Genomic DNA, 144,179 nt, shown 5'->3' with positions numbered 1-144,179 from the left:
CCATTCTCACAGTGACTTAATACAGTGTAATAGAAATTCCTGCTCTTGGATCCAGTTTATTTAGCATGTTTTTTTCTTCCAAAGAGCTTAAGGCAATACATGTGCATCTCTCTCCTTCATTTCATCCTGACAATGACCTTGTAAAGTAGGTTAGGCTGAACAGGAATGCTAACCAGTAAGTTTCATGGCAAGCAGCCATTTAGATCTTGTCTCCCCAGTCACAATCCTGCACTCTAATGTCACAAACTATGCCATGGGGTCTCTCTTGAATGATGTAATCTTGTGAGGCTCCATCCTGGAACCCCTGGGAACATTAGGGGACGAGGACAGGCAATGCAATATCACTTTTGGAGAAAACTGGAATGTCATAATGTGCATGTATGTGGATATTCTAGAATCTGGAATATCTTTATGGTCAAACCACAGAAGTTTTTGGCAAAGTCTGGATCCTCCCATATCATGATGATGTCACTTCTGGTTTTCATAAGAAGGTATGTAGTGCACTGCCGTCATGCTGATATACACACCCCCATCCCATTTTTGCTGCCATCTTTTTCTTTTTCTTTTTTTAACTTTCTGGCCTTTTAGGCACTGTTGGATCCCATCATACTGGAAGACCTGGCAAGTCTATCAACAAGATATGGCTTAATTACAGGGCAGACTGGACAAAGAAGGCCCAGCCCTACATATCCAGGGGGGGGGGGGTTCTGGAAAAAGAGGTGCCAAAACTCTCAAAAAGAAAATGAAGAAGAAACACACAGGATTCTTTGAAACATTATTTTAATGTGCTTCGGACTTACCTCTACTTTAAAGCAGTTTCCAAACTTTACACGTCGCCAACTTTCTTTCTTTTTTCAGTCTTGCTATTGGTGCCTAAAGTTGAATTATAACTTTGAAGCAACCATGTTTGAACATATTTTGTTGGATCAAAAACTGCCATGCTCTTCCTGTGCCCCTCATGAACTTTTACACATTTTTTGAGAATTTTGTTTCCAGGGTGGGGGGTGGAGCCCTGTACATATCTATTCCAGTTCCAGAAGAAGATGCATTTAGGTGGGGCGTTTTCGCACTCACCTTCAAGTGGCGCGACCACCCTCTTCACAGCGGAGGATCTGCGCGGATTTCGCACAAGAAGCGCCGGAGCAGCCAAAAGAGCCGGAAAGTTCCGTCGCAAAAGCCGCTCAACCGTTTTCCTGCTTCTTGGCGGTTTCTGTTTGAGCGGCTTTCGCGACGGAACTTTCCGGCTCTTTTGGCTGCTCCGGCGCTTCTTGTGCGAAATCCGCGCAGATCCTCCGCTGTGAAGAGGGTGGTCGCGCCACTTAAAGATGAGTGCGAAAACTCCCAAGGTGGAGTTGCGAGATGTGAGGGGAGAAACTATATCCAAACAGGGCTTCCCATGAAATAGGGATCTGTGTAGCTGCCTGTATGAACTCAGACCACTGGTCTATCCAGCCCAATATGGTCCAGTCTCAGAGACAGCAGTTCTTCAAACCTAAGCAAAGGACTTTTCCAATCTACTACCAGAAAGTCCTTTTTTAGCATTACACCAAGCTGTGGTCTGTGCCCAAATCATTAAGGTCTTTAAAGAACATTAGTGTGAATCATTTTTTTTCTTTGTAGAAGGAACTCCTTTGCATATTAGGCCACACACTGCTGATGTAGCCAATCCTCCTGGAGCTTACGGTAGGCCCTATATGAAGAGACCTGTAAGGTCTTGGAGGATTGGCTACATCAGGGGTGTGCGGCCCAATATGCAAAGGAGTTCCTGCTACAAAAAAAGCCCTGGTTTGAATTGTGGGTAATTTTGATTTAGTAGCAAATAAGTAACAGAAAGACGTATTCTTTGAAAGACAAAGACATGCCATGCTGTGCAGAAGAATAGCTCTTTGGTGGGGTTTGAAATATGGACAGCCAGGGACTCTATTGTTACGTGTCACTTTTATTAATAATGTCTGTTTCTTCGTTCTTCTGAGGATATCTAACTTGCATAGACTACGCCACTACATTTGCAGGCTGAATGTCTCTGCCGAGGGCTATTCAAACCATGGCAGGTTTGAATCAGAAGCTTTAATTTCCTTCTAAGGAGGCCAACCCTAGCCTCTACAAATATCTTTTACCCACCATTCAAGCCTTTTCTGCACACAAAGCATGTACTCTGTCATTGATCTATGGCCCTTTCTCTAAAGTAAATGGCAGTGAAATCATCAACTCTGTTTTGTAGCGTATGATTGTAATTAAGCAGCAATATATATTTAATATAATAGACAAATTGAGATGATGGAGGTTACTTAGAGCTGTGTTCAAATGAGCAAAAGTCATCTTTACCATACAGAGATTCTGTGAAAGAAATATGCTATGATGTTTTTGAGAATTCAATTAGTTCCATCTAAATTAAATCTAATGATACAATTTGCATTGTATTCATAGAACTGAAGAATTATTCTTAACAGAGCAAAGAATCTCATCTGAAGTACTTCTTGGAATAAGATGTCTTGATTGTGATAAGTTTAAGATTTTGATTTCAGGCTTCTCAAGGCTTTTTTATAGCAAGAACTCCTTTGCATATTAGGCCACACACCCCTGATGTAGTCAATCCTCCAAGAGCTTACAGAGCTGTTAGTACAGGGTCTACCATAAGCTCTAGGAGGACTGGCTACATCAGGAGTGTGTGGCCTATTATGCAAAGGAATTCCTGCTGCAACCCCCCCCCCCGCCCAATTTGTATATTAATTCAGTTCTATGCAAAAACATTTTAACACACACAGTAGAAACCACAGTGTTTTCTTTCCAGCCTCCAGATTCATTAATTTATCAAAGTTTTAAAGGAAAGACAGCATATCAGCAAGGTTGCCAACAACCTGGAGAAAAAAAATCCTTCCCCTTTAATAGAGACTTAAGGTGTGGAAATGAGCCAATGAGGCTTTTCATAGCATGGAGGTTAACAGCATCACCTGGTGAATAACATCTTATTAAATCATTAAAGGAGGATGATATCCCCCCCACTCCTTGTCAATGGAATCGTTGATCATTTTCAGAACAGACTGAAAATTGCAGTTAAATTATCCCATCATCCCTACTCTGGACAGTATCACAAAAATTGCAATACAAATGAGCAGAAAAAGACACCAAACACCTAAAGAACATGGTAGACAAAATATTAGGAAGTACAAAAATGATCTCCAATACCTTTTTTTTTTTTGCTGCTGAATAGCAGACATTATGGCTTCCCCTTATCTCCCCAAACAGCTGAAGGCAACTGTTGTTTCCAAACCCAAATACTGCCCCAAACAGGAACCAAAAGCAATGCTGCAGCAAATTTATATATTCACAGCTGTGGCTTGTGAAGGATGACAAAATTATTCTTCCATTTCTCTCCTACCTCCTTATTGTCTGACAAAGTGGACTAGGAGGGGGAAAGTGTGGTCTATTGGTTGATGAAAGACATGGCCACTCCCTGATTGGTGACAACTACATTCGCTTTGTTAATACCCTTTAGAACAGGAAGCTCCCTCTGAAGTAAAGACTTAATTGCTCACTGTCAAGTAGAAGTGAGGTAGCCCATTTCTGGAGGATGGTCTTGTAAGCAAATAGAAGAACAAAGAAAAAATCATAGTAAGTGCAACATGCAGGCTGTTTGTGCTGAAATGCAAGCATGTAGGCTTTCTGTGAATGAAGAGAACAGAAAGCAAGCAGAATTGAGTGGCCTTTCTTAAATAGGAGGAGGAGACAGAAGGTTTTAGGTTGTTTTGAGCTGTTTTCCAGCTGAATCAAGGTGTAAAAATAGAGCACCATGGGTCAAAAATCAGTATGTGGTTTGAGATTTCTCTTTCTTTCAGTTGAGAAGAGGTAGGAGAGCAATTTCAGGAGACTAACTTGGGTGCAGTTTTCAACACTGAAAAAACCAGGGCTGCAATCATACCAAATGATTTCCAGTTTTGCAGCTACCTGGATTGTGCTGGTTCCCCCCTCCCCATGTTTTCACATGAAACCATCCTCTGTTTGTGTACAATTAACATTGCATTCCTTCCACATATACAAAATCTGTTTTATTTTAAACCTATTAAAAAGCCAGTCTTTCTTAGGCAGGATGCTATCATCAGGAGGGGTTTCTGGCATATAACCAGCATAACTGCAGAGCTTCAGTGAACAGCTAGTCAAATTATTCATCAGTTACTCTTCACACTGGTCGATGATTGCAAGGGGCCAGTCCCCAGGAGCAATTAGAATAACAAAAGAGAATAACTTGCCTTTTAAATAGGGGGTGGGGTGGGAATCAGGATGTCTGGAAGTGCCTCTGTAAGCATATGGAAGTTTTTTTTTTTTAAGTTCTGGAAAAAGGTATTGCATTGTTCCTATACAGCATCTGGCATACTTGTAGAGGTTATTTTAAAGAACAGACAAGAATCCCCACATGTCTCAGCCTGCCTCTTGGGGGGGGGGGGGAGGAGGCAGATCGATCCTCAAGATAAACACAACAACACCAGGGTGGGTGCAGAATCCTGAGGATTATATGTAAACATAGCAGAGGGAGGGCTCCGATGCACATAGGCCTATTACCCAGGGCTTGCTTTGTTTTGTTTTGTTTTGAGCAGGAAAGTACAGGAACAAAGTTCCAGCTGACTTGGTGTCGGGGTGTGTGGCCTAATATGTAAATGAGTTCCTGCTGGGCTTTTTCTACCAAAAAACCCCCCTGTGCAAAACACTGGTGATAGCAGGGAGTGTGACTTAATATGCAAATGTGTTCCCGCTGAGCTTTTTTTTACAAAAAAGCTCTGCTATTACCCATCAGTGTCTTCCCTTGTACATGTCTGTTGGGTTTTTCTTTTTCATTCTGCATTGATTTCTTTCCCCCTTTAGTGTTCACTTTGCTTTAGGGTTGCTATTTTCTGCTATTTTTTTCCTTGTTCAATTCTGAACCAAAGGTAATTCAAAATAATTCAAAAGCGTGTAGATGCTCTAGGATTTCCCCTCATCCTTTTGTCACCCCTTGAAGCCCACTCCCTCACCCAAATCACCCAAATTTTTATCTGAAGCTGAATAGAGTGTAGCTCCACGACTGCTGGCTGTTTTAATGATGTATACTTATAACAAATGTTTGATTTTAATTATATATTGTGAAATGTTAATTTAAAGTGTAATTTTATACTTTTATGTTAGTTTTATATATGTTGTAAGCCGCCCTGAGCCACTCGGTGGGAAGGGCGGGATATAAATCCCAGATAAATAAATAAAAAAAAAAAATTTGCCCACTCTGCACCTTCCGCCTTTCCCCTACCCCCATTGATGTACAAGTTCCATCTATAAATTTTTCCCTCTTTGTTTTATTTTTTAAAAAAGCAATGTGTCTATCACTGGTCTCAGATTGCTGAATAAAAAAATGTAAATGATGGAGAGAAATCAAAAAGTTGTGCAAGAGGATGAGATCCATCTTGGACTTCTATTAACAGGGCTGGAGACAGTTAGATAAGCAGAAACTAGTCTCAGCTGATTTTTTTTTTTTTAAAAAAAAATCAAAACTATGGGTGAAAGTTTAAAAGGAGCTGCATGAGGTTTAGTTCCCTGCTGGTACTGACTTGAAAGGAAATTGGAAAGGAAGCAAACAGCAGTGTCCTCAGTGCAAAAATAAAATGATTTCAGTGCTGCATGCAAACAAAATAAAAGAGGGATGGAATGAAATTGCCATAAGTGTCTCTCTTAACCTCAATCAACCTGGATATTGCTTAAACTCTGGGGCCTTCTTCTGGGTGCCCAACCCCCAAAGAGGCTTGAAGGGTGGCATCTAGGGAATGGCCTTTTCAGTGTTGGCCCCCTGTGCTTGAAACAACCTCCCTGCTGCAGCCCACCGGATGCTAATTTGCCATCTTTTCAGTGCCAGTGATCAAAACTTCCAATTACAGTGTCATTGGACACTACCATGTATTCTGAACATTCAACATGTTCCCCTATATTATGAGATTGTGTGACTTTTCCAATTTTTCACAGTGGCCAACAACACAGCAGAAAATCCCCTAGTGCTTGGCAATATTGATAAAAGGGCTTTCCAGCTTATCTTGTCAGTTTCAAAAATAGTCTTGTCAGTTTCAACCTAATCCTCCCCTTTGTCCACATTCCTTTGTGTTCCCTTTCATTCAATGAATTAATGCATGCACAAAAAATCAAACCACAGGGATTTAAAAGGAAGGCACTTGTTGGATGCTACTACACAGCTGTGATAGGGCAATTGCATAAACTTCTTTTAAAAAACTTTGGACACTATTCCCTCACAAGTCATGTGATCCCACACTGATTTAGAAAAGTGCATTTTAAAAATTATAGCTGCAGAATAAATACACCAGAGGAAAAAGAATGGTGCATAAGGCAGACACAGAATCCAAAGCTTAAAGGCTTACTGCTCAGAAAATCTGCAGTAAGCTGTGCGTGTGTAATAGACCATGAAGTATGAAAGGAAGCCCATAGCTAACAATGAAGAAAAAAATGGATTACTCTCTGACATCTACAATCTCTGTTGCAAAGGCAATCTCACGCACCACTGCATCAGCAACCTGACCACCATGGAGAACCATCCCGGTGTAGAAGAAACCTAGGGCATTAAAACAATAACAAAGGGTTAAAATGAGGAGAAAAGGATACAAACTACTTCCTTGACGTCTTTGGTGAGATAACAGCACTCTGAGCCACTGTTAATTTCTAGCACATTTTTCCTGGTCCTCTGGGTTAATCTCACACTCAGGAACTTTAAACATGTCATTTCTGGGATCAGCAGCCATCTCTGGGTATATCATAGAATGTGCATTTGTTCCCAGGTTCAGCCATTAACACCTCTAGTTAAAAGGGTCAGGAGAGCCAGTTTGGTGTAGTGGTCAAGTGTGCGGACTCTTATCTGGGAGAACCTGGTTTGATTCCCCACTCCTCCACTTGCACCTACTAGCATGGCCTTGGGTCAGCCATAGCTCTGGCAGAGGTTTTCCTTGAAAGGGCAGCTGCTGTGAGAGCCCTCTCCAGCCCCACCCACCTCACAGGGTGTCTGTTGTGGGGGAGGAAGGTAAAAGAGATTGTAAGCCGTTTTGAGACTCTCCTGAGTGGAGGGCGGGATATAAATCCAATATCTTCTTCTTCTTCTAGGTAATGGGGAAGACTTTCTCTATGTGAGAGCCTGAAGAGAGACTGCCAGTCTGAGTAGACAGTACTAACATTGATAGACCAAAGGACTGACTCAGTAAAAGCCAGCTTATGTGTGATGCATATATTTAGAGTTGCATCTTTACTGCATCTATATGTTCTATATGTTAAATGTATTTCTTTTAAAACTTTCACTCAATCTCAGGCCTTCATGGTTAAGTGCAATTGTAACAACTACCCATTTTGTGCTTGCAGCATCAGTGTTCCCTCTAAACTGAGTTAGTGTAAGTTAGCTCACAGCTTTTAGCCTCTGGCTCACACATTTTTTTCTTAGTTTAGGAAGCATGGCCCCAGAGCAAACTAATTTATGCAGTCACTCACAATTTAAATGCCAGTAGCTCATGAAGTAGAATTTCTGCTCACAAGACTCCGCAGCTTAGAGGGAACACTGCTTGCAATTGACAGATTATTCCTATCTAGATATGTTTTCTGCAAGCATTTCTTTCTGCATCATTAGACACTTTACATTTACCTTGGAAGAAATGAATATTCTTTTTTAAAAGTAGTTGGGTGATGTATATTTCTTGTGAGGCAAGAGTATTTATCCGAACTCAGCAGCACCTGCTCTCGTGATATTGTTGAAAACTTAGAGGATATGAACCACTGAAGTCCACCAAACTGACACTTCAAATGGAATAGGTCCGGGGGGTGGGGGTAGGCCATGTTGGACTGAAGCAGTAGACCAAAGTTAGAGTCCAGTTGCATCTTTAAGACTATCACATAAAAGCTCACACCCTGCATAAAATTTCATTGGTCATAAAGGTGCCATTGTATTCTAACTTTATACTGCCTGAAATGGAAGAAGAATTGAAGATTTATACCCAGCCCTTCTCTCTGAATCAGAGACTCAGAGTGGCTTACAATCTCCTATATCTTCTCCCCCCAAAACAGACACCCTGTGAGGTGGGTGGGGCTGAGAGAGCTCTCTTAAACTACCTTCACAGGATTGTTGTGAGGATGAAATGGAAGAAGAAGATATTGGATTTATATCCCGCCCTCCACTCCGAAGAATCTCAGAGTGGCTCAAAATCTCCTTTACCTTCCTCCCCCACAACAGACACCCTGTGAGGTGGGTGGGGCTGGAGAGGGATCTCCGAGCAGCTGCCCTTTCAAGGACAACCTCTGCCAGAGCTATGGCTGACCCAAGGCCATGCCAGCAGGTGCAAGTGGAGGAGTGGGGAATCAAACCCGGTTCTCCCAGATAAGAGTCCGCACACTTAACCACTACACCAAACTGGCTCTCCAAATGGAGAAACGGAGACTGTTGTAAGCCACTTTGGGTTTCCACTGGGGGGAAAGTTGGAGTATTGATGAAAATAAATATATAAAATGGATCTTATCCACAAAAGTCACAGTTCTTTAGCTGCAACACTCTAGTTATTTATATGCTTGTTATTCTGTCACAAAATTATTTAGAGAGATTATTATAAGAAAAACTGAGAATATATCTGATAATTCTGTAAACTGCCCAAAGCAACAGAGGAAATTCATTTTTTTCCAGGACTACAAAGTTGTGCTGATGCTTTTATTTTGTATATTTTGTATACTGTTATAAGCCTTAGCAAATATATGTTGCTGATATATATATATATATATATATATATATATATATATATATATATATATATATATATATTGTATCCCCACTGATAACAGCATGCATAGCTCCCTTTTAATAGAGAAGTTTAACCAGCCCTTATCTTATAGGAAAAACTCTGATATCCACAGATTCCTTTAGCTATTTTTAAATTCTACAAAAATGCCAACCAGTTCAGCTAATGGGGTCTCAGATATCCATGAAGATAGGGTTAATACCCCCCCCCCAATAATGTAATTTATATGAAAATTTGAATACTCTAAGGCAGGGGTCCTCAAACTTTTTAAATAGGGGGCCAGTTCACTGTCCCTCAGACTGTTGGAGGGCCGGACTGCCGTTACTGTACAAGGCCGCGGGCCGTCAGTTCTCCGTCTTCTGCATCTCTCTCCCTTCCCCACACCACACACCCTGGCCTGGGAACTCACCTCACCTCAGTATCACCTCACACTCTGTCTCCGCCGCCTCAGCCCACTGCCGGAAGTGTGCGTTGCTAACGCAAGTTTAGGTCGAACGTGACTTCCGGTCTGATTTTGCCATAACCCGGCGGGCCGCATAAACGTCCTCAGCGGGCCGCATCTGGCCCACGGGCCGTAGGTTGAGGACCCCTGCTCTAAGGGGAAAGTATTTAACCTTTCAAGATCATATTGAGATATGCAGCTATTGGAACACATTTCATAATAGGAAATCTTAGTCTAACATTTTTTTTCCATTGTGTCAAGAGACATATTTGAAATCTGCTTGTAGAGATATCCACAAATACATAAATCAAGTTCTTCCAAAAAGTCATAGGACCTTGAGTCATTCTAGATTTTGGAAAAATTCATTCATGGTCATTAGGGATGGGGATGTTATTGTTCTGACCCCTTTTCAGTTGGGCCAAGATCTGACTGGCTGGGGCACTTGGTTTCCCAGCCTATGGGTAACAAGTTTAAGAGAGCCAAAAAGGGGTCTGTGCCTCCCCTGTACAAGCATTCGCTGTGTGTTGCTGATCCACCTTGCCTCTCTAAAAGTATCATGGAATTAGGCAGTTGTTTTGGGACCAAGCAGGAGTTTGGATTGTCCCCTATGATTGGCTGTTTAGGGGATCTTTTTTCACTGCCTGTTTCATATTGTCTTGAGAGGTTTGGGATAACTAGATCTAGTTCTTGGTGTGGATAGGCTATAACTAGGACAGTAAAAATAGGGTGGGTTACTGGGTATAAATAGGGCAAATTGAGGCATTTTGCAGTGTTAAGTGGCTATTACTGCACCAGCCTAACCTTCATTGTATGGGGAAGAGAGGGAATGCTCTTGGTGCAATCAGTCCCATAGTTGTCTGTGAAGCACACACGGATGGGGTGTGTGGAAGAGATGAAGTTTAGCACCTCTCAGCACTCTTCATGTGCTGGCAAGGACAAATAAAGCCAGCAAGAAATTACCATCTGAGTACGGAGTTACCCAAATAATGATAATTACGAGCCACCTTGTACATCCCACCTGGCAGCTTACGATGTAGGTCAGCCATTTACAGTCACTAGTTAAACCCATGCTACTGGTCTCGAGTCTTCAATTTGGGAATGGTGCAAGGGTCACTTTGTAGGGTTGCCAAGTCCAATTCAAGAAATATCTGGGGACTTTGGGGGCGGAACCAGGAGACTTTGGGGGTGGAGCCAGGAACAAGGGTGTGACAAGCAAAATTGAACTGCAAGGGAGTTCTGGCCATCACATTTAAAGGGACAGCACACCTTTTTAAATGCCTTTATTCCATAGGAAATAATGAAGGATAGGGGCACCATCTTTGAGGGCTCATAGAATTGGACCCCCTGGTCCAATCGTTTTGAAACTTGGGGGTCATTTTGGAGAGAGGCACTAGATTCTATACTAAAAATTTGGTGTATCTACCTCAAAACATAGCCCCCCCAGAGCCCCCAATACCCGCGGATCAATTCCTCATTATTCCCTATGTAAATCATTCTCCATAGGGAATAATAGAGTGCCCAGTAGACATTTCCCTCCCCCCCACTTTCTAAAGGGAGGGGAGGGCCTCCAAACCAGGGAATCCCCTGCCCCCTCCCTCTCCCTCACACACAAATACTTACTGGGTCTTGTTCCTGCAGAACTTTACTTGATCTGAAAACGAAAACAAAACAAAAGGAGGGGCCGTTCTCCAAAGCCCTTCCTGTTTCCTGCTCAGCCTTAAAGGCACATATTTTAAAAACAGACCTGCAGGAGCTCTAAAACTACATGGTGACTGTGGGGGGGTGGGACTTCCCCCACCAGCCAGCTGGCTGGGGGTGGGGAGAAGCCTGTAAAAACGGGGTATCCCTCGCTGGGACCTGGGGATTGGGAAGCCTATCACTTTGTAACTAGTAAAACAAACCCTTCCATTTACCCTTTCTGCTTATTGCCCAAGGATTCTGAGAATGTTAATGCAAAGACAGTCACCAGTTAAGCTTACCTTGACCAGGCTCCTTGTTTACATGTGAATTAAGCCCCCTTGCCCAATGAACGTAATGACTGACTTGAATGCTGTGTAGCCTTGTGCCAGCACATTGTGTGATTTGTGATGGCCTGGTTGTGTTTTGAAAATGAAGTAGTATTTGTGTAAAAACTTGCAACTACTTTGGCACCTGTGCAAACCTTAAACTAAAATTTCTTGAGTGCAGGGGAAGAGGAACATATCCCCCAGGCTCAATAAAGTGGATTAGTTATCAAGCACAGAAGCATTCCCTTCCAGTCCCTTCTTTGCATTGACACACTTGGATACATCATTTAGATAATAGACAATAGATACAATGTTTTGTGTATTTTACCTTTTGCATCTGCAGAATCAACAACATTGATCATAATCTCAGAATCTGTCACGTAGGTTGATTGTCGGACACCAAGGAATACTGTCATAAGACATACAGAGACACACGAGTAGTAAGTCTCAGCTCAAAATGACAAACTTTTGAAACAAGGAATCAACAGATGTGTTGGGGGTGTCAGCTATGACATAGCAGTAAGTAGACATGCATGAACTTTTGTCTTTTACACAACTGGACATTATTAAGTTGTTTGTTGTAGCTGGAAAGTATTTTGAATGTTTGGCTTCCATGAATACCATCCTCAAGCTGAATACCATCCTCAACCAGAGGGCAATTAGTTATCGCCATTGTTTGTATGTTTAGAAATTCTGCTTTAACCAGGAAGAGATTACTTAACTGTCTTGCTGATTCATAATACTGCAAAGCATTATAAGGCAATTTACACAATTATCATAGAATCATTTGTGCTAAAACACTGAATCATAATTGAGCAGAAATCCAAATTACTCAGACAGCAGTAACCAGAGCAGGGAACTTAGGGGAGAACTAAGTGTAGAGGGAGAAGACAAGAAAAGAAAGAAGAATCTGGAGCAAAGAGTGAAGGATCTAGGTGACAAGAGGCTCAAAAGAAAGGAGAATTGCTGAAGCAAGGGGGCCAAGGGGAAGAGAAACTGAGGAAGTCTAGAAATTGAGTAGGAAAGTAACAGAGGGAATATCACTGAAGCATCAACTTCAAAGAACATAGAGGGATGTCACTGCTTCGGGTGGTACTGTACTAAGAAAGGATGGGGTCAAGGTATGTTAAAGACCACGGGAACAAGGAAAGAGAATCTGTGGCTGGTACTTGCCCAACAACTGAACTCAGTGCATCTTTTTACTAATGTTCCCTGCATTTGATTAGTATTTTGCAAAGTGGTTAAACAATTCCTCAATGCACCACATCATTGAGAAGCACTGTTCTTTTCATCCAGGTACACAATAGCACTGTGCCATTTGTGGCAGTATTCTGTGTCCAACTGATAGTCCTTCACCTTGATTCCATGGACATACCTTTATTGCAGTGTTTATTCCCCCACCCCCCACCCCAGCCCATTTAGAGGTTACCAATGACCTGACCTGTTTCATTACTTCAATGTAACCACTGAAGCAAGAGTAAACAAAAAAGCGACTTAGCAGCATCCCATTGATCGGGAGCAACCAATAAAGCAGAAGCGCATAATGAGGTCACTGTTCAAAGGGAGCATTGATGTTGCCATTTACAAAGAGGCCTGTCCATCACACACACACAGCAGAAGGGCTCTTCTTAAGTCCCTTGCCATTAAGCATTTGAAAAATCACCGTGTATGATTTGACGTGTCCTTTAAAAAGCCATTGAAACAGCAGAACTTCACTTGTTTTAAGACTTTGCTGCAATGCCGGTGGGACCCACTTGGACTGAATAATGGATCTCCAATTTCTTCCTGGGTTTCATCTGCATGGCAATAACAAAAAAAAATCAAGATGGGTTATTTCCCTGAGACACGCCACTAGTCACATGGAATTAACCAGACTGGCATCTCTCAATGAGCACTAAGAGGTGTTGTAAAGGACTCTGATACATTAACTACCTCTGGAACGCTTCCATATGAGTGGAGGAGGAATACAAATTTCCCCCCTTTTTTCAAGATGTCAAGCACTTTCTTGAAGTCAGCTAAAGTCGCAGAAGAGCTGTCATCTGTCCTTTGGAGGGCTTGTGTAATTAAGAGCGGATGTGGCACTGGCTGAAGCTCGAAGGATGTGTGAATAATCTTTAGAAATGATTAAACTAATAATAATGTATAGACTTACGTTTTCATAAAACAGAACTTGTAGACAAACAATGCCTGCAGGTGTTAGGACAAGGATGCTTTAGCAGATGGGTGATTAATTAAACACAAATTAGAAGATTAAATGTAAGTGGAGAATGGTCTGACACTTTTGAATTATGAAGTAGCTAAAATGTCTCTGTGAACTTTCCAGGGAGGTAGTGCTTTTACAATTATTATAACTCTGCTCTGTTCTTTTGTCTCTTTCTTTTTTTAAAGGACTGACTTCCAAACACTGAAATCTTTTTGATGTATGTTGTTTATGAAATGAATCCATGTAGATTAGATCTCTGCTTTTATTATTTTAATGAGACCTGCACAATCACATCTGTAGGGTATGCTCTGGAAACAAATTCATACCTGGCAAGAATATCACTTTTTACTGGTTGTGGTTTTTCATCAGAAGAGCTAGCAGCAGGACTTTTTTTTTTTTAAGCAGGAACGCAGTTCCGGCTGATTTGGCATCAGGGGTGTGGCCTAATAAGCAAAAGAGTTCCTGCTGGGCTTTTTTCCTACCAAAAAAAGCCCTGGCTAGCAGTGTAATCCTAAACCATTCTAATTGTATTGCTTTCAAATGACATGGCAGAAAGTGCCATCAAGTCACAGCTGACTTATGACAACCCTATAGGTCAGGGATGGCCAACGGTAGCTCTCCAGATGTTTTTTGCCTACAACTCCCATCAGCCCCAGCCAGCATGGCCAATGGCTGGGGCTGATGGGAGTTGTAGGCAAAAAACATCTGGAGAGTTACCGTTGGCAATCCCTGCTATAGGTTTTTCACGGCAATAGACATTCAAAGGTTGTTTGCCATTGCCTGGCTTTGCACCACCACCCTGGTATTCCATGGAGGTTTCCCATCCAAATACTAGCCAGGGCGGACCCTGCTTAGCTTCTGAGATCTAATGAGATCAAGCTAACCAGGTCTACCCAGGACATGGTTCAGTTGATTTAGGAGGATGTAACTCTGAATAGGATTCCAGTGTAAATTTCTTACAGAATGTGCTCAGGAGCATTGCACATGTTACACTTTTAGGCATACAACTAAAATGTTGGAAGTGTATATCTAAAAGTTCTAATGTGTGAATGCAACAAACGTGCATTATTTACGTGTATTTGTCAGGGCCATGCATATTTCAGTATTGGTTCTCCATTTTGCTAGTCCAACCAATGGCGCATTACTTTTGTGCCATTTTCTGGTTTCTAATGTTAAATGTTTCCCATTAAAAGTGCACATTTTTCAGTGTTTTGTGCATTAATACATCAGAATGACACATATCACAAGATCCATACATATCACAACAACCATATAAATATCTTGAGGTCATTGTGTTTGGACCATGCTCTAAGATTCTCCTAACTCTATGGTGTAACTCTATGGTACAACCATAGAGATTTGGGCAAATCATAGAGCATCACATCAACAAGATGATGTCACTTCTGGTTTTGTGTCAAAATTGATATTGTTCATTGGCGCAATGATGGCAAGCCCCCTCATTCCCCCCCCACCCCTTGCCAACCTGTGAAACAGCCACAAGGGCCAATGTCAGTCCTGTTGTTATTGTAGGAGACCTGTCTCACCTTACATCTGAGGCACTGCCACAGACAAACATCTTCCCTAGGGCAGCAGGAGGCAGATCTCCTGCTTTCATACAGCTATCAAGTCCTGGAATAGGATAGTATAACTGTGGTTGCATCAAGAACACTGGGGAGATTAAATGATAGGAAATCTTACCCTAAATCCATTCTGTAGAGGAAGTGCCCTCATATTATTCAGCCATTGCTACTTAGGAAATTCTGGCTGAAGAAACATTTAGGAATATAACCATATACAAATTCACCAAGTGCTATGAATGTTCAGTAGCTGATGATGATGATGTTTAATGGCTCCCACAAGGGGCTGTAGAAGAGCTATAAATATGCAGGCTTTGCCCTACAGTAAGCATGAATTGAATAGAATTATAGCAAACCAATTAAAACAAATGCCACTAACTGCTCTGTATTTCATAACATGATCAGAGTCATTTTTGTAGAGCAGTTTTTTCCCCCCAAGTCAACCCCAAGTGACATCATTTCTATGATATACTTTGGTAATGCTATTGAATGTTGATGGAATGCAGCAATTTATATATTATGCAGCATTTTTGGTGTTACAGAAATTGATGTGTAGGAATGGGCACAAACCAGGAAAATGTGTCCCAAACCTGGCTACTCTGCTGAACTGAATCCATTCAGGAAGACAGCAATGCAGTGGGATTGCCCCCTGGGGTCCTAGAGAATCCAAAATCATAGGGCATCTCCAGTTGACTCTCCTTTAGTGGCCCACTAGGCTTGGTGAAGATTGGACTTAGGGGGACTGAGTTACAGACCCCCAAACAAGGTGCCCCCAGGAAGTGTAAGGTGTGGATACTGGAGATGTCAGGTGTGGGTACTGGAGTATGGACCCTGTTCAAGCTAGATGCATCCAACTTTTGTTTGTATTTTTGTATCTTTGTGTGTGAGAGAGTGTGTATACCTGGAAGTCATGGTGACCTCTGGAGACTGACGTCTACTAGGGCATGGAGAATATTCAGAGAGGTGGCTGAATAAACCCTGCCCCCTGACTGCTGGTATTCTAAGAAGATCTCCTATCCAAGTACTTGCCCGAGTTGACCCTGCTTAGCTTTCAAGATCTGATGAGATTGGGCTTGTCTGGGCTATCCAGGTCAGGGCTTAGAGGCATCAAATTTGTCAGACCTCCCTGCGATGTCCCCCTATATATCCTATGAGTTACATGCAGATTGAATTTGGAGGGAGGCCTGAGTTATAGACCCCCAAACAAGGTGCCCTCAGGAAAGTGCTTTTGGGGAAGATGTCAGGCATGGGTTCTGGAGTGAGCTAGAGGCATCAAACTCATGGTGGACCTCCCCAGGATATGTGGGTTGAACTTGGAGGGATCAGATTACAGACCTCCAAACAAGGTGTCCCCAGGAAAGTACTTTTCAGGGAAATGTCAGGCACAGGTTCAGGAGTTTCTAGAATGGGCCCTGTGAGAACTAGAGGCATCAAACTTGCAGCAGACTTCCCAGGGATGTCCTTACATGCTCTGACTTGGGGGTGGGGTCTGAGTTACAGCCTGCCAAAGAAGGCACCCCCAGGAAAGTGCTTTCTGGGGAAAATGTTGTCAAGTGTGGGGCCTGAACCATAGAATGGACCCTAGTAAAGGGAAGGCAACAAACTTTCAGCAGACCTCTTCAGAATGGACAGTCCTCCCTCCCTGCAGATGCATGCAGGAGAGAACTGTTGCCTGCACTGTTGCAGATGAACATGTCCCTGGTTGGGACAATCCTCTTTCCAATGAATGAAGGGCCAACCTCCTCCACCCTAGCCTAGGGCTGCCAAGCCCCCGGTCCGAACAGGGAGGTTCCCAACCCACCGGCCCACATTGGGCCAGTGGAGGGAACCTCCCCCTACATCGCTGGTGCGATGATGTCACCTGGAAGTTACATAATCAAAATGGTAGTGCCCATGCGGGGCCACTCTAGGCATTTCTGGGAAGACTCTATGGTTTTCTCAGATGCTCTAGCCATTTGGGAGGGAAAACTCTATGGTACAATACGCAACTGATCTCAAACGCTAATGCTTATCATCACATTTGCACGTATTGGTTTGAGAGCAGTTGCTTTAGCACGGGTTCTCAGTTGATTACTGCGGCCAAGTAGAAGTATATATGAAACACGACAATAGCCAGAAACGTGTCACCGCACCGGTTTGATTGAGGACTGCTGCCCAAGAATATGACAAGTGTTCTCTACTGCACTACCTGCATCTGGAAGTTGAGGAGTTAGCAGGGACTGGTACTGTTTTGACTTCAAGCATCCAGGAATTGAATTTTGTTTAGTTGTTTCATGGACTTAGAATTTCTTTGGACTATGAATTTCGAATGAATTGCTACATGAGCTGCTAAGAATAATGACTATGAGTGAAATTAAATTACGATTATATGAATTTATGAAAAATGAATTTTACACAGCATTTTGTCTGTTGTTTCTACCCACCTGGTGATTGGCAACCCTAATCCACAGGCAGCGGGACTGTAGGTCAAAGCCTGCAAACTGGTGGGTGGCTGTATCTCCCCAGGCCAATCCTCCAACCATGGATAATGTGACTGCAGGACAGGGCCAGCCTTTCCACACTGCCACCACAGACAAAGTGAGAGGAGAGCAGGGCCAAACCTTTTGCCCTGCTGGGAGCCATCAGCACAGTTGTGGTGGCAGCATCTTCCTGGGCCAACACTCTCTGTGGATGGACAATATGATTATGGAGCAGGGCCAACTCACCCACCCTATACCTCCCCAGGCCCACCCTCCCACCATGGTCAAGGTGATTACTGGGAGGGCCAATCCTCACACCCTGCCCAGGGTCCAGAAACCACCCTTACAGTTGCAAGTTGCTATGTCTCCCCAGGCCCACTCTCCCTCTGTGGACAATGTTACTGCAGGGTAGGGCGAACCCAGAAGTGGGAAAAGTGGGCTGGGGTGTGTGTGTTCTAATGGAGAGCTAGACAGTAAAGTTAGTAGTCACCCAACCCAGTTACACTGGTCTGGGACAAGTCCCCAAAGCAGGGTGGGTAGAGGAGGAAAGGAGGCAGGCTGACAAAAAACAGAACATCCCCAAAGAGAAGCTGTCTGGGGAGGGGGTGGGTACTACAGTAGTCACCACAGTTAACTTTGGAACAAGTCCTCCAAGGTGGGTAGAGGGAGACAGGCTGACAAACACAAATCATCTCCCAAGCAGAAGCAGGTCAGTGGGTTCAAATGGAGAGCTGGGAGTAAAGGGGAGTTACACCAGTAACACTGTAACAGGTCCCCCAATGCAGGCTGGGTACAGGGAGGCAGGTTGACAGAGATTACCCCCCCCCCCAGGAGAAATAGGTCAGTAGGGGGGTTTCAAAGGAAGAACAATGGACAATAAAGACAAACACAGATCACCCACCCCAGAATGAAAAGCAGCCCAGAGTTTGGAGGAGATAAAATGGCAGAGAACTAAATTGAAGCTCCCCCCACCCCCCCAAAAAAGCAAAAGCAGCCCCAAACCCTCCCCAAAGAACTTTACTGTTCACAATATTAACATAAGCTTATTATAAAATTAAATTAAAGCCCTGTGGTGCAGAGTGGTAAAGCTGCAGTACTGCAGTCAGAGCCCTCTGCTCATGACCTGAGTTCAATCCCAGCAGAAGCTGGTGCAGGTAGCCAGTTTAAGGTTGGCTCAGCCTTCCATCCTTCCGAGGTCGATAAAATGAGTACCCAGCTTGCTGGGGGGAAAGTATAGATGACTGGGGAAGGCAATGGCAAACCACCCTGTAAAAAGTCTGCTATGAAAACATTGTGAAAGCAACGTCACCCCAGAGTCGAAAATGACTGGTGCCTGCCTTTACCTTTTTATTATTCTAATATTGTTTAATCTACTGGCATTTTTAACATGCCAATCTGGGTAAAAATGGGAAGGAATGAGACCAAAATTTGAAAATAGAGGTGTGTGGGGTGGGGGGCTTACTTTGCTCCAGTGTGTACTTGGTTGATGGGCTCAGCACCATCTCAGAACCCCATCGCAGTGTTCCCCTCCACCTTACTGTCATGAGATGACAGTGAGACTGGAAAACTGGGCTAAAAACAAATAAAGTGAATTTTAATGGCAATTAAAAAGTTCTGCATTTAGGTAGGAAAAGTGCAACCACTACTGAAGAAGTCTACCCTAGACCCAGGAGATTCAATTACTGAAGAGTCTCCAGTGTCCCATTGTTGAGCATTTCTGTGCCAGAGTTTCTGGATGGGTTTCATTTTCCAAGACACCTAGAGCTGCACCCAAAAGCTCAGAAATTTCTTTAAGCAGTGGCTGGACAAACACTTGTCATGGATGCTCTAGACTGATCTTGCATTGAGCAAGGGGTTGGACTAGATGGCCTTTATGGCCCCTTCCAACTCTGTGATTCTATTATTTGATTTTACTTAATTTGACTCAGAATAACAGTCAAACAAAAGATATAAAGCAAGAAGAAAATGATTGATAGCCTTGTATTGTCATTCAAATCTTTTCGGGCGGATATTATTAAGCATGGCAGCATTAACCAGGAACCTTTGAAAAGCTCAAACAGTAACAAAGTGTACTTATGTTGACAACATTAATTCTTATTTAAGAGTACAAGCTGTAAAGCACATCAATAAATGTCAAAGCACCATCCTAGCTCTTGTGGTGGCCTCATAACTGCAAGGTCAAAGACTTCCACTTTCACACTATGTAATTTCATCAGCATGTCACCACCATGCCTATGAGAGTTGACATGATTCTTCTTCACACCATCCTGAACATATTCATCAAAAGAACAAAAAGCCAAAGGGGACTAACACCCCAATGCAACTCTTCCATATGGTTTCTTATTTTGCCATAGGGGTTGGAATGTTCCATTGAACACATACTTGTATATAACAGATAGCACAAAGATTCATAAATCCATGTTTTGTGATTTTCTACTGTATGATTGTCATGATCCTGGGCCAAGTGAGTCCTATAGGCTCCAGAGAAGCATTTCTAGGAGTTAATACAGAATGCCTACATTTCCCAGAATCCCCTCTGTCCCTCTGATTGGGTGGCAAGGTTTTGGAGGGAAACTAGCCCAGAGAGGAGTGGGACCGGGGAGGAGAGCATAAAACGGCCAAGCCTCTTCCAACTCAGTGATTCTATTATTTGATTTTACTTTAAGCACTTTACTTTACTTTAACCTAGAGGTGTTCTCTTCTGAAAAGGCTGCAGGCAGGGAGGCTCTCTGACTGGAGAGGCTGCAGACAGAGAAGGAGTGCTCTCTGAAACAGGCAGTGGGAAGAGATCCCTCACCCAAGGGAAGTGGTGAGTTTGGTATAGGGTTGCCAATCCCCAGGACGGGGCAGGGGATCCGCTGGTTTGGAGTCATCAGAAAGTGGGGGGAAGGGAGGGAAATATCTGCTGGGAACTTTATTATTCCCTATGGAGATGTATTCCCATAGGAAATAATGGAGAATGGATCTGCGAGTATCTGGGGCTCTGCGGGGGCTATTTTTTGAGGTAGAGTCCCCAAATTTGCAGCGTAGCATCTGGTGTCTCTCCTCAAAACACCCTCCAAGTTTCAAAAAGATTGGACTAGGGGGCCCAATTCTATTTGCCGCAAAAGAAGGTGCCCCTATCCTTCGTTATTTCCTATGGAAGGAAGGCATTTAAAAGGTGTTCAGTCCCTTGAAATGTGATGGCCAGAACTCCCTTTGGAGTTCAATTGTGCTTGTCACAACCTTGCTCCTGGCTCCACCCCCAAAGTCTCCTGGCTCCACCCCCATAGTCCCCAGATATTTCTTGAATTGGACTTGGCAACCCTAGTTTGGTATTAGAGCAGGGAATGTCTAGTTAGTTGCATCAGGGCTTCTGTTTATTTGCACCCACTTTTACTGTATAGATATTTCACTGTTTCCCCCCACTTATTAATTGAGCACTGTAAATAAACTGTTGTTGTTATACTGCTTGGGTCCTCACATCTCCTTGGTCACAGTTAGGTATTTAATAATAAAGAAGACAAGGGTGGTTGGGTGCTCTGGGCCCTCCCATGCAGACCCCTACCAGAGTGGTGGCAGCCAGTAGAAGGCCCTCCTAGACCCCTGCTGTGTGACAATGATCATACCATGAATAAAGACAAAAGTAAATTCAAAAGAGAGAAGAATGATGTAAAGGTGTCTTGGCCAACTTCTGCCTTTTCAGAGACCAGTGTATCTCCCATATGGTGGGGTTGTCCAAAGGCCAGAAACAATGTATCAGTAAAGGCCTACACAATTATAGAGTATATGTTCTCAGGCGTAGGGATGGGCATGAACTATATTTTTTTGTGGTTTGTTTCAGTGAATGGTTTGTGGCTGAACCACAAGCTAATATGAACTGGGAGATTGGTTCGTGAACCAAACCAGCCGATAGTAATTTGTGACCCCTGCTTTCTGCTCCCCACTGCTTTGCATGGCAGAAAGCAGGGGTTTCCCCACGACAAGCAGTAGGGACCAGAAAGCAGTGGTTTGAATGGCTTGGAGTCATTTCAACTCATGCTTTCTGCTTCTCACGAAGTGCCACGAACCACCATAAACTGCTTTGAAATTCATGGAAGTTTGTGGTGGCTCTACAGTTTGTGAACTTTGGTTTGTGAACCATGATCTGGTTCATGTTCATCCCTGCTGAAATGTACCTTGTATATTACTTAAAGAATCTAAAGGGCAATTGTAACATTGCTATGTGGATTATTTTGAGAATCCACACCAAGCAAAGGGTGGGGTAGAAATCCACTTCTTCTTCTTCTTCTGCATGATTATAGTGGCCATTCTTCACTACCATTTTCACATTAACAGCTGTCAGTAAATAACACCTGTATTTGTGGACATACATATCCAATCAGACATTACATTGCCTTATGCACCTGGATCCACTGGACTGCTCACACAGAGATTTCCAAAGTCTAAACCAGCTTTAATATATATATATTTTTTAAAGGCTCATTGATTAAACACTTAAACCAGAAGTCCATAATTATGGAGCCCAGACATCAGGAGACAGCACAAACAATTCATTACAGCTCACCAGAATAAAAATTAAATGGTCTCCACAACAATAGAGCAGATTCTTTTGCACATAATTGTGGCATATTCTAACAGCTGTCACAGCAAACTGCACTACCTTATTCATAATTCACATATCCTTTCTGTGGAGCGGTGAATTGATTTTCCTTAGAAATTAGAATTAGTAGAGGAGTTGTTGTTGTTCCTAGGCATTGTATAAAACTAGTGGTGTGCACAAAAAAAAATTGGGATTTTTTGGATTTGGATAAATTGGACCAGGAAAAAAATTGAGATTCCTGGGGAAAACCCTGAATTCTAATACTTTTATGGTATATGGATTTGAGGGTCCCCCTCCCTTGGAAATCCTGATTTTTTTTTTCTGACACCATTATCTCCTATGAGACCATTATATTCAGTGGGAAATCTATCTGGGGATATCCAAAGTTCAGGAGGGGGGCTGATTTTTGAGGTGGAGGCTCCAAAATTTCAGCTTCTGTTGCCTCTCCTCAAAAGAGCCCACACACAAGATTCAAAAAGATTGGAGCAGGGGGGCAATTATATGGGTCCCGAAAGAAGGTGCTGCATCCTCTATTGTATCCAATGGTGGGAAAAACACCAGAGAGAGAGAGAGATATCAAACCAGAATCTCTCTGCAATAGAAACTGAAGATGCATTTTCCTCCAAAGCTCTGCAGAACCAGTGCATGTACAGAATGTCCAGCAGAACCAGTGCCACAGCAGCAGTGCCCATTCAACAGATCGGAAGGGGGGTGTACAAGCACAGCACAGACAGTACATGTACAGAGTGTCTTTAATAGGTTTCCCTATTCTCCATTTTTTTCAATGGAGGGGGGAAAAAGAAAGCATATAAGGGAAGGCACTAGTACATTTTGCTGGGCACTAGTACATTACACTGGTATTACTTGGCACTCTGTGCATGTACTGGTTATGCTGGGCTTAGGGAAACAGCCATTACTTGGATTTGTTGAGCTGGCATTGCCACAGTGGCATTGATTCTGCTGGGCACTCTGTACATGCACTGGTTCTGCTGAGCACTCTGTAAATGCACTGGCTGTTCCAGGCTTGCAAACCCCACCCTGTTGATTGGATTTGTTGAGCTGGTATTACTACACTGGCACTGGTTCCACAAAAATGCCCCCCCTTCTATTTCTACTGCAGAGACTCTCCCTTTGATACCACTCTCTGCTTTTTTGCTGTTTCCCCCTCCATTAGAAATAATGGAGGATGGGGTCACTTCCTTTGGGGGCCGACAGAATTGGACCCCCTGGTCCAATCTTTTTGAAACTTGGGGGGATCTTTGGAGGAGACACGCCAGAAGCTATGCTGAAAATTTGGTACATTTACCTCAAAAAACAGACCCCATGCCCTCCCCATACCCCTAGAGAGATTCTTCATTATAGCCTATAATGGAGAATGGTCCTCTTAGGTTATAATGGAGATTGAAGGCATTTAAAGGAGTTGTGGTCCCTTTATATGTGAAGCTGCAGCTTCCCCCAGAACAATATTTAAAGGATGTGCACTCTCTTTAAATGACATTTAACTGTGGCTATCTTGTTTTCCTAGATAATCCAGAATTTTCCAGGACTATCCAGGATTGGCTACGCTCGATAGCCAAAAACACACACACACACATATCCAGCTAAAAGAATAGTTAATAAATTTCCATAATATATATTTCAACTTGGATGGAATTGGGGGGGGGGGGGGGGGCTTGGCCGCAAATATATTTATAGCCTACATAATAAAATGGGGACTTTATAGTAATCCCAAGACAAGCAAACAGTGTGGAAACACCTTCTCCCAAATATCACCCAGCAAATTTCTCATGAGCCTGAGCAGATTCATTCAGAGTTGCCAAATCTGGATTGGGAAATTCCTGGAGATTTGGGGGTTCAGGCTAGGGAGGGCAGGGAAGAGACCTCGGTGTGTCTAACACCATAAGGTAAATTCTCCAAAGCAGTCATTTTCTGCAGGTGAACTGATCTCCTTCATTTGTAGATCAGTTATTATTTCAGAAGATCTCCAGGTGCCACCTAGAGGTTGATGATGCCAGAGTCATTTCCTCCCCTCCATTCCCCTTTCCCTTTGTTTAGGCCCGGCGCTAGGGGTTCTGGCGCCCCTAGGCCGAGGCCTGTTTCCCAGCCCCCCTGTTCTCTTCTTGCGCACACTTTGTGTGCACAGCCTGATGACATCACCGGAAGTGACATCATCGGGCTGTGTGTGCTTTGCCCGAGCACTCAGCCTGGCCCTCCCCTGCTTCAAAGGGAGCCGGCCGAATCCCTTTGAAGCAGAGGTGGGCCAGCCTGAGCGTTCGTGGGAAGCATCATTGGCAGACAGCAGCAGGCATGGGGAGATGAAGACGGAGGGCAACGGGCACAGGGACATGGAGGGCAGCAGGCGTGGGGAGACCCAGGGCAGTAGGTGCGGGGAGGCAGCAGGCATGGGGAGATGGAGGGCAGCGGGCGCAGGGAGAGGGGGCATCTCATGGCACCCCTAGGCCAAGTGGCTCCCAAAGCAGCTGCCAACTTGGCCTACTCCCATGCGCCAGTCCTGCCTTTGATTTCTCACTGCTCTCAACAGTCTCCATTCCTCAAGCACAATCAACATATTGCACAGACATATTCTCACACATCCAAAGTGAGTTCCCCTGCCCTCCCCACCCCATTTTGCTGTTCCACTCGGCAGACAGTTGTTAAAATATACAATGAGATCATATGTCATAAAAAACACTGGGCATTTTCGCACTGATCTTTTACTGGCGCGACCACCCTCCTCACGCCGGCGGATCTGCAGGGATTTCGCACCAGAAGCGCCGGCGCAGCCAAAAGAGCCGGCTACTTCCGTCGCGAAACCCGCTCAAACGTTTTCCTGCTTCTTGGCAGTTTCCGTTTGAGCTGGTTTCGCGACGGAAGTTTCCGGCTCTTTTGGCTGCGCCGGCGCTTCTGGTGCGAAATCCCTGCAGATCCGCCGGCGTGAGGAGGGTGGTCGCGCCAGTAAAAGGTCAGTGCGAAATCAGCCACTGTGTTTTTCCTAAAAAAAAAAAAAGACCCACCATACCATGTGATGTTTGTTTAAGTTCTCTATAGCAACATTAATGATTGCTAATCAGTTTTGATCGGCAATGTTTTCACAGTTGTACATTTTTGGGGGGGGAGGGGATAGAAACCCGTTCACTAGGGATGTGAGTAATTTGAGGCTGAACTGAACAGACACATTAATCAGCATGTATCTAATCATCACAGTGAAACAAGGTAAATTCAAGTGCTGAACATGTTCAATGCAAAATACCATAAAGGCTTATTATTTTATTGTAATTGATGTATGGAATAAGAGAACTGAGAAGGCTTTGTAATCTGATTTTTTCTCTCTCTCATTCATTTGATAAATAAGCTTTTGGGCTCCTGCATGGACTGATTGATTGGTTGATATTTTTTTTGTTAGTTACACCCTGTGGTCTTAAACAAAAAAAAGCCCAAATGCTGGAACAGTAAAGCCTAGAATGACTGGAGGACATTTTCATATGAAGCAAGACCTTGTCATGTAAGTGCAACATTAACGATAGACCTCAGGCCTCCTCAGCTTGTTTCTAGGAATTGTATTATGACAGCCCACAAGGGCTTGAGAACCTCCCTTTTGGGCTGTTTGCCTGGGAGAACCAAAGCAAAAAGCTTGTCAAACTCAAGGCAGAGCTTAATCCATGCCTGCCAGGCTGCATTCAGCTGGGTGGGTTACCAGTTCCATAGGCTTGATCCATGCTGTAATACCCCAGAGGGTTTAGAACATCTATAGGGGAAGTTAATATGGACTAGGAATGCCCCAAGCCGCACTAGGTCTTTTACAAGCATGCAGGCTCTCAGCTCCATGGCTTACAAGTGGAAAAACCCCAACGACAATGCAAAACAACTCAAAATATCAATTTATATTAAAAACATAACAATAATATAATAATGCAAGAGGGAGAGATCCATACAGAGCTGCGGGAAGAGAATGTCCCATCCCCGTGGATCTGCTTTTTTTTCCTTGCTAACTTCCACTCTCTCATCATTGTTTTCTCTGTTCCTTCTCAGCATGTCCTGCAGGGTTTGTACTCCAGGATGACACCACCACTGCAGTTCAGGATGATAGGGGTGGGTTGGAAGAGGAAGCATTTCTTGGCAAGAGATGAAGTGACTTGGGTGGGAGACAAAGCCACAATGGGGGAGAGCTTTCTTCCTCTCTCCCCAACCATCTTTCTGCCTCTGCTGCTGCTGCCTCGCAGCTCTGATCTTGCCCCCACTTTTTTTTATCTCTCTCTGTTTCTCTCCAGTCAGTATCTTGTAGCTTCTCCTTTCTCATCCTTATGCAGCCTTCTCTCCCCTTCCCCATTTGCTGCCACCAGGGCTGGCTCTAGATCATCTAGCACCCTAGGCAAGGCTAACTTCTGGTGTCCCCTCTACACTGATAATGTCACCAAATCACAAGTCCAGTTTGATACCTTCAGAAGGACGGTGCCCTGGCTTCCACTCCACACTGTAACATTGACACCTGTAATGATGACACCTATATTATGATGACACCTTTTATCTTTAACGTTGGGGATTTTGCCATTTTCAGATCCCCGCCCCCCCGCCGAAAACCTAAAGGCTCCCCACAAATTTCTAGGAAAATCCCCCTTCTCAGTACATGACCCTCTTGTGTGGATTTTTTGGTCCACATTCTGGAGCCCTATCAAATCTGATATATAGTCTAAAGCCTGCGCAAGAGAAAGGTACTTCTAAGGCAAAGATTAGTATACAGCTTAGATCTCTCTCACTCCCTTCTCCCCTCTCTCTCATATATGTCTGAATCTCTCACAAGTGTCTGAATCGTGCAAAAGCTAGAGAAATTATACTAGTCACTTATGCTAGTTGGAATTACTGAAACTTGGATCCCTATGATTTGCTTTCGGGAAAGAATTCCAAAGCTGTTGTGTCACCACAAGTTTCTGGTGACCTCACCTTTTTGGGGGGGAGGGGTATTTTTGTGTGTGTGTGTGTCTGCGGCTAGAAGTCATGGCAATGTCTGTTGACTGACCCCTACCAAGGGCCTGGAGGATATTCAGAGAGGTGGCTGAATAAAGCCTGCCCCTGCCCTCCCGACTGCTGATATTCCAAGTACTTGCCAGGGCCAACCCTGCTTAACTTCTGAGATCTGATGAGGTCAGGCTTGCCTGGGCAATCCAGGTCAGGGACTGGTGACCTCACCTTTGATGGTGGGGCACTGGCAGTGAAAATGAGCAGAATAAAAAGGTCTATAACAGGGGTGGCCAATGGTAGCTCTCCAGTTGTTTTTTGCCTACAACTCCCATCAGCCCCAGCCAGCAGCTCTTCCGACCCGATCACTTAAAAGGTTTTTTTATGGCACTACTGGTCTGTTCCTCATAATGAGCATCACTGCTTGCGTGTGCTCGTGGTCCTGCTCCTCTAAATTGCGACAGCGGCTGGCCAAAAAGCATATTGCTGTTGACTGGTCTTCCACCTCCTCTCAAGACGGTGACAACTTTTCTCTCAGTAGTTTCCAAGCAGAGGGGTCAGAAGAGGCTCTGAGCATCAAGGGCTTGTCCTCAGAAGATCAGACTGATCCTGTGGTGAAGTTCCATCGTGCAAAACCTGGAAAGCCAAATGATCCAGTGGTCTCCTCTCTTCCAGGAGATGTTCTGGACTTGTAGTTCCAAGATCAAGCTTGAACAATCAGGAAGCCAGGGAACTACCTGGAGACTCACCTGTAATGGCTAGGTATGCCTACTTGTTGCACAGCTGTAGTTGGATTTCTGAGTCAAGGAAACAGAGGAATAAACTATTCCTGTGCCTGTCTTCGGATCGTGTTCTGGATGGTTTCAGTGCTCTCAGCCTGGAGGAAGTTGACAGGATCCTCTTATCTGCTCGCCCAACAACTTGCAATTTGGACCCATGCCCTTCGTGGCTGATTAAATCCTGCCAGAGGGAGCTTAGATATCCTGTACGGGATATCATAAATAGATCCCTGAGGGAGGGGCACTTTCCAACACCGCTTAAAGAGGCGGTGGTCCGCCCCCTCTTGAAAAAAACAACGTTAGACCCGGCCAAATTGGCACACTACCGGCCGGTCTCGAACTTTCCCTTTTGGGGCAAACTTATCGAGAGGGCAGTGGTGATGCAGCTACAGAGTTTCCTGGAGGATGCTTCCGTCCTTGATCCCCTTCAGTCCGGCTTTCGCCCGGGCCATGGGACGGAGACGGTGCTGGTTGCCCTAGTAGATGACCTTCAACGGCATCTGGACCGGGGCGGCTCGGCAGTGCTGATGTTGTTGGACCTGTCGGCAGCGTTCGACATGGTCGACCATCGGCTACTGACCTGCCGCCTCGCCGATGCAGGGATTCAGGGGTTGGCCTTACAATGGCTTTCTTCTTTCCTTGAGGGTCGGGGACAAAGGGTCGCGATTGGGGGTGAACTGTCCCGGAGACACATGCTTGATTGCGGAATGCCTCAGGGAGCGGTTCTCTCCCCGATGTTATTTAACATCTATATGCGCCCCCTTGCCCAGATTGCCCGAAGGTATGGGCTGGGTTGTCACCAGTACGCTGATGACACCCAGCTCTATCTGCTTATGGATGGCCGGCCTGCGTCCCAGAAAATTTGGACCGGGCATTACAGGCCGTGGCTAGGTAGCTCAGGCTGAGCGGGCTGAGGCTGAATCCGGCGAAGACAGAAGTCCTTTGCTTGGGTCGTCGTGGTCCAGGAGGGGAAATCCCCCTGCCAGTTTTTGATGGTGCACCACTGACAGCGGCGCACAAGGTCAAGAGTCTGGGGGTACTATTGGAGCCTTCCTTAACAATGGAGGCTCAGATAGCAGCCACTGCTAAGTCCGCATTTTTTCACCTTAGGCGGGCGAGGCAGTTGACTCCTTTCCTGGAGCATGACAACCTAGCAATGGTGATCCATGCAACAGTCACCTCGAGGTTGGACTATTGTAATGCCCTCTACATGGGGCTGCCCTTGTGCCAAACCCAGAAGTTGCAGTTAGTGCAGAATGCCGTGGCCCAGTTGTTATTGGGGCTCCCAAGATGGGAGCACATTCGGCCAGGGCTCCGGACTCTGCACTGGCTGCCAATAATATACCGAGTTTGGTACAAGGTGCTGGTTATTAGCTTTAAAGCCCTATATGGCCTAGGACCTGCCTACCTTAGGGACCATCTCTCCCCACATGTTCCCCAGAGAGTACTTAGATCAGGATCTTAAAATTTGCTTGTTATCCCCGGGCCAAAGGAGGCCCGCCTGCAATCCAGCAGGGACAGGGCCTTCTCTGTAATGGCTCCTTTCTGATGGAACCAACTGCCGGAAAAGGTGAGGGCCCTGTGGGACCTTGGCCAGTTCCGCAGGGCCTGTAAGACAGCCCTCTTTCAGCTGGCTTATAATTAACTGGCATTGGAAGCTGAGTGTAGTTTGATAGACCGCCGTTATATGTTTTATTATTTTACTGTTTTAACTGTGTAAGATGTTTTAAATTCAAAAATTATGTTAGATATTTATGTGTTGTGAGCCGCCCTGAGCCTATCCAGTGGGAAGGGCGGGATATAAATTTAAATAAACATGAAACTTGAGCATGGCCAGTGGCTGGGGCTGATGGGAGTTATAGGTAAAAAACACCTTTGGCCACCCCTGGTCTATAACAACATATAAAAATGAAATTATACACAAAACCTTTTTCCAGCTAAAGGCAACCAAGTTTTTGAAATACAATTTGGTGCATTGTTGTGAGGTGTGCTCACAAGGGAAAATGACTTGAAAATATATTCCAGAAGATGTTGGAACAGTTATTTACTTTTGTTTCCCAGAGCACATTTAGCATTTCTTTGAACCATGTTTCAGCTACGCATTTTCTTTCTGAGACCTGACATCCACAATAATGACAGATTGCTGGACTATTTTCTTTCTTGAGATCTACCCAAACAAGCCTAAGGGACAGATTTACTTCAGCCATTTTGTAAGTAGCTCTCCATTAGTCAAAAGAAATGCTCAACGCTATTTCAAAACCTAAGAGTTTAAGTATATGCCTTCCTGTTGAACAGCTTCTAACTCGTTGGTCTCAGCTGCCAAAGAAGAAATCTGAATTACCGGGTTGAGGTACAGATAAGATTTTAGCCACAGAGATATAGGAAAGGAGATCTAGGACTGAGAAGGATAGAGCTGAATGGTATCTCCTCCCACCTTCCAGTGCCCTCTCCAATAGTACACGGTAATCTACTTTGTAATTTTCATCCATTGTGCCTGGATGAAATCCAGCTGAGACATCCAGCTGAGAGTTCTCTTTCCCTCAGTTTCTGTTGATGAAGCCATCAGAACATGGGGAAGAGCAAGGAGGACTTGGACTGAGTATCAGAGCACAGAAACAGAGCATCTGCTTTGCATGAAGAAGGTCCCAGGTTCAATACTGAGCATCTCCAGTTTTAACACATATTAGGTAATGTAAAAGGCCTTGGCAGAGCAGACTATAAGCACCAGACACTCTTCCTCCTTTGTTTGGGTTTTGAATTGTTTACCCCTGCCATTTTGACTCCCACATTTCCATTTTGATGATGTTGGAATCTACTACTCCATGGTGTTGGAGCCTACTACTGCCAGTGAGGTGTAGATTGTTGCTGCATTCCAGTCTCTCCAATAATCTCTTCTGATTCTGGAAAGTTGATTCCCAGGGTCACAGAACTTGCAGTGGCAGCACCAGAGTTTTCAGCACCCCTGCCCACATCTGCCCCCCCGTTCAGTCCCTTCGTCCTCTACGCTGCCGCCACTACCCGCCTGCAGCACTCCTGGCACTAAACTCGCAAGTTGAGTCATGCTTCTGTCAAGTGCGCTCATTTCTGAACCACATTTTATTAGGTAGAGAGCCAGCTCTCCAACTCCCCCCATTATTTACAACCCAGAGGGCACGTAGCAAAAACATCTGGCCCTGGGATGTTTACGTTATAGGCTGGCAGTTGGTACCTCAAAGAGGCCTCCCCTGGTTTCACACAGACAGCCCTTATCGGTACACAAATAAGTGTGGGAATGTTTCTGATGTTTTCAATAGCCTAAGATGCCTTAGTATGGATAGATAGTTGCTTAGTAAGCTTTGAACCCGTGACTCAAGTATGCATCTGTAATGTAACCTTTGATGTTATCCTATATAGCAACTGCATAACTGTTGGTACTCCATTACTCCCGAGGCTTATGTCCTTGGAAAAGCTCCTGAGTTTCTTACAATAAACATCTTTGGATTCAAAACAAAAGGACTCTGTTATTGGGAAATATCGGTGCTTGACAGCTACTCTTCAGCTTTCTCCTTGGCCCCTGGTGCTGCTGCTGGGCTTTAACTGGCCAGGCTGGTTGCAGCTTTCCGCACCACCAGGCTTCTTCCGGCAAGCACTTCTTCCTCTTCCCAGCCTTCAGGAGTCCACCCGGGCTGGCAACCCTCTGTGGGGTGATGCTACTATAGGCAGCCGCCTACATTGCCTACTGGTTGGCGCTGGCCCTGGTTACTTGTCAATGGAACTGTGTTGACAGAAGATAGAAGGAAAAGTTCACTCTTTACTCTTCTCCAATGCACCCCCACCTCCAGCTGATGCAGCATGCTGGGCCCATGACCCTGGGGTGGTGGTGGTGGTTGTGGTTGTTATTATTATTATTTGCTTATTTCTATTCTGCCCCTTCCCTCTTTTGGGGGGCTCAGAGCAGAGTACAACAATTTGAGATAAAATCACAATAAAATCATAATAAAAGCAACTTCAACATTCAGTAAAGTGCAACAGGTTAGTTCAGCAAGATGATAGGAAGCAAGATAGTATAGCGTATAAGTAATGTCACAATACAGCACCACAATACAGCAGGCCGTGGGGGCGTAGGGGGAGGCCAACCGATCTAATAGATAGATAGATGCCTGCTGCCTCATCCAAAGACCTGACGGAACAGCTCTGTTTTACAGGCCCTATGAAAGGCCAGCAAGCCAAGTGGGGCCCGGATCTCCATAGGGAGCTGATTCCACCAGGTCGGGGTCAGGACCGAATGAATCCTGGCTCTGGTAGAGGCAAGATGGGCATCTCTTGGACCGGGGACTATCAAAAGATCCTGGGAGGCCGAGTGAAGCATATATGGGAGGAGATGGTCTCATAAGTATGTTGCTCCCAGGCCACGCAAGGCTTTAAAAGTCAAGACCTTGAAACAGATCTGGTACTTTATAGGCAGCCAGTGCAGGTCATGGAGTGCTGGCTGTATGCTCACCCATATAGCTGATTCCGTATAGGGTTGGGAGGAACTTCAAGGAATGATGGGTATGCAGCAAATATCCATGGTCCTTCTAGGATCCAGAATACAAGCTTTATCGTGACAGCTTTTCGATTACCTTGCACTGAATTTTCCCCGTAAAGGATGAGCAAAAGAAAAAGAAAAATAGTGCCCCCTCTCTTCCTCTAATTACCAGATCCCTGTTTCATATCTCCTTCTTGCTAAGTGGGCCATGTGACCGTCTACCTGTCTGTATGTCCTTCCTCTCCCTGCTCACAAGCCCTCCCATTTCTTGTCCCTCATTTTCTTGATGGTAGTGCATGGCTGGAAGTGCTACCACTCTGCAGCACTTGCATGCCCTTGCTCCATGATGCTCGGCAGGATATACAACTGGGAGCATGGGTGAAAGAATGATCGCAAGTTAACAGTCCTGGGATCCTCGTACCTCTTGATTTACACCTCTTGGTACATGACCATGTGCCCATTGGGGTCCTCAGACAACTTTCTGCTGGTGGTAACCTCACTTGTTTGGCAACAGTTAGGGTGATGGGAATTCTCTGTGGTAGGTCCATTTCTTTGGAATGAAGTTTCCACCGTGGGTGCATCAAGTGCCATCACAGATATTTAGGAAGGCATAGAAGTCTGTTCTGTTTCAGAGGACATTTGGTGGTAGGTAGCCACCTCTGGTTGTTTTAATTGCATCAGCTTTTAAGTGTGTGTTCCAGCTTTTAATTACACGTATCAGCTCTTAACGATGTTTCACAGGGTTGCCAGGCCTCCCTCTGCCAGACTCTGCACTGGTATGTTGATTATGAGTAGCTCTAGGAATCACCAGAAACTCTATGATAGCCATAGAGTTTCCAGCAATTCCTAGAGCTACCCTTTGGCACTCCCAGGCTGTACCTGGAAATTACACAATGATGTCATTGATGTCCCATTACTGCCCATGTCCCCAACCCTCTCAGCCCTACTGCTTTTGTAGTGTATTGGTTTGAACTTGTTGGACAGTTGTGATGTGTGTCCTGTTGCTCTTGCTGTTTTGTTAGCAGCCCTGAGTTTGCGGAGATAAGGTGGGGTATTACTTTTTTCCAAGCAGGGAGAGACTCCCTGCGTAGGCATTAGAAAAAATGTGTGCATGAAGAGGCAGTGTAGATGAGCCTCTATAGATGACCTGGATCCCAGGATCTATCCCATCTTTTGGTATGCTGATCCAATTTTTATTTTATTTTATTTATATCCTGCTCTCCCTGCCAGAAAAGGCTCAGGGTGGCTCACAACATAAAACTCCACAATAGTAAAATATATAAGCTGTAAAATAATACATTCAATAAAATTATACATTCAGTAATTAAAATCAGCATTACATGTCATTTGGTGCTAAGATCTAAGTATTGTTCTATTTTTCCAGTGTGATGGCATTCTTTCTGTGCTGTAGGCACCATGTTAGTTAAAGGCTAGCTTGAAGAGGATGGTTTTGCAGGCCCTGCGGAACTGGCCAAGATCCCCCAAAGCCTGCACTTCTTTTGGCAGCTGGTTCCACCAGTGCGGGGCGGCGATCAAAAAGGCCCTTTCCCTGGTGACTTTCAGTTTGGCCTCCTTCGGCCCGGGGAGTAGGTTTTGAGAGCCAGATTGAAGTACCCTCTGGGGAATATATGGGGAGAGATGATCCTTATGGTCCTCAACCATATAGGACTTTATAGGTAATAACCAGCACCTTGTAACGAATCTGGTACACTATTGGCAGCCAATGCAGTTCTTGCAGCCCTGGCTTTATGTGCTCCCACTTAGGGAGTCCCAATAACAACCTGGCCGCCGTGTTCTGCACTAGCTGTAGTTTCCGGGTTTGGCACAGGGGCAGCCCCATGTAGAGGGTATTACAGTAGTCCAGCCTCGAGGTGACCATTGCATGGATCACTGCTGCCATGTCGTTGCAATCCAGGAAGGGGACCAGTTGCTCAGGAAGGGGACCAATGTATGTATGTGTGTAAAACATACACAATATGTATAAAATACCTTATGATTTGAGCATAAAAATTTACAGCATGCATGCACAGCATAAAATAATATGCAAAGCCCATAGGAAAAAAGCAAAAACAAAACAAAGCAACTTAAATTGTTGAGGAAAAAAATATTGATGAATATTACAAAGAGACAAAGTAGAGAGCATTTGATCATTGCTAAGCTCCACCGTGCACAAATCCAGCTCAGCTGAGAAACCCCTCTACAAAGAACATTTTGCATTTCACTTCAGTTGTCATTTCATTAGATTTTGATTCATCGAAACTGCATGAGGAGTGAATTTTTGGTTGACAAAATGAATAAAAAGCAGAATAAAAATATAACAAATATTGCTAACTCTACTCACTCGGCATATCAGATTATTTCCAAGTCCCACCATTTGGCAGCCTGATTCTGTCAATCCAATTTAATTATTTATTTATTAGTACAATCATATTCTGCCTTTCTCCCCCACCCCATCTCAGGAATTTAAATCTGAATGTTCAGTGCTGTAAACACTATAAAAGATTCTCTCATTAAATCACACATTGTGGAATAGTTAGTGGTTATAAATGTGTAATAGTTTTTTCTTCATTGCATGATTTTTCTTTGCCTCATTTTTTGCACTTCTTTTATGATATTGATGTTAGTGATTTGTTGACAAAAACACAACGTTTATGTTTTACTATTTTTTCCCAATAGATTGATTGTAAAGAGTCTTGAGGGTCCTCATTTGGAGGGAGAAGGGCAAGGCTTTCTAAAGCAGGGGTCCCCAACCCTCGAGCCATGGACCGGTACTGGTCCGTGGCCTGTTAGCAACCAAGCCATGAGTTGTATAATTATTTCATTGTATATTACAATGTAGGAGGAAGAAGAAGAAGAAGAAGAAGAAGAAGAAGAAGAAGAAGAAGAAGAAGAAGAAGAAGAAGACGACGACGACGATGGCGGCATTGGATTTATATCCTGCCCTCCACTCAGAATCTCAAAGCGGCCCACAACCTCCTTTATCTTCCTCCCCCACAACAGACACCCTGTGAGGTTGGTGGGGCTGAGAGAGCTCTCCCCAGAAGCTGCCCTTTCAAGGACAACTGAGAGCTATGGCTGACCTAAGGCCATTCCAGCAGCTGCAAGTGGAAAAGTGGGGAATCAAACCCGGTTCTCCCAGATAAGAGTCCACACACTTAACCACCACACCAAACTAATAGAAATAAAGTGCACAATTGTATCATCCTGAAAACATTCCCTCCCCCCACCCCGGTCCATGGAAAAATTGTCTTCCACAAAACCAGTCCCTGGTGCCAAAAAGGCTGGGGGCCACTGGTCTAAAGCCACAATGGGCCTCCACACAAATATTCTGCCAAAAATTCCTTCTTTTCTACCTGTTAAAGATCCTGGAAGCTATTCCGTGATCAGCCCACTATATCATCTGCTTGGTGTGCACAGCCTTTCAGTGTTTCTCTCTTTTAGCAAAGTGTTCTGGCCCCACTGATGCACCTCCTTATGGCACCTGGTTTTTTTGGCTACTGTGTGACAGAGTGTTGGACTGGATGGGCCATTGGCCTGATCCAACATGGTTTCTCTTATGTTCTTATGTCCGCTCATGTTTTTATGTCTAATTCTGTATTTATACACATATATAGGTCTACAAATATAGGATACACTTCTGAAGTGGGCTGTCATTGACATTATTGTTCACCAAAACAATAATATTTATGTCCATCTGCAGGACCTTCACTCTGCCCTTGATTGGGGGAGGCTCCTGGTTGGGTGGTGCAGGCTCCACCAATGGCTGGAGCAACTATGCAAGCCCCCAGGGGAAGCTCCGCCCAAGAGCAGGCAAAGAAGGGCTAAAATAAGAAAGCATGGATAGGAGTTTCCTCAGGCCGGCCACAAATACCATGCAGCCCAGAGAGAAGGTGAGGCTCTGCCACTGGACCATTCCCACAAGCAACTCCACAGATAAGGCTAGCAATATCCCTGCCCCTTCTGCATCCTCTTGCCCCACATGGATATTAGGACATGTGGGTTCTACAACCCCAGGAACATTTTTTTTTTCATGATCAATGAAGGACTGCTTGGGGTGAGGAGAGGAAAGGAACTTGGGAATGATCCATCAGCTTTGTGTTGATGGATCATGGGATCCAACCCAGCATGTGAAAAACTCATTGATAATTGAAAAACTCTCCATATTGTCTGGTAAGTCTTCCTGCAGCATCGGAGGGCTGGGGCCAGCTTCCTCCCTCTCTTCCTCATCTGAAGAGGTGTTGACCAGCAGGCCCACAACAATGTCATAATCTGAGGAGACTTTCACACACACTAAATAACACACTTTCAATCCACTTTCAGTGCACTTTGCAACAGGATTTTTCTGTGTGAAATGGCAAAATCCACGTGCAAATGGTCACTGAAGTGGATTGAAACTGCACTACTTAGTATGTGTGGAAGTGCCCTAAGACTTAGAGCTAGAGACTTGGCTTTGATCTACCTAATGTGCTAGTAGAGGCTCTGTGGCGCAGAGTGGTAAAGCTGCAGTCTAAACTCTCTGCTCACTTTTTAATAAAAAAAAACCCAACCCTTTCCACAGTATGTCCATGGTAGAACTGCACTAGCAGTGTGAACAAGCAACCACGAACCACTGCTGGGATTCTGCCGCTTCAATGTTGGCTGTCTGATAGCCCGGAAATGGATCAAACTCAAGCGGGTTTTTTCCCCATCAGGATAAAATCACATCAGTTTCAAAGTGTGAAACCACCCCATCACTCTTAACCACCACCGACAACAACACCACCTTGAAAGGAGCGGAGAAGCACAATTACATTTTCTCCCCTCAAAAGACAAATTGTATAATGTACAATAGCTAATGAACAGCAGCTGATATATCTTTGCAAACAAAGGAGAGCTGGTAGTTGTTTTCTGGGTGGTCCACAAATGTGCTAGGGGTATCTAAAACATGCACAGATGTGGAGATTAAATGATAAATTAAAAGCTAGCCAATGTGATGAGAGATCCCCCCTCCCGCAGTGTGAAAAGGAGTGTGGAGGGAGAACATTTCAATATTCTTCCCTCAGCACGAGCTGGCAGAATCTGACAAGGATAAGGAAGATAATGGAGCTAATTTAGATAAATGCATCCATTTGATAAAGGTGGTTGATCTTTTTTTTTTTTTACACTGACGGTGAAAAAAGAGCTATGAATTTTGAGAGGCTCCATAATGGGGTGAGCATCCCTTAATGTATTTCTTGATTTGTCACACAGTTGCTGAGAAAGCAGGGCTTTCCCCCCTCCCTTTCTGACTAATTTCCAAGAGAAAATATATATGTATTTCTGTCAGTGGTGAACAGCCCTCATTTGTTCTAAATATACGGCAGAGCCATAACAATAATTAGAGCGAGGTAAATTTGATTTGCAAAAGTCATATTTTATTGCAAAGCTCGTCAAGTGACAAATGTAACGAAACTGCAGAGGTTGTCGAATATTTCAGAGCAGCTGCATGCCAGAGAGGACTGGAGGGGAGAAATGATTGTGCAGACCCTTGGGTAACTGCTGCAGTTGAAGGCTGTTTAGGTTGGCAATAGTTTTAAAGTTCTAAAACACTTCCCTGAATGATGCAGCAAATAGAATTGGCTATTCAAAGTCTATATTCCTATATAACATAATGTGAACAGCCTTGGTCCTGCCCTCTGGTTTTTCACTTGAGGCCTATGAAGTTACACAACAACTCCCCCTCCCCATTACTAGCTTCAGCAATTATACAGAGAGCCAATGAATGTCTACATTTTAAATTTTAGTATTTCAAATGGGACAAAGCCAATACAAGAACCCAGTGCCAGATACTAGGCTTCCCCTTAGAACTGCAAACATGTTGGTCATGAAGCAGAACTGATTCAATTAGCTGATTAGATTCAGAAGGATAGGTCATAAAAGGCAGGCGCTCAGATCCACTGGAGCATTTTGGAGGTTAGAAGGATTTCTGCACATTTCGTGGGGGAGGGGGTTGGGGATGCAGTGGGAGGAGATAGGCTTAGAGTCACCAGGTAGACCCTGGCAACCAGTTGGAAGACTTTGTGGGGCTTCTGTCCGATTTTGCATAAGCTGCCCTGGTTTCACCGATTCCCCACTAGCTTTGTCCTGGTTTCACATTCCTCTTCTCTGTGGGGCTTCCATCTGATTTCCCACAAGCTGCTCCAGGGCTGCAACTCACTCTGCCTCTTTCATGCGGCAAGCAAGATCCTCTAAAAACCAATTTCTGCTTGCCACGTGAAAGAGGCGGAATGAGTAGCCCCCTCACCACAGGCCTACCTTCAGCCTGGCCTAAAAGCACAATGGAGGGCACACCAGTCCCCGTCTCTGATACTTTAGTAAGCAAATCATTAAGAAATATATCTCAGTTTACATGTGTACCTTTGTTTAGCATAAAACCAGAAGCAAAAGCCCCACAAAGAAGAGGAGCGTGAGATCAGGACAAGACTAGTGGGGAATCAGTCTCATTGTTCAATAAAGACTTATTCCAGAACTTGTTATTCATCAGTAAAGCATGGACCTAGAGAGACAAGCCTCTGATGGTATCGCCAACTAAATTACCGTAACTCCTTCTGTCTTTGTCAAAGAGGCATCACCACAAATCTGCCAGTCTCAAGCACTTCATTGGCTACTATTTGAATGGGAGACCTCCAAGGAATACCAGGCAGGCAATGGTAAACAACCTCTGAATGTCTCTTGCCTTGAAAACCCCACAGGGTTGCCATAAGTCAGCTGTGACTTGATGGCACTTTCCACACCACGTGCCACTTTGCTCGTGCACACATTGCACTTCATGTTATATGAGAAACAGTCCTTTAAAAGTTATATGTCAGGAAAATCAGTCCTCATTCAGATCTGTGTTTGGCATTATCTGCATCTGCATCTGGAACACCTTGGACTTGGCCTATCTTACCCGGTGTGAACTGCAAAATCTGACTATTTACATTATTTTCTTGTGGCTCTTTAGCCTCTCCCTATCCAGTAAGTGACTCTTGAATTAGTTCTATATTTTCAGTTTGAGCCAGCATAATGGCTGCTTCCTCATAAGCAGCTTGCTGTTTCACATCCTGCTTTGTTGTTTCTCTTTCAGGGAGGTTTTTGTCTGGTTGCATGTTAGTAGTTGGCTCAGGCTGGATAGCTTCACTGCTGGCTCTTGTTGCTTCAATGAGTGGTTGATGCACGAAAGCAGTGATTGGTCTTAACTTCATTACCATAGCATTTTCAAGTCTCTGTCTCTTGCACTTGCTAGCACCACTTTCAAATCTTTTACTCATGATCAGATTAGAATCTAAAAATAAAAAGTAAAATTAATCTTCAACTGGATAAACACATGGATCAGAGGTCCATCAGTGGCTATTGGCACAAGGTATAGATGGTTGCTGCTGAAATGGGCAGATGGGCACTGTGGCAAAATGGGCACCCACCCACAGCCCTGGGGAACTGAGTAGCCAGTCTGTGACTCGTGAGCCCTGCTTCGCCTTCCCTTCCTCCTTGGTGGGCTTCTGTTACTTTTCAGTAGCTGCCACCACTCACTGATTTCCCTATGCCTTTCTTGAGGAGCAGTGAGACTCCTCTGGCTGACTCCTGGGGTTTGGAGATGAAAACCCCTAACTTTGGGTTTCTCCTGGAGGGTTGGCACCTGCACATTTTTCAGCTTTTTCCCTCTCCGAACCCTTCTTAAGGCACTGGTAGTGGGCAGAGCAGGGGAGACTCCACAGTCAAAGCACCAGACTGGGGTTTTAAAGAAAGAACAAAGATTTACAAGTAACAGGATTTTAAACACAAAAAGGCACTTTAAATCAAACACAGAAAGGAAAACAGCACCGGGCACCAATAAAATAAGACAAAACGCAGTTCCTCTGTCCCTGAACTGATCCCCGTACTTATTTTCCTTCAGGATGAGATTCAGTTACCAACCTGTAGCCTGGCCTCCCGCCTTCTACAGGTAGTTCTGAATCCCTCTGAGGACCCCCTCCCACTGCTGCCTTCCCTGATCCCCAAGGCCTCTCTCTGCCTCCGGGCAATCTTCAGCAAGAACTTCCTGGCCTCTCTGCAGGACGACTCCTCCCTTCCAAGCTGGCTGGAGCATTTATATCTTCTGACTCTGCCCCCTGGCTTTCCTGTACTTTTTGGCCATAGAGGCGTCTGGGATTTGTAGGCCTACCCTGGAGTTTTGCCCTACTTCCCAGAGTGGGTGGCCATTTTTACTAAACTAAACAACCTAAACTAAAGCAAGCACAAGATGGCGTCTATTCTGTCACATCCAACAAGCCAACCCTATAGCACAACATCATTTTCCAATCTAAACATTTTCAAAAGTTCATAAACTCCCAAAATTGCCAAAATGATTCAAAATAATTTTCTCCAAGACACATGCAATTAGGAGGCTTGAAAATTATGCAAAACCATAGGTTAATAATTAACTATAATTTCTCATTTAATAATTCCAGCAGCAGCAAACACTAGGCTCCATCCAATAATCAATACTAGCCATTTTAAAGAGCCAACTGCCCAATAATGTTATATAAAATAAATATGTAAAACATTGATTAGATTCTGCAATGGCTTTAGAACAATTAATCTACTATTAATGTATGGAGTAGTATTGTTTGGATTTATTGGTATGACAATTGACACCATCAATATTTCTTTTTCATATCCAAGAAGTTCTGAGAAAGGGGTTGCAAGTGCATGCTGCAGGCACCGACAGGACTCTGTGAAGTGCGAAAGATAGACTTCCATGCCTGGGAGGGGTGAGGCCAGTGCCAGACACTTGTACTTGCTCTGTTCAAGCCATGAAGGAGGGAAGGAATGGAAGGGACTTGGGAGAGCTAGTTTGCCTGGTCTATCTGCCTCAGCTAGCCCCCCACTCTCACTCTCCCACTGATTAAAGTGCAGCACGTACCACTACTGACCTGACCCTTGAGCTGGGGGAAGGCTGTGCAGCTGGTTGTTGACTCTGGGCTGCTGGCTCTGGAGTCTGTACTCTGAATAGTGGCACCAGGGACCTAGAAGGGGCAGGGCTTGTCAGTCCAACCCCTGCACAGTCTCACCTTAAGGCAATTGGAGCAATTTGGCCAAATTGTTCCCCATGGGCCACTCCTAAGGGGGCCCCCACACAAGGGCAATCTAGATGGATTTTGTTTATATCTCGAAGATTCTGCAGACTTTGGCTATGAACTGGGGCCCCACAAAATTTTTTCCAGTTGGGACCCAGAGTTTCAAATGGGATCCCACTGGCTGGCCCTGCTTCTCACAGTTGCTGGGCACGAGTTGCTCTGCCATCGCATGAAGTCTTGGCTTTGCAGTTTTGGGAGAGGGGAGACTGTCCACTGGGGGGGGCAGGGCTGTGGAGGCCCCCTAGATTTAGAGGCCCTAGGCTTCAGCCTACTTAGCCTATATATAAATCCGATACTGCCTGCTGAGTGTGAATAATAGAGATGGTCAGTATAACATAGTGGGTTCAATGCAATGAAGAGGCGAGGTGGTAGCGATCATAGCTCTTTATTAGATACAGCAAAGTATACGGCTGCACTAGGGTTGCCAAGTCCAATTCAAGAAATATCTGGGGACTTTGGAGGTGGAGCCAGGAGACTTTGAGACTTTGGGGGTGGAGCCAGGAGACATTGGGGGAGGAGCCAGGAACAAGGGTGTGACAAGCATAATTGAACTCCAAGGGAGTTCTGGCCATCACATTTAAAGGGACAGCACACCTTTTTAAATGTCTTCCTTCCATAGGAAATAATGAAGGATAGGGGCACCTTCTTTTGGGGCTCATAGAATTGGACCCCCTGGTCCAATCATTTTGAAACTTGGGGGGGTACTTTGGGGAGAGGTACTAGATACTATACTGAAAATTTGGTGCCTCTACCTCAAAAAACAGCTCCCCCAGAGCTCCCGAAACCTCCAGATCAATTTCCCATTATACCCTATGAGAATCGATCTCCACATAGGGAATAATGAAGTGCTCAGCAGACGTTTCCCTCCCCCTACCACCACCCCGTTTCTGGCGACTCTGAAGCAAGGGATTGGCCTCTCTACTCATGAGTTGCTGCCAACTTCTTCAAAGTAACACAGACACACCATCGCAAGAGGAAGCCTTTCTATCGGAGACTGGAGCCTCCAGAGGTGGAAAGGCACATGGTCCTGGGGGCGGGAAGGAAACTGGGAAAGCGGAAGAACCTCCACTGGGACCTGGGGATTGGCAAGCCGAGGTTCCACTCAAAGACTGGCTAACTGTGCCCACAGGGCCAACTATATACAACTCACAGTTCTCACACAAGCACATTCTTGGATCATTCAAAGCAGCAGGGGACCCATGACTGGAGCAGGGCAGCAGGGATTTGGATCCTTCTGCCTATTGTTCCTGAGTCCTCAAGCTCAGTCCTCCAATGAGCCTGGCAGGAACACCCATATCAGTCTTCACTTGAGTCCGCATACACAACAGTCAGGTTCCTAGGCTAGGCTTTACCTTCTTGCTCCTCTCTCTCTCCTACTACCCTAGACAGACTTTCCTCTGGCCTGTGCTGCCTTACTAGCAACAAACTGAGTCTTCTTTTTGCCCGCACCAGAAAAGTCCTGACACAGAGCTCTATAGGATCAAACCATCTCATAGCCCCAGCATTCCTCAGTGTTTTTAGCTCTGAGAATATGGCATGGAATGCTGGGGCTGCACAGCCATGAAACAAGGTGTCAGGCTCTGTAACTCTATCATATTAAAATTATAGAATACTAACCAAATGGACTCTTCACACTAACCCAAAGCCTTTTGTTGTACTGTAGCTAGCATGCATATCAAAGGGGGGACGTTTGAAGTGTTAACTTTGTTTAGGTTGTAAAAGGAGCAAAGGAATGCGACCGTTAGTAGATACCGCGGTCGACCAGCATCTTCCCAGAGGCAAAAAGATAAGTGGAAGCTCTCGTGTGAAAGTTTGCACCTTCACTCCCTGTTGTTTTGAGAATAGTGGTTTTGTTTAGATATCGCTTTGATGTAGATTCCATAAAACTAAAAGACACCCATTCCCAGGTATTAGTCTCAACTTTTGTATCCAACTATGAGTTTCCAATAAAGTATACATTGTTTCAATGAATACTGCCTTGAGTGTCTATCGCCTGACACAAGGGAGTGGAATGGTGGTGGTGACATCTTGCCTTAGCAGAATGGGGAGTGCATGTGCAGCTTGCCAGTGCTAACAAAGAAGCCCAAGCTCTTGAGGGGAGAAGAAAAAAATATAGCAGTCTTTGGAGTCAAGTGTTCCACTCCATTGCTACAATACTATATTCATATTGGTTTTATACCCTATTAACATTCAGGATTCTTCTAAAAGACTCCTGGGAGTTTGGTAAGGATATGTAGAATTCTTTGCTTCCTCCTCTTTCTCCTCCTCCTCCTCCAAGTAGTAGAAGTACCGGTAGATGATGAACACACATTTTACAGAATTGCAGTTTTCCTGAATGTCATTACATCTTTCTAAATCCATAGGTGTCAGTGGACTTACAGGGGCGAAACCCTGTTTCTGATTAAACAGTTGCTGAGAGGGGTGACTAATCTATGGTACAACTATTCTCTCAAGGATAGTGTGTACCTACAGGAAGTGGTGTGTGTAAAATGGCAATACACATCCCAAGAACTGCATGTCATGACAGCAGACTTCTGAACTGGCTTAAAGTCTCCCTGTGATGGTATTTACCAGATGCTGAGTAATACACAGCCCAAATTAGTGGATATTTATTCATCTGTTCTCAAAGTTCAATTATTATCACATGGAGGAGGCCTTTTGCAGAGGGATCTAAATGAAAGTCTGTCCTGTTATCGCTGTTGAAGTGCTGTTACAAGTAAGCAAATTTTTCACTATCATGGCAAAAAAGAAAGTAATTAGATGGAAATGGAGACTGTGATACTTGTCATGCTGATGTTCCCTTCACTAAGTCACTGATGAAATTCTTTTGATCACTCCATGATGCTGCATTTCCCTCTGATTTTCCATCATTGGCCATTTTCTAGTTTTCCATTGCAAGCTCAATTTCTTTGTATTCTTTTTAATCCTTAAGAGCATGTTGGCAGGTAGCTTATTTTTTATGATGACTTCTGCAACTTTTTATGGACTTTCCTGACTGCAGTTGATATTTTCAGTTGTATTCTCTCACACACACACACACGAACACATTAAGCTGTTATATAATGAATCGGACCCTTGGTCCATCAAGGTCCAGATTGTCTACTCATACTGGCAGCAGCTCTGCGGGGTCTCAGGATGAATTCTTTCACATCACCTACTACCTGATCCTCTTAACAGGAAATGGCATGGATTGAATTTGGGACCATATGAAAAGCAGATGCTCTATCACTGAGCCACAATCCCCCATGCACACACATACACAAATCTCCCACTGTCTTCTAAAGATACAAAATGGACAAACCACATCAGGTCATATTGAAGTATTCATCTTGTTTCTTTTATAATGTGTGCTGATTTTCTTTACACAACCATTGGGTTGGATTCAGGGGGGGGGGGGGATTAGTTGTAGTGTTGCTCATGTGCAAGAGGAAATTAAAGAAAAAGACCGTGGAAGTCACTTGCTCTAACTCAGGTTTATTGTATCCCCAATTGTGTTTCCTCTTGCACAAGATGTTACATGACCAATTTCTAGGCAACTGCTCTAAGTCCATTCATGTTTCTGCATTTACCCTTCTGGATACAAGCATTACTCGCAGTAAGTAAACCACTGTCGCATTCAGGGCTAAGCTTGGCACTGTTCCAGGATATACAGCTACAATGACAACAAGCAGGGTTTTCTCTCAGTTCAACTTGCATTCATTTACCTTGCAGGAAAACCCTGGATAAAATGTCATCCATATAACCTGGGACAATCATGGGGAAAACTGGGGTGTAATGTGGAAAATTTTAAAAAAGGGATAAAAACGGATGACCTTGAGTTTAGTGTGGAAACAGAAAAGAACTGGGATAAAAACAGGGGTGAACTTGTAATGTGACAGGATAATAAAATATGAGTCTTAGTTGATGTCTCCACCTCTAGTCTCTAAAATCTCCATTCTGCCAAGAAGGTTGAGGAAGCTGGGTATGTTTAGCCTGGTGAGGAGATGACTGAGAGATGATATGATAACCATCTTCAAATACTTGAAGGGCTGTCATATAGAGGATGGTGTGGAATTGTTTTCTGTGGCTCCAGAAGCCAACAGGTGGAAATTAAATCAAAAAGTTTTTGACTAAACATTAGGACAAAAAGTTTTTGACTAAACATTCCTGACAGTTTGAGTGGTTCCTCAGTGGAAAAGGCTTCTTCAGGATGTGGTGGGCTCTTCTGCTTTGGGGGTTTTTAAGCAGAGGCTAGATAGCCATCTGACAACAATGCCGAATCTATTAATGTAGGCAGATTCTATTAATGTGGGCAGGTGGAGGTACTTGTGAATTTCCAGCATTGTGCAGGGGGTTGGACTAGATGACCCTGAAGGTTCCTTCCAACTCTGTGATTCTATGGTAAGTTCACTGGGTGACCTTGGGCCAGTTGCTCTTTCTCAGTCTCATCTATATCCAGGAATTGCTATGCGGATAAAAATGAAGGAACACAAATCAATGAATGCTGTCTTGAATTCTTTAGGGGAAGGGCAGGATGGAAAAAATACATTAAATACATTAAAATGCATGTTGTAATTTGGAGAGACAGTATAAGAATCTTCTAAAATAAAGACAGGAAGAAAATAAAGAAGGGAAGGGAAGAAAAAATGCAGTAAGAGGAAGATTCTTTAAAAAAAAACCCTATAAGGGAGATCAGGGAAATGACAGTAGTTTTGGGTTTTTTTAAGTACACTTATTATGTTTTTTCTTGCAATTGACATGTAGGCGTTTTCACAACTGTTGCGTATGGAGACAATCATGCTTAGATTGCAGACTGATTATTAAAAAGGTAGAAATGGCCAATGAATGACTGTTGAATGAAGCAAAACTTTACAGTGTCTAATGACCTTTCTCCAAACCTTTTCATGTGGTGTAGTGGTTAAGTGTGGCAAACTCTACTCTGGAAAGCTGGGTTGATTTCCCACTCCTCCACATGAGGCCTTCTGGGTGACCTTGAGCTGGTTCCAATCCTCTCAGAACAGTCTTAGTTCCACCTACCTCACAAGGTGACTGTTGTGAGGAAAGGAAGGGAAGGAGATTGTTAGCCGCTTTGAGACTCCTTAAGGTAGAGAAGAGTGAGGTATAAAAACTTACTCTCCTCCTCCTCTTCCTCCTTGACTGGGATCAGGGCCAGTGAGGTATAAAAACTTACTCTCCTCCTCCTCTTCCTCCTTGACTGGGATCAGGGCCAGCTCTGCCACTAGGCAAACTAGGCTATTGCCTAGGGTGCCAGCCTTCTGGTGGCACCAAATTGGTGATGTTATCAGTGTGTGGGGGGGACGCTAGAGGTTAGCTTTGCCTAGGGTACCAGACAGTCTAGGGCCGACCCTGACTGGGATTTCTGCCAAAAACCTACATCGGCAGTTTTTTTGGCACAACTTGCATTTGTTCAGATTGCAAACCGAGAGTCTGCATCGATCTAATCTGTCTGCCTGATCAAAGTGCAACCCTGGTAACTGAAACGAGACTTGGAAAGTTAGAGCAGTGATTGTGGGGAGGGCACAACAATTTACAAGCAGTTTGAGAAATCATAGAACAACTCCCCCCCCCCCCCCACCTAAAGTTCTCCACTGTCACTTGCAAATAGCCATGCCCTTTCTGATCTGAGCCCCATGGGAGTTTGCCCATTTCTAGTATTTGCTGGAACGCGAGAGCAGAAAGCAGTTCATGAATTTAAAATGGCTCTATCGCTCATGCTCTCATTAGACTATCCATCAGATAAAAAGCTGCAGAATTATTCATGCCTGATCCCCTTTGCAAAAACAAAATCAGATCTGGACAAGCGCATAGCCTCGGCATTATAAAGCTGGTAGCTTTTCACATGGATTTAGCAACATGCAAAGCATCAGGAGTGCTCTAAATCTCAGTTCTTAATTTAGGGCATATATCAGGATCCCCCCCCCCTTTTAAATTGGCACTCTGAACATTTTGTGCTGCCAGCTCCCATCAACCTCTCGTGTGCAGCTGTCAGTGCCAGACAGAGTCAGCTTGGTGAAATCTTCCTCTGCCAGCTGTGCAAAGTTTCATATTGAACAGTTATGAATCCTGGCGTGAGTTCTCAGCTCTGCTCTCTGGTTCGCCAGCCCTTGCAGATCGTCAGCCTAAGTCAGAAGCGGAGCTGTGCAAAATACAATCCATACAATTTCAATAAACATAGGGGGATTATTTTAATTTCCTGCAAAATTTCACTGGAGGGAAGAGTCAAGTAACAATAAAATGATGTTCCTTCACCCCAAAAATAGCCTTCCCAAGAAAGGCCACTGGGGTTATTGAAATTGGGCATACACTCAAAATTCACTCTGCACACATAAGTCTGTAGAGTGGGGACTGAAATGTGGATTGACATGTGTGTTTATTGTAGGCAGGGCTTTTTTTTTAGCAGGAACCCACAGAAACACATTTCCAGCTGGCTTGGCATCAGAGGGTGTGGCCTAATATTCAAATGAGTCCCTACTGGCCCTGTGTGGAACAATGGTGATGTCAGGCGTGTGGCCTAATATGTAAATGAGTTCCTGCTGTTCCTTTTCTACAAAAAAAGCCCTGATTGTTGCATGGGCATACAGTTGTGTGTGAACACTTTACCATGCTCCTGATTTCCCCTGTTTGTTTTTTAAAGAACCTACATTTTGTTTCCACCAACAAGCAATCATTAGGAGACTTTTGAAATGTAACAGGACACAAAATAATGCTGACAAGCTGTCCTAAATTGATTTATTGAGGTGCTGCAATAAAAGTAGAAGTTAACAACGCTTCTGGATTCTTTCCCACTTTCCTTGGAAAATGCTGTTCTGATTCAAAAATCTCCATCTCATGTACGAGAACTGCATGCAGATTTTTTTGGCTCATTTTTTCAATGGGGTATTCTGGGTTTGGGGAAGATGCATATTGGGATTTTCATTATTATTATAAAAGCATATAATCAAGTACATATTATATTTATATATTTATGGTGCAAGTATCAAATACATGTTAGGTTTACATATTACCTGCATACAAACACATCATAAAACTACATGTATCAAATACGTAGAAAGCACACATTAATGAACAAAACTCTCTTATATTGAATCAGACCACTGATTTATCAAATTTAGTTTTGTCTACTGTGGTGTTGGCCATCCAGGATCTCGGGTACAGTTCTTTCCTATAACCTAGTAATGCTCAAATCCAGCCTGAACATCAGGCCCGAGGGGCTCTCTAGATTACTTCTGGCTCTCAGGGAGCCTGAGTGGTGGGCATTGTGAAGGACTGCTGCTGGGGTATGTGGGTGCCTTTAAAGGTCTGCTGGGAGCAGCTGCAGTTTCCACATGAAGGGAGGGGTGGCAGGGGTGGGGAGTGGGAGCCAGCTACCATCCGTTCAGTTTGCACTTGATTATCCCAGATGGCATGGCCTAATATGCTAATATTAGGAGATGTGGTCTAATATGCTAATGAGTTCCTGCTGGGCTTTTTCTACAAAAAAAAAAGCATTTGCCTAGCGTGGCAGGCCTGGGGTGTGCGCCAAATTAGGCTCGTCCCATATGACTTCAAATAGAAAAATAATTATTTGCATTCATTTTGCCAGCCCGAATCATTCTCCCTTGGCGGAGCACTGTTTTTCAAATTGATAATTTTGTATGGCCCGCGAATGACGTTATAAATATTCAAACGGCCCTTGACAGAAAAAAGGTTCCTCACCCCAGCCCTAGAAGCTATAATGACCAAACTGAGGCTATTGTCCATTGGTCATATTATGAGAAGACAAGAGTCACTGGAGAAGACAGTAATGCTAAGAAAAGTTGAAAGCAGAAGGAAAAGAGGAAGGCCCAACATGAGACGGATTGATTTTACAAACTGGAAGCCATAGCACTGCATTTGCAATACTTGAGCAAGGCTGTTAATGATAAGATGTTTTGGAGGTCATTAATTCATGTGGTCACCATAGGTCAGAAATGACTTGATGGCACTTACACATACAGTAATGCTTAGATGCAGTATCCCAAGCCTTGCTTTCACTTACAATGTGCCCTTTTCCTCTGCAGTCTTCCATGGCACAGAATTATTGTCTATCTCTAGGAAGTTCAGTCCACATAAAAACAACAATCCCACAGTGAACTGAAAATATACAGAACTGTGGCCCCTCCCATCAATATATGCACTGTGTGTTTGTCCACAAAAATGAGGATCAGAGGAATCTGTGATGGATCATTGAAAGGGTGTAGAAGAAGAAGAAGAATTGCAGATTTATACCCCGCCCTTCTCTCTGAATCAGAGACCCAGAGCGGCTTACAATTTCCCATGTCTTCTCCCCCCACAACAGACACCCTGTGAGGTGGGTTGGGCTGAGAGAGCTCTCACAGCAGTTGCCCTTTCAAGGACAACCTCTGCCAGAGCATGGCTAACCCAAGGCCATTCCAGCAGCTGCAAGTGGAGGAGTGGGGAATCAAACTTGGTTCTCCCAGATAAGAGTCCACTCACTTAACCACTGCACCAAACTGGCTCTCTGTAGAATAAAACCAGGTGTAGAATAAAACCAGGACTGGATTAACAATTAGGCCAAGTAGGCACTGGCCTATGGGCCCCCATGCCTTTAGGGGCCCGAGGCTGGCTCCCCCTCCAGGTTTCCCCATTGCTTGCAGCCCTCCCAGCCTGCACACACAGCCAGCCACTGAGCTGCTCTTTGCCCAACTTGCCTGGTGCGGCTGCTGCTGGCATTGTCACCAAGTTAGCTTCTCTCTGCCTCTCCCCCATGCCTTTGCCAAAGTAGGCTTCCCAATCCCCAGGTCCCAGCAGGAGATCCCCCATTTTTACAGGCTTCTCCTCGCCCGCAGCCAGCTGGCGGGCAGGGGAAGCCCCCCCCCCCCCCCAGTCACCATGTAGTTTTAGAGCTCCTGCAGGTCCGTTTTTAAAATATGTGCCTTTAAGGCTGAGCAGGAAGCGGGAAACAGGAAGGGCTTCGGAGAACGGCCCCTCCCTTTGTTTTGCTTTCGTTTTCAGATGAAGTAAAGTTCTGCAGGAAAAAGGCCCAGTAAGTATTTGTGTGTGAGAGAGAGGGATGGGGCAGGGGATTCCCTGATTTGGAGGCCCTCTCCCCGCTTTAGAAAGCATGGGGGGGAGGGAAATGTCTACTGGGCACTCCATTATTCCCTATGGAGAACGATTCCCATAGGGAATAATGGGGAATTCATCTGTGGGTATTGGGGGCTCTGGGGGGGGCTATGTTTTGAGGTAGAGGCACAATTTTTTTAGTATAGCATCTAGTGCCTCTCCCCAAAATATCCCCCAAGTTTCAAAAAGATTGGACCAGGGGGTCCAATTCTATGAGCCCCAAAAGATGGTGCCCCTATCCTTCATTATTTCCTATGGAAGAAAGGCATTTGAAAAGGTGAGCTGCCCCTTTAAATGTGATGGCCAGAACTCCCTTGGAGTTCAATTATGCTTGTCACACCCTTGTTCCTGGCTCCACCCCCAATGTCTCCTGGCTCCACCCCCAAAGTCCCCAGATATTTCTTGAATTGGACTTGGCAACCCTATGTCAAAGGGGCTTTTGAGAAGGTGCCTGCAGGCTGCAGCAGGGGCCGCAGGTGGCGGGTCAGGCATTCCAACTCTGAGATAATTTGCAAGGGATAAGAGTGAAATGAAATGAATGTCACTTGTCCAAATCAGGATCAAGAGAAGGAGGACTATACTAAATCAAGACCCCATATGGCCTATGGGGAGAGCCAGTTTGGAGGAGAGCCAGTTTGGTGTAGTGGTTAAGTGTGCGGTCTCTTATCTGGTTTGATTCCCCACTCCTCCACTTGCACCTGCTGGAATGGCCTTGGGTCAGCCATAGCTCTGGCAGAGGTTGTCCTTGAAAGGGCAGCTGCTGTGAGAGCCCTCTCCAGCCCCACCCACCTCACAGGGTGTCTGTTGTGGGGGAGGAAGGTAAAGGAGATTGTGAGCCGCTCTGAGACACTTCGGAGTGGAGGGCGGGATATAAATCCAATATCTTCTTCATCTTCAATATCTTCTATGTCAATCATCTATTAACTAAGCGATGATGAATGGGGGTGCTGCAAAGTTTTGACAGGCCATGCATGAAAAAACTGGTTGTGCTATAGCGCACCATAAGACAGAATACAGTGAAGTAATTGCCAAACAGCCACAAATGGCTTGAAGAGCAGATGAACAATGTATGAAAAAACTGGTTCACTATTCATGGCTGGCAAACAGACGGATGTTCAAGCATCCCTAGAGAAGGATGTTGTTATATACTTTTGTTGATTCTTCTTATTTCTGATGCAATTGTACATTACATGTGCTTGTGGCACAAAACTGGTGATGACTACTGATGGTGTGTAATGATTAGAAAAATTTGAGTGCATATTTCTCAGGGTATGCAAACCATTGGGGACAGTCTTCAGTCAGGGAATGATCATATGAAGCTGCCTTATATTGCGACCATTGTCAGATTGTGAAAAAGAGAATACCCCACTTCATATAAGGAGCATCTAAATAAAATATAGTGCCGTAACGCTGATTTATTTACAAATGCACATTTCAAAAGCTATAAACATTGAAACACAACAATTCCAGTGTTTTACCAACATTTTATATTTTAAAAAATGACTATTACCAAATTGTTAAACTTCTATGTAACAATTCAAATCCAAATGTAGAGCACTCTTGAGAATCCTCTTTGGAACAAAAAGCACTCAACAAAATCTCCAACATAAATCCTCTACTCTTACGGGAACATCATTTCTCTCACTCTGATGTCTATATGTTGGATATATAGCCACATATATCCACAGATGTTTGTGGTAATTTGTCCCATTTTTCCCCATTGAAAAAACCACACAACACAACTGGAGAAAAATACAATTGCATTCCTTGTACAGTCAGTTGTACTCCACCAAACCATTTGTCTCTAACCACGGCCAGAAATAATAGAAACTGCACAGCAATGATCTGACAAACATTGTGGTTAATGATTGCTAAAATAACAAGATAATACAGAAAACTAGAGTGATGGGATCCACAATCACATGTAATCTTTAACCAAAACCCACATGGTAAAGAGAGTAGGACTGAATTTACTGTCCTATCTCCAATTTCACTGCCTTCTAGGAATATAGCCTCCTCATTAAAGTGTGATTTTCTAGGAAGGGTTCAAAAGTGTTTGCCCCACTTACCAATTGGGACAATAATATTCTCTTCTTCTGCCAGATACCCTTTATTCTCAGTGTTTTATCCCAGAATGAGGACAGAAAATAATGCTGTCACTCTAGTTTGGCCTCATTCCATGACACGGAGCCATTGAAATCTAACTATGTGATGATTTCTGGGGCCAAAACTGGTAGAGCCAATGTTTCTTCCATAGCTTGCATGCGCCTAGAAAGAAAGAAAGAAAGAAAGAAAGAAAGAAAGAAAGAAAGAAAGAAAGAAAGAAAGAAAGAAAGAAAGAAAGAAAGAAAGAAAGAAAGATCTCCCAGCTGTGTAAGAGAGGAAGTGCCAAAATTACATGATATGCCTGGGAAATGTTGGGTGATGAGCAATATTCCCTCTAAAATGTAGAGTCTTGTGAGCAAAAATTCTACTTTGTGAGCTACTGGCATTAAAGCTGTGAACTACTGCATAAATTAGTTTGCTCCGGGGTAATTTTTCCTGAGGTAGGACAAAAATGTGTGAGCCAGAGGCTAAGAAACTGTGAACTAGCTCACATTAACTCAGCTTAGAGGGAACACTGGTCATGAGTACATGACTAGACATGCAGTCAGTTGTACACCATGGGAACTCACTTTAAAAAGGGATCATTTGCTTGTTGGAACACTGCAAGGAGAAAAAAGGAACTTCTGGTTTCCTTTGCATCATTCTTACCCTTTAAGTCCATTGACTTCAGTGAACTCAGAAGGGATAATTCTTTTTAGGACTGGTGTGTGAGCCATTACCAATATGCTTGTTCTTTTAAATAACCGCATGTTTCCAAGGTCCTTTCAACAAGCGTCCTGTGTGATACAGAAAATCACTAGTTTGGGGTCAAAAGCAAGTTTTACATTACCAGATTTAGCACAGATGATCAGTTATCCCTTTTTGTTAGACCCTTCCGGCTATCTGTACCAAGGCTGCTGCTGAATACTTACAATTGTAGGTAAAGCCGCCATTCTGTATTCATCTCAGCTTTTAATATTTCTAGTCCTATATCACTTATTTTGCCCTAAAATTAGCTACATATCTAAACCTCTAATTTTGCAACTTTCTTCCCTCCTCTGTTTTGATAGTTTGAAAATTCGATGGTTTTAATTTTTATAAGCCTTTTCTTTTTCCACACTGCTTTTTATAATTTCTGACACCTCTCCATTGCCTTCTGCCCTGATGTTTGACAGGTAGTATAATTAACTCACCATCATGTCTTGAATGAGAACATATCATTTTCAGAAAAAGAAAAAAAGCAGATGTGGAATAAGATCTGTACCGTTCTGAATTCTTTGTAAAGCTTCTTGTTGGAAGCACAGTCCCCTGTCTAGGTTCCAAAGGGAATGTATGGCCTTTTTTCATCCCCACGTCTATTGATTAACACACTCACACAAATTTTATTAGTTTACTAGAAAATTATGGTACACTGAATTCAGAATCAGGTTCTGATTGCACAATGCTAATACTTTGCCCCCAGAATGATTATAAGTCTCCTAGATCTGTTAGCGGGGGGTGGGGAATTTGTAGGTAGAAGAAATAAGTATCCATTTTAGGGTTGCCAGGTTCAATTCAAGAAATATCAGGGGACTTTGGGGGTCGAGCCAGGAGACATTGGGGTGGAGTCAGGAGCAAGGCTGTGACAAGCTTTATTCAACTCCAAAAGGAATTCTGGCCATCACATTTAAAGGGAACGCACATCTTTTAAATGCCTTCCCTCCACTGGAAATAATGAAGGATAGGGATACCTTCTTTTGGGGCTCATAGAATGGGACACCCTGGTACAATCTTTTTTGAAACTTGGAGAGTCTTTAGAGGAGAGGCATCAGATACTATGCTGCAAATTTGGTGCCTCTATCTAAAGAAACAACCCCCCCCCCCCCAGAGCTCCAGATACTAGTGGATCAATTCTCCATTATACCATATGGGAATAGGTCTCCGTAGGGAATAATGGAGTGCCCAGCAGACATTTCCCTCCCCCCCCCCCCCGCTTTCTGATGACCATGTATGCACATTTCTACTCAGATTAGATGAGTTAATTGAACTTGGCCAGTAAATGAGTTTTAGGTAGTCATTTCACTGTCCTTGAATTTATGCATTTCAGCTTTAAGCAGTACGCTTTTGTCTTATAATTTGTTTTTGCTTATTTTTCCATTGTGTATTAATCTCTGGCTAAAAGATTTCAAAGCAAGGAAAGATTTCATAGTGCAATGGCAGGTCCATCATAACCAAAATATATAGCCAAGTATGACACCATTAACAACATGAGGACCCCCAGAAAGCAGGATATTCTAGCAATCTTATATTTGGGAAGCTATTTCCTGTGTTTTGCTTCTTGGCTTGAGTCTCTTTTATTCTGCTCTTGCAGCTATTTTTATAAGATATTGCTTGTTAGTCAGCTTTCCAAGGGGGCTTACTCCAAGGCAGAGTACAAGAAAAAGAGCAACAGTGAAATACAATTCAACAAAATGGATTGGATCAAAAAACATTGCAAGCAGAGCTCCACTGGAAGCATGGCTCCTTCTTCAGCCCCCCTGTGCAATCAAACAAGGTGCTTCTAAGGATTGCAGAACCCTCAAGGACAAAATAGGCTGTAGCATGGGGGGCAGTGAAGAGGGAGCTGCACACTGAGTGATAAATCTATGAACATGATGGGTTTCTCTTTATGTAAGTGGATGTGCCTTCTGCCCACAGACAGGTGCCTTTGAATGGTAAAACAAAATACTGTCTATAATACAACCAAAACAAAATTCATATATACACTGAACACAATCTATAAGGCAGAATCAGAGCAGTTCTAAAAATCAGTGAAAGTTCTGTGCAGGCTAACGTGAGAAGGCATTGCCTATTTTCTGACTAAGATAAGAGTTCAAGCATGGGTTTTGTTTTGTAGCAGGAACTCCTTTGCATATTAGGCCACACACCACTGATGTAGCCAATCCTCCAAGAGCTTACAGGGCTGCTAGTACAGCTCCAGGGGGTTTGACTACATCAGGGGGTGTAGCCTAATATGCAAAGGAGTTCCTGCTACCAAAAAAAGCCCTGAGTTCAGGCAAATTTCATAATTCCATTATTTATTAAATTCCATTTTTAAACCACCCTTCCCTGTGGAACAGGATTCAGGATGGTGCACATCAATATAAAAACATGTACATGTATATAATATAATCATTTAAAATCTCTACCATATTGCAGCAATAAATAATCTATAGTTTAACCTTACAAAATGTTGATAGTTCTCCTAGACTAACATTCTTCTTGGCACCTGTCTCATATTCATAAATGAAGGAACAGAGCTAAGCCCTCACCCTTCCAATGAAGGAGGACCTGCTTTGGGCGCCCCCACCTTCTGAGATTAGGTAGTTGGCAACCTGGGAGAGGAGCCTTCTCGGTCTTGGTGCCAAAACTCCAGAACTCTCTCCCCAGGAGTCCAGGTGGGCACAGCCATGTTGGTCAGAAGCAGTAGAACAATATTTGAGTCCAGTGGCACCTTTAAGACCAACAAAGTTTTTTTCAAGGTGTGAACTTTTGTGTACTAAGATTCACTGAGTGAAATGCTGTTTCTAAGGAAATAGGGAGAAACATTGAAAACAACAACAGCAACAACAGATGAGTTCCATTAAATTCCTCCCCAACAATTAATTCCAGCATCCTGTCTCCCACAGTGGCCTCTGGATGGTCAACCATTTCCTCTGGATGGTCAACAACGGGGCACAGAGACTGAGGCTTTCCCCTGATGCCACCTCTTGGTACTGGGATTCAAATGTTTAGTGCCTCTGAATGTGGTGATTCCTCTCAGTCATCATGACTAATAGCCATCAATAGACTTATTTTCCAGTTTGGTGTATGTTTAAGTGTCTGGACTCTTATCTGGGAGAACCAGGTTTGATTCCCCACTCCTCCACTTGCAGCTGCTAGAATGGCCATGGGACAGCCATAGCTCTCACAGGAGTTCTCCTTGAAAGGACAGCATCTAGGAGAGCTCTCCCAGCTCCATCCACCTCACAGAGTTTGTTGTGAGGGAGGAAGTTAAAGGAGGTTGTGAGCCGCTCTGAAATTCAGAGTGGAGGGCGGGATACAAATCCAATGTCATCTTCTTCTACATGGATCTATCTAATCCCTTTTTAAAGCTATTTATTCCTGTTGCCACCACTACATCCTCTGGCAGCAAATCCCATCTTTTAATCAATCTCTGCAAAAAGTAGTATTTCCTTTTGCTCATCCTAAGCCTACTGCCCATCAGCTTCATCAAGTTCTAGTATTTTCGGAGATGAAGAAGTTCTCTTTGTCAATTCTTTTCACCCCATGCACAATTTAATAACCCTCTATCATGCCCTCCCTTAGTCATCTCTTTTCTAAACTGAAAATTCCCAGACTCTTCAGCCTTTTTTCATAGGGAAGGTTTGATTGCCATAGATATAGCTAAGCTGACCCAATCTGGGGGTGAGTACATGGACTGACTTTTATCCGGGTCTTTTTTTGTCAAGAAAGCCCAGCAGGAACCTATTTGCATATCAGGCCACACCCCCTGACATCACCTTTGTTTCACCCCCTGACATCACCTTTGTTTCACCCATCAGGAACTCATTTACATATTAGGCCATGCCCCCTGACACTGTGCCAGTTGGAACTGCATTCCTGTGCAATCCTCAAAAAAAAAAAAAACCTGCTTGTATTGCTGACATCATGTGACTGCACATCCCTATTCCTTTGCCCACACTCCCCTTCCACACGATAAATAAACACTGAGAGTTTTGGACAACAGCCATGAACAGAATGGCCTGGAAATGGCCCAGAAAGTAAGTGAGCCCATGAGCTGCACAATCAATTTCATAGTTACTGGATGGGTCTAAGGCAACTGGTGCTCTCAGAATTATAGGGGTACTGCTTATGATTGAGGAGCCCTTCTGCTGGATATTTTCCCAGTACGTTAAATCGCTGATCCACCACAGGCAACTGTTAAGGATAACAGTTGTGTCTTAGATGTGGAGTCTCTTTTCATCTGTAACCTCAACTCAAGTTAAGACCTCAGCCCTTCAACATCAGGAGATCTTTCGTTCTAAGGCCACCTCTCCTTTTATGAAACTCAAAGGTTCATCAATAAAAGTTGATCTAATCAAAAGCAGTGCCTGACCTCCAGCGTTAATATAAATATAATATAAAGCAGCCTGACCTCCAATATTTTTCATTCTCTCAAACCAATACAACAGTAACCTGTGCCCAAGGCCATAAAAGGTGGAATATGTTGCTAAATCATTGAAATTCTATTTTTTTATCCTTGTTCCACTGGGCATTTCTATATTTTGTAAAATGTTTAAAACTTTGAAAAAGAGAAAGAAATAGAATTCCAAGGCTGGCTTTTATTCATCACCACCTTTTCAAATATCCCTGGTCTCCTTTATCAAGTATTATATCATTACTTATAAATCATGCTCCCCTAAAGCTTGCATACTTGTGAGCTCCCTGTGGAAAGGCAATTCAAAAGGCATGGAGTATAGAAATGCACTTGATTTACAGCTCAATACAGACTCTGAGATGCTGGTACATTCCTGATGAGGATGATAGTTTCCATCTTTATCACCTGAAGATAAATTTACCTTTTTTCTCAGATGTTAAGCATTAGAAGAAATTGAAGCCATGATACAGCTTTTTAAAGACAAGCTGATATCTTTATGGAACAATTAAAGGATAGAGGATATTCTTCCAAAACTCTTAAGCCTTTTATACAATTAAGAACATACCAAGGGGATCCTTATTGGCACCTAGAATTCTCAGTAACAACACAGACAGGATACTCATTCCATTAATTTATGAAGACACTTTCACTGGCATGAAGAATATAATTGAAAACACTGATACCTTTTGTCTGACATCCCTAGCTGTAGAAGAGAAAGGGGGGTGGGGACAATGTAAAGTACACAAGTCAATCATAAAAAACTACAACCGCCATGCAAACCACATACAATTTAATAAATTGTAATCGTAATTAATAATACAATAAATAGTCCATAAAGTGCAAACTCATATGCAGCTGTGTTCAAGGCATAGATGGAGGTTCCAGAAGCTGTGAAAGGACAACTGTAGCAAACTGCAGATTTGTTGTCAGCGCAAGTGTCATTACATTGCAATTGGTGAGTGAGAAATGCTTGTAATAAGTCTGCATTGGTTTTAAGCGTATGTCTATATTGTTCTGTCTACACCATGTATTCCTAGGATTTGATGACTGTTGGATTATAATCTGTCATACAATTTGTGATGAAGAGTGCTGGAAACAGCTGGTGAACACGCCCACCGTAAATTGTGTAAAAAATTGAACTGGTTAATTTTGAAAAGAAGAGCTGACACTGTGTTATTTTGCACTTTATGGACTATGTATTATATTGTAAATTATGGTCACAATTTATTAATTTGTACATGGTTGTAGCTTTTTCTGATTGACATCCCTAACTGCAGATCAAAACCTCTATCTACTTTCAAGAAGGATAAAAATCCTAAGAATATGTTGGTCAGGAATACACTTAAAGAACATCTGTCAGACTATACCCTGGCAGGAGCTGAGCACAGTCTAAAAGGTTACTTTCAATGTGGCAGTTATTCTGTTTGTAGCCTTTGCCTTAAAATCTATGTATTCCAAAGTTACTTAAAATCTATGACCAGAAGTTACTATATTAGGTCTTTTGTTAATTGTAACTTTAGGGGAGTCATTTTTTGTATACAGTGCCCATGCAATTGACCGTATGTAGGAATCACAAGGCAGCCAGTTAAAGTGAGAATCTCTGAAACACAGAAGCATTATCAGGCAATACAGATGGGTCATAGAAAAGCTGCAAGTGCACTCTTCATAACAAATTCAACTTTTGAGGAAAAGAGAGTCCCTCTGGATATTCATGATGGATACTCTGGTGCTGCCAAGAGGTTTGAATGAAGAAATTTAGGGCTTTTTTGTGTCAGGAGCTGCTTTGCATATTAGGCTACACCCCTCCCCATGTAGTCAGACCTCCAAGAGTTCACAGGGCTCTCTTACAGGGCCTACTGTAAGCTCTTGGAGGACTGGCTACATCAGGGGTGTGTGCCCTAATATGCAAAGAAGTTCCTGTACAAAAAAAAAAGCCCTGAAGAAATTGATTGGCTTTGTGTCTGATGGAATTGGTTGCACAGAGGAGTGCATGTAGGCTGATGGAATCTTCCTCTTCCAGGTGTTGCTGATCACCTCTGTGCCATCATTCTTCTCTCTCTCACTTCTGTTGCATCACATTTTCTATATATTCACAGGGGTGGACTACCATAAATGCTGATTATTTTCTGTTTGTACCAGAGCACTCCATTGGAGCTCTGAGCAGTGCAGATTGGGCCTAAGTAGGTAAATATCGCACTATTCAGGGTCATCCGCCCCCCCCCCGGTTAGCTACATACCCTCCCCCCCCTAAAATTTAGTAGAGTTTCTAATTTGCAGATGTTTAGTCATATGCTTTATGTGTATTTTAGATCCATGGGCATATGAAATATTGTACATCTTGATGAGTTGCCCATGTTGTATCTTAAGAATATGTATCACCACTTACTCCATGGGTGAACATCTCAGTGTAAGATAGTTCCATTCATTTTGGAATATTATTAAACTAAAAACTTGTTGCTTAACAGATAGATAGATAATTATTTCTCTCCCTCACCCCCTTTCATTTTAGGGCCGTTCTGTGAATGATGTTTTATGTATACTGTTGTTAAATTTATAGTGTGCTCAATTTAACTGTGGTTTTTAAATAATATTTTAGCACTTTTGAATGTATAATTAAATTATATGTGATATTTTGTACATTAGCACTATTTGCATAGCTGTATTTTAGTTTCTTTTTCTTTGTCTCAACTTTTTTTGTGTGTTATCTTTCTCATGTAGGGTAGTGTTTTTCTTCCTTTTTGTTTGCACTCACATTCCTGATGCTGCCATAGTGATAACACTGGATGCTCAGTGCTAGATGGTTCAGATTGCTTCTGGACCATTTCAATGCCTATTGTCACTGGCTGTTGTGTTAAGAGTTGGTATCCTAAGCAGAACCTGCTTGATTAGACAAGAGGTCCATCTAGTCCAGCATCTTCTTTCACACAATGACCGACCAATTGCACTGGATGGCTAACAAACAAGACATGGAGGCCTCCTGGTATTATCATTCAGAGAGGATTAAGTTTCCAGATATGGAGGTTAGGGTTGCCAGCTTTTAAATGGACTCTCTACATATCACTTTAATATGAATTTGATCTATAGCCAATATCATGCGATTATAAATTACGTCATTTGCATTCTCCTTTGTTCTCCTCTCCTCTGTTTTGTCCTCACAACAACCCTCTATGGTAGGGTTGCCAAGTCTGTTGGAAAATACCTGTGGTAGTTTAGGCTAAGAGTCTGTGACTGGCAAACTTCCCCAAGTCTCCTGGATCCTAGTTCAGCTCTCTAACTGCTACCCCATAGCCGTGAAATCTGCATGAAATTTCTCACCTATGGCTAGCTGGTGTGCATGCTGCTGCAAATTTGCTCAGAAGTGTGTGTTCCCATGTGCAAAACCCTTATTTTCATGTGATCATCATCATGACTACTGCATATGGTCATTTCTCAGGCTCAGTCCACAAACAACTCAGACCTTTAAAGGCTGAATGAAATTCTCTAATGATGTTATGGAGAAGAAAATTTCCTTTCAATAATGCCTTATATCTTTGTTGCATCAAGTTTTTAGAAGCTGCCTCATAGTTTCTAGGCAATATCGCTCTTGGGGCCCAGACTGAACAGTCTTGCCTCAACACCCATTTGCTTTTCCATTCCACTCTATAAGATGGAAGCGTTCCAGATGTTATCCTTGTTTGCTTCTAGGTATGGTGTCTTAGCAATGTTCCAATATTGACAGCACTCCCTGCGGAGCTGTATCTTTCCTTTAAGTCTGATCCTCCTTCCTTTATGTTTGCAGATTTTCTTGGCAAAGCTCAGGGGGTCTTTCAATTTTTAATAGCTGTAAGGTGAAAGCATCTCTCTTCAGCTTATCTGTGTCTGCCAATTGTACTGTGGGGGGGGGGGTACTCTCTTCCCCTCAGCAGACTGGAGAGACAGGCTAATCAGTTTTCAGCTTGGGGCTAAGACCTATTTCTTCGTCTCTCCTACTTGCCAGCTATTTTGTGCGTGTGTGTGTCTGCTCGCATCAACAGTACCTCAAGACCTCCCATACAGCAAAACACACTGTAGTTTGCCTTTTAAAAATGTATAGCAGAATTTAATTAATTAGATTCTAAAAACTGGCACCTTCTCAAGATGCTCCTGGTAATTAGACAGGTATACTTCTTCCTTCTCTGAGGGGATTTGTCAGAGTGCTGCATTTCTACAGGTTCTCCAGATGGCTGGCTGAAGGACTCCATTGGTATAATAAGGAAAGCTATGACTAAGCTATTTCCAGTGGTTCTGCAACAAATAAAACACAGCACATAACTCAACTAGAGTTAGGGTTGCCAAGTCCAATTCAAGAAATATAGAATCATAGAGTTGGAAAGGACTTCCAGAGTCATCTAGTCCAACTCCATGCACGATGCAGGAATATCTGGGGACTTTGGGGGTGGAGCCAGGAGACATCGGAGGTGGAGCCAGGAACAAGGGTATGATAAGCATAATTGAACTCCAAAGGGAATTCTGGCATTACATTTAAAGGGACCACACACCTTTTAAATGCCTTCCTTCCATAGGAAATAATGGATAGGGGCACCTTCTTTTGGGGCTCATAGAATTGGACCCCCTGGTCCAATCTTTTTGAAACCTGGGAGGTATTTTGGTGAGAGGCAGTGGATGCTATACTGAAAATGTGGTGCCTCTACCACAAAAAACAGAGCTCCCAATACCCATGGATCAATTCTCCATTATTTTCTATGGGAATAAGTCTCCATAGGGAATAATAGAGTTCCCAGTAGACATTTTCCTCCCTGCTTTCTGATGACCCTGAAACATGGGGAGGGCCTCCAAACTGGGGGATCCACTGCCCCCACCTGGAGATTAGCAAACACTAGAAATAAACCACTGCGTTTTTATGTTGCAAATAAATGCTTAAGCAATTTCTTTCATAATGATGCAATTATATTATTATCATCACAAACCAAAATTCATTAAATGTCCATAGAAAAATCAAAAAGTTATTTCGCACCACTCTTGTAAGGTAGTACTTTCAAAATGGTACGTCTTTCAAGCAAAGAACTGAGACAGTGGACTGTAAAGTACTACCTTACAAGAGTGATGTGAAATAACATTCTGATTTTGAAAGTACTACCTTACAAGAGTGGTGTGAAATAACTTTTTGATTTTTCTATGGACATTTAATGAATTTTGGTTTGTGATGAAAATAATATAATTGCATCATTATGAAAGAAATTGCTTAAGCATTTTTGCAACATAAAAACACAGTGGCTTATTTATAGTGTTTGCTATCAGTGCACTGCAATTTCCGGTATGCTCACTTGGAGACTGACAACCCTAACTAAAGTTGCCAGTCTCCAGCTGGAACCTGGAGATTTCCCAGAATTACAATTGATGTATAAGTTACAGAGACCAATTCCCCTGGAGAAAATCATAGAATGGTAGGCTCTATGGCATATGGTTCCTTCTCTTCCCAAATCCTGCCCTTCCAGGCTGCACCCTCAAATCTCCAGGAATTACTCAACCCAAGGCTGTGAATCCCAGCTCATACTGTTACCTGCCAGGTGTCCCAAGCAGGCATCAGTTTACAACATTTGTTTATCCAGCAACTGAGGGCTGTCATACATACATCTGGCTTCAAGGGGCCAAAATTGCGTAGGTCTGTCTCAAAGTTCCTGAATTATTTACAGATTCATTATGAGGGAACATACAAATTTATTTAGATAATTGCTATGCTACCTTATCAGAATCTTGCTTGAAGTGGATTACAAATCAGGGTTACTAGCTTCAAGTTCAGAAATTCCTGGAAATTTGGGGGTGGAGCCTAGGGAGGTGGGGTTGGGGGAAATGAAGGACCTCAACAGAGCATAATGCCATTAGAATTCATCATCCAAAACAGCCACTTTGTCCAAGAAAACTGATCTCTGCAGTCTGGAGCTGTAATTCCAGGAAAATGCACAGGAACATAGTTCTGGCTGACTTGGTGTTAGGGGGTGTGGCCTGATATGCAAATGAGTTCTTACTGGGCTTTTCTACAAAAAAGCTTTATGTGAACCACTGATGACACCAGGGGTGTGGCCTAATATGTAAATGAGTTCCTGCTGGGCTTTTTCTACAAAAAAAGCCCTGATTTAGAGAACACAGTTTATGATGTGCTGTCCTTGCTCAGTGTGGGTAGCCGTGTTAGTCTGTCTGTAGCAGTAGAAAAAAGCAACATGTCCACAACTCAGTTAGACTCCTGAATCTGCTTCTTCTTCTTCATTTTTTGAAAACTTCTACAGAACCACCGAACAAGTCACAACAAGGTGACTCATCTTGGGGTTGGGGAGGGTGCCATTCCAAAGCAAATGTCTCCTCCAAGAGCAATGATAATAAGATGCAACTCCTGGTCCAATGTGTCGGAGAGGACTCAGGTGGCCTAAGGAGGCAAATGCCAAACTTTCTTCACAGATGGTTGGGGACAATATTGAGCAGGTAGGAACTTGGACAGTGTCCAGAAATGGTACACAGTGTAACTCAATTCCTTCTAGACAAGTTCATAGAATCCTAAAAATTAAAATGAATGCAGGACTATTTAAGCTACGAGGGAAGCCATCTGCTAACTCTGATACATGGGGATTATCGAGTCAGCACCACAGACAGAGAGGTTTGATTATGTTTTATTTTTGCAGCCTTCACATTTCCTCCAAAGCATGATAATTGCTTTCCAGCATTGTAAAGGCACTTTTTGTGATAGATTAGCCCAGCAAGTTCAAAAACATAATCAAAATAGACATTTTTCCTTTTTTCTTTCTACTTTTGGGACAGTTCTAATCCCCAAGGAGGAAAAACTCACTGGCCCATTTTAATTAGACCTATTTTTCCCTTCAAAAAAAAAATACCAACACCAGGTTGTTTACTGAAATAATTCAAAATAAAACTTGAGTAAATTTTGTACACCATGCTGGTTTCCAGGTTGACTTCAAGTTGTTGGTTTTCACCTGAAGAAATCTAAAAAACCATGGCCCAGAGTAGTTTGGGGAGCATCTTTCCTTATATGAGCTGTCCCAGACACCAGCAGAGCAATCTTAAGCAAAGCTACATCCTTCTAAGCCCTGTGGCATCAATGAACTGCATTTCTGCTTAGGCTGGCAATGTTAGACATTTGGATAAATTGCTACTCTGGGTGTCTTCCGAAAATAATTTTCTCTTTCTGGAACTCAGCCGCCATAGATTACCAGGAGAACAGCAGAGTCTAAAGGTATGCTCTTTTAGAATGAGGCCTACATGACTCCCTCTTTTGAATGAGAAGGTAAAAGTAGAGGCAATACTAATACATACAGAAGACAAAGAGGAACCTAGGAGACAGCAGGGGAGGGCAGACAACATGATCTTGTCAGTTCTCAGAAGCTAAACAGGATCAGTACTGAGAGACCACCAATGAACACTCTGCAGAAGAAGGCAATGGCAAACCACCTCTGCTTCTCACTTGCCTTGAAAGCCCTTTGCTGTGGTCTCCATATGTCAGCTGTGACTTGACAGCTTTTTACCCACACATAAAAGACAGCAAAAAAACCCCACAACTCTATTGTGTTATGAAATTGGATGATAATATTTTGAGAAATCTGTTGTACTTGAAATGTGTTCAGCAACATTTCTTTATAATAAACCACTTCATAGCATATAAGAACTTGAGAAGAGTCCAGATGGATCAGACCAGTGGTCCATCTAGTCCAGCATCCTGTCTCAAACAGTGGCCAACCAGTTCCTTTGGAGATACAACAACAGAGCATAGAGGATGAACCCATCCTCTGACGCTGCCTCCAGGCACTGGTATACAGAGGTTGACTGCCTCTGAACATGCAGGTTCTCATCAATTGCCATGGCTGAAGCCACTGATAAGACCTATCCTCCATGAACCTGTGTTGGAGCAACTATCATAGTCTTCTGTTTCAGAGGATTCATTAGAATCTTATGTCTGAGTGCATCACAGTTATTAATATTTTTCTGCAAGTAAAAATATAGTGAGAGTGCAATGGATTGTAATAGCATACATTTAATCGTAGTTAAGGAGGAAAAAATGCATGGATCCCATGTGCTGATGAGCTTGTATGCCTTATGCCTCATTTCATAAGAACATAAGAGAAGCCATGTTGTATTAAGTCAATGGCCCATCCAATCAAAAACTCTGTGTCACACACTGACCAAAACCCAGGTGCCATAAGGATTTCCACAAGGGCCAGAACTCCAAAAGCCCTCCTGTTGTTGCCCCTAAGCACCAAGAATACAGAGCATGACTGCCCCAAACACAGTGTTCCCTCTATACCCTGTGACTAATAGCCACTGATGGACCTCTGCTCCATGTTTATCCAGTCCCCCTTAAATCTGTCTGTGTTTATAGCTTCCATCACTTCCTGTGGCACTGAATTCCACATGATAATTACTCTCTGGGTCAAGATGTGCTTCCTTTTATGTGTTCTAAACTTACTGCTCATTAATTTCATTGAGTGCCCCCTCTCTTGCACAAACTTGGGCTACCTTCCACCCACTATCTGGGATTCAAAACCAGAATTCAATCCTGGTTTGCAATTCCAGTTAGTGGAGGGATGACACACAACTACTTTCAGTTAACTGCCATGCCCTTCATCACTGAATCCTGACAAGATGTTGATTGAGAAGGCTGAAGTCCTAAAGGCCATAGTGCTTTCTACTTTTAAGAGGGTCAAGCTGATCCTGGTTGATTCAGTTAAGAGCCTAAGGGTTGTACTGTGTCCAGCTTTATTGCTAGAGAAACAAGTTAATGTAGCTGCAAAAAATTAAATTATTTCTGCCTTACTTAGCTTAGGAGATGGACCCCCACGTTAACTCAGCTGCTCTGAGCATATGGATCTAAGGTGTGGTTACCACAAGCCTAGACTGCTGTAATGCATTGTACATGGGTCTGCCCTTAAAGTCAACTCAAAAACTTCAGTTGATCCAGAATGCTGCAATCCATCTACTGTCATGCATGAAGTGGAACAGGTATGTCACGCCCATTCTGCAAACACTCTGTTGGTTACCAATTAGTTACTGAGTTCAATTCAATTCAATCCAATACTGGTTTTAAATGGTCTCAGACTGACAGGACAGCCTCCTCTGTTGAAGCCCTACTACAAGCTTCTCTCATCTGAGCAGAGCTTCTGAAGGCACCACCCTGCAAATGGGTAAAATTGGCAACTGCTCATTCACACAGATTCTCTGTGGTAGCTCCCACCTTGTGGAATGGGCATATTTCCAAAGGGATTAGGAAAAATAATGGAATGGAACAGCATAAGAGGTCACTTCTATAGTTAAACGTCATTGCAAGAGTAATCTATTGAAATATTTATAATACATATCCCCTCTTTTTTTACTGCAATGTCCTCTACCTTTGTAACCTCTTTCTTCGTTATGGTATGTCATCTCTTAAGACAGTTGCTGTTGCTTTAGACAGTTTTACATTTGCCTTGTTTCCCACTTCTGTAATCCTAATCCTACTGCATAGTTTATTGGAGGCCCTCTCTATCGCTTTCCATATTTTGTATCCTGACTTGAGTTGCGGTAAGAAAGGCAGGCTGCAGAAGGAGGAAGAAGTATTATGATGATTGATTATTATGATGATGTCATTAATGGCAGCAGGAGTTAGTTTTTAACTGTGATTCTCTGATGTGAAAGGGAGAGTGGAAGACTCCTAGCATATAATTCTAAAAACAAGCCCAGTTTATGCATTTGTCTTTAATTTAATATATGAATAAAATAAATAAAATAAAAAAGTTAACAAGGATGGACACTACTAGATTCAATTACTTAGACTTCTGTGGAATGGGATGTTCACATTATCTTCAAAGACAGTTTTCCCTTCCTCTGCTTGCTTTTTCACACCAGATCTCCCAGCGATAAGCAGCACCACATTCAAACACTGTCCTTGGCAAATCCTCAGTATTTTAAGTAAACTCACGTAGGCAACTCTGGTTTGACATAAAGGGGAGAAGTGAGCTGCAATAAATAACTGGATACCAGAGACCTCCCTCCCACCTATGACCTAAGGAAATGTGCAATGAAGAAAAATTCTTGGTTCCTGGGAGACATCCTTTTTCAATCAACAGGACAAAGTGCCATCAGCAAAATATTCGCTGCCCAAAGGAAAAGGGAAAGAACAGCAAGTAAACTTGTGAAATCAACAGGGAAAAATCAGTCCTGCAAATAGGCGGTTGGGGTGGAGTTCTTCAGTATTCTTTGCACTGTTACGTTATCCTTCCCACAAATTAATGTGGTCATGGTAGCGTGTTCTGAAAACATTTTAGTTGCAAGGAAAAACATGTCAAAGACCACAGTTGTTTGCTATTTCTTACCTGACCATTCTCAGTGCAAAAACCAAACTGAACTGCAAAGACGGGCAGTAAATACCTCAGGTAGTTTTCTTAGGAATCTGCTATGAACAGCACAAGGTTTGTCTGGAAACTACTTAGGAGGCCAACTGGCATACCTTAGAGCTAGCTTAATTTGGAAACATGGCAGAGCGTCTGTAGATACTCAGCTGTAATGCTCTACCAGCACTGCACTGGTATAAATTTAGTGCCAGCCAACTGCTCCCAACATAGGTGCCAAAAAGTGTCAGAGGTAATCTGGAGGAAGAACCAGTCAGTATCCTAGGCCCCTCACCTATGTCATGCCACAGGGGCCTTCAAAAATGCTTCAATTAACTGAAACACAAGGTCCCGCTGCCTTCATTCTGCCACCTCTAAAGAACCACAGTGCAGCTTTGTGTACTGACAGTCTTCAGTGAATAACAGTACACCTAAACACTACATAAACCCCAGCCAGGACACCCATATCTCAGAGGGCAAGGTATGAAACATAGGTCTTATTTGACTTCCTATCATAGATACATAAAATTCACAGGAGAGGAGATTTTCCACCAAAAGGAAATGCAGGAGAACAAATAATGACATGACCATACCACTACCACTGCTGTACTCAAATCCTTACAGGTGCTGCATCTTTGAACTGCACCACCAGCAACAGCCTGAATCATCCATTTCTCCAATTGGATATAATAGGACAATACACCCAGCAAAGGTAAGCTGTCTTGCTGCAAATTTCAACTGCTGCAAATGTTTCCTCCACCTGCAAGAGATAACAATGATGTATTGGTTTAACAAGCTGTCTTCCCTCTGCTTTTGTCAGCAATGTCTCCCACATAGGAAGTATCACAGTGGAGGAAGAACCCCCAGACATATGCTGGTAGCATATCATCGGAATGACACTACAATGGCATACAGTAAGCCTACATTCAAATGGGTGAGAAGGGAAGCTAACCGCTCTGGTGAATAATTAGCCATGCCTGTGCAATTATGGTCTAGCAAAGAGGTGGGTAGTGCTATGCATTGCATCTCACTGAGTTCTTGTTGCCTGAGCTTAAGACAAGCACTCCTTGTAAACCAGGATCCTGAAGCCTGGAAAAATTGGCCAATCAGGATGCTAGGCATGTAACAACTTGTAGCAAAGAGATGCAAATGAAGGATTGTGGAGTGAGCCAATAGGAGTAACAGTTGCCTGCTAGAGGTGTGTGGTTAACCATGGCCAGAGTGTATATAAGAAGTGAAGTGCTTGTGCTGTTTGTGACAGTTTCTTCTTGCAATAAAGTGTTCTTGGTTGATTCAGAGCTGGCTGAACTCACTTTCAGGCAGGGTCTTCTGGGTTCATAATTCCATGATCACTGTTGGTATTTTGTACTAATACTCCATGCAGTTTACATGATAGCAACAGGAGACAAGAGTAAGGGTTACTGGGATGAACAGTAGAACAAAGTTTGAATCCAGTAGCACCTTTAAGACCAACAAAGTTTAACTCTGGGTATAAGCTTTTGTATGCAAGCACACTTGTTTCAAGTATCTAAAGAAGTGTATATGCATATGAAAGCTGATACCCAGAATTAAACTTCGTTGGTCTTAAAAGTGCCACTGGATTCAAACTTTGTTTTATTGCTTCATATCAACACAGCTCCCACCTGCCCACCTGTTCAACCTTCATGAGTTGAACAGTAACAATACTGTAGTAATGAACCTTATGAATCCAGCAGGGGGGATGGCTACATGAGAAAATGTTATATAAAATGACTGAATTCTGGGGCAGCCAATTAGTATGCACAGAGTGATTGGGTCTGACAGTACAAAGTCTCAGCTGTGCATCTAACTCTTTCCAAGGCTGTCTTGTAGTTAACCACATGCAGAGCATGAATTGGAGGCCTCATGCTTGCTAAGCCTGTAGTGGTCCACAGTGCTTGGCTTTGCTCTGTTGATTTTCTTGCTGTGGCTTCAATACCAGGGCCAAAAGACGAGTCCAAATACCCCATAATGTGACTCTTTAGTAGTGTGTGGCCAGTAGAGTGCATGGATAGAGGAATGCTGTGCTGTTTCTCATGTGTCAGTTCTAATTCCAAACCCCTGTTCTTGTATGAATATTTTTTTTCCAATGAGCTACTGAGATGACAGGAAAACCATATTAGAATTTGTGTCTGTGTCTGCCCTTATTGCTGTTCTGTTGTCTGTGTACCCCTTGCTTCAGAGTGAAATAAAGTGAGTTCAGCCAGCTCTGAATCAACCAAGAACACTTTATTGCAAGAAGAAACAGTCACAGAGGAACACAGGCATAACTGCGACTATATGCAATCTGTCCATGGGTAACCATGCCCCCATAGAAGGCAACAGCTACTCCTATTGGCTCACTCCAGAATCCTTCATTTGCATCTCTTTGCTACAAGTTGTTATATGCCTAGCATCTCGATTGGCCAATTCTTCCAGGCTTCAGGATCCTGGTTTGCAAGGAGTGCCTGCCTCACTCAGGCAACAGAACCCAGTAAAACACAATACATAACATCGGGGTTCCTCATTGGGACATTCTCACCTTTCCTACTACATGACCCTGTTCTGCTCCACCAGACCACAACAGGTCTCCCAGCAAAGATTTTAAGGTTACAGTCTATGGGTGTGGCAAGATTGCAAAAGCTAAACAAATCTGACAGTTGGTAGGACCATCAAGAAGGTTGCACACCACTTGATCTGACACTGGTGGTCACCTCTCTGCAGCCTTATACAGGGAGTTTCCAACAGGTGCTGCTGGGTCCCACATTAGGCTCTCCCCAGAAGTTATGTCAGCTCTGATTCTTATGAGTAGTACTGGAGCCCAGATCCTGCAGTGACTCTGCTAGCATTTTCTTGGAAGAAAGACGCCTCAGGCCACCAGGTGTGCACTCCTGTACCTGTTCCATACCTCATCCCTAGCCCTTCACCGCTCCTTAGGTGCTTTGGGAGACCAATGTGGATCTGGTAACAGGTGGGTCCATACTGAGGCCTCCAGTCCTGTGGGTCCTGGAGCTGGTTCAGGAGTCCCTTTGCAAAGGCACTGGAGAATCCACATTACTGGGAAGGTCTGCCGATACGGGACTTGGAGGCATCCCTGTTTAAAGAACAAGTAGATCTGAGTTCATTAGCACCTAAGAGACAAGATTTTGGGGTGATGAACTTTTGAGAGGGATTTTTGACCCTCAAAAGCTCATAACCCCAAAGCTTCTTGGTGTCCGAGGTGCTACTGAGGGCTCCTCTTCCAATGTTAAAATCAGGCAGTCTTTGACAGACTCCTTGGTCATGGGGCATTACTATGGCCTTTTGATGATATCAACAGAGCAAGGCCAAGCACTGTGGACCGGTACAGGCTTGGCAAGTGTAAAGCCTTCAATTTATGCTTTGCATGTGGTTAATTACAAGACAGCCCTGGAAGAAGAGTTCCTTTTGCCATATGCACTGTGGAGGTGTCTAGAGGACAGGATTGCAGTGTCCATGCTTCCTTCTCTATGAATCTGCCTTTCCGAGGAATACATGGTATAAGGGGAAAATCTGAACTCCTATTTGCAGAAATCCCTAGAGAGTGGTTGTTACAAGGTCCCTAACTGGCATGCCATAGTTCTGCTAGTTTGGTGTAGTAGCGCGGACTCTTTATCTGGGAGAACCGGGTTTGATTCCCCACTCTTCCACTTGCACCTGCTGGAATAGCCTTGAGTCAGCCATAGCTCTGGCAGAGGTTGGCCTTGAAAGGGCAGCTGCTGTGAGAGCCCTCTCAGCCCCACCCACCTCACAGGGTATCTGTTGTGGGAGAGAAAGATAAAGGAGATTGTGAATCGCACTGAGACTCTGAAAATCGGAGTGGAGGGAGGGATATAATTCCAATATCTTCTTCTTCCTCCTCATATGTTGCCTCTATTCCATCTCTTGTTCTGTTCTGTAGATACATCAGGGCAGAGTGACATCTTGGAGGCATGACAGAATGCATTGGTTGGCTTCTTCTTCACATGGCTGGCATGTTGCCATATTGTTCTATGTTTGGTGGGTCTGGTTAAGGTTACTATGGCCTTGTGTGGTTCCTGTTCTCTCGCCTCTGTGGAACTGGATCTTTTTTTACCATTTCTTTTCTTGGCTTTTTAGAGCTTATTCTCTTACTATGCCAGTGCGGTGCTGATGTCCTGGTGTTAGGATAAGCTGTGAATCACATGTGTCGCTCTCCCATTGCAATCAATAAGACCTGAAAGTTCCAAATTCTGGCTGAAATGTGCTGCCCCAGGAAAAAGGTACATGTGTGAAAAGAATGCTGAAGAGATGTGCAAGTTTCAATGAATGGCAAAGCCTTGATATTCTGGTTGCAGACTTCTAGTCAAGATGAAAGGGATAGTTTGGAATATGCCAAAATGAATGTATTTCATGTGGCTTTTTAGAAAACCCATTTGTCCGCAACTCCCTTGAGCCACAAAACTATCAAGCATCTTGATAGCTCCAGCACTTTGAATGAATGTGCTTAAAAAGTCATTGTACTGTCAGCAAGGTTCATTTGACATTTTTCAAAGAACAAGTTTGCATCTATTCCTGTTTTGCGGCTCTTAATTAGTCAGTCTTACATGAAATTCAGACAACTGTACCCCAGAATCGCTCTATGTAATCTTGTTCATCCACTGCAGATAGATTTTCCTTACAGCAAAAGAAACATCTGACTATTCTCATTTTGCCCCTTAGAAGTCATTAGTAATTGTAGGTGAGAGAGCTGATTCTCCTTGTTCTCCCTTCATATAGGCAAATGAGGTATACAACAGCCCCATGGTCACCTCTGTGTTTTGCAATTGGCTACCAGTAGAGATACCATTCCTGGCTAATTTAAGATCATTTCAGAAGGTGGCCATGTTCTGAGCCTGCTTTGGCAGGGAGGGCAGGATACAAATTAAATGTTGTTGTTGTTGTTGTTATAGGGTTGTCATGCCCTTCCCTGGCTATCAGCAGGGGATGGGGAGTGGGGTGGGGTTGTCAGATCCAAATTTGGGAAAGTCTTGGAGATTTGGGGATGGAGCCTGAGGAGAACAGGGACATTGCTGGGGTACAATGCCTCCGCCCTCAAACACATCCATTTTCTCCAGGAAAACCGGTGTGGAGATGAACTGTAATTCTGGGAGATCCCCAGGTCCCACTTGGAAGTTGTAATTCCTATTTGCACTTAAGAGACCAATAAGATTTTGGAGCTATGAGCTTTTGGGAGGGATTTTTAACTCTCAAAAGCTCATATCCCCAAAAGCTTGTTGGTTTCTGAGGCACTACTGGGCTTGAATCCAGCTGCCTAATTTAAGGAAATGTTGCAAACTCATCCCCCTCTACTGTATATAACCTGCTGAAACTAGGATCCTGCTGCATAATTTTTGTATCATTTAATGTGTCGTATTAAGACTGATGCTTATACTTTGCCAGGGCTTTTTTGGTAGAGGGAAAAAACAGCAGGAACTCGTTTGCATATCAGGCCACACACCCCTGACACCAAGCCAACCATAACTCAATTCCTGTGCATTCCTGCTCAAAAAAAGCCCTGTGCTTTGCTTTGGTTCTGTTTTTTAGATTTCTGACTGGTTCTACAACACTAAACCTATTATATTGTTTATTCACTACCCTATCCTTTTGATTGTATTACTTTGTGTGATCCTCCTTGAGTTCAAGTGAGAAAGGCAGACTATAAATGACATTGAATGAATGAATGAATGAATGAATGAATGAATGAATGAAAATCAAAAAGACCTACTGCTCCTGCACTGACTTACATACTTGTTTCAACTGAACACAACAATGTAGGAAATCTATTAATGAAATAAAAAAGGGATTAAAAAGAAGGTTTCATGGTCAATTACAGTTGGATTCAAAGAATCCAGTGAAGCTCTTCTTCTTTTTCAGTGTGCATGCTGAGGTTTACTCTTCTATGGGGCAGATCATGTTCTGCTAGTAGACGACACTTCAGCGAGCAGAGGAAAAAAAAAAAGATTTTAATAGATTCTGTCCTCCAAAGCTGCTTCAAGAAGCTATCCTCCAAAGCCAGTTTGGTGTAGTGGTTAAGTGTGCAGACTTTTATCCGGGATAACCGGATTTGATTCCCTACTCCTCCACGTACACCTGCTGGAATGGCCTTGGGTCAGCCATAGTTCTGACAGAGGTTGTCCTTGAAAGGGCAGCTGCTGTGAGAACCCTCTCAGCTCCACCCACCTCACAAGGTGTCTGTTGTGGGGAGGAAGAAAAAGAGATTGTGCGCCGCTCTGAGACTCTAAAATTCAGAGGGGGGTGGGTGGGTGGGTGGGATATAAATCCAATATCATCATCATCATCATCACTGTCATCATTATCATCTTCTTCTTCTTCTTCTTCTTCTTCTTCTTCTTCTTCTTCTTCTTCTTCTTCTTCTTCTTCTTCTTCTTCTTCTTCTCAGAATCCACTGGCCCACCCAGAGCACAATTTCAGGGGACAGCGCAGACTGCGGTGGGAGGTTACCAGCAGGTATTTCACTGCTATAAACACTACTGCTCACTCGAAATAGGACCTCTTCCATAATTTCTAACTTTATCCTTTGCTTTTATTGTGCATTTCCTGGTTGCTGTTTTTTTTGCTAACTATTGTTTCTCTGTGGGGACCTCCCACTCTTTATTGGCGCACCTCGCTCGTTTTATCCCAGCAATGTGAAGAGCAGCTGCAGAGAGAGCTAAAGAGAGTCTCAGTGTACACAAGAATTACATCTTGAAATACCAGCTGGTGTGGATCAACCACAGGAAGGACTTGTGAACTTCCCAGAGGCATCAAGATAGATGCTGTTGCTGTACAGAATAATCCAATTCTTATGTCAGGTAAATAGTCCCTGGGAGGAGCTGTGGCTCAGTAGTTGGGCATATGGCTTTTGATCCAGGGTTCAGTTTCTGGCATCTCCAATTTGAGGATTTGGAAATGTCTTTCTTGGCAGAGTCAACATGCAGACCATGCTGAGCTAGTTGGACCCCCCCCCCCCATTATCATAAGTCAGGTTCCATTTGAAAGCATGTAACCTTAAAACTGTGCCCAAGGTTGCAATCCTATGAAGATTTGTCTGGGAGTAGGCATGCAGCCCCGTGGTGCAGAGTGGTAAAGCTGCAGTACTGCAGTCTGAGCTCTCTGCTCATGACCTGAGTTTGATCCTGTTGGAAGCTGGGTTCAGGTAGCCGACTCAAGGCTGACTCAGCCTTCCATCCTTACGAGGTCAGTAAAATTACCCAGCTTGCTGGGGGAGAAAGTATGGATGACTGGGGAAGGCAATGGCAAACCACCCTGTAAAAAAGTCTGCCGTGAAAACATTGTGATGCGACGTCACCCCAGAGTCAGAAATGACTGGTGGTTGCACAGGGGACTACCTTTTTCTGGGGAAGGCAATAGCAAACCACCCTGTAAAAAAGTCTGCCATGATAACGTCATGATGCGACATCACCCTAGAGTTGGTAACGACTGGTGCTTGCACAGGGGACTACTTTTACCTTTTTTTAGGCATGGGGTAGCCCTGCCATGGCTGATAACAGGTGAGAAATTACAGGGGCAGGGACTTACCTTTCAGGCATTGAAGCAATTATGTCACTTCCATGCCATCCTGGAAGTGACATAATGGCCTCAGGGCAACACTAATCATCTCCCCATCTTTCCCCTGCCAGCCCGGCAGGTGGCAAGCAGGAGACTGGGGCTGCCAAAGGAAGGTCTCCTGCCAAAGTGGAAGACTTGGCAGTCCTAAGCAGACCCCACTGAACAAGGTATACCTTACTTCATGTCTAGGATTTCTGATACAGTGAGGCATATGGGAAATACAGCTCGATGCATTTCCCAGTCACGATTACATTGCTGTAGCTATGCCTAGGGCCAGTCCTGCCACTAGACAAACTAGATGATTGCCTAGGGTGCTGGCTGGCCTTCTGGGTGTGCCGAATTGGGCACCTCCCCCATGTGACTCAGTGATGTTATAAGTGCAAGGGGGGCACCAGACGTTAGCTTTCTCTAGGGTGTCAGACAGTCTAAGGCCTGCCCTGGCTATGCCTATCATTGTCTCTTAGACTAAGCTACTTTTGCAAGTATGCTGTCCTAGACTCTTGAATGAATGGGCAGAATGCAAAAGTGATTTTTAAAAAGGGCCTTCTTGTTACCTTTTTGTCATTCATTACCTACTACAGATAGCTGATAGCAGTTACCACCTTCCTGTACTTATTACTTATTTGTACTCATTACTCATAATTTAATTTATTGATCAAGGGAAGTAAATTGCACTGCAGTCAATTTAGGAGGAAGATTGTGTCTAGTCCCTGAACAGCATGATGCTTTAGGAACAAGAAAGTCAATCACTTTTATTTAAAGCGTCATCTTTCATATTGGCATGATTATATTTGAAGTGATGCAGAATAATTTCTCTTGTTAGCCAGTTTCCAAACTCATTATCATTGTGAGTACTTGAGAGAAGAAAAACCGATGAGGGCCAATAAATGCACATAACTGGGGCTATCCTGACAGAATAAGGTATACATCCTAAGTGTAAATCAGCTAGTGACCTCTGCAAAAGCCATGATGCATGAGACAGACCCCTTCATTTGGAAATCCAGTCCTCTATCCTATATTACTAGCCAGGGCTTTTTTGTAGCAGGAACTCCTTTGCATATTAGGCCATATACCCCTGATGTAGCCAATACTCCAAGAGCTTAAAGTAGGTTCTTTAATTAGAACCCTGTAAGCTCCTGGAGGATTGGCTACATCAGGGGTGTGTGGTCTAATATGCAAAGGAATTCCTGCTCCAAAAAAAAAAACAAAAACCCCTGTTACAAACTGTGCAATCCCAAGTAGAGTTACATCTGCACAGGGGACTACCTTTTTTAAGGCATCTGAGTGTGGCATTCGGTTGCAACAGACTTATGAGAAGAGAATGCTTAAACTCTCTCCCCCATAGCATTTTCCTAGCTTGTAATGGCCTAGGGAACTGCTAATCTTCTCAACAAGGTAATGTGTATCCATCAATAGACAAAAGCTTCCTAGGGACCATTCAGGTCAGTAAATAGGGTTGGGAAATACCTGGAGATTTTGTGTGTAGAGCTTGTGGAGGGTAGGGTTCGGGGAGGAGAGGAGAGGGACTTCAGTATGGCATAATGCAACCTTCCAAAGTGGCTGTTTTCTTCAGGTGAACTGACCTCTGTTGCCAGGATGTCAGTTGTAACAGTGGGAGATATCCAGCCACTACCTGGCATTTGGGAACCCTATCAGTAAAACAGTCAGGAAGTTGGTTGCTTAAGCATTCTTTCCCTGCACACCATTGCCCCAGCCCCAGTCAGGCTTATGTGTGCCTCGAAAACATGGAACTTCAAAACATGTCTATGTAAACACATGAAACACAGCATATTGTTGGAACTCTCTGTCCGGAGCAAGTGATGCTCTGTATTCTTGGTGCTTGGGAGGGACAACAGTGTGAGTACTTCTAGTGTCCTGGCCCCACTGATGCACCTCCTGATGGCACCTGGGTTTTATTGGCCACTGTGTGACACAGAGTGTTGGACTGGATGGGCCATTGGCCAGTTCCAACATGGCTTCTCTTATGTTCTGTATCTGAGGAAGTGAGCAGTGACTCATGAAAGCTCATACCCTACCTCAAATTTTGTTAGTCTTTAAGGTTCTACTGGACTCTGTCTCTTAATGTGTGTGACTTCTCACCTTTTTTGATCCCATTTGGTACCATTATTTCAGCCACAGTCTTTTTTTTTTCACCTTTCCCAGATCACTAACATGTTACAAACAATCAGGGATCATGTAGTGAACAGAATTATGTCACAATGCTCTGTAGCCAAACCTTTTTGTCTGGGATAATGTTATTCAGGACCTTTTTCGAGCAGGAACACACAGGAATGCAGTTCTGGCTGGCTTGGTGTCAGGGGATGTGACCTAATATGCAAATGAGTTCCTACTGGACTTTTTCTACAGAAAAACCCAATGTGAAACAAGGGTGATGCCAGGGGGGTATGGCCTAATATGCAAATGAGTTCCTGCTAGGCTTTTTCTACCAAAAAAGACCTGATGTTATTGAATGCATCAGAAATTAAATCTAAATTAAATTAAAGTGAGAGCTAGCTAGTAAATAAGTGAAGCCCATAATAAACAAACATTCTCACACACCCTGAAAAAATGGCCCCAACAAAGAGGTTTTTTTCAGTGCTGCCTTAGACATTCATGAGGAGTTTGCTTAACTCTTAATAAATACCTTTTCTATAAAAAAGCAAGAAAAGAGAGAGAGAGAGCTCTCCTCTAGACCTTAAAATATCGTGATGTCACATGTCCCGCCAGTACAACCCTCCCACGCCTCGGCAAACAAATGGTACATAATTATATTATATCCTGTGAGGTTTGCTGCAGTAATAAAACCGCTGACCTTAACTTAGCCTGAGAAGTGAACCGAATACAGAGTTGACGTTACTTTAAAGACATATATATTCCCCCCTGCACAGGGGAACAGAAAACATTTAGGAGCATAAAATGCATCTGTTTCTTTGCTGACCATGTATATTTTTGACAAATAAAACGTAAGGAAATTCAGCCTTGGAAAATGCATTCTGTGGCTTTACGTGCACCATCCGTACACCTGCTTTTTAGCATTCTTTTGATTGCCAGGCTGAATTATCCTTTGAATAGAATGCCATGTAAAATTGAATGATTGGGCACTATGTCCTTTTATTCGCTGCTATACTGCAACGCTTTCACAAAACTGCTCCTGAGGAACTTCCCTTTGCCTTTCCAGTTTTTAAGCAAATCTGCTTCAGTGCTTTCCCCTCCCCCCCCCATTTTGACTAACCAGATGACTCAATGTTATTGTTAAGTATACCCTCTAGATTCCTGCAGACAGAGTTCATGGAGTTCAGGTCCAGAGATAAAGAGGCTCTGAACTGAGTCAAAATGGTGCCTTTGGGCTCTCAGATGGTACCTCTATGCAAGGCTACTTCTCATGCTCCCATTCCTCACTCTGTTAGTCTCTCTGCAGATCCAGAAATATTACAAGATGGATCTTGCAGAAGATGCAATCCATAATCACCTCCCAAAGTTGAATTCCCAGGATCAACATCTCCCTTATAAAAGGCTGAAATCTTTGAAGCACCCTTGCCCTGAGCTGTTTAGAACTGCACGAACAGCCTTCTCTCCCCTAACTCAACAAAATAAACAACAGAAATGCAACCATGAAACCTCTCGTAACTTTTCTTTTTTCGTTTATTCTATGGAAATAGTTTATTGGTAACTTGAGTGGATATAGCCATTCAGTTTGCAGAAAACCACTCACTATTGTTCTTTTAATATTTTTTTAAAAGATGTCAGCAAAATTTATAGTACATTTTGTTCCCCAGTAAGAGACAGCAATTCCAGACCCTGAAAAGAGAATCTACAGAGTTAACTGGCACACTGTTAGCATAATGAAGATGTCAGGAAATGGATAAGAATAACTTGCCTTCTTAAAATTGACACGGGGATGGTATTTCAAATGTCAGACTTCAAGTGGGTGAGCAGCAATCACACCATTAATCATCTGTACGGAACTATTGGGGGGGGGGGTGCGTCTAAGCGCTGAGGTATGCTTAGGTACCATGAAGAAACTACATAAAGTGAGCAAGCGAAAAACAGCATTTGCAACTGCATTCGATTTGATCTAAAAACGGGTAAAGCCGGGGCTTTTTGGTAGAAAAGCCCAGCAGGAACTCATTTGCATATTAGGCCACACACCCTGACGTCACCATTGTTTCACACAGAACTTTTTTGTAGGAAAAGCCCAATGGGAACTTATTTGCATATTAGACCACACCCCTTGATAGGAAGCCAGCCAGAATTGCATTCCTATGCATTCTTGCTATTAAATAATTTTTAAAAACCCTGGGTAAAGCTGCCATATACCAGATCAGATCAGTTCATTTGGTCTAGTATTGTCCTCTTGGACTGGTAGTGGCCCACCAAGGTCTCTGATAGAAATCTTCTCTGCTACTTGAGATCTTTTCAAGTCAACATCCCAGCATTGAAAATTGAGAACCCGTGCATACCAAGAGTGTTGTTCTAGATCACTCAGGTCAGACCAAATTCGGATATCATCATGCACTTAAGAAGCCCTCGGCAGCTAATTAGCTACCTGATATCAAACCAATTAACTCTAAGCCAGAGGTACAACTAAATTATGTTCCAGGTTTGTTATGGGTGTGGTATACAAGTAATACTATTAAAGGTAAAAGTAGTCCCCTATGCAAGCACCGAGTCATTACCAACCCATGGGGTGACATCACATCACGATGTTTTCGCGGCAGACTTTTTATGGGGTGGTTTGCCATTGCCTTCCCCAGTCATCTACAATTTACCCCCAGCAAGCTGGGTACTCATTTTACCGACCTCGGAAGGATGGAAGGCTGAGTCAACCTTGAGCCGGCTAACTGAACCCAGCTTCCACCAGGATCAAACTCAGGTAGTGAACGGAGCTTGGACTGCACTACTGCAGCTGACCACTCTGTGCCACAGGGCTCTTTGCTATTAGAGAATCTCTCTCCAACACCCAAATCAAGACATGAACCCATAGCATATGTTTAACCAGGTTATTAAAATCAGCTGATTGATTTCATTTATTAGTAGATATATTAATATTTAATAGGGCATGCTTAGGCATGGCTGCCTTTGTTTCTGGCCAATCCACTCTGTTTCCAAATGAGGCCAGGGGTTTCTGCTGGCCTTTTTTATGCTTGCCTGCAGACATGGTGATGAGTGAGAGGTGCTAAGCTCGATCTCCCTTTCCTAAGACACCATAAAACCACTAACAGGTTTGAAAAGGTGTTGCTCAGCACCAAAAGTGCTCCTTCCCAAGCCCCATTCCACTGTAAAGCTGGTGTTGGTCTGCCCAGAACACACCCTCCATTGTGCCTGACGGCTCAGGTTGCTCTCCATATCATGAGCGACCTTCCTATCCTTGCCACTAGTTACGGCATCAAAAGTCCAGGCTTACTTAATCTGCATTTATCTCTCCTCACCCTCAAACCTCATGAAGCAGGAGGAGGGGATCCTCTTTCCCAGGACCAGATCTACATGTTTTTTGAGGGGAGATCAAAATTAAAAAATGACACCCCCTTATGGGCCCATTCTATCTTATGGGCCCGTATAATACAATGGACTCCATACCCAATTTGGCACCCCCTCCGTCCCACCCTAGATCCGGCCTTGCTCTTTTCCCACTGTAGGGGGTGGGGGGAGAAGAATTCCAACTTGGCTGCAAATGGCAGGCTGCTGCTGTGATATTATAGGGAAGGTGGGTGGGTCAACAGCATGTGGCAAAACCCTGCAAGAAAGGTGCAAGACTTGCATATATAGCCCCTTCTCTGCTAGGGTTGCCAGCCTCCAGGTGGGGCCTAAAGATCTCCCACTTTTACAACTGATCTCCAGCTGGCAGAGATCAGCTCACCTGGGGGAAAAAAATGTCTGTTTTGAAGAGTAGACTCTATGGCATTGTACCTTCCTGAGGCCCCTCCTTTCTCCAAACCCCACCCTCTCCCAGATCCACCCCCAACATCTCCAGGTATTTTACGAGACAGACCTGGCAACTTTATCTGTACTTCCTCATTGGGCAGATATGGTTTGACTGACCAATCACAATGTCAGGGAGTGAGGTTATGCATAGCTTGAATAGCCATTCATCAGCATTTCAAGCACAAACTTTGTTTAGCAGAATGCCGTTTAAAATGAGCATACTGTTTTAAAATATTTATTTCATTTTCATACAGTGTCCTGCACTCTTCAAGCCAGCCCAGTCCGGTCTCCTCTGAAGCTGTGGACTCAGGTCTTCAGATTGAGGCTTGGGAGCATCAATAGGTGCTGGCAAACAGGAGCTTGAACTTGAGGCAGCAAGGAACAAGAAGGAGAAGAGTCTTATCTCTTATCTCCCAGACTCTTATCTGGGAGAATCCAGTTTGATTCCCCACTCCTTCACATGCATATGCTGATGTGACCTTGGGTCAGCAACAAGTTCTCTCAGAGCTCTTCTGCTCAAGAGCAGTTCTATGAGAGTTCTCTCAGCCTCACCTACCTCAGAGGGTTTCTGTTGTGGGGAGGGGAAGAGAAAGGAGATTTGCAAGCCACTCTGTGACTCCTTCAGGTAGTGAAGGGCAGGGTATAAATCCAATCTCTTCCTCCTCCTCTTCTTCTTCTTCCTCCTCCTCCTCCAGTCAAGCCATTGCATGAATGTCTTAAAGATTAACAGTTGCTTCTTCTAGAAACTTAATGTGAAGTTCCATGGCCACTCAGAGGGCTTACCTGAGAGATCATTAATGCATAAGGAATACCAATAGCATTTTTGCAGAGACTTCACAGGACCACAGCTTCTGTGCATTTCTTTTAAAAAATCCATTGATTTGGAAACTTGCCCATGTTCAGTAGGAGAGCACAGGATTTGCATGCCAAAGTGTGATAGATCCGGACTTCCTTTAAAAAGAATCGGCCCTAAAATTGTCACACAAAAAAACAGTAACTGCTTCCAGACATCCACAAAAACTTTCTGTTCTAATTTTAGATACTTGATCAAGCAGGTTCCTAACTATCAAAAGGATGGCATGAGAATTGCCTTGTTAACCACTGAACAAGGCGGCAGCTTTCATTCCCCTCTAGTCAAAACCCTGCAGCAGGTATGGGAGGCCCTGTCCATGGGAGAAAATTAGTTCAATCTTGCAGAGACGGATCTATTTGAAACCTGTGTCTGAAGGCACCAAGTGAAAGAGGAAAGGAGACTGAGGGTTCAAGAACAACCAACAAAGAAAGAAAAGCAAATATTTAAACTAACTTGTCTATGCCTTTAAAAATCAGACAGGTTATAGCATTATATGCATGGATTCACGTGACTTTAGATCAAAAGTGACATCTTTAGGGGAGAGAAAAACTCTGCTTTTAAAAAGTGGTATGAGAGGCTAATGTAAGAGAACAGGGCCAAAGAATAAACTTACCAAGTTGGCCACTGTGATCTTCAACCCCTACCCCACCCTGTCTGGATTTTTAAATTTTGTACCCTCCTAGGGTTGCCAAGTCCAATTCAAGAAATATCTGGGGACTTTGGGGGTGGAGCCAGGAGACATTTGGGTGGAGCCAGGAGACATTGGGGGTGGAGCCAGGAACAAGGGTGTGACAAGCATAATTGAACTCAAAGGGAGTTCTGGCCATCACATTTAAAGGGACAGCACACCTTTTTAAATGTCTTCCTTCCATAGGAAATAATGAAGGATAGGGGTGCCTTCTTTTGGGGCTCATAGAATTGGACTCCCTGGTCCAATCGTTTTGAAACTTGGAGGGTACTTTGGGGAGAAGCACTAGATGCTATACTGAAAATCTGGTGCCTCTACCTTAAAAAACAGCTCCCCCAGAGCCCCCGAAACCTCCAGATCAATTCCCCATTATACCCTATGAGAATCGATCTCCACATAGGGAATAATGAAGTGCTCAGCAGACGTTTCTCCCCTCTCCCCATCCTCCCTCCCCCCCCACCCCCGTTTTCTGGCAACTCTGAAGTGAGGGATTGGCATCTCTACTCACGAGTTGCTGCCAACTTCTTCAAAGTAACACAGACACACCATCCCAAGAGGAAGCCTTAACAATCGGAGACTGAAGCCTCTGGAGGTGGAAAGTCACATGGTGGCTTTGGGGGTGGGGCTTCCCCCGCCGGCCAGCTGACCGGGGGCAGGAAGGAGCCTGGGAAAGTGGAAGAACCCCCGCTGGGACCTGTGGATTGGCAAGCCTATACCCTGCCCACTCTTGCAGTGGGAAAAAAATGGTGCTGTTGTTGAAGATGTGGCAAAATCCCTTCAGGTCCCCACATCCAAGACGGTCTAGGAATTTCCTCTATCTCTATGTTCTGTCAAACCATGCAGTGATGTCACTTCCAGGCCTTAACACAGAAGGGGCATATCAGATTGTGCACCCTTCTCCTTCCCTATGCCCTACACCCAAAAGCTCCTAGGATTGCTAGCCGTAGGCCTGGCAATCCTACCAAAGAACTCCCAGTGACTGGGGAGAGTTTTTAAATGTTTTATACATATATACACATATTTATATACGTATACACACACACACACACACACATATATATATATATACTCCCACTTTGATAAAAACATAATTACATGACTATTATGTTCTTATCAAACTTGGAGCATTGAGGAAAAACCTAACAACACAGAGTTTAATACTGCAGTTCTTAAAACCTTCCAGAATACTCATTAGTATTTGTAGATGTAAGAGCAATTTTCCCTTTTCAAAAAAATCCACTGGGAATTAAACTACTTATGAGAATTATCATGGAAGAGTAAATGACATGCTTTTAATCACTGTTAAGAACCACGATTTAAACACTGTTTCCAAGAACCAGAGAAATAAAAGAGCTGAGTGCTTGAGTAATATGCAGAATGTAGGTGATCTCAATGACTTCAAAAGAGAGGTACTGCCCATTTACCATGCTTGTTTACAGGTGAGTTAACCTCCCACTATTTGCCTCAGTGTATTTGCTTGGATAGCTGCTTCAATGGGCATCTTTGATTTCGGGCATAAAGTACTTCAAATGCAACAGGGTCATGGGATGTTCATGCCTTGATAGATAACCTACTTTTCTGGAAATTAAGTACTGTAAATTACAGCAGCTTTTCTGCCTGTGAGCTGCTGGGATCATTAGGGATTCAGGTCAATATTATTAAGGAGAGCATGTGGCTCAGACGAAGAGTCTCTGTTTGGCATGCAGAAGGTCCCATGTTCAATCCCCGGCACCTCAAGTTAAAAGGATCAGGCAGGAGATGATGTGAAAGACCTCCACCTGAGAGTTGGGAGAGCTGCTGCCAGTCCGAGTAGACAGTACTGAGCTTGATGGACCAAGGGTCTGATTCAGCTTAAGACAGCTTCATGGGATCATGTGATGTGAGTTACTTTTTGATTGTGCATACATTTTCAGTTTCCCCCTCTTTATGTATGATGTAAGTGACCTACCACATGCACGTGGGAGGGAGGATTCAAGGAAAACAAACTACAGTTCCCATGAAAGACAGTATGAATGCATATGTGGGAATTGTTCCAGAACCAGACAGTTTGCTTGCCTTTACCATTAATGGCCATGGCAAGCAGCCATAACGGGCAAAGGGAGATACCCAACAAATGTAAATTACTAACAGTGCCATGCAGGGCTTTTTTTTTTTGCAGAAAAAGCCCAGCAGGAACTCATTAGGCCACACCTCCTGATGTCACCATTGTTACACACGGGGCTTGTGGGTAGAAAAGGCCCAGCTGGAACTGCGTTCCTGTGCTTTCCTGTGAAGAAGAAGCCATGTTTCACTATCCGAAGGAATCACAGAATGGCTTGCAAATCTCCTTTCCCTTCCCCTCCCCACAACAGACACCCTGTGAGGTGGGTGGGGCTGAGAGAGCTCTCACAGCAGCTGCCCTTTCAAGGACAACCTCTGCCAGAGCTATGGCTGACCCAGGGCCATTCCAGCAGGTGCAAGTGGAGGAGTGGGGAATCAAACCCGGTTCTCCCAGATAAGAGTCCGCACACTTAACCACTACACCAAATTGGCTCTGTGCCTGGTGCCAGGTGCTGATGACCAGGGTAGCTCAGGATTGCCTGATCATATCAGATCTCAGAAACTAAGCAAGGCTGGCCCTGGCTAGTATTTGGATGTGGCACCACCAAGGGATACTAAAGCTGCGATGCAGAGGCAGGCAATGGCAAATCACCTCTGGACATCTCTTGCCTTGAAAACCATATAGGGTCACTCTAAGCCAGCAAATGACAGGCAGAAAGGGGGGAGAAAGAAAACAGTGCCAGTCTAAATCAATGGGCTCAAAAGGATGTAACTCTGCTTATGGTGACATATTAATTGTAAAATGTATCTATTTATTCACAATATTTTTAGTCCCCCATTGTCTGGATCTGCAAAGTTAAGGATGGCAGGTTGAAGGTTTACTGTATATAATGTATTTGGTCCTTAAGGTGCCACTTTAAGTTTCAAGTTTTATTATGTTGTAATTGTTTTAATCTATGATATCATTTAACTAGTTGGACCCCATTCTAAGCCAGCCATGCAGGGGAGGGTGGGTTAAAAGTCCAATGGAAATAAATAAATAGTGTGGACCATAACCTTTGCAGGACTGTTCTGAGCAGGCATTGCCACAGCCACCCATATGGAGCCCACGCGAACCCAAGAGAATCTGCAGAAGGTTCTTTGTTCCCAGACCACCTCTGAACAGCGAGGAGGTGAATAAGTCAAACAGATGACCTGCTTCAAAGACAATTTATGCTATTTCTTGATCATGAGGGGATGTCTGTACAACTTTGTTAATGGGCCCAATTCACTGAGTGCCACCAGAAATTGCAATTTTATTAGTGGTTAAGGCATCCATTTTAAAAGACTTGGGATCTAGGACCCTTCTGACCTTGTTGATTAACAGCCTGGCCCCTAAAATCTTAGGCTAATGGTCTCACTAGCAGAAGTTCTGGTTTTCCACCCCCCCACACCCAAATTTCTTTGATCTCCTGATTCAGAAATCATTTTGCCTGAATGTGCTCTTTTGCATTATTCACAGCGGCTTCTGTTGGAAACTCAATATTCAACCAGTCGATTTTCATTTGCAATTGTGGAATCAATATGGATTTATATTTTATAGAAAACTTGATCTGTAGCTAGATTTGCAGATTCACTACCAACAAGAGATGATGTGTATGTGTGCCAGCATTGGAATGGCATTGTACAGAATCCCCTACATTAATACTGGCTTCTCTTTAGTGAAAGGCAGCAGGAGATTGTGGATAGATGAGTTACTGTAGTGTGACGCTGTAGTGTGAAGCTGTCTGCTCATCCTCTGGCTGATTTTAAAGCAGCTCACCAGTACTGAACACATGAAGCTGTGTTATACTGAACCAAGTCCTTGGTCCATCAAAGCCAGTACTGTGTACTCAGAGTGGCAGCAGCACTCCAGGGTCTCAGGCAGAAGTTTTTCACATCACCTACTGCTTGATCGTTTTAACAGGGGATGCTGGGGATTGAACCTGAGACCTTCTGCATGCCAGGGGATTGAACCTGAGATACTATACCATTCTCAGACTTTCCAACTGCCTACTGCCTAGACTTTTTAACTGGAGATACGGGGAATTGCATCTGGAACCTTCTGCCTGCCAAGGAGATGTTCTACCCCTTAGCAGCTTCCTGTTGACCTCTCACCTGCTCTTCCTTCTCTATAATTAAAAATAAAATAACTCACTTCATATGATCTCATGAAGCCGCCTTATACTGAATCAGACCCTTGGTCCATCAAGCTCAGTACTGTCTACACAGACTGGCAGCAGCTCTCCAGAGTCCCAGGTGGAGGTCTTTCACATCATCTCCTGCCTGATCTTTTAAACTTGAGATGCTAGGGAAAGGCAGCATTGTGTAGCCCAATCTCATTAGATCTTGGAAGCTAAGAAGGGTTAATACTTGGATGGGAGACCCCCAAAGAATGCCCTGCAGGAGAAGGCAATGGTAAATTTGGTAAATTTTGTTGAAAATTGTGGAAAAAATTGTGAGTGCTGTTGAGTTGTTTGTTTATAAAGTGCTTTTATTGTATTTTATTGTTTTATCATATGTTGTACTCCACCCTGAGCCCTACAGGGAATGGGTGGAATAGAAATATACTAAAATAAATAAATTAATTAAATAAATAAATTAAATAAACCACCTCTGCTCCTCACTTGCATTGAACCTCCCTTGCTGGGGTTGCCATAAGTTGACTGAAGCTTGACAGCACTTTAAACACACACACACACACATCATGTGGAAAGGAAACAATTCCTATCAGAATTCAGGATAAACCAATTCAGGGGATTTGAATTCAGGAATCTGCTTTTCTGGCTTGTTGTCCCAAATAGATATTCCTGTAAAAATGGTTGTATTCCTGACATCTGGAAAGGAAAAAGCTCCCCTTTTAGAAATAAATCTCCCTATTCTAAGCACACAGGAGCTTACGAGCCACTCTGGCAAGGTAAGGGGAACAGAACCATTTCTAAGGCAATAAAAGTTTGTTGTTTTATCTCCTTTTCTTCCAATAATTGGTATCGTTCTGAAACTCTCCTGGCGCTTGGAAGGCAATAAAGAAGGAGTGGGCAAGCCTTTCTTAGAAATTGTGCTGATCTAACATTTTTGTTCTTACAAATACTCTAGCCTATCTACATGTTTTAGTAAAGTATGCTGCACAGAGACTTTTTATTAGATTTCAGCCAGAAATGTATTATCCAATAACGATAGCCAGTTTTGGAATTCAGAAATCATTGAATCAGTAGGCTCCAATGGCCATGTGTCCTAGCAGCAAAGAGCATTTCCAGACCACAGAACAGATGCAGGGAATGTCCATTAAAAAAATAAAGGAGATTCAGGATGGGTGGAGAAAGGGCTTCAGTGCCTCCTTCTGCCTAGGTTTCCCCTCACATTGAAACAGCACTGGAGGATGAGTTATTTCTCCATTTTTGCTGCTGCATGTGGAGCATTTGGGAATTGAGGGAGAAGCTGCTTGGCATTTGCTGATGTGCAACATCATTTTCAGCATGAAAGCAGAAGTTATGCCATCATGTCAGGGCAGCACTTTAGTGTTCACTCAAATGCTATGAGTGAATCCTAAAGCAGCATATCTACACAACTGTCACATCTGGTTTCACAGTGAAAGTAATGCTGAGTCTCCTTCCCATTTTTCCCCTGCCACCCTGTCAGGCAGTGGTGGGGAACAGGGAGTCCAGACCAGGAAGTCTCCTGTTATAGCACATCTGAGTGATGCCCATGAATTCTCCCAAACTCTGTGATCTTTACCATAGAGATTGGGGGTGTTCCAAGAGCAGCATGGAGGATATGATGTCAGTTCCAGGTGGAGGGCTGATTGATGTGATATCACTTCTAGGCGATGGTCTAAGCATCCCCCAATCTAGATAGTAACTGTCAACACCACCTTCTTCCATTTTTTTCCTCAATAATTCTCCAAATTATTGAGAATGGGGAAGATTGTCCACTGCCACCAATCAAATGATAAGCCTATATAGAAGCCAGCTCCACTGATCCAGTTTTAAACCTGTTGTTGTGCAAAAAGTAGGCTGCATTTTAACAGTTAACAGTTCTTTTATATAGCAAATGTAACAGAGAAGTCTGTGAATGAGTTCTAAGGGCACTAGCACTTGTGTCAGGGACAGGTACCCAGCCCCGTAAGAAATAAAAACAGCTCTCTCCACCCAACACATGCAAGAATAAGAAGGATACATGGAAGAGGGAGAGAAAGAGTGGGATTTAATCTCCTGACCACGACTCTTGAGCTCCACTTGTTCATCCAAAGCAAGTGAACAATACTTTCAGGCATTTAAATTGTATGTGTAGAGCCTTCGTTTTGTGCAGTCAATTTTAAGAAAGGAGAGGAGAAAAATTTGTGATTCTTTTAATCTGCTAAAAACATTTCCATGACTCTACATACCAACTCACTACCCACTTTCTCTATATTTAGGACTGCTTGCCATTCCATTTTTGTCTGATGAAGTCTGCTTAGAGCATACGAAAGCTTACATTCTGAATAAAACTTCGTTGGCCTTAAAGGTGCACTTGTCTACTGCTTTGTTCTATTGCTTCAGACCAACAAGGCTGCCCACTTGGATCTATCACCAGTTGGCAGTACATCCAGGAACCTCCCCATGATATCATCAGGTGTAACCCATTTTCCAGATTTCAGAATGGGGATAATAAGAAAGGAGGCATTTTTTGATGTTGAAAAATACAGTTCTGAATTCAGCCATTGGGAGAAGTGGGAAGTAAGTTTGCCCCTCATTATCCAACCATGTGATGGTATCAAAAGATAATAGTAATGCAATAAAGAGGTTTTCCAGAAACCCCTGAAGGTGACATGTTATGCAGATTAAGAATTCTAAGAACACAGAGCAGCTCTGTTGGTAACCATGTTATAACTTGAATACTTAAATTTAATCCAGTCTGTTTCCTCTGGCAGTGTTACATCTAGTCTAGGTTGTAAATTTGAGACTCATAACATTCCACCTGATATGAAGTGCAACATTCCCAACAACCATGACTTGATAGCCATTATACTGTATATGGGGAAGTGACATAATGTATATGTAACCCCCTGAGTCTCGAGGGCCAGGCTAAAATTCTAGAGCAATGTTTGTTGTCCTATGAGCAGTTCTCCGTTCTTTCCTTCTGGCAAGATGAAGTGGAAAAGCTCTGTACTAGGGTGTTGATCTCAGGCAGTTCAGCTGTAATGAAGAGTTCAGCTGTAAGCAATTACTGCTCCTTGCTCTTCCTAGCTTCTTCAGCTCTTCCTAGTCACCTCTGCTTTCCCAAGAAGGAGTGTTCAGTTCTTCCCAACTAGCTGTTTCAGCTTTGTGTACTTTTTGGATCCAAAGCCTGGAAACAGGGTTTGCCTTTCAGAGAGCACTACTTTCCGTGCTTCTCAATAATAATTGCTTGTCCTTTCAGCTAGCCCAGTCCTGCTTCATACCATTTCTTAAAGTCGTGGTGGCTGTTTCAAAAACATGTCCCATGAGCCTTTGCTAAACATGCAAATTAATACAAGCCTATGTACACATCAGTTTAGGGTCGCCAGGTCTTGCCTTGCTCCCAGCAGGGGATGTTTCTCACTCACACTTTGTGTGTGGAGTGTGATGACATCACCCAGAAGTAATGTCATTGTGGTGTACAAGTTGTGAAGGGAACACTTTAGCATTTGGATTAAAAACTCTGTGGTGCCATAGAGTTTTTACCCAAATGCTAGAGCATCCCCATGTGATGTGCCTGGTGTGATGACATCATTTCCAGGTGACATCATCATGTACACATCAGGCACCAATGGAGCTCTTTGGAGGTGGGGATCCCCCTGCTGGCCAGCTCTGTGCTGGCAGGTTGTGGGCTCCCAAACCAGGGGAACCCCCACCCCCCAGCAGGAGGCTGGGAACCCTACATCAGTTATCTGCTAGTCTGGTCTGGCCTAAGGCCTATCTGACTATTTGTAGTCTACTAATCAGACCTAGGCCCAAAACCCTTTTTCCACTACAGGCTTACATATATGTTGATTTCACCCACTAAATCAGTGGATTAAGCCTTTGGCATGTGATATATTTCTGATGTGGTCTTCCATGTTTCTGAGCAAGTAATCTATCAAGGAACTGTAGAAAAGAGTATTATTATTATTAATTTGATTTATTAATAGCCATATCCCAGCATGTGCCAGGCATGGGTGATATACAGGGGTGTAATGCCCTAAAACAAATGTACAACATTAAAATTCAATATACAATTCAATAAAAGTTAAAAAAGCAAATAAAAGACATCCAAGATGGTGTCCTATAATTTTTTCTGTTCCAATTCTGGACTGTCTGGCCATTTTCTGGAAAGGGGGAGAGGGAACTTAAAAAGAGAATCTGGGGAGAGGGGGGTGGAATGTGCCAGCCATTGTTGCCCTCAACCAAAATCCTGGCAGATCATCTCTCCCTTGCAAGCTCTGCAAAATTGCATAAGATCCCACAAGGCCCTAATGTCATTTGGCTACTGGACTCTTACTCTTTTCTACTGCTATAGAAAGTAACACAGATACCCCTCTTTATCTATCAAGGAATTGTTCAATTTCTAATACTCCAAGTGATCAGCCATTCAAAAACACACCCAAGTTTCTTTCTGAATTGGAATCACATTCAGGTTTACCTTTCCCCCTTCCCCTCCCCCCCCCCCCAATTAACATGGATGGTTTATTAATCTGTTAATGTAAAAGAAACCCTGTTGGATCAGGCCAATGGTCCAACACTCTGTGTCACACAGTAGCTAAAAACCAGGTGACATCCAGTGCTCCCTCTAAGCGGTAGAGTCTTGTGAGCAAAAATTCTGCTTTGTGTGCTACTGGCATTAAAGTTGAGAGAGAACAATTTGGCTACTGCATAAATTAGTTTGCTCTGTGGCCATTCTTCCTGAGTTAAGACAAAATTGTGTGAGCCAGAGGCTAAGAAACTGTAAGCTAGCTCACACTATGCTGATGACACCCAGCTCTATCTGCTTATGGACGGCCGGCCCGCCTGCGCCCCAGAAAATCTGGACCGGGCGTTACAGGAAGTGGCTAGGTGGCTTAGGCTGAGCGGGCTGAAGCTGAATCCGGCGAAGACAGAGGTCCTTTGCTTGGGTCGCTGCGGCCCGGGAAGGGAAATCCCCCTGCCAGTTTTTGACAGCGCGCCGCTGACAGCGTCGGGCAGGGTCAAGAGCCTGGGGGTGCTATTGGAGCCTTCTTTGACGATGGAGGCTCAGATAGCAGCCACTGCCAAGTCCGCTTTTTTTCACCTTAGGCGGGCGAGGCAGTTGGCCCCCTTCCTGGAACGCGACGACCTAGCAACAGTGATTCATGCTACGGTCACCTCGAGGTTGGACTACTGTAATGCCCTCTACATGGGGCTACCCTTGTGCCGGACCCGGAAACTGCAGTTAGTGCAGAATGCTACTGCCCGGCTGCTACTAGGGCTCCCAAGATGGGAGCACATTCGGCCGGGGCTCCGGGATCTGCACTGGCTACCAGTAACATTCCGAGTCCAGTACAAGGTGTTGGTCATTACCTTTAAAGCCCTATATGGCCTAGGACCTGTCTACCTTAGGGACCGTCTCTCCCCACACGTTCCCCAGAGAGTACTACGCTCGGGTTCACAAAACCTGCTGGTAGTCCCTGGGCCAAAGGAGGCCCACCTAAAATCCACCAGGGATCGGGCCTTCTCAATAGCGGCACCTTATTGGTGGAACCAGCTGCCGGAGGAGGTGCGGGCCCTGCGGGACCTAGGGCAGTTCCGCAGGGCCTGTAAGACAGCCCTCTTCCGGCAGGCCTATAACACCTAACTGATAATGAGAACATCTCTGGATGGAACAAAATGCTTCTATAGACCGCTGGTTTTATCTTATCTTGTTTTATTAATTATGGTTTTAATTGTATTTGTAAATGTTTTAAATCAAATTGTATGAATTATTATGCTGTGAGCCGCCCTGAGACACTTCGGTGAGAAGGGCGGGATATAAGTCCACTAAATAAATAAATAACTCAGCTAAGAAGAAACACTGGTGCCATCAGTATGGCCAGAACACCAGATGCCCTCCCACTGTTGCCCCCAGCCACCAAGAATACAGGGCATCATCTTCCCAGACATGGTGTCCTGTCTATCCCTTGTGGCTAATAGCCACTGATGGACCTTTGCTTAAAGCTGCTGCTTAAAAAAAGAGAAATTGCCATCAACATGTTTATAGCATTAGCTTGTTACCTTTGCAACAGTCCTAGGGTGTGGCTGTTTCACAGCCGTTGGGTATAGCAAGATGAAGTTTTTGACACTACTAAGTCTTGCTATCAGTACCAGCAGTAGTTTATAAGGTTCTTATCATCTTTGGATACAAAGCCCCCCTCATTGTTTGTACAGCCAGAAATTTGCAACATGTTTTAAACTGAGTATCAGCAAGCAGTATTCCCTCCAAGTAGAGCTAGGGAACGGTGGCACACAAAATTTTAGCTGGCTGCTCAGAAGTTTTAGCTTCCAGCTCACAAGCATTTTCCCCCTCCACTGGAAACAGTGGCAGATGTTGGGGGGGGGCACTTCCTTCTAGGGCCCATAGAATCTTTTGAAGCTTGGGTGTTTTTGTTTTTGTTTTGAGCAGAAGCACCAGCAGTTATTCTGCAAATTTGGTGCCTCTACCTCAAAAAACGGCTGCCCCAGAACCCCAGATACTACTGGACCAATTTTCCATGAAGCCCTATGGGACTCAATAAGTCTCCATTATATCCTAGGGCATACCAGGTAGACCTATTCTCTGGAGGCCTGGTCTACCCCCACAGAGGACAACATTTTCTGTAATTAAATATTACTTGATCCTATTTTCTCTTGTAATGTTTAAATTATTCTTAAAATTAGTTCAAATATAGTTTAAAATAATTCATTCTGAGATTTTTACAAGGTTCTGGAAATAATCTTCTAAAAACTAATTTATGTGATAGTCAAATGTAGACTCATTCACAGTTTTAATGCTATAAGCCTTTCTCGCACACGAGGTAGAATTTTTGCCCACAACTGCGAAGTTCAGAAGGAACACTGGCCAGCTAAGAGTGGAAATTAGCAACAGAGAACAATTTTCCAATTGAGGCTAAGATTTCCTCACTGCATTGTGCAAAGATCTGAAACAAAGGAAGCAAAAACATTGGAAATGAGGAATTCCCCCCATTATGGGGATTCTACTATCATTTCTCATGATGGCCAAATGTATTCTGTTTGAAACATTAGTGGCCATTAACAGTAAGCTGCAGGAAGATTACTGGTAATTTCATGTTTCTGTTGTTTTATTCATTTGGTTATTGTATATCTATACAGCCTCGTCCTAAAAGCTAAGAATGGATTGTGCTTTGAACTCCAGCAGAAAATAAATATAATGTACAAGTGAATCTGGATCATAAATCATATCAAATTAAAATGGCAGCTGATATCCCCCTCCAAAAAAAAAAAAAATCTTTGCAAAGGCATCAGCCATCAGCCAAAACCTTGGCATTATTGACATAGTGACACAAGATCATGCCACTCCTTGGGTATCTTTTTCATGCTTTCAATGTAAATCATTTAATTTTGCCCATTTTTCATTGCTGGCCTTTTAAAATAGTTGCTGACAGCATTTTAATACTTCACATACACACACACACACACTGTACACCAACACATACTTCTTCAGATACACAAATGTATCTGTGCTATGTACAGAGTGTATTTGAAGAAGCTAACAAAATCCAATAGAAAAATCCAATAGAAATATTGGATTTTGATACATCTGCAGTTTGTCTCAAGATGGTAGAAATTATGGCAGAAATTGAAACTTTCAAATTAAAATGGTGGGTTGGATCCAGACGAAAATTTCCAATGACTTCTCAGACTTTCCCTTCCTATTGCAGCCCACATCTCTCCAAATACTGCTCATAGGGGATATGGAATCTGCAGTGTGGGAATTTTTGGAAATAGCCAGTTTAGTCTAGAGCCAACCCACTGTTCATGAAATAAGATAACAGACGTACTTAGTTTCAATGCAGGCTGAGAAAGTGTTCCCTGGCTCAAGAACTGAATTAGTTTAGTTGAAGAGATAGTTCTGATGTAGACCTGTCTCCACCAATATCACCCTGCCTGATAGCTGAGATTGACTAGCACGAACCTGATAAGAGACCCCACCCATATTGTTAGAGATACATCTGACAGGGCTCCACAAGAGATCCATGTAGGATAGAGGTTGTAGTAAGTAAGGGAAATTGATGAGCTTGAGTGAAGAAGCTGGCTGGATTATTACATGCCCAAGGAAATGCTGATATTTTGTATGGGCCAGTTTGGCCAGGGATCCTGGAGGGGGGACGGGTTGCATTTTCTAGGCATGGAACAGACCGGGTCACTGGAGGTGTGGGGGGAGGTATTAGTGAATTTCCTATATTGTACAGATGCCCCTGGAGGTACCTTCCAATTCTATGATTCCATCCTACCATGCCCATTTTCAGATGACACTACCATGAAAAAACACACTGATTGTCTCTTCGGATACAAGAAGTTCCTTCATTAAGAAACAGTTCTTGGGCACACCTGTGTATACTCCATTCCTATTGAGCATTTGCCACATTTTGAAGCATAAGCTGAAGTAGTTCTTCCTTCCTGGAGAGTCCAATGTTTCCTTTGCAAAGCCAATTTCCTTGAAAGAGGAGATAGATAGAGAGGAGAAAAGTAATCATATCCTAAACCACAGTCATTTTTCATTTTGGTTCTCACATTAAGTTATTGTTTCCCCTCTTCCCCATGCCTCATGGGGACAAGGGGGAAACTTTTTGTACAAGCTACTTACCTGCTTTATCAACTGTCATTGTCTCTCATCGAATGACATTCAAGAACACGCTAGAGAAAATGCATAATTTCTCATACTTGTTAAGAAGATATTGGATTTATATTCCGCCCTCCACTCCGAATCTCTGAGTCTCAGAGGGGCTCACAATCTCCTTTATCTTCCTCCCCAACAAAAGACACCCTGTGAGGTAGGTGGGGCTGAGAGGGCTCTCACAGCAGCTGCCCTTTCAAGGACAACCTCTGCCAGTTAAGGTTGCAAACAGGCCAGCACACTGTAAAAGAGTCTTAATGAAATACCACATTCTTCTGTATTGATTCTTATACATCATTAGTGTTAACAGGACAGGTTCACAGCAAAGAAAATGCTCCATTACTTCTGGTTGCTTTTCATAGCCTGAACTCCACCGTCCATCTCTTTCCCATTAAACCCTTCCTGGGACTCTCTTTAAGGAAGCCTTTGGCTTAGCTCTTCAGTTCTTGGCCGAAACAAAGGTTAAATATGTACTGCAACACATTTGTCTTCTGTTATTTTTTGCTACTGCCTTCCCTGCCTTTCTTCTATTCTCCATCACTGTTGACATTAGAATCACATGTGGGTAAGACTGGGAAGCAAAAATGGCCTTAGAAATTCTGCCCCCAGCCATGCCCCCTAGTGGAGAGCGGAAAGAAATAAAGGTCAGTTCTCTTTCTACAGCCAGAGCTGTGGCTGCCTTGTGGCTACCTTGTGCCCTGGCCCTAGCCACATTCAGGGTTTGAGACCTGCCAGAGCCACAAGTAAGTTAACTATGCCAGCTCCATGCTGGCTATCCTAGCTAGTGGTGGTGATAGCTCACCTGCCCTGCATGAGACCTGGGCAGCCAGGTCACTCCTATGGCAGCTACAAAGGTCAGCAGCACACCACAGCAGTGGCTATAATGGCCACCCCAAGTGAGCTGATAGCTGCTTGTTGTTTGGAGCCAGGGTGGCCCTGGCAGCAGACTCACCTGGATTTTCCCCATTAGCCTTAATGGTCAATCCACCTGTTGAAGAATTAGGGATGGTCTGAATCTCAGTAGTCTGCCTATGCTAAACATGTACTGTTTCAATTCTTTCTTTCTTTTAGAAATTGAAATGTATTTGTTTTAAAGAAGACATAAAGGTAATATACAGACACAAGCACAAAGAAGAAGCACACCCCTCCCCCCCCAAATAAACAACTTCAATGAACATACTACAAGCTACAAAAATACTAGTTAAGCAAACTGAAGCACTGATAGAGAGCTCAGCGTTTCTTGACCTCTAAACACATATAATCAAAATGTAGAGAGAGTTTTACTTAATTTTATCCCATAATCTGAGGAAGGGCTTAAATGTGTTTTGAATATTGTTCTGAGTTATGTATAAAATAAAATCATGCCACGTTTCAAAGAAGTCTGAAGTTTTTGCATTTTCTTTAATTGTTCTGATTTGGTTCATTAGTTTTTCAGCCATAGTTATCTGCCATAACTCAGTATACCAGAACTGTAATGTTAATACTTCTGCAGATTTCCAACTTTTGGCTATTGTCTTACCAGCTACCATTAACATAAATACAATTAATTCTTTAGATGTCACTTTTTAATTTTGTTTTTCCCATATTGTTAATACAGCCAGACCTGGTGTAGCACAAATGGTTTGATGTGTAATCTTTGCCATTTCTACACACAAAAAAAGTTTCTCCCAAAAGCGTGACGCTACTGGGCATGACGAACACATATGGATATAATTGCCTTGCTGATTACAATTTCTCCATCATTTTTATTTGTATTCCCTCTCCTTGCAAGACCTGCTGGAGTAAGATGCCATATTATATATGTAATAATTTCAAGGAATTCTCTCTCAGACTTACTGATAGAGTCTTCCTTGTTTGAGTAAACCATATCTTATTCCAAATATTCTGTACTATCTTTGTTCCAATATCCTTTTCCCATATTAACATCAAACCATTTAATGTACTTGAGTCTATCTCAACTAAGTAGGCATATTATTTTAGAGATTACTCCTTTTGCACTAGTCACTTGCATTAGAATTTGTTCAAGTTTCAACAACTTTCTGGTCATAGTTACCTTTACCATAGGGTTTACAATTAAATAATATAATTAGTATAGCACAAATCAATTTGTTAACCCTCCTTGCAATTTTTCTTTTAGTTATGTTACAGTGAGAGAGGAGTCCTATTTACATAAAAGTCTCTCATTCTATAAATCCCCATACCTTTCCATTTAACATAATTTTCTGGTTTATCTAGACAAGAAAAGTTGGGATGTAGCATAAAAGGAAGCAGCAGGGATATTTCTAGAATCAATTTATTTTTTCATTTAAGCCAGACTTTTAATATAGTGTTCAGAAAGGGGTTCTCAACCCATTTTATATCTCTTACTTTTCTCCACACCAAAGACAATTTTCTCAATTAATTTCAGATGTTTCCCATCTGCCTCCGTGCTCACCCAAGATTTAACAGGAGATCCATCTAAATATGAGACCGGAGTTCTCAACTGATCTGCTTCATAGTATTTACTAATATTAACCCACACACACACACTTTTTCAATTTCTATAGTAATTAGCTTCTAGTTGAACTTTAGTTCCCAGCAGTCTTTAGGACACTTTGGCTGGTGGGACCTTCCTAGTACAGATAATGTTGTACATGTCTTATGCCTCACTTGACTTTTGGCTTTTGGAATGCTTATATACAATCAAATTCTAAATAGACAGCATATCAGAACCCAGCTGCTTGAAACTCAGTTAGTTAACCTTAACTCTCTGCACCAACCTGGCTTAACCCAGCTTTCCCAGACTCTCTCTCTTGACTCTGAAAGGTAGATAGAAAGGGTTGAGCTCTGTTGTGTATGTCACCATATGTCAGATGGTCATCACAGAGTTGATTGGCAGTTATATTGGCTCCTATGGATAGAAAAAGGTACTTAATGTGTGAATGTATTCTTGTTCCTGGTTGTTCTGGCCAGCCTCCCTGTGTTAAGGGACTTGACAAAGTAACCAAGAATATATATAAAATTACAGTGCCTTTGGGTATTTAAGTAATTTGATTAAGTTTGTATGCTGCATACCTGATTCTTATATGTTTTAATGAATTTACATTTGGGATTGAAGTTAAATAAATAAGATGCAATTAAGAAACCAGTTTCTCTCAATCCCCAAATGACTACAGTGGGGATGGGAGTGCATGCAAAGGTTCCTGCACCCCTTATTTCCCCAACACCACCCTGATCATATAGCTTGTAGGACAAATCTCTTCTTTCAGGTTAATTTGACTTTATTAATAAACACCATGGCTGTTTTCGCACTGACCTTAATCAGCAGCGACGCCCCTCTTCACCGCACAGGATCGGCGCGGATTTCGCACTAATTGCCGCGGAGCACCCGGAAGAGCCGGAAAGTCCCGCAGCTTTTGCGGGGCAAACGGAAACCGCCAAAAACCAGTTTCCATTTGCACCACAAAAGCCGCGGGACTTTCCGACTCTTCTGGGTGCTCCGCAGCAATTAGTGCGAAATCCGTGCCGATCCTGCACAGTGAAGAGGGGCGTTGCTGCTGATTAAGGTCAGTGCGAAAACAGCCCATGCAAATTACTGTCATAATAGTAAAATCATAAATGTTACATAACAAAATAACTAGTAACATCAATGACAATTAGGAATACATGAACACTTGAAGGTTCGGTTTGTATTTGGTTCACCCCTTGTGAACATGGAGGCAATGTTTTTTCGACCAGTTCAACAGTTCATTTGCAGTTCAAACCTATTCAGCCAGTTGTACTTCACATGTTCAAACAGCACATACAGTATAATCAGTAGCATTTCCCATATGCACATTCTCATACAGTCTCATGATAATCCACAGACCTGTCCTCACTGAGCACTACTTCACAACCAATTATTTAATGTGAGATTGTGTTCTTCCACATTCCTTAGTGCAAGAGTGCTTCTGCCTACACAAAGTTTTGCATGAACCAGTTTTAACTCCATTAAGCTTTTTTAAAAAATTGACCAATATAAAAAATCGTATTAAAAATTATTTGCTAATTAACCAAGGGTTAAATCCAGCACATCTGCTCTGCTAGTGGTAGCGCTCTCCTCTGTCCTAAGGAAACTTACCTTGATGTAGCCCTATCATCTTGCATCATTGAAAGGCTACTTGGATGGGAGGAAAGTGAATCACTAATAGAAGGGACCCATAAATTGTTTTTGAAACCAAACAGCATGTACCAGCACAGGACATTCATGTAAAACAATGGGTCCTACTTTTACCTTTCATGAGTATTTTCCACAGTTTTTCCTTCGGCACAAGGATTTTTACTCACAAAGGATGACTGTCACCTCTCTCCCATGACAGGCCTTGTGAGAGCCAGTTTGGTGTAGTGGTTAAGTGTGCGAACTCTTATCTGGAAGAACCAGATTTGATTCCCCACTCCTCCACTTGCACCTGCTGGAATGGCCTTGGGTCATCCATAGCTATTGCAGGAGTTGTCCTTGAAAGGGCAGCTGCTGTGAGAGCCCTCTCAGCCCCACCCACTTCACAGGGTGTCTGTTGAGGGGGGAGAAGATATAGAAGATTGTAAGCAGCTCTGAGTCTCTGATTCAGAGATAAGGGCAGGATATAAATCTGCAGTCCTTCTTCTTAATGCCCCCAGCCCTGTTCCTGAGGTTCTGGAGGGGGGTGAGTTGGATAATCACTCAAACGCAGGAATCCTTGCACCTGTGGGAAAACTCTACTGAATCCAAGCCATAATTTTGTGTTCCTTGCAAATGAAATCAGGGTGTAACCATTGACCAAATCTACTTCTAGAAGCAATACAAAGAACATTCGGCATTGCATGAAAATATAATTTTGCTTTCAAGTAATTGATGTTAAAATAAATGCATAGCTAACCTTCACGGCTCAGAACCCCCATTTTGCTTCTATTATTTGCGTTCAACACTCCTTAATATATAAATGCAGTAGTTTGAAGGCTGACCCTTCTATGACTCCTATTCAAATATGATTATAACCATTAAACATCATCTTTTGCCCTTTTCAATCTAACCATGCATGACTGCTTTTCCAGCGGACTCTGGTTACCCCTTTTTCAGAAATGCTAATTTCCTCAGCTTATCCAAAAGCTGATAACAGGCATCGGCTGCATATCTTTTGCTTTTCCCTTCAAACATCCTTGTCTCACTGCATTCAATTGTGAGTATAAAAGTCCTTGGGCAACAGGAAAAAAATATGCACAGATTCCACATTTAGCACTTGCCTCCATTCTGTGCGGGGCTCCTCATGGCAGCTCTTTTTCCCGGATTCTGAATTGGCATCTCTGGTGTGGGCCTGAGTGTTCCCTGCTTGCTCCCTGCCCCATGCAAACTTGAGAACCATGAGCAACACTGGGACAAAGGCTAATGTGGAATTGGTATGGTGTAAATTCATCTTAAGTTGGCGCAGGATTTGAGATCAGGACTTATCCCCATGAGAGTTCATGTCTAATAAATGCTTACTCTGCATGAATCTTCAGTTTTATTGCCCTAAAGACTTTATAGCCTGTAACTGTTAGATCTGGTTATATTATTCCCCCCCCCCCGCCGAAAAAAACAACAACTATATAATTGGACAGTGGGTCAGGGGGACACTTTGCGACTATTAAACACTGATGGAAACATAATATTCTTTTGTAAGTAATGATGTTATTCAGGTCAGAAAGTTCATGACCACACAAATAGGGAATGAAGAATAACAAAAATGGATCACTGAATTATACCGCATGCATACACACTCAGACACTGATTTGCTGTGGACCATCTTGTCAAATGTCTTGCTTTGCATGATGGCCAACCATATGTTCCCAGAAGGTTTAAGAGTAGAGCACACAAATGAAAGCCTTGCCCATTTTACGTCTTCAGTACTAATAATCACAGGTACCCTGCCCCTGGTCATGGAAGTTCCAATGGTTAATAGACATAGGTCCCCTTTAATTCCCCTTTAAAGCCCTCTGCAAGAAGGCGTTCAGGAATCATGAACAAGCCATGGCTTCCAATTTGCAATATCCCTCTGGAATTAAAATCATGTTTGTTTATGGCTGCAAGTACACACACAAAATAATGCACTTTCAATCCACTTTCCAACTGGATTTTGCCAGTTCATTCAGTAAAATCCAGTTGGAAAGTGGATTGAAAGTGGATTGAAAGAGCATTATTTAGTGTGTGTGATTGCAGCCTAAGATGAAAACATCAGGAAGTTCTCAGGTTCATGTGCTCCATATGTCCTCCTCTCCTAGTACATTACATCGATGGAAGACTGCAGTTTGCCATGAAGACCTCAAGTTGCCATGATATTTGAAACAGCACTTTGAGAAATTAGTCTCTCTTTCTATCCACCTGGGCAAACTTCCACAATTTAATCCTGGTGTCAGATCTTGTTTGGAGGCAAGCAACAAACTATAATTTCTAAACGATCTCATTAGGATGTCACAAATTGTGGCTACAAGTCTTCAGGAAGTCGTTGATTTTAAAACATGGCAGCTGAGAAGTTGGGGGGATGAGGGTGGGAGTTAGAGAAGTTTCTGACTGAGATCCCCTGATGTTCATTGTGAAACACACTGGGATCAAAAAGTAAATATAAACTACTCTCCCTTGCACCTTGTTCCATTTCCCCCCCTCATTCTCATCATAAGCAAACATTTCATAGGCAACACTCTGATTTCTTTGTAACTAATTAACTAATTAAAACTATTTCTGTCCTGCCTTACCCCCTTGCAGTGATTTCTTTTTTGTAGCAGGAACTCCTTTGCATATTAGGCCACACACCCCTGATGTAGCCAGTCCTCCAAGAGCTTACAGGGCTCTTAGGACAGGACTTACTGTAAGCTTGAGAGGATTGGCTACATCAGGCCTAATATGCAAAGAAGTTCCTGCTACAAAAAAGCCCTGCCCCTTTGGTCTCCCGGCAGTGACTCCTAGGTGGAGTGATCTCATGGAAGACCAACTGTAAATGGCTCACTCAGGGATGTTGAAACATGGGTTTGTTGGAGCAAGAATCTACATAAACCCAGTCTGACAGCTACAGTATGACAGCTGGTGATCTAGCTGCCAGGCTAGGTCACAGTGACCTGATCAGCAGACCGGCTTGAGCCGGCAGAAGCCAAGTGATGCAATCTGCTGAGTCAGCACGGCCAGGATTGGCTGCTTGGACTATATATGATCTGTGTGTGCATCACACAGCTCTCTCCCTGTGAGATGGTGGTTAGGCGAAGCACTCTGTCCGTGGAGGTGATATTGTATAGACTGCACAAGAGAGCACTTGTTGTGTATATATGTTAATACACCTTTTGGCACTAGTTGCACGTGTCTGCCTGATTTTCTTTCCTGAAGCCCTGTGTCGGGCAAGTCATCTCCCTCACTCTGCTACTCCCGCTCCGACAGGGTTATGGGCCCAGGGCGCTTCCGCTGCGCGGAGGAGAGAGTTGAGAGTTGAGCTGACTGTGAGGTTGGAAAGAGCCGGAGGCGAGGAACGCCGGTGAAGGACACAGAAGCACCACCGTTCTCTGTTTGAGAGCCAGAGGGACGTCGGCAGCCAGCTGTGAGGAGGAGTCGGCACGATGGCTCAGCAACAGCTTGGAGTAGCCGTTGAGAAGCTCACCTCAGCCAACTACGCGGTGTGGAGCCTGAGAATGCAACACTACCTCAAGCGTGAAGGGCAATGGCTGTTCGTGAGTAACCCCCCTGCTGACTTATCTCCTGCCGAGACTGTGTTATCGGATAAGGCACTGGCCAACATAGTGCTATCTATAGGAGATGACCAGCTGGTTTATGTGCGAGGGAAGGACACTCCCAAGGCTGCCTGGGACGCGTTGAGTGCGGTGCATGTTAGCACCACTGCTGGTTCCCTCATGGCCTTGACAAGGAGGATGTTCCGCACCGTTATGCCGGCTGGAGGGTGTGTGAAAGATCACATCAAACGGCTAACGGACTGTTTCGTTGAGCTGGAGGCAAGAGGCAAGACTGTAGCTCCAGACGACAGAGTGTACATTTTGCTGTCGTCGTTGCCACCTGAGTACACTCCCCTGATAACTTCTCTGGAGACGGTGGACGTAGCGACCCTGACCATGGAATACGTCTGTGCCCACCTGCTTGACTTCCAAGAGAGAATTGCGGCCGTGAGCTGTCCGGGGGTGTCGGCCGGGCAGCGTGCTGTTATCGGTGTGTCCGGGAAGACAGCCAAGAATGAGCCAGCTTCTGCTGCTGGCAGGCGTCCGAAGGTGGAGGAAGTGGAGCCGACTGCGTTTGCAGTCCGTCGCTGCTATGGATGCGGGTCGTCGCAGCACCTGCTCCGAGCTTGCCCTGAGAGGGAGAAGAGGCGGGGGCGTGTGCGGCGAGAGCGGAGGACCGCCAGCCCGTGTGAGGAAGCAACCCGGCTGGTCACGTCTGCAGTAGAGAGCACAGGGTCTGCTTGGATTTTAGACTCCGGGGCAACGAGCCATCTCTGCTGCGAGAAGGAGTTGTTGAAAAACATTGACAGTCCTGAGCATAAGTATGTGAGATTGGCTGACGGGACCACTGCCAATTCTGTTTGCTCAGGCAATGTGGAATTTCCTGCACTGAAATGTATGTTGCAAAATGTGTTGTATGTACCCTCACTGCAGTCTAACCTGTTGAGTGTTAGCACACTGTTTGACCAGGGATACCAGGTGAGATTTGAGAAAACCTGCTGCAAAATCCTGGGAGGTGGGGGAAAGTTGCTTGTGACAGGAAAGAGGGAAGGTAAACTGTATGTGGCCCAGAGTGATTGTGCCCAGGTGGCTCAGGTGTCGAATGAGCCTGTGCACAATAATTGTATACATTTGCTCCATAGGAGACTTGGGCACTGCGGATTTAGGGCGTTAAAGAAAACCCTGGAGCTCGTGCCTAGTTTGAAAGTAAATCCTTGCAAATGTTACTTGGATTGCCAGGTCTGCAAGAAGACCAAAAGCAAGGCGTGTGCTGTTGCTAAAGAAAGCTCAAGGGAAAGCACACGAGCCCTGGAACTAGTCCATTTAGACGTTATTGGCCCATTGCCAAAGAGTCTGTCGGGGAGGAGATACTGCTTGGTGGCCACCGACGACCACACGAGGTACGCGTGGGTTTTCACCATGGTGCATAAGTCTGAGGTGTATAAGACATTCACCAAGTGGGTCAAAACAGTGGAGAGACAATTAGGGGTTAATCTCCTAGCTGTACAAACCGACAGAGGGGGGGAATTCTTATCTAACCAGATGAAACGTTGGCTGGAGAACAAGGGCATTGCCCACCGTCTGACGAACCCGGCAACGCCCCGAGAAAATGGGCATGGGGCTGTATTGCAGAATGTGATGTATTGCATGTTAGAGGATGCACAACTGCCAATGACCTATTGGGCAGAAACCATACATGCAGCTGTTTTTTTGCAAAATAGGGTTTGGTGTAATACTGTGAAAAATGTGCCTTACAGGTTACTGTTGAACAAGACCCCAGATTTGAGTTCTTTAAAAGTCTTTGGGTCACGGGCTCGGGTTGGCATCCACTCCACGAGTAGCGGGGAGGGGGATGTCCGGGCAGAGAGCCTAATTTTTCTGGGCTACAAGCCAAGGGCCAGGTGTTATCGTTTCTGCAATAGCAAAAGCAAGATAACACTTAGTAAGAGTGCCCAGTTCAATGAAGAAAGCAGCTGGCCAAGGTTGCACTCCTTGCAGAAACAATTTGTCCTGCTGCCAAGTAGCGATAACGATGTTGGAGCGCAGCCCAGAACTCCAGCCCAGGAGGTGGCACCCAGTGGGGCTGGAGAAGGTGAGCCGAATGCTGGCACAGAGCCTGACGAGCAGAATCAGGAGGCAGAGCCTCAAATGCAGGAACTGGAGGTAAAGTGTGAGAGTCAGGAGGTTCAACACCCAATTACAGGGGCAGAGCAACCAGCCCAGGAGGTGGGAACAGAGCAACCCGAAGAAGACAAAGCTGGTCCAAGCACAGGGCCACGGGTGTCTGCCAGGTCCACCAAAGGCCAACGTCCCGCTAGGTACAAGTGTCCCTATGTCACTCTGACTGTCAATCCAGACCCACCCGGATTTGAGGAAATGTTAAAAGAAAAGGCTAAGAAATGGAAAGCCTGGGTGGCAGAGTGCGAGGCAAGGGAGAAGGAGGCTGAAGCCAAGCGTCTGAAAGAGCTGGCTGAACAGGAACACGATGATGTGTTTTACAATCATGATGAGTTCCTGAACGAATTCCGGAAAGGGTTCCGAGCTACGTAAATATGAACTGTAATGTTGCTGGTGGACATGTATGTAAACTGTGTAAAGTGTTTTGGTGCACTGGGTTTAAATAGATTAGGAGGTGTGTTGGAGCAAGAATCTACATAAACCCAGTCTGACAGCTACAGTATGACAGCTGGTGATCTAGCTGCCAGGCTAGGTCACAGTGACCTGATCAGCAGACCGGCTTGAGCCGGCAGAAGCCAAGTGATGCAATCTGCTGAGTCAGCACGGCCAGGATTGGCTGCTTGGACTATATATGATCTGTGTGTGCATCACACAGCTCTCTCCCTGTGAGATGGTGGTTAGGCGAAGCACTCTGTCCGTGGAGGTGATATTGTATAGACTGCACAAGAGAGCACTTGTTGTGTATATATGTTAATACACCTTTTGGCACTAGTTGCACGTGTCTGCCTGATTTTCTTTCCTGAAGCCCTGTGTCGGGCAAGTCATCTCCCTCACTCTGCTACTCCCGCTCCGACAGGGTTGTCACCAGTAGAACAGTAATCAGGTGACATCTAAAACTGTGAAGGATACAGCAGAAGAAAGTGTTAAGTCCAGTGGCACCTTTAAGAACCGTAAAGTTTTATTCAAGGCACAAGCTTTTGTGTGAATGCACACTTCTTCAGATACAATGAATCTGTGGAGAATACTGACGTGGGTCTCACTGAAAAAGAAATCCTGGATAACATATAAGTGGGATATGCTGGCTTTCTTTGCAGGAGGGATAAGATCACAGGGCAGCAGCTTATGCATTACCTGCTTCTTCGCATCCCTACATCTTAATCATGGTCTCTTTTCAGCCATAAACTCTCAGCTCAATACAGCAGATACACACCATCCATTTAAGTCTACCCACAGCACTGACTTAAGTATGATTGGTTATTATTTATTCCCCAAACAGGTCCAGAATGGGCTTGTAGGATGCTTCATCATAGAAATAGCCAGATGTAAAGACAAATCCAGAGCATTAATGGAGTCATGAAAGTCGAGGCTGATGGCCTGTCCAGATGTCATTTTCAAGACACAGCAGCTTTCAGTTATAACATATTAAAGCATCTATCAATTTTAGGATCAATAAGCCATACATTTGTGGGGCTTAGATGTTTGAAAAAAGCATTTCAAGTTATAATGGATTATCACTTTAAATGTAAGCTTGCGTATAGCAGCCTTAAATTCTCCATGTACTGCTCTCCTTAGTTCTGTCATACCATTGACTTCCCCTCCCCCACCAATACATGAGGCTTCGCTGGTTTTTCTGGCTATGCAGGAAAACTGAAACTATGGAATCAAGAGGGCCATATTCGGCTTGTAACTAACAGATTGTGATGCACAAGTTGAAATGGACATACTGATTTTCCACTAGTACAAGAAGTACCAGTACCCCTAGCTATTTTGTCAGCAGAGATTCAATAACAATATTCAGGGTTTTTTTTTTTTTTTAGCAGGAAAGCACAGGAACATAGTTCAGGCTGGCTTGATGTCAGGGGGTGTAACCTAATATGCAAATAAATTCCTGCTGGGCTCTTTCTACCAAAAAAGCCCTGACAATATTAATCCATAGCTATTTCAATAGCTCCAAACAAATTTCAGGTTCAAAACATAAGCATGCATATTTTCAGAAAAGTGGCCAGTAAAAACATACCAGGAAATTCTTCATACTGTGTCTTGTACAAGCATACAAATGCCTCAGGATGCACTGTGGATGCGTTAGTGCAAGGTTCTTATGGCACTTCCATTTGTGCAAGGACCCGAGCGCAAGCAGAAATCTTCCATGGGTTCCAATCCCTCATATCTGAGCTATTTCAAGCTGCTCACGTTCACAACTGAAGCCTCACCATTAGTTGACTAATGATAATGCTATCTGTTTGACTAATATTGATTAGTGATGGCGTTTCACAGACTATAATGCTATCCCTACCAGATATATCTTGGCCCTGCTTAGTACTTGGGTGGGACACCACCAAGAAAGCCCAAGGCACCACACAGAGACAGACCATGGCAAACCACTTCTGCTCATCTCTTGCCTCGAAAAGACTATGAACTGGACATAAGTTAGCTGTGACCTGGCAGCACTTACCACCACCAAAAGCACTATGCAGACCTTTAAATGTGATATGGTGAAATGCATATGGGAGGATGTTGAGGTCATGGCCTTACCCTCCCAATTTTCACATATTCTATGGAAGAGCTGATGTGTATACAGAGAGCCAGTTTGGTGTAGTGGTTAAGTGTACGGACTCTTATCTGGGAAAACCGGGTTTGATTCTCCACTCCTCCACTTGCAGCTGCTGGAATGGCCTTGGGTTAGCCATAGCTATCAAGAGGTTGTCCTTGAAAGGGCAGCTGCTGTGAGAGCCCTCTCAGCCCCACCCACCTCACAGGGTGTCTGTTGTAGGGGGAGAAGATATAGGAGTTGTAAGCCGCTCTGAGTCTCTGAGTCACAGAGAAGGGTGGGGTATAAATCTGCAGTCTTCTTCTTCTTCTACAGCCAGAGGAACAAAGACACAGCCACACAATCACAAGAAGAGCCAGCAAGTGTACAATTGCATGCATGTAGAGCAGTATTCGGACCTACTAAATGGGAAGGTTAGTCATCAAAAGCCAATGCCATTCTGGTCCCCTCCACAAACACACTCATTCATCTTCCCCAGCTCTGAAGGACTGAACAGGGCTAGCTTAACAAAGCTACCACAGAAATTCTGAAGAGTCACCCTGGCCTCCCAAAGAGGGCCATACCCAGCACTGTTGCCAATCTCTCCCTGATCGGCTGCTATTCTGCTGGATGACAACACTGTCAATGGTGCTTTTGCTTCCTCACAAACATCAGCTTTTATATCCCTGCTGATTTTCTTTTGACCACATTCAAAGTACAGGCTTTTATGTCTCCGGTGAAAAGGCTTTCAGAGAAAGTGCAGTCACACAAAGATGTCATTGATGTAAGATTTGGGTTTTTCCTTCTAGACAGACATGCATGGCAATTTGATTTCCCCCCTGACGGAGGACAGCTTTCTGTTAACTGTTCAGTTTTTAACTCCCCTCTTCCTCAGACAACCCTGAGGACTCCAAATTTTTCTTTGCCTCACCTTTCCATTTGTTCAGTTTCCTGCCTTGTGTTTTGGGTATGGGTTTGAAGCCCAATGAAGCCATCTAGCAGCTTTCTACCAATATCATTTCATTCAAGCTTGCTCCCTTCCCTTTTAGTAAAGATGCCATATAACTGAAAGAAGGAATCATCTAGGGTTGCTTCTCAAGCTGAGATTTTCAGACATCAGATTGTTCCTACATCTGAAATAAAGGAGGAAAAAAATGATACAGTTGTTTTCCTACAAATAACCCAGACGGATGTGATAGGAGAATCTGTAACTTTTTAGAGTCTGAATAATCCCATCCCAGAACCAAGTCAGAACTTGGTTAAGGGATTTTAAAAAGCTCAGAGGCTGCATCTGAGAAAAGAAAAGATTCTAGCCATAAAGGAGCTCTTGTGTCAAAAGGAGAAGTAGCTAATTACAGTTTTAAAAAGATACATTGCCTATTGAATGACCCTCTGGTAAGTATCTAGGCTTGCCAGTCCCCAAGTCCTGGCAAGGGATCCCCAAATTTTACAGGCTCCTTCCCACCACCAGCCAGCTGGCCAGCAGGAGAAAGCCCTGCTCCAACAGCCACTATGTGCCTTGCCATCTCAGAAGACTTAGAAGATGCTTCGAAGTTTAGAAGAAGTTTTGAAACTTGGGAGGTGTATGTACCTTTGAATCTCAGTAGGACCAAGATTGAATGGGGGTGAGATGAGCTGGCAGAGCCATATGGCTGTTCCCAGTGAGTCTGTGAAGCAGTAAGAAAGGAAGAGAGCCCAGTCCCTCCATTTGTTTTACATTCTTTTCAGAAGTGGTTTGTATAATAAAGAGTAAACTAGAACCTTTATGTTAGTCTGAAGAATTTTGTGACAATTCAGCAGATGGCTACATTCAGCAACTCCCATGAGTAAAATTGCCCCAATGAGATCACAGAAGTGTGTGCTTGCAAAGTGCTTTTATTTTGGCTGCTTTGTGAGTGTGTGTGTGTTTATTCACTTTTATTCAGTGGAAGTGCAGCCAGCTGCTGGGGGATGAGGAAATGAAGATTGTATTCAGGGAAACTGCACTGCTATATTTGCATTTATTTCTTTTGGGAATGAAAAAGTCTCCTGGCTCCACTCCCAAAGTCCCCATGTATTTTCTGAGTTGGACCTGGCAACTCTATAAGTATCTGCAAACAAGAGAAAATATAAACGTGGAGACATAGAGCTGGAAGGGATCCAAAGTGACATCTAGTCCAATCCCCTATATAGTATAGCAAATTCACATCAACCCCCCCCCCCCCCGCCCACTCACCTAATAACCCTTGCTCTATGCCCAGAGGAAGTCCAAAAGCTTCCAGGATCCCTGGGCCAATCTGGCCTGGAGGAAGATTCCTTCCCGACTCCAAAGGGTCATCAGCATTATTCTGGGCATACATAAGAAAGGGCTGCAAGAGCCAAGCCCTGGCTCATTCTTTCCTGCCCTCCCTTTCATGATCTGCCTAAATTCATAGTGAGTCATAGAACCACCTTTACTGTCAGATGGCCGGCCAGCCTCTGCTTAAAAATCTCTGTGGCAGAAACGGCCTGCAGGTTCTGTTCCACCTTACCCTCCTAGGCATTTCTCCACAAGGTAGCCCACCGCCACCACCTGACTTGTTGCTGGGAAAATAGTTGCTCACTGATTTCACAGATTTTCTCATGGTTGTTTAAAAAAAAAACCCACCCTATTAACACCATGCTGTCCAGACAAGTGGGTTTTGCCAGCTTCAACAGTGATAATGACTCATTTGCATTCTTTTTAGTGGATAGCTTGTGACTGATACCACCCCCACCCCCCCAGTCCAATGAATGCACCTAAAGCTGATCTTGAGTATAAGAATATATGAAAATGTCTTCTACCAAGTCCACCCATTGGGTCCATCCAGATTAAAATTGTTTGCTTAGAATTTTTGGAGTTCTCCAGAATATGTTATCTGATGAGGAGGACTCAGTGATAGAACATCTGCTTGGCATGCAGAAAATCCCAAATTCAATCCCAGCCGTCCCCATTTAATTAAAAGACCTGGCAGTAGGTGATGTGAAAACCCTGGACAATAGCTGCTAGTCTGAGTAGATAATACTGACTTTTATGGACCAAAGATCTGATTCAGTATAGGTAGCTTGATATTTTCATTCTTTCACTAGAAATACCAGGGACTGAACCCAGTACCTTCAACATCCAAGTTATGTGCATTTTGATGCATTATAAGTTTTTGAATCTTAGAGATCAGTATTTTAAGCAAACATTTTATTAATGAACTCATAAGTATCTGTATCTGTCGCTGTGTTGTACCTATTGTAATCTTCTGTGGGTGGATGCATGTTTCCTTGCAGAGTGGGGGCAAACTTGCTCATTCCCCTTCCATTTCAGACTCCCGCATTGTGCCTGGCAGTGTTCTTTGAGGTGGGACTTAAGTACCATGGACACATGATTTAACTATAGATCCACATATCCAGGGAGAAGAGCGTTGCCCTGTCCAGTCTACCAGAACAGGGGATAATCTGCACATTTTTATCTTTTCTTTATTTATTTTATCAAATTTATATCCCACCCTCCCCTAACGAGATCAGGGCAGCTCACAATGGTTGAAAACAAGCATAAAATTTTTAAAGCAAGACATACAGCAAAATCATTTCCATAAATTTTATAATCATTACATCCAAGATGCACATTGAAATTCTGATTATTCCGATGTTTCTGGTTTTGGTTCTTTCAATTCAGTGAGATTGCCAGTGCTGTGGAATAATAGCCACCTCCCCTGGTAGTTACTGAGATCCCCCCCCACCATTCACCATGAAGAATTATTGCTCTTTGTAACTTTTCACCTGTTGTTGAGAGTTTGCCTATTGTCTTCCTACACAACTGCCATGTGTTAACTGTGCAAAGTGCAATGTGCAAAGGTGTCACTTGTGTGCATGTTGTAGATACACAGGTTCTCTCTGAGTGATCAGGATCTTTCAATTTGTCAGCTTGCAGTTTCTGTGTATGGAGCTTATTCACATGGGATTTACATATGTGCAAACTGTGCAGAAGAGTCAGATTGAGGTGCGAACAGCAGGAGTGAGACTAGAGAAGGTGAAATCCTGATCCGTCCCTCTGGGTACTCATTGAGCATCCTCCTTTTGAGTGAGTGAACAGAACAGGCATAGTGCTAGAAAAGTCAAAAGAACGAGGATATCATTTTCAGTGTTTTTAGAATGTCTGCTTTCATCTTTAACACAGCACTTTAATCCTGAAGATTTCCTGAAATTGATAGCTGTTGGAGAAGACACTGGGGGATTATCTCACTCTGTGTGCTAATGGCTTGTACCACATCTCTTTTAAAACACTTGCCCTACATCTTTGAAATCCCTTGTAGCAGACAATTCCCTAAGTCTCCTTGCTGTGTTGAAGACCTCACAAGCCTGCCTTGGTGCAGCTGAATATATTTGAAGTCTGTATGCAGCGTTCAGGTAATATGCGAACCTTTTCCTGCCCTTGAATTTATGCAGTAGGAAGCAATTCACAAAGCTTGGCACCAAATGCCAGGGCAGCCCCTTTCCCAACGGATTCAGTTGGGGAGCCAGGAGAAATGACAACTCTTTGACACCCTTTTTTCTTGGAAGGAAAGCTAATGGTGCTCCTATGGTCAGGAGTTTTATTTTTAGGTAAAGTTTGAGGCCTGTCAGCATGGAGAAAAGATCCTTCCTCCTTTTATCAGCCTGCTCATGCTCAGACTATTCTCTCTCTCGCTCTAGTTCTACACACACTCCCTCCCTGTATCATTAATGTTCAGAGGGGGATATCAGCAAGGCAATTAAGACTACCACAGCTCTTGGATTTGTGGGAGACTTCTCTCTGGAAGCCCTTTTCTCCCACTGCTTCTTGGTAGGCTGGTGGAGAGGATCACTGGCAACGAAATCATGGTGACGTCATTTCCAGGTCATGCCACAAGTGATATCACCCTGTCACCAGCTAAGTAAGGATATTGCCAAAAAGCCCCAGCCCCACTCCACTGGTGAGTTTCTCATTGGTTCACCCCTAACATGCATGCTAGTCCTGCCCTCTATGTCCATGTGATTGCCAGCTCATAAGCATAATGCCTACACGTGGAGGAAGTGTTTGTATGTATGCATCATTGTATGTATATGTATGCATAAACTATCATTCATCTCCATGATCAGAAATGTTCAGAAAGTACGGTCCCAGATCACGGGGAAGGGAGTGTATGCATGGATTCCTCTGCACGTGGGCATCATGTTCATGAATCAATGGCACATTCGGCACGTTGCTCATGCTGGATGAATGGAGGGGAGATAATGTAGAGGGCTCCTGTCTTCTTCCCCCTTCCTGTTGGGCAACTGTGGTTCTCACTTTCTGTATCTTCTCCATTAATGTTAGATCCTAAAAAACTACATTTTCCTTGCACATGGAACACTAACACAGCTTTCTGTGCATTAGAGAGGAGGGGGAGGGGGAGGAGGAGGAGAAGGAAGAAGAGGAGGAGGAAAAAGAAGAAGAAGGAGATGAGGAAGAGGAGACAGGGGAACTCAAGATAGGCAGGGCTGTAAATTATGGGGGGGGGGGAGGATTCTGAGTGTTCTCCCTTTTTGCTCATGATTGCCACCCCCAATACAAAATGAGACAGGAGAAACAGCCCACCACTGCATTTGTTAAGCAATTGTGTTACTACATGATCTAACACCTCGCTATAGGGCAGTTTATCAATGTTGTTGGGATGAAAGGAAAGCATTTTGCCTGGTCTGTTCCATCTCTGTCATATCCCTTGCCATCTGCCCATGTCTACAGCTGTGTTGTATAACAGCTTTGTGCTCTAGTTGTCGGGACTGGTGAGGCTTCTTATCTGTGAATGAGCCATTGTTGTTTTCATGCTACAGGACCAGTTCAGATGAAAGCCCATTAACATTTCTCAACTGGGACAGAGACTTCATCGTGATTCTAGATAATAATGGACCTGGGGAGTGGGGCGGGGGGAATCCCTGTGCTTCCTTTTCTGAAAATTCCTGTAGCCCATCACCATGAGTTCTTCTTTCTCTATCTGAGGTTCCACGAAAAAGTTTAGCAACTGTCAGGAAGCAAATAAATGGCATTGTTACAGGTTATGGTTGGGGGAAAGCACATACACTTTGATCCCTTTTCCACTCCATTTATTCATTCATTTTATTGCATTTATATCCCACCTTTCTCCCAGGTGGGAACCCAAGCTGGTGTACATCATTCTCTTCTCCTCCATGTTGTCCTCACAACAACGCTGTGAGGCAGGTTAGGTTGAAAGTGTATGACTGGCATAAGGTCTTCCAGCAAGCTTCCATGGAAGAGTGGGAATTTGAACTTGGGTCTCCTGCCTCCAAGTCCTATACTCCATCCATTACACCACTCTGGCTGCCATTCATTGTATTTCACTTTCCACCATTTCGGGGGGTTCCTGTAGTATTTGTACATAATTTATATACTCTAACACAAACAGGTATTAGTTGGAATGTTATTATTAAATGTGTCTTTTTGGGGGGAGGGGGGAGGAATGCAATTTTGCCTCAAGTATTGAGAAATTGTGAAAGAAACTGCAATGTTCAAGCCCAACTTGAAATTTTGTTTTAGGCAAAATTTGGTGGCAACTCTAGAACTTTGAAATCGTCTGACGCCAAATTAAACTGTTCAGATTTAGTTACTTGCCTCTCAAATGATGTGCGTACATGTGTGAACCAGCCCACCTTATGCTGCTTCTAGTTTTTGGGATTGCCCTGACAGGGGTAGTCCAGGCTATCTATGAGCTAGATCTTATCAGATCCCAGAACATAACCATGGTCAACCCTAGCCTGTATTTGGGTGGGACACTATCAACACAGAGGCAAGCAATGGCAAAACACCTCTGTTCAGCTTTTACCTTGAACACCCTACAGGGTTGACATGAGTTAGCTACAACTCGGCAGTGATTATGGCCATTTCTGGTGCATGACTCCTGCTGCTGTTTGAGCAAGCTGTTTTTGAATTATTGTTCCATGCTACTTCAATGCCACACCACCATCCAAGCCTACATACCTATTTGTTAGCTCAGTAATAGATGGTATTTAGGCCATTGGATTTTTTCCTCCTTAAAAAAATAGGTATATTTCATTTAAAGCAGAATCTGCAATAACTAATGGAAGTTTCTTGGGCATTAACAGTACCTGGAGCTATTTTTAATTCATCTCTTGAAATTATCAACATTTTGGGTTAACATAATCACCTCCCAGCTACACTCTAATGCAAGTGAAACCATTCATCTGGAACTCAGTCTGAAGATAAAATATTCAGTACAAAGGGTATAGATCATTTTCCTTTGCAGGAAAGTACACCTCTGAATTAACAAGGCTCAAAAGAGTAAAACCATCTGGAACAATTTGTCACCCAAAAAGGCTATAGACTGAACACCTTGAGTCTTGTTAGAGAAACATTTGGTACTGTGAGCTATTTAAAAAGTCCAGTTTATTCAGCTCCATTTCCAGTTTTGGCAGAGTAGACACTGAATCAAGTGTGGCTCTTCTCCTACGTTCGCATGCATGCACAATCACATACACTCGCACCCTTGCTCTTTTTTTTTTTTTTAACCTTCAAGGGACTCTCTGAATATTGCTTAGTCTACTATGGAACACTTGAACATCTCCCATAGAACACTAATACATTATTGTGACTTAGATTCAAGTGGGTAGCTGTGTTGGTCTGAAGCAACAGAGCAGAGTTTGAGTCCAGTGGCAACTTCAAGGCCATCTTAGGGTGTTTTCACACTGACCTTACTCGGGAGCAACGCCCCTCTTCACCGTGCAGCATCTGCGCAGATTTTGCACTAATTGCTCCGCAGAACCCGGAAGAGCTGCAAAGTCCCGCGGCTTTTGCATCGCAAATGTAAACTGGCCAAAAACCAGTTTACATTTGCGACACAAAAGCCGCGGGACTTTGTGGCTCTTCCGGGTTCTGCGGAGCAATTAGTGCGAAATCTGCGCAGACGCTGCGCAGTGAAGAGGGGCGTCGCTCCCGAGTAAGGTCAGTGCGAAACCGCCCAAAGTTTAATTCTGGGGATTGTTGGTCTTAAAGGTGCAACTGGACACAAACTTTGTTTTGTTGCTTTGGGTATCTGATGAAGTGTGCATGCACATGAGAGCTTATACCCAGAATTAAACTTTGTTGGACTTAAAGGTGCCACTGGATTCAAACTTTGTAGCATTGTAAATTCTAAGACATATTCTCTACAGCCCATAGCCAGTCCACAAATACAGCCAGCCAGGTCTTTTGGGCCTCTATGTGAATTGAAAGCATGCCATAGATCCACCTAGTGCTTTGCTACTGTTGTGTATTGCAACTTAACTGTGGTAGGTATGAATAAGATGTCTTTCAGGGAACTTTGTACATTAGCAAAGTTCACTTTGATGAATAGAGTCTTAACTTAATTTATGAATTGTAATTTAATTGTATTTTAGCTGTATTTTATTGTATTAACTGTATTTTATTGTAATCATGGTATGTACCATGTCTTGTGAGCCACCCTGAGCCTGCCTCAGCGGGGAGGACGGGATAAAAATAAAAAATTATTATTATTATTATTATTATTATTATTATTATTATTATTATTATTATTATTATTATTATTATTATTATTATTATTATTGTTATTATTTCTCAGAAAACCCAGAAGAAATTTGAAATTTGGCAGAATGGATCCTTTCTGGCCTGTAGTCCCTGTTCCACCCTACCCTCTAAGGTTTTCCCAACAGACACTGCTGCCTGCCAATAACAGAGTTCCTATTCATTACAATTGGTCTCAGACCTATATAAGTGTAGGACAAGCACAGATTTCCTTTGTTGGTGTTGTGGTTTTGGATGGAGAGGGTGTACTGGTGAAAGCACTTTGATGCTGAGTATGGTGGGGTGGATGACTTAGCTAGCTTACTCAGTCAGGGGCCGGGAGGGGCTTAGCTTTGCCCTGGGTTCCTCTGTGTTGCAACTCCTTTTTTGTTTGTTTGTTTGCTGCAAAGGGTGGGAAAGTCGGGACTGCTGAATTCCTCATTCACTTATGAAATATTTGTTTACTGGGATTTTTCTGATGTTTGCTTCCTTTGTGATTTCCCTTCTATAATATAGTGGGTTCAATGCAATGGAAGAGTGAGGTGGTAGTGATCATAGCTCTTTATTAGGTACAGCATAGCATAGGGCTGCACTGAAGAATGGGGCCAACTATATACAACTCAGCGTTCGCGTGCAAGCACATTATTAAATCATTCAAACCAGCCGGGGGCCAATGATTGGAGCAGGGATTTGGATCTTACTGCCCATTGTTCCTGAGTCCCCAAACTCAGTTCTTATGGCTTCAATGAGCCAGGCAGGAACACCCATTGTAGTCTTCACTTAGGTCCTCATATACAACACCTTCCTTTTGCTTTCCATTTTATTTCACACACACCACTTGGGTTGCAGTAAGATGGATGGATTGCTCTTTGGGGGGGGGGAGGGTTGGAATAACTTGGGGGACTTGTTCCAGGGTTACTGGCATGACTTCCCTTCCCTTTACTCCTAGATCTCCATTTGTACCCCCCCCCCCACTCGCCTGCTTCTTCTTGGTGGGGTGATCTGTATTTGTCAGACTGCCTCCCTGTACGTAACCTGCCTTGGAGGACTTGTTCCAATCTCAGAGAGTGACTTGGAGTTATTTTAGTTCTGAGCTCTCCATGCCTAATTTGAAACCTCCCCCCACCCCCCAACTGACTTGCTTCTCCTCTGTGGGAGGCAATGATCTGGGGCTATCTGCCTGCTGCCCTGACTACCTGCCTACCTGCCTGTTTCCCTTTTTGGCAATTGACTCACTTGATCAACTGTCCTGGAGTACAACTGAATTGGGTGCTTGCTTGGTCAGGAATTCGGTGCCATGAAAGGGGATGGAAGAGGTCATGCTTGTGGCTGCCGGAGGATGTCATCCCTTTCCCCTGTGCCAAGTGGTTGCAGGCAATGAGTGCAGCTTCTCCCCAGTGGGGGATGCCCCCAGAACTTCATCAGAGGTCTTGGCACCCATTTCTCCTGCCTTGTCCATGTCCATGGGGCTCTCAATGGACAATTGAGGGTTTTTGGCATTGCTGCTTAAGCATGAAACTCTGTTTGGAAGGGATAATAGTGACCGCAGTGACTTGGAGGGTGGTGGTGGTGATGCACCCTCCCCTTTCATATCCCAAGATTCCCAACTCCTTGCTGCACCTGCTTCCATTCGTACGCCCCATCTAGTACTCTCCAGCTCAACACCAGGAAGTAGCTGTGCCTCCCATTTGCTCCAACCATGGATGTGAGGACATGGTTCCACTCTACCCCATGGAAATACTTCCACACTCTGGGGAGTGATCCATGCATGGTGGAGTGCCAGGTCTACCACACCCATGTTCAGAAAGGCCAGGACCCACAACACTTGACCACCAGCATTCCCTGGAGGCACCTGCAAAGGGCACACCCAAGTTTGTCGCCACCAGAGGAAGGAGGATCAGCCAGTCATGGGAGGCAAAAGAAGCCCACTCCCATTCAGCAGGTAGAGGTGGGGGGAAGAGCAGGCCTCTCAAAGAGGGGTGACAGGTACTGTGGTTGGACTTCAAGGCAAGCCACCCTTCAAGAGGTCATGCTCAAGGGGATGCTGCCAGTGCTGGGGAAAAGGGCAAGGGGGAGGGCTCAGGAAACACTCGCTCACTTGGTTGGCAAGATGATTGCTGTGGATGGCCAACCATTCTCCCATGTGGAGGATGTGGTCTATCACTGGCTGATGTACCATGTGGATGCCTGATACACCATCCCATCCAGGAAGTCCATGAACCAGTGAGTGTGTCCTCCATATTCTGGTCTGTGATACAGCTGGTCAAGGTCAAACTCTCCAAAGCACGAAGCTGAACAATCCACCTGATGGCAGAACACTGGAGTTGCTGGCACTATGGCTACCACTCTATCACTGCCCACTGGTGGCAACCAGAGGAACTCCTGAATGGGACAGCAGCCACACCCCAAGAGTGGAGAGGCCCACTGCCACCTGGCTACAGTATGGTTCTCCTCCACACACAGGAGGGATGTAGACCACAGACCAGTGAACCTGGGCTCATCATGAAAGGTTATTCAGTAAAGTTTTACATGAACCCTGAAGTCTTCCCTGTATCCAGTGTTGCTTATTTTAATAGTTTATTTCAAATCAGCCTATACTTCTTGGCATTCAACATTTGTCCTACTTCAAGAATACTTCCTTTGACTTTTTGAAGCACTTGCTTTCCTTATTGCTTGTTTCAACTTTTAAGTTTATATAATTTTAACTTTTGAAAAGCACTCTAAGATGTTCCTGTGAAGGGTGCTATTTAAGTGATTAATTTATCTTTTAGGTGGAGTGTGGAAATTATAAAAATTCATCATAAGGAATAGCCGCCAAATCATGGAGGGTATTTTTCCCCATCAGCAGTATGCATAGTCATCATTCAAAAATATAGGTGATTTAGGAAGATGCAGTACCTACCTAAAGTAATAGATAAAGTCTTAGCTCAATGTCCCGTCTTTAATCAGATTGTTCTGAAGCTAACGAACAAATTTGTTAAAGACTTCTTTGGAGTCGTTAGTGAGACAAGAAAGTATTTCAGATGCTGATTTGTTAAAATTATTTCAATAAGGCCTTCAAACAAATTGAAAGAAATGGACCTCAATTACCAATGTCTTTAACTTAATACATAACATAATTGGGTTGAATCATTTTCAGGCTGTGCATTTTTTAAAATCCCATGGTGGCAGGGGAAAGCAGGGGGGGCGTTAATAATTATTAAACCTCTTTATTTGACCTAATGTAGATTTGCCCTTTGAGAAAAAAAATTCAAAAACTGCAGCAACAAAACATTTCAAGTACAAAAATTTTAATGTTTATAGAAAATTAAGAAAACTCACTAGTACCTTTCAGCAGAAATCAACAACAAAAGATCTACTATTAAAGTAAGCTCTATCCAGTAGGTCGAGGTTCAGCCTCTTTTTCGCTTCCTGTCACTCAAATCTCCTCATTACGACATCTCCCGTCACTCATGGTTTTATCCATACAGGTCCCATGATTCCCAAAACAGAATTTGTGCAATTAAAGCAGAACTTTCCTTCCTTCTTCCTTTTTCACCAGCAGAAATGTTGGTTGGATCCCACCCAATAGAAGCTGTCACCTGAACAAGAAAGGAATTTTTAACAAAATATTGCTTCAGTAAATTGTTTTACTGATGTACCAGAATAAGACTCAGAGATGATGGTTTTTAAGATGTGTCAAAAATCGTCAACTAATAAGAAATCAGTGATTTCAAACACCACTGAGGCTTTGCCCTCATAAGCAACTCTATATCGATACATATAATTGTTCCAACTTCATTTTTAGAGATTTTCCAGCTTTCTTGTGGACCTGGACCACAGTTTTCTTAGTTTAAGAGTAATGGGGAAAAAAGCTGGGATGGGCCAAATGATGAACAAGTCATTTTGTTTCATAATGCGATCCTGCAGGGCTAATGGTTCCTGCATCTCCTCTGAGTATGGTTACTTTCTTCTGCAACTCGGACTTCTGTCTAGTTCGAAGGCCCTAAACCAGGAAAGGACAGGATTCATTGCATTGACAAGCATTTAGTACATAATAAGAGATGAGGTGTGACAAGTTAAGTATAATAAATTGTATATAGGACTGTGTACATATCATGACACGCATGACACAGTTCCTTCCAGCATTGACCTTAAACACCTATCTTTGGTTCCTCAGTTGAAAGGCGAAAGCTTTAGTAGTTGTGCTTAGTATTAAAAGATGATAGTAGAACAGAGGTGGGAATGTGGTAGACTCTGGTCTACCAATGAACCATTGGCCAGTTCCTGGTGGACCAGCCATCACCTGAGGGTTGTAAGGGTTCTCACAAAGAATGTGGAAATCTGTCTTATCCTGTAAGGCACTTCTTATGTTTAGAAGCCATAGTGCATACTCAGTTTGACTTAGTCTGATCCTGAACAAGAACTCTTCCTTCATATATTTAAAACATAGCACTGGATCACAAGATTTCTATTAAAAAGAAAATAGACCAATCAAGACCAATCAAGTCACTCATGTTTCAGAAAGTATTTTGTTAAAAAAATATATATTATCTGACCATTAGGAATGCATTTAAAGTATTAAAATAGTGCGATTTTATTACAAATTAACACATTTTATTTGGTCAGACACTCCCCTTTTTCATGCATTCATTTCATATTTTGTCCAAATTGGAAAGCAATGACTCTTTGCACTTCAAGAACAACACTGCCCCCGCTGAATGTCCCTGTTCTGATTAATCAACATACTAGTGAGTCACTGGGAAAATGGATCTTATTATGACAAATAATTGCCATAAACATTCTTCTGAAGTCCTGACAAGTTGATGATATGCTTTTACGTTATGGATGGTTCTAAAAAAATACTGTTTAATGTGGCATTAGACTAATTCATATATAACCCATGGATTCAACTTGCTTGAACTGAAAACAGTTTTTTGACCAAACTCACAACTGCTACATTAACATTAATTAGTACATCTACCATATTTATTTTATTTATTTATCCAACTTGTATCCCGCCCTCCCCGCCGAAGCAGGCTCAGGGTGGCTCACATCAAGAAGCCACAAGACCAATATTATTAGACAAAGATAGAATGAACCTTTGACAGCACTAAGAAGCATTCAACTGGCAAAAGCATGGTATGACAGAGAACCACTGTGTTTACATTGAAGGTATTTGAAATTTGGTTTCGGAAAGAGCAGTTACTCAGTGTTCAGAGTTTCCTTAAAAGTTTCATAATATAGTATACAATATTTTATTAATTGACTTTTTCAGAGCTTTATTTTCAGCCTTGTTCCTATTGATGACTTGATACAATCATTTATTGTAGAAAGATAATCCACTGGAGTTGCCTCTGTATAATCCCCCATGAATGGCACCATTCAAGAGTACTGTATTCTCTTTGCATACCTCCAGTTAAATTTCAGAAGAGATTGCATACAAAAATTTCCATTGGGTTATGCCCCATGAGAATCCTAATTCCTTCTCCAAATCTGGCCAGTCACAATGCCTCCCTTTGACAGGCACCAGGTTCAAGGTACATAAAATGACCCCTGACCTTCCCCAAATCAGTAGTTGGTTCAGTTTACCAAGCCTTATACCTCAACCAAATGGTTGCCTCAATTCCGGGATCTAATTCATTAGTCTTTAAAGTACCAATCTGCTGTTTTGTATACAAATGACTAACATAGCTGGCTTTCTGAAATGTGACTGTACATGGCCATTGCAGGGCAAAAGACGCAGAAAAATGAATAATTTTTATTATTTTAAGAATTCCCCTTTTGCTTCCTGGCAGATCCTTCTATATACCTGTGTCTATGCAGGAATATACTATTTTCTCTCTTCCTGTGTCAAACCAATTTCTCCTGGCTCCTGTCATGCAGATATGCTTAGAACAGAGTTGGTATTTGGGGCTGTAATATATGTTTGCTATGAGGGAAAGGATGCCAGCAGGAAGTGTCCTTTTGGGTGCCACTTGTCTGAGGTAAACAGTTATTTTAAAGAAAAATAGGTTTGGCTGTCATTTCAGGGCTGCTTCAGTAAATCAGTGAGATAAACATTTGACACAGACGAGGGAACAAACATAAAAAGAAGAGAAAGGGCTTTAGCATCCCTGATACCAAAAACATTTACACAGAATTTTGTTCTATTGATTTCAATGAAACCTACTTTTAAGCAAGGAATTTAGGACTACAGCCAGTTTCTTCAATTTCAAGACTACTTGGGAAGACCTTTGTGTTGAAGAGAGCTTTTGAACCCGAATATTTACATTCCTAAATATTTGGTATCAGCCTGTTGGTTTTAGATATTATTCTTTTGGGGGCATTTTTTGTAGCAGGAACTCCTTTGCATAATAGGTCACACACCTCTGATGTAGCTAATCCTCCTGGAGTTTACAGTAGGCCCTGTACTAAGAGCCCTGTAAACTCTTGGGGGATTGGCTACATCAGGGGTGTATGGCCTAATATCCAAAGGAGTTCCTGCTACAAAAAAGCCTTGCTTCTTTTAAGAATTGTTATGCTTTGGTTTTATTGCAGCAGACGTTAACTTTTTGCATAAAGTGCTTCAAAAGCCTAATATGGGTATGTCTATTGAGATCACTATAGATAGATAGGAATAGTCCTTTCCTGGATGGCCCAGGCTAACCTGATCTCATCAGATCTCAGAAGCTAAGACTGTCAGCCCACCCCACCCTGTTAAGTATTTGGATGGGAAACCACCAAGGAAATCCAAAGTTACTATGCAGAGGCAGGCAATGGCAAACCACTTCTGAATGTCTCTTGCCTTGAAAACCCTACAGAGTCACTATTTATTTATCAGATTTATATCCCGCCCTCCCCTGACAGGCTCAGGGCGGCTATCAACAGTTTAAAAACATTAGCGATTTACAAACATATTAAAATTAAATACATAAAAAACATTTCCATACATATTAAAAATCCAAGATGGTAAGCTTCTGATTTCCATAATATTAGTTCAGTGAGATTGTCGGTGCTGAAGGTAATAGCCACCTCCCCCTAGCCATTAAAGGCGAGTTTGAATAGTTCGGTCTTACAGACCCTGCGTAACTGTGGCAGGTCCTGCAGGGGCCTGATGCTTTCGGGGAGGGCATTTCACAAAGTGGGGGGCTATTACCGAGGACACTCTGGCTCTAGTGCTGTTCAATTGAGCTTCTTTCGGTCCAGGGATCTTAAGGAGATTTTGAGACCTGAATGTAGTGCTCTCTGGGGTATGTATGGGGAAAGGCAGTCCTGAAGGTAGACAGGTCCTAGGCCATAGAGGGCTTTAAAGGTTATAACCAGCACCTTGAAGCAAATCCGGAACACCACAGGCAACCAACGTAATGCTTTCAGCACAGGTTGAATGTTTTCCCAAACAGGTAGCTCCATTAATAACCTGGCTGCTGCGTTTTGCAACAGTTGCAGTCTCCGAAGCTGAGTCAAGAGCAGCTCCATGTAGAGGGTGTTACAGTAGTCTATTCTTGAGGTGACCGTTGCATGGATCACTGTTGCCAGGTTGTCGCGCTCCAGGTATGGAACCAACTGCCTTATCCGTCTAAGATGGTAGAATGCGGAACTGGCAGTGGCTGCTACCTGGGCCTCCATTGTCAGCGATGGCTTCAGGAGCACCACCATGCTTTTGACCCTCGACGCTGGCGCTAATAGCATCCCATCAAAGGCCAGCAAGGGGATTTCCCTTCCCAGGACACTGCGACTCAGGCACAGGACCTCTGTCTTCACTGGATTCAATTTCAGTAGACTCTGCCTGAGCCATTTCACTATGGCTTGCAATGCCAGGTCCAGATCTTCCAGGGCGCAGCTGGACTGGCCTCCCAACAATAGATAGAGCTGAGTGCCATCCGCATACTGGTGACAACTCAGCCCATATCTCCAGACTATCTGGGCAAGGGGGCGCTTGTAGATGTTAAACAACATCGGAGAGAGAACCGCCCCCTGAGGGACCCCATATACAAAAGGATGCCTCTGAGACAACTGCTCTCCTATAGCCACCCTTTGTCCCTGGCCTTGGAGAAAAGAGGTAAGCCACTGAAAGGAAGAACCATGAATCCCCACATCAGTGAGGTGGCAGGACAGAAGCTGGTGGTCAACTCTGTCAAATGCAGTCAACAGATCTAACAACAACAGCACTGCCGAGCCGCTCTGATTCAGCTGTCTCAAGAGATTATCCATGAGGGCAACCAGTACCATCTCCGTCCCATGGCCTGGCCGGAAGCCGGACTGAAATGGATCTAAGATGGAAGCATCATCCAAGAATCCCTGTAACTGTATTGCCACTGCTCTCTCAATGACTTTACCCAGAAAGGGCAAGTTCGACACCGGCCAGTAGTTTGCCAATAGGGCCGGGTCTGAAGATGGTTTTTTGAGGAGAGGGCATACCACCGCCTCCTTAAGGGGCATGGGAAAGGTTCCTTCAATCAGAGTCCTGATGATAACTACCTGCAATGGGGCTCACAATTCTGTCCGGCAAGCACGTATCAACCAGGACGGACACGGGTCCAGATTGCAGGTAGTGGGACATACAGTACAAAGGACCTTGTTGACTTCCTCCAAACTGAGTGGAGTGAAATGATCCAGGATCAAACCAGAAGACGCACTCTGGGCCTTGAGTTCATTCACTGTGTCAAGGTTGGCAAGGAGATCACAGTGGAGCAGCAGGACCTTATCTGCAAAAAAATCTGCAAAAGCCTCACAGCCGATTTCCAATTCCTTATTATTTGGTCTGCTCTGTTGCAGGTTTGTAAGCATCTGAATTGTTCTAAATAATTGGGCCGGGTAAGAATTCACAGATGCAATCTGGGTTGCAAAGTAAGCCCTCTTTGCAGCCTTAACTGCCATCTCATAAACAGTCTATAAGATGTTCTTGTTGCTTCATCACGGGCGTGCCGCCATTGGCTCTCTAGCCATCTTAGTTGCCGTTTCATCAGCCGCAATTCCAGGATATACCACGGTGCAAGCCATGAATGGCAGCGAAGAGGGTGCCGGGGAGCAATCTTGTTGATGGCTGCGGAGAGTTGTTGATGCCACATCTCTGCTAGTTCATCCAGTGAGTCACCAGGGGGTCAAGGATCTCGCAGAGCCATTTGAAGCCACATAGGGTTCATCTGGCTTCACAGGTGAGCCAAAATATGCTTATCGCCTAAACAGGGTTGTGGTGGCACAACCATACAGGCTTTCAGGGTGTAGTGATCCGACCATGGCACTGTCCACCGTAACCCCCGCCGCAAAGATCAAATCCAGCATGTGCCCGGCCTGATGGGTGGTAGTTGTTACATATTGGGAGAGTCCCAGTGTCACCATGGATGACACCAGGTCCATCGCCTGTAAGGCTGACTATATATTGGCTGCAACTCAACAACACTTTCCACCAGTCTTCCCTCTAAGCTGAGTTAGCATGAGCTAGCTCACAAAGTTTTAGCCTCCAGCTCACAGATTTTTGTCTTAGCTCAGGAAGGATGACCTCAGAGCACAATAATTTGCGCAGGAGCTCACAATTTTAATGCCACTAGTGCACAACTTTAATACCAGTAGCTCTCAAAGTAGAGTTTTTGCTCACAAGACTCTGCAGCTTAGAGGGAACATTGCTTTCCACCGCCACCAGATAGGAGTAACTCTGAATGGCATTTCCTAGTTGCTCTCAGCTTAAAATAAGTTATAGATTGGAAAAATAAAGTGAGGTACCTATCACCAAACTACACATTGCAATTTGTAATGTGCAGTGTCTGGGTTCCCCCACCCTAACTTTGATCCAGGGAGTCACAAGTCGGAGGCAGTGGAACTTCTTTCCCATGTGTCTGGAGCCCCAATCTGAATTGGGCCCATGGCATAAAAAGAGAAGGAGCTCCTCACTGCCTTCCCAACCTGATATTCCCCCAGAGGGTACTACTGGCCCCACAGGAGTTCTCCCCATGTAGCAATGGAATGTCTCTAATATGTAAATTCTGTCACTGCAGTAGTCGTTGGCACTAAAATAGTTAATCATTTCAACACCATAACTCTCATTTTGACTTATGCTTAATATGCACGGGATTAATTTGAGTTGATTCTTTTTTCAACTATGTGATATACAGCAAGTCAGAGTAAAATTGTATTAAAAAAGAGAAAGGATCAATAACAGAATCATAGAGGGTAAAGTAGATCCCCCACCCTCCCCAGTCACAACATCTGACTGTGACCTTGACCACATTTCACAATATCTATTCGCTATGAATATTCACCTGCCTTGTGAGAGGGGCACTTGCTGTGAATTCTACCCTGAATCATTTGTTATTAGCTGAATGAGTTAGCTGGTCTAGGTGTACCCATGGCAACTAGTTGAGTGGCTGCTATTTCAGGTACGCAGAGAATGTTATTTCTGATTAAATATATATTGCATAGACTGGGAGTCATAAGAAAGGGGCCATCTGGACCTATTTCTTGTAGGATGTAACAACAAACAACAACAAATAATGACAAATCAGATTCCAGGCCAATCTTCTCTTAAAACATATTAAGGAAGACTGAGTTTTGGGCAAAACTCTGGTAAATTCACCCTCAAACCAGAGTTTTACCCAAAAACCAGAATATCCCCACACAACATTCCTGACATGATGACATTACTTCAGGGTGATGTCATTGCATCAGAGACATAGCACAGTGATGTCCCTGTTTAAAGGCGGGGTTTCTCCCATTAGCCAGCTGGTCTGCAGTGGGGAGAAACCCCCAAAACTGGGGAATTCCCCCCTTGGATCTGGGAACTGGCAACCCCAGGCCTATGCAAATGAGACGATGGTATTCTAAACCATCTGTACCAGTGAGGCTTTTAAAAAAAAAACAGTAACAAATTTAAATGGGACAGAAAGTTCTTTTTTTTTCTTAGGCAGACAGTGATGAAGCAAAACAACTGCTTCCTTTGAGCCAGCCGCTTGCCAGAAACCCTTATCGGTCTGCAGCCTCTGATCTGGATGAATATTGCAATTAAATTATGCCTGTGCTCTAATAATAGCCAATGGAGCTTTAATCTTATTTATTCATTTGATCGTGTCCTGCTTTAATTGGATAATTGTTGATTGTTAACTTTATTTGGCCTTTTTCAATTAGCTTAATTCTAGAATAATGTTGCAACTGGCTAAAATGCTACTTTTGGTTACTGTGCTGTGGAATGGTAGTAACTCTATTAAAGCCAATTGAGCCACAGAGCCATTTCATTTATCTCAACGATCAAGGGGGATAACAATGCATTATAATAATAATCAAAATGTAATACATAAAAGGAGACTTTCTGCATTTGCTCACAGAGGTACGAGGACACAAGGTAGAGAGGAGGGTAGGAGAAGAGTACAGAAGATGGGTCGCCCTGAGCCCGCTTCGGCGGGGGAGGGCGGGAGATAAGAATAAATTTATTATTATTACGTCACATGGAAACTGTAAAACACAAAGACTTGGAGGATCACATGAGCAGGAGTGGATTGACCATTAAGGCCACTGGAGAAAATCCCAGTAGGTCAATCAATTGGGGGCCACTCTTTTTCCAGGGCCACCCATGAGTTGCTGCCAGCAGTGGTTCCACTTCCCACCTTGTGTGAGGTGGGCAGGTGTATGCCACCAGCCATCACCATGTGTGAGGTAGACAGGCTGCTCTTCCTCCTGGCCTTCGCACTTTGTCAGGGGTCAGTGGGGCCAGTGGCCAGGCCACTGTTGCTTGCCAGTCTTCTCCTGCACATGACTTTGTAACTTGAACTTTGGGAAGTACCTTATAATAACGATTAAGAAAACCACTGGTCAGACTAGGGATATATCTAGTCCAACAACCTGTTTCCTGAGAAGTTTGCAAGCACTGAACTATGAACAGGTCTTCCCCTATTGTAGATCTGATATCAGCAGATGTTTTAACTTGAACCTATTGGCTACCTATGTTGTGCCACATCGCTCTCCTGCATCTTTGAAGACAGCACTTTAGCAGTTTCCACTTCAGATTATTGATGCACATGTTTATAAACTTACACTTTTTGTTTGACCAGAGTTCATGCTTTTTAAAATTATCTGCATTAAGCAAGACATCTAGTATTTTTTGTATCTTCTATAACTGGTGGTGTACTTTTAACCTAAAATTCTATTATAGTAATTTCAAATAACCGTCAAGCACCTTGAAGGGATTTAACATACCTAACTCTTTCTTTAAACCCTTTTAAACTAATCCACTAATTTTTGAAAAAAATCACAGCTTCTACAGACGTTAAATGGGACTGTGTTGGACTAACTAGACAATTTTCCATTGACATACTGTTGAATCTGATAGTGTTGTGGGTACTCCTTTTATGGGGTTCAGCAACAATTTACATCTCTGACCATATATTGGTCACCATTGGTGACTCACCAACATCTTGTCCTTGAAAAATCAGCTGCTGTAAGAGCTCTCTCAGCCCCACCAATCTCACAAGGTGTCTGTTCTGGGGAGGGGGGGGGAGGTAAAGGAGATTGTGACTACTCTGAGATTCAGAGTATAGGGCAGGATATAAATCCAATATCTTCTTCTAAACAGCTTGGCAGGCACATACCTGAAGGACCATCTCTCCCAGTAGGAGCCCATACACCAATATAGATCTTCACGGGCCATCCCTGAGTGCATTAGATATGCCACATATCTTGCACCTGTTGGTCCTGGCATCTGCCCACTGGAGCAGCCTGATAGAAGTCATAGAATCATAGAGTTGGAAGGGACCTCTAGGGTCATCTAGTCCAACCCCCTGCACAATGCAGGAAACTCACAAATACCTCTCCCTAAATTCACAGGATCTTCATTGCTGTCAGATGGCCATCTAGCCTCTGTTTAAAAACCTTTAAGGAAGGAGAGCCCACCATCTCCCTAAAAAGCCTGTTCCACTGAGGAATCGCTCTAAAGGTCAGGAAGTTCTTCCTAACGTTGAACCAGAAACTCTTTTGATCTAATTTCAACCCATTGGTTCTGGTCCCACCTTCCGGGGCCACAAAAAACAATTCCACACCATGCTCTATATGACAGCCCTTCAAGTACTTGAAGATGGTGATCATATCACCTCTCAGCCGCCTCCTCTCCAGGCTAAACATCCCCAGCTCCTTCAACCTTTCCTCATAGGACTTGGTCTCCAGACCCCTCACCATCTTTGTCACCCTCCTCTGGACCCATTCCAGTTTGTCTATATTCTTCTTAAAATGTGGTGCCCAAAACTGAACACAATACTCCAGGTGAGGTCTTACCAGAGCAGAGCAAAGCAATGCCATCACATCATGTGATCTGGACACTATACTTCTGTTGATAAAGCTCAAAATTGCATTTGCCTCTTTAGCCACCGCATCACACTGATGACTCATGTTCAGCGTATGATCCACTAAGACCCCTAGTTCCTTTTAGAACATACTACTGCTAAGACAAGTCTCCCCCATCCTATAACCATGCATTGGATTTTTCCTACCTAAATGCAGAACTTTAGATTTATCCCTGTTAAAATTCATTTTATTGATTTTAGCCCAGTTTCCAGCCTGTCAAGGTCATCCTGTTTCTGTCTTCTTCTGTGTTTGCAACCCCTCCCAATTTAGTATCATCTGCAAATTTAATAAGCATTTCCTCTATTCCTTCATCCAAATCATTGATAAAGATGTTGAACAAAATACAAACATCCCACAGTCTTTATATGTCACTGCCTCTGCTCCCTCACTAGCCATACTGCTGCAATCCATTTCAAAAATTTCTTTATCTTCACTTCTCTTTATATCTCATTACCAACTGCCACTTGAAACTACTTTTGTGTAACTACCCACCTTTCTACAGAACCCCTAGGCTAGACCCCCAGGCTAAGAGCCACAGGCCAAGAGCCCTTTGGCTCAAGCCTCTGGCAAGGATGAGCCTTACAAATTAAAGGCTCAAACTCCCACCCGCCTCTGACTCAACAGTCAGAGCAACAGCAGAGGGTGGGGCCAGCAATTACCCCCAGGCAAACAAGCTCTCCTCACTCAGCAACAGCTACACAAAAGCAATTAGAAACCCCTCTCCAGCAGGCACCAAGCACTCCACAGTTACCTCCAACAGCAACCCTAGGTAATGCTCCCCAGCAGTTTTAGAAAAGCAAACCAAGTCTCACTCAGCTTACCAGCAGCTCTGCTCTAGACCCAAACAGCTTCTTCTACTGCAGCTGAGCCACTTCTGCCTCTGGCAAGGATGAGCCCTGCAAATTAAAGGCTCAAGTCCCTACCCACCTCTGACTCAACAGCCAGAGCAACAGCATAGGGTGGGGCCAGCAATTAACCCCCAGGCAAACAAGCTCTCCTCAGTCAGCAACAGCTATACAAAAGACACACAAAAGCAATCAGGAGTCATGAGGAGGATTCCGACTTTGGTCCAGTTTTGAAGGTACTGTGGAAGGAGTTTCTCTTTAGTGAGGCTTTTGAGGATAGGTGAGTCCAGGCATCTCAGTATTTGTAATATCTTAGTGTTATTTTCTGGGTTTGGTTTGGGTATTTTGTTCTTCTGGAAAATTGTAGTGATAATGTTTCAATTCGTTTATGTGGTATCGTTCATATCTGTATTTTTAAGCCACCTTAAGCCTTTGTTCAATAGGGCTGAAATACCTGGGTCCAGCAATATCATTGCCTGCCCTTTACCCATCTTAAATCTCTGGTTGTGGTCAGCAAGGCAACCTATAGAGAATATATTGTGCTGATCAGTGTTGTTGTTATCTTTACATTGACATGGCAGAGGTTGGTTTACATCATGACAGCCTGTATAGATGTGATAAATGATTGTGTGCATGCTTCCTCTATGCTTCGTGGAAGTGAGAAGATGTTGGTGACCAATATATGGCCTCATGGAGCCAGAACCTTTTTAAACTTCCTCTCCGTTTGCAGAATCCATGCTCTGCATCTCTAGGACTCTGGACAGTCTGAAATGGGCAAAAGGATGGATAGAGGAAAGCCAGTCCATGAGGTTTATTCTGATGCAGTTTTACTTTTCCCATGCTAAGAAAAGTAATAGGAAGAATATGGGATTTTCATTTCCGGGTCAGCCTGGCCCCGGAATTACTTCATTTTGCAGAGCTGAGTCACCTGAATTCTGCTTAGCAACAGACTAATGAACATGCAAATTGGGGGATTCCACAGGAATTGTGTTCTGGTTTCCAAGGTAACAGACAGTTGTATGGGAACTAGGCAGGCTTACAAATTTCATTTTAAACTAACAAGTTTTGTTCACTTTAAATGGGGGGGGGGGGGTTGGATGTTTATTTAGAAATGGGATATAGCTGTGTCAGGATGGTAAATATCAGAGATGTATATTCAGACATTAAGTCATGTAAAATGAACTGATTTCCCTCCTGGGGAATATTTTAATGGAAATGAATTAGAATATTGACAGTAATATCCATTAATATTCTGATCTCTTTTTTATTGTTGTTTATTTGTTGTAGAATGGGGGAGGCAGGAAAAAGCTTTGCTGCCTGGCTTGACTCAACTGGGCCGTACTAGCAGTAATGGTCTCCAATTTTGGCAGTAGCCCAGTCCACACAGTATATGGGGAGAGGATAAAAAGAGGCGAGCGCCAGTAAATGAAAAAAAAAAATTGAAAAAATGTTGGGGGTAATAATAAAAATGTATAGAGTTGGATCAAGCCTTTGGTGGGGGCGAAGAATTCACACCCCAAGTTCCTGTTGCCCACTGCCATTCAGAAGAGCAATGGGATAAACTTTTTATAAAATGCAGCTTCACTGACTTACCAGATGTTCTTACCAGAAGTAGCAGAGGTAGTTCTAGGAATTGCTGGAAACTCTATGGTAATTCTGATAATTCCTAGAGCTACCCTTTGTCACTTCCAGTTAGAACTTCCAGGAAACCCACAAGGGCTACATTTAAAAAAAAAAACTTTTCCCCACAAAGCTGCACACGAATACCCCAACTGATGTTTGTGCTACTAGGGATGCTAGGAAACCTAAGTTGGATCCGGCCACCTTTTTACAAAAGACTTGTTTGCAAATGTCAATGAATGCACATATAATTCATGTACATTGTACATTCTTTAAATATACATGCATGTGCCAAGTAATTCTTACATTACATTCAATGCATGTACAGCTGAACATGTAATTGAAATGCCAAATTCCTCCAGGTACTGGTCCCCAGTTTCATTTGTAAAGTGAACACATATTGTTTCTTACAGAGAAATGTATGCATGTATGAACATTGACTGCAAAGTAAACAAAGCTAGTATTTTATCTAATTCCCCTTCTTACAGTATACCCCAAAACATGTCTCTTGTTCATGCAGGTCCCATAGTTCCCAGCATAGCTATTTTGGTAGGGGGGACCCTCTTTATTTTTCACCAACAGAAAAACCTGCTAAATCCAACCCATTGTTTTTTTAAAGTGAAAACGGGGGTGGGGAGAGAGAATGTGCATCACTAATAAACATAAACTAACATGGCCATTATAAAGCACATTTCTCACACCTGTGTAAGTTTGTTTTCCCAACTGTATCATAATTAGAATGTATAAAGCTACCTTACACCAAGAACATTGGTCCATCTACTCACCTCAACTGGAAATTACACAATACGTTTTCAGGAGAAGGTTTTCCAAATCACTTGAAATTCTTTGGTTGAAGATACCACGGATTCATTTGCCTTAAAACATCTGCATGCAAGATATATGCACTGTTTGCCAAGCTATGTTAAAAGGGTAAAGGTGCAAGCACCAGTCGTTTCCTACTCTGGGGTGGCGTTGCATCATGACGTTTTCACAGCAGACTTTCTTACAGTGTGGTTTGCCATTGCCTTCTTCTGCCTTCATTTATTTTTAAAAATGCCATCAGCGTGAACGGCATTTAACAGGGTAATGTAATGAAGACAAGTCCCTGCCACAAGGAGCTTACAGTCTCAATTGCAGTCTCTATTTATATATCCCAATGTAAAACTAAATCTTCAGCTCTTAAATAGACCATGATATTTTGGCCACCCTTATCTTCCAAAGAAAGAATTATGTGCTTGGCTACATGGTCTTCTGTGAAATAGATTCCTCTTCTGCATGTAAAACGAATTAAAAAGCTGCTGCTTTGCAATTGCTATTCCTCTTATTTTAGATACAAACAGTAGACTTGCTTTAAAGAAGCATCTCTGTTCATCCTATCTGTCTAAATATGCTTCTACGCAGACATGAATCTTTAAAAATAGAAAAAAAAATTAACAGTTCATCTGCAAATGAGCTATCAATCACACATGCAGAAAATAAAAGTTATGGTGCTTACCATCTTTAGCTGTGTTTTGCTAATGTGCTAATTTCATTTCTGAAACTTGTATTAATGTGCCATGATGCTGACAGAATCTGTGCTCCAGATATACCATCACTATAATTCCTGGATCTTAACTCTGTATAAGAGCATAAGAATAGCCCTGATAGATCTGATCAGTGATCCATCTAGTCCAGAATCTCCAAATACTCTGAAGGGCCAACAAAAGGGCATAGAGGCTTACTGCTTCTCAAGGCTTTTTTTTTTTTTTGTAGCAGAAACTCCTTTGCATATTAGGCCGCACACCCCTTATGTAGCCAATCCTCCAAGAGCTTACAGGGCTCTTAGTACAGGGCCTACTGTAAGCTCCAGGAGGATTGGCTACATCAGGGGTGTGTGGCCTAAGAACATAAGGGAAGCCATGTTGGATCAGGCTAATGGTCCATCCAGTCCAACACACTTTGCCACATAGTGGCCAAAAAAAACAAATGCCATCAGGAGGTCCACCAGTGGGGCCAGGACACTAGAAACCTTCCCACTGTGCCCCCCCCCCCCCCCAATCATCAAGAATACAGAGCATCACTGCCCCAGACAGAGAGTTCCAATGATAAGCTGCGGCTAATAGCCACTGATGGACCTCTGATGGACCTATGCTCCATATATGCAAAGGAGCCCTGCTACCTCTGAATGTGGAGGTTCTCTTTAGTCACCATGACTAGTATCCATGGATAGACCTATTCTCTATAAATCTATCCCCTCCCCGTCACTGTTTGTGCCTGTGGCCCTTACTACATCATCTGGCAGCAAATACTATGCTTGATGTTTATCCCTCACCCTCAGTGATAAGACCTCTTGCTCTGACAGTAATACATAAAAATCACACTATTTTGGTACCTAAACATTGATTAAATAGTATTTGACCTGCATGCCATAATGTTCCCTTAGGGGAACAATGAAATTATACTGCTTGATTCTGCTAATCTCTTGGAGATTTTTCCACTTACTCGATTAAGGGCTGGTTTATTTGGTTTTGAAGAAATTGCTCAATTTTATCTGCAATGATAAAGCCCCTTTGAAATGGTAATTCTGAGCCATTACCTCTAGACAACTTCAAAGGGTTCTTCTGCCTACTCCACATCTCTTTGAATTCCCTATTTCATGTTGTAAAGTAAGTAACCCAAGAAGGGTACAAATATGCATTTTAGGAACAAATCTCATTTGTTTTGGATCTCCAGCCTGTTCAAAAGAATTTGCTGTTTGCTTGCAAATGTCATATTTCAGTTGATAATAGTGTCTACCTTGTAAAAGTACAGAACTTCAGATATGCAGTAATATTCACAAGAAAATGCATAGTCTTTCACATGATAGTTTGGGGATGTGAACATATGTGGAAAAAGTAACACTATGTCAACAAACTCCATCCTTGAGCTACGTATGTTCTTCGAAAGATGTGCAAAAGTACTATGTATGTACATGTATAGGCAGAAAGCTTTGTGATCAGGACCCCAGTTTTTCAGGATTCCTGACTGTGCACACACTTTTATATATGGAAAACCTTTGCACAGCTTCCTTCCTTCCTAACCATGGACAACACTGCTTAACTTCCAAGATATGACAAGATCAGGCTGTCCAGGTCAGGAGCTAATGATTTATTTGCTTCTTAAAGAGGGGAGTAATGGTGATCATAACAGATGCAAATATCAATTCCCCCCCCCTCCCCCAGGAATGGAACATGTGTCCTCGTGGAAGCTCATGACAGCTGCTGGTGGGAAGGGTTTGCAACAAAAAACAAGCACAGTTGCTTTTACGTGAAATTAAAGGAATTCCATTGTCTTTGAAATGAGATGCTTATTGTTTATCTTTGATGTACAGAAATCACAGATCCTTCCTCATCACACATATCTTATAGTATTATTGTTGTTGTTTTATCTTGCCACTTGTTGGGGCAGAAAGAATTAGCTTATTTATTTAAATGACTTAATGGATCACCCCATCCCGACTGATGCGGGCTCTGGGCGATACACAGCATCTCTCTCTTTTAACTCAGCTGCTCTCCAGCAGCCTGCCTGCCTGCCTTCCAGTAAGTACAAGCAAAACAGTTGCCTCTCAACCCTGCATGCTGCTTATCACCATAAGGACAAGATACAAGCTAAACATTGCCTATCTTCCTTCCCCAGCACCTGTCTTCCAAAGGACAGAAGTTTTTGCTTATCTTTCCTGCAGTCATGCTCCCTATTAGTATGTTGAGGTTCACTGACAACCTGTTTATATCCACACACACCCCTTTTCAGCATTTGCCTTCAACATGTACAAGCCCACTGTCTCTGGCAGGCACAGCAGCAGAATAGATTATTAGAAGTCAGATGCCTCCACTCACTGAGGGGCAGTTAAAGCTAGAATAATCATAAACACCTTTCTTAAAATATCATCTCAAAAAGTGCAAGACACTGCCTGGCCCAAAGCGACACAAAATGGATTCCAGTCAGAAACAAGACTGGACCTATAGGTTTAGAGTGTGAGTAAGAGCAGCTCACAGTCCCCTTCACACCCTAGAGAGATCCATAATTTAGGACAATGGGTCTCCCAGTACCCTATTGACTCACCCTATACTCCTCCAATCAAGTCCAACCTTACTTCCTCTGCACCCACTTACTCTAATTAAAAGACAGTTAAGCAGTGCTTAATTCTATTCCTCCTAACCCATTAGCCCTTCCTGCCAGATACTTGTAGAGTCATCAGACCTCTCATTGTTCACCTCAGAAATGCCTCTTAAGTTGTTTTTTTCTGGCAAATGCATCACTCCCAGAGGGCACATTTTACCCTATATCAGAAGCATTCTGCTTCCCACTGGCGTGTGTGTGCCTTGGATCTTCCACATATACCCCCATTTTGCTAGGCTCCCTGCTCTGGCCATTTTGCTGCTTCTGGCCATTTTACTGCTTCTGCAGAACTTTCTTTAAGACTGGCATCACCCTTCCCTAAGATCTCTCTCCTCTCTCCTTCCTGTGTTTCTCTTTGTTAGCTCTTGTATGTGTGTTGTGCACATTTTGTTTTATTCTATCTCTTTTTAATTTAAAAAAACCCTTTCCAGTTGAACATCATCTCTGGTTTACTTTGATAATTCTTTTAAGAGAGAAGTCCTGGCGGAGCTTTTTCCCCAGAAAAAGCCCAGCAGGAACTCATTTGCATATTAGGCCACACACCCCTGATGTTACCATTGTTTTGCATAGGGTTTTTTTGTAAAAAAAGCCCAGCAAGAATTCATTTGCATATTAAGCCACACCCCTTGACACCAGGCCAGCCGAAAATGCGTTCCTGCTCAAAAAAAGCCCTGAGTCCTGGTATATATAGAAGGAGAATCCCAGTTAACCCCATTCACCCTGACTCCTTAAAGCTAATTCCCCCAACTAATCAGGAAACTGCCTCTTTGGGTAACAGGAGTAGCGCACAGAATAGCAACAAAGCAAGCAGTAGCTGCTATTTTCTACCTCAGCTAGAAGTACTCAACCATTCTTTTGCTGGAACAAAGCTTTCTGCAGTGGCATGACTTCAGAGGCAGGCTCCACTGTGAGTGAATCCACTTTGGATCCAATTTGCTAAAGAACTAATGTGATCCTGCTCATGGATTCATGTTCAAACCCACATCCCTAATAAGTTCTTCTGATGAATATTTGACGTGGTATCGGAAATGTATCATGGGTACATTCACAGCCACAAAGAAAAAAAACTTGGTAATATCCAGCTTCTTGCCATACAGGAGGCATCCTTTCAAACACTTGACCACAATCCATTTATAACACTTACTTTGCTGAATGGGAGAGGAGGAGTTCCTTGCAAATTCAGTTCTGAATAACAGGGGAGGAAACGCCTTTCAAACTAGGAACATAAAAAGGTTGTGAATGGCTTTTCCAAAAGTACATAGATTGAATTCTGTCGCGCCCAAGCTGAACCCACCTGAATATCGTACCTTTTTTCACAAACACCAATTTCAGTCTTTGTGCAGGAATTAAATCAACAGGGTTACATCGTTGCTATTCATATGGAGTGTGGATAGGTTTTGATAAGTCAGCTGCATAGCAATGGAAGAATAGTTCCCTGCGTTGCTGCACTAGCTTGATTACAGCACATGGCGAAGCTGCTCCTATGGGCCATCCAGTTGGTGAGAAGAATGAGTTTCATCCTTGGGGGATATGTAGAGGCTGATTGCAAAGAACGAGACTACTGGAAAAGGTCACTGCACACTTTCAAATGCCACCAATTAAGATGAGCTGAGAGATTCCACTGTGAATCACAAGGGGCAAAGAGAATCCCATATGTTGTCAGATCTGGGCAATACGAGAGGTGCATGGTCACCATGTCTCTGTGAACAGTGACATGCCAGAACTTAAATACCAACAGATTCAGCTTATTTGTAAGCTAATGCAGAGTGATTCCCTGAGGTGTGTACAAATGACAACAGTTAAGCATAACAGAAAGCTGCCAACCAAGCAAATGAAGCAACTCCCCTGCTCAGTTCGAACTGACTAGATACACAGAATTGCTGGCATTTACCATTGGGATGTTTGGTTAATATAGCAGAGTTCTGCCCATCTATAGAAGCATGATACTGAGTGGTGTAAATAAATCTCTCAAGAAGTGGTTTGTAAAAAAAGGCAAACTTACATTTATTCAGGTAGATCCAGTTCACATTCAGGTTGCACTCCAAGGAAGAGAAAGAAGCCTAATCTAAAGAGTACTTTCCCTCTCACAAATAACCAGGTTGTCTGGCATCAGACCTGCAGAGACATATATCTCCATGGAAGGCCACATATAGTATGTGAGAGAACAAACTGAGAGAGAGAGGAAGGGTCAGAGGGCAGCTTCCAGGTTAAGACAAGAGAAGCCTCCCATTCAAGGAGATAATACTTATACACATAGAGAGTGCTATAGAGCTCCCCAGTGCCCAGATATACAGAGTCACTCACTACAATATTTACACTTCAGCAAATTATTTTTCACTAATACATACAGCAGATTTGGCTATAGGAGATTCTTCCTTTAAGCCCTAGTTCATACTTTCAGTTGGGATGGACTGCAACAGAACTATCCAAAATCAAGAATCCAGTTATATCCTGGAACTACTGGAAAAGGTCATTGCACACTTTCAAATATATATACATATATATATTTCAATTTATATCCCACCCTCCCCACCAAAGCAGGCTCAGGGTAGCTTTTTATTAGGACCAACTAAATAACAGCATAATAGTGTGAGAGTTTTCGCATTTCCCAAAACTAGATGTCACCAACATGATTTTTTAATGCATAAAAAGAGGGCTGTGGATTCCTCAGGACATAATAACTAGTCCTCTTCAAGCCTGATTGTGTGCTGGGTGCAAAGCATAGTCAAAGGGTAAAGTTACTTAGTTTTTCTCTAAGCAATAGAGAATAAAGCTGTTATACTCTGCAGGAAAAACACAGGTCCAACAAATGTCTCTAAGATCTCTCTAAACCAAGCAAGATTCACAATTTCCTTTCAGGAAATTGGCAGGGACACTGTGAGGGCAGCAGCATCATGATCATGATGACATCACTTCTGGAGGAAATCCAGATGCAATGGCAGTAGCTCTCAGAATCACCATAAACTCTATGATAAAACCACAGAGCTTCTAGAGATTCCTAGAGCTACCAATTGACACTTCCAGATTGTACCTGGAAGTGACATCACCTTACTCATGAAGCCACCACCTCACACAATGTCCCTGTCAATGCCACTCCTATCCTCTGCAATATCCTTAAATATAGCCTCCTGGATTCAGTGTCAGGTATTTCCAGACACACACACACCCATCAATGGCTGCTTATATCTCTGTCTCTCCTATACTTCTGTAGTTTCTTTCTTTTTTATTCCTTCCAGGACCTAGCACACATTCACCTCCCTCAGCTGCACTGATCCAAAAGAAAATAGTGGAGGTGGGATATTACTGTAAAATAAGAGAATAATCACACTAAGATTGAGATGGTCATTATTGGATTTATGAATTATCATTGATTAATTGATGTTATTACTTTCCTTCTTTAATCTATCCACTTATTAACCAATAAAGTTTACTGTTAATTATTATAGAGGCCTTTGTTTCCAACTCCTTTGGGGATAGAGGACAGAACATGCTAAAGCAAGTCAGTGTATACAAAGGCCTAAAACAATCTCTAAGAAGGCAATGTTGTATAGCTTCATCTCATCAGATCTCAGAAGCTAAGCGCGGTTGGTACTTGGATGGAGATCACCAAGGAAGGCTGTGCAGAAGAAGGCAATAGCAAATGACCTCTGCTTCTCACTTGCCTTGGAATTCCCATACTGGGGTTGCCATATGTTGGTTGAGATTTGACAGAACGTATGTACATAAACCATCCCTAGATTGTTGGGGTGAACATTTGTGGTGACACCTATCATATCAACCTCAGGTTTTGGATGATGAGGCTGCACTTTGTGCACATGTTTTGAAGTAAAAACCAAAGCAATGGAGAACCTCTACTGTGCTGGTTCCATTTTGGAAGCCAAACAACATAATTCAGCACTCCAACTATCATGAAGAAATTCAGTTGAGAAGAATTTTGGAAGCAACTTTCCCACCAGAAGCTTAGAAGCGATATTCTATTTGTTCACTTGCTTGGTCAATGTAGCTATCTTTTTAATTCCTGATAAAAGAGAGCAATAGTTACTTGCCTCAGAACCACTGAGATTTGTCTCCCTGGCTGCTGCTTCTCTCCTTCACACACAACAACAAAGGAATAATTGCTCTGTTGATCAAAACTACTCGTTCTAGGGGCTTCCTAAATGGCTAATATCTTGTTTTCTCTTTTAGAAGACTAAAAGAATAAATGACTATGTTTCTCCACCATTACTCTTTTCTGGGGTCTCTTTCAATGACTAATGTGTTTTCCTTAGAAAAAAACATACCGTGACATGCAATGAAATTGCCCCATTGGCCAGTTGGTGCCCTCTCCGCTGGTTCTTTTTCAGTGAATTATGTGTTTCTCTTTAAAACTGTCACAGTCCTGAACTGCAATTGGACTCAGACCCAAGGAGCAGTTTATTTCTTTTATTAGAGAAAATTAGGGGACAGCAGTTGCAAGGTTAATAATCTCCTCACCTATCCTTTATTTACAAAACTACAGGTTCTAGAGAGATTTTATATTTTTGCTGAAAAAAAGCTTAAATTGCTCCAGCGTCACTACAGTGGCTCGCAGCTGTGCTTGCATGTCCTTCTGCACACTCTGTGTTTTTATTTTTTGGTTTTGGCCTTTCTTCTTTGCAAAATAGAATGAATGCTTAATTTCTCTATGCAGTACTTATTGCATTTGTCCCCATTTCATGTTCGTAAGGCTGATTTCTCAAACATCCATGAATAGGCAGGATCTTTTTGTTCGTTTGTTTTTTTGCCATCAAGTCACAGCTAACATATGGTGACTCCCTAGGGTTTTCAAAGCAAGAGACATTCAGAGTTGGTTTGCATTTGCTACCTCTGTGTCATGATCCTAGATTTCCTTGGTGGCGTCCTGTCCAAATACTGGCCAAGGCTGACCCCTGTTTGGCTTCCAAGATCTGATGAGATCCAGCTAGCCTGGCCTAGCCAGATCAGGGCATAAGCAGGGTGGAGAGACTGATTTCAAAGTGGGAACCATTTCTGTACAATATCAACCCTTTTTCAGACATTGCATCCACTTGGAGAGCCAGTGTGGTGTAGTGGTTAAGTGTGCGGACTCTTATCTGGGAGAACCGGGTTTGATTCCCCACTCCTCCACTTGCACCTGCTGGCATGGCATTGGGTCAGCCATAGCTCTGGCGGAGGTTGTCCTTGAAAGGGCAGCTGCTGTGAGAGCCCTCTCCAGCCCCACCCACCTCACAGGGTGTCTGTTGTGGGGGAGGAAGGTAAAGGAGATTGTGAGACTCTTCGGAGTGGAGGGCAGGGTATAAATCCAATATCTTCTTCTTCTTCTTCTTCTTGTTCTGGGAGGCCAGCCACTGCTCATATGTCCTCCCAGTACATGACAGTTGTCATTTTGTGTGAAGGAGGACAACATATATATTCTGCATATCCATACATATTTGATATGGATTGATTTGTTCGGAAGTGGATACACTTTTTGCTTGTCAATTGTGGTAATATGCTGCATTTTTGTAATTTCACTTATTGTATACTGTTCATATTTCTTTGCATGTCCTTTATTAATATATGTGTAATGTATAGCATTATTGTGTGTATTGTCATTTACATAAAATCAGTTTGAAGTGGGTTTTGTGCTTTGTTGTTCTGTTTTCTTCCCACCCTCCATCCCGGTTTGTTATTATGGATCCTTAGACTGGGAGCTGCCAACCTCTAATCTATGGAATTATAAACATGCTTTGTATTAACCAGATGCAGCCTGGTTAATGATTGGGCTGCAAGAGAGTCTATTTAGCACCCAGGGGTCATTTTGTAGAAAAATAGGTGGTGGAGCTGATCCAGAGATTATTATGCTGCTGCATCCACTATTCAACGGACAAGGTGGGAAGGAGGAGGTAGAACTTTCAGAAAGGTTCAGGAGCTGTGCTCCTGTGAGTTCCCGCTGAATCCGAGGCCTGCCAGCACCTATGATTGCCTTGTTCTTCAGCCTTGTCCTTTCCATCAGAATGTGTCCTTTGATTGTATATTCTGCTTCTAGGCAAACCCCTGTACCAAAATTAGCTAGATTCGAGTCCAGTAGCAACTTAGAGACCAACAGTGTTGCTGGAGTATGAACTAAAGCTCATTTTGTCAGAGCTTTGATTCTTGAAAGCTTGTAGCCTGAAAATCTTGTCACGCTCTAAGTCTCAACCAGAGTTAAAGCTCATCTTCTGAAGGCCAACATGGCTACCCACCTGTAGAACCAAGCAGGAATCAAGGTGCACCTTTTAGACCAACAAAGTTTTATTCAGAATGTAAGCTTTCATGTGCTAGGACCACACTTCTAGCTTCCAGCACACGAAAGCTTTCATTCTGGATAAAACTTTGTCGATCTTAAAGGTGCAACTTGACTCCTGCTCTGTTCTACTGCTTCAGACCAACATGGCTGCCCACCTGAAACTGGACCAGTGGAATACTGGGTATGAAGTACTCTGTAATATTATTTTTTTGTTTGAAGGAAGCACGAGAGAGGACTGTCAGCAGGGTGAGATGGTGATTCCTTTGCCTCCAGGGGAGCTTTACATGTCATACTAGAATAAAAAGAATTCAAAACAGATTAAAGGAATTCAGAAGGTAATGAAAAAAGTATAATCAGAGACAAAAGAGTTTTTCAAATCTAGATTTTTTTTCCCAGCCCAAATCTCTAGTTACTCTTATTCTTTCAGCCCCAGGCTGGTAATTGCATGCATTTATTTTAACTTTGGCAAAATCGTTAGTCTGCAAAACTACCATAATTGCACTAAAGCCAATGCCGCGATACCCATCTCCCCCCCCAATCTATTATTCTATAGCATTTGGAATAGATGGCCATCTCACTGAAGGGTTTATTCCTCCACTTTGATTTCAAAAAGATTTGGTCTTTCTATGATTTTCTAATCTCACAGTAATGGGAATTGTTGTATGGGGACATGGTGGTTTGGTTTTTGAAAGAGGATCAAAAAGCATCAGAGTTCATAGAAGTGAGCACAGATAACTGGGGCATCTGTCGATGAGCAGATAATCCAGTCTTTTTTTTTCCTGTTAGAAACTGAAAAGTGCAGAAAAGGTGACATACAGAACAGAGAGCTTATATTCAAGTTTTAAACAGTGTGACTCAGGCTTTGGCCGCCAGATGAACAAAAGAGAAAAACATACCCTTTAACCAATGTGCTCCAGACATGCGACGTCCTCCAGGTCTGCATTTGCAAAGATACACTGATTGTAATAATAAATTATGGTACTTTCCCAAGATCTCTCTCTCTCTCTCGGCTTGACTTCGCGAACGAAGATTTAAGAAGGGTGCAGTAGTCCATGTCTGCTGCAG

This window comes from Heteronotia binoei, chromosome 7 (assembly GCF_032191835.1).
Source record: "Heteronotia binoei isolate CCM8104 ecotype False Entrance Well chromosome 7, APGP_CSIRO_Hbin_v1, whole genome shotgun sequence".
In the NCBI taxonomy this organism is placed as follows: Eukaryota; Metazoa; Chordata; class Lepidosauria; order Squamata; family Gekkonidae; genus Heteronotia; species Heteronotia binoei.
The sequence above is the reverse complement of the archived record's forward strand: the minus strand, read 5'-3'. Positions refer to the sequence as shown.